At 45.3% G+C, this 144,179-nt stretch overlaps 2 protein-coding genes across 3 annotated transcripts; both read left to right on the top strand.

Annotated features, from left to right (window-relative positions):
• Positions 1-15,977: 15,977 nt before the first annotated feature.
• TMEM273 (transmembrane protein 273) lies at positions 15,978-52,778 on the top strand. Of its 2 annotated transcripts, XM_077822118.1 has the most exons (6): positions 15,978-16,111; positions 20,696-20,749; positions 22,230-22,340; positions 25,276-25,300; positions 48,593-48,619; positions 51,822-52,778. In XM_077822118.1, the coding sequence occupies exons 1-6, from the start codon at positions 16,057-16,059 to the stop codon at positions 51,838-51,840; spliced, it is 291 nt and encodes a 96-aa protein (XP_077678244.1). In that variant the 5' UTR covers positions 15,978-16,056; the 3' UTR covers positions 51,841-52,778. The 2 variants fall into 2 exon arrangements, with proteins under 2 accessions (XP_077678244.1, XP_077678243.1); XM_077822117.1 differs by lacking the exons at positions 48,593-48,619; positions 51,822-52,778 and adding an exon at positions 35,736-39,353.
• Positions 52,779-87,416: 34,638 nt separating this feature from the next.
• VSTM4 (V-set and transmembrane domain containing 4) lies at positions 87,417-141,176 on the top strand. Its single transcript, XM_077823060.1, has 8 exons — positions 87,417-87,506; positions 92,700-93,098; positions 105,787-105,855; positions 108,711-108,818; positions 115,208-115,241; positions 122,653-122,759; positions 123,723-123,784; positions 141,051-141,176. The coding sequence occupies exons 1-8, from the start codon at positions 87,452-87,454 to the stop codon at positions 141,174-141,176; spliced, it is 960 nt and encodes a 319-aa protein (XP_077679186.1). The 5' UTR covers positions 87,417-87,451.
• Positions 141,177-144,179: the final 3,003 nt, after the last annotated feature.

Here is a 144,179-nt window from a genome sequence, read left to right as displayed (position 1 = left end):
CATGAGTTTTTACAAGGCAGAGGATCTTCATACTGAAAGGGAGAGACAGAGAGCCACAGGAATGAGAATCCGGCAAATAGAGAGAAGATGGCTGATTCGGAGACTCATACATGGAGATACTTTCCCTTATCATTCCTTTAGAGGTAAGAGAAGGGAGGTGCTGACTAATTGGTGGCGTGGTATTTTCCTTTGTTAATGCATCCAACATCTGTTACTTGGTTGCCCTGCTAAGAGGTGGAATCCTGCACAGTTGTCCGAGCAGCTCAGAGCCCTGACAGTTAGAGGAGATTGAGAAAATAGCCGAGGAAGAGCAGCTGTAAATTCTCAAACGTAGTTCCAGATGTCCGGTGCACAAGAACCCTGATTTTTGACATAACCAGCCTGACCATGTGTCATTCCATTTGTTCCACCGTGTGATGTGACGCAGGGCAGCTCTAGCACACCCCTAGCTCGCTGTGGGCTTGTTGAAAGTACATGAGTAGTCACAAATGACAGCCTGGAGTTCCCTAGTTTTCCTGCCTTGATGGTTGGCTTTCTTGCTCTGACCCTGAGAGCAGAGTATGCCCTAAGGACCTGACTCAGTGAGAGGCTCATTTCCTGTTGAAGACACTGGAACATAAGGCTGTCTCAAAGTTTCGGGGGGGTGGGGTAGGAGGGTTGTTTTTTCCCTCAGTATATCCCTGCAGGAACAGAGGTATGGCTGCTTGGGTCTTTGATATTTCTCAGGTTACTCAGGGCTGAGGGTCTCCTTGTTATCCCCCCTGCCTCCAGCAAGAGGGAAACCTGCTTGTGCTTAACTGGGTGTCTGCTCCCTGGAACTGCCAGTCTGTTACCCCCCACCCCCCCAAATCAATCTCTTCTGGGCTATGCAAGCCCTTACTTTGCCTTGCAGGTTAACAGATGATGCATCCCAGTCCCTGAGCCCCATTGAATTGTTCTCCTGTAGAGTCCAGCCCCTTGTCTGCAGAAAACTCACAGTAACACCGGTGTACACAACAGCTTAATCATAGAATATCAGGGTTGGAAGGGACCTCAGGAGGTCATCTAGTCCAACCCCCTGCTCAAAGCTGGACCAGTCCCCAATTTTTGCCCCCTCAAGGATTGAACTCACAACCGTGGGTTTAGCAGGTCAATGCTCAAACCACTGAGCTATCCCTCCCTCCAGCTTGAATGATTCAACTCTGGGTCAGCTCCTTGTGTAACACCACAGAACTGAGATAGTTACAGGGACAACAACAATACGTGTACTATCAGAATCAAGAGCCAATGGGAACAACAGGGTTACAGAGAAATGAAAATCATAACGAGATTTTGAGAGTCTGAGCTTATCAGGCTGCCTTGCGGACAGTCTAAACAAGTTTATCTCACCCTAAATGTCCTTTGCAGCATTTCAGCCATGGTTGGTTGTGATCCTGTTTTCATAAGTGTAATTGCACTGCCCGATTACTTCCTGGATGCAGGGCTGTCTTCCTTGCCTTCCCTTATATAGTCCCCAGAATTCATTGTTTGTCCACAAAGACAGTTTATTCTCTCCTGTTCTGCCTCCCTGCGGATTTCAAGTCCCCCCAAAGACTTCCTATGTAAATGGGGCTTCCATGGTGTTGGCTTACAAACAGTGCTTAATTTACAAGTTGACAGACAGAGGACTACACATCTTTTGTCTGCAGAAAACCTGTTTGTCAACTCTGCCTTGATACAGGCTTTGGGAACATGTTTTCAGTGTATGTACCTAACTCCCTACAAGCATCTGTACATACGCTTCACGATGACATTAATGATCAGCATGACCCTGGTTTTCATTAAGACGTCACGTGATATTCTTTATAGAACCAGAACATATATATCAGGATAGTCTTGTAACCTGCTTAGCAGTTGGCATTGAGGAGTCCTTAGGGTCACAGGGTCCTTAAATGTATTCATCATTTTAATATCTCCTCCTATGGAAATCTGTCCAGCTCTCTAATTTTTGTTGCCTCTCTGTGACTCCTCTATTCCTGTTATGCCATCACCAGAAATGACCGTGAGTGAGAGCATCCTATTGATTTATATAATGGTACTATAAGATTTTCAGCATTGTTTCCTATTCTTTATACATCTTAACATTTTGTTGGCTTTATTGACTGGTGCTGTGGGTTGAGCGGATGTTTTCATTGAGCTGTCCACAATGATAGAATCATAGAACTGGAAGGGACCTCGAGAGGTCATCTAGTCCAGTTCCCAGCACTCAAGGCAGAACTAAGTATTATCTAGACCATCCCTGACAGGTATTTGTCCAACCTGCTCTTAAAAATCCCCAATGATGGAGATTTTACAACCTCCATAGGCAATTTATTCCAGTGCTTAACCACTCTGACAGTTAAGTTTTTCCTAATGTCCAACCTAAACCGCCCTTGCTGCAATTTAAGCCCATTGCTTCTTGTCCTATCCTCAGAGGTTAAGAAGAACAATTTTTCTCCCTCCTCCTTGTAATGACCTTTTATGTACTTGAAAACTGTTATCATGTCCCCTCTCAGTCTTCTCTTCTCCAGACTAAAAAAACCCAGTTTTTTCAGTCATCCCTCATAGGTCATGTTTTCTAGACCTTTAATCATTTTTGTTGCTCTTCTCTGGACTTTCTCCAATTTGTCCACATCTGTCTTGAAATGCAGTGCACAGAACTGGACACAATACTCCAGTTGAGGCCTAATCAAAGCGGAGTAGAGTGGAAGAATTACTTCTCGTGTCTTGCTTACAATACTCCTGTGAATACATCCCAGAATGGTGTTTGCTTTTTTTGCAACAGCGTTACACTGTTGACTCATATTTAGCTTGCGATCCACTATGACCCTCAGATCCCTTTCAGCAGTACTCCTTCCTAGGCAGTCCTTTCCCATTTTGTATGTATGCAGTTGATTGTTCCTTCCTAAGCGGAGTGCTTTGCATTTGTCCTTATTGAATTTCATCCTATTTACTTCAGACCATTTCTCCAGTTTGTCCAGATTTTGAATTTTAATCCTATCCTCCAAAGCACTTGCAACCCCTCCCAGCTTGGTATCATCGGCAAACTTTATAAGTGTACTCTCTATGCCATTATCTGATGTCTAAGTCTTTCCCCTGAGTTGTTCCAGTTAATTTAAAACCCAGTAAGGCATGTGAGTAGTTCAAAATATTCCTTCCAACGTACACTACCTTGTCAACAAACAAATTCATCGGCCTTCATGCTGCCCATTTGCATTGATTAAATTAGGTCTCTCTGAAGTACCTCAGTCTTCTTTGGTCTTGACCAACCTGAATAATTTTGTACCATCTTATAAGATCATTAAGAAACTTGTGGCCCACACCACCAACTTTTTGTGATGTTGAAAACTGACCATTTACACCTACTCTGTTTTCTGTTTCTTGGCCAGTTTCTACTCCGTGACAGAATATTACCTCTCTGCCCATCAATGCTTAGTTTCCAAAATAGCCTTTGGTGAGGGATTTTAGAAAAGGCTTTAAGAAAGTCCAGATAAATTATATCTACTACTTCTCCTTTATCCATTATTTTGAGGACATGCTCAAAAAATTCTCATTGATTGGAGAAACTCAACTTTCCTTTACAGAAGTTATACCAATTGTCCACAGAACCTGTTTATATAGGTGTATTTTAATTATGTCTTTAATTATGGTTTCAACCAATTTACCTGCTAGTGAAATAAGGCTCCCTGATTGGTCATTCCTGAGGTCAGCCCTTGCTGTACCAAACTTTTTAAAAAGGTGTATTTGTTACTCTCCAGTAACTTGGCGTTGTTGTTGGTTTTTAATGAGAGCTTTTTTTGTTAGCAGTTCAGACGTGTAAGGTAGGATTATCAAAAACACTCTGCCTTGCCTAACTCTTCTAACCCATTGAAGTTAATGGTAAAAGAGACTTCAAAGAGAGAGGTCAACAATGACTACTTGAAAAACCCCACCTTTCATTCTTAATTTCCTTTGGAGCTCTTGGGTGTACCCATGTGGTCCTAATGTTTTGTTGATACTTAATGTATCAATTTGTACCAGTACTTGCTCATCTGATATCTTAGTCTCTGTTAGTATCTCATTTTTATTACGTGAGAAGGAGTAGGCATCTCCCCAACATCCTCCGTGATGAACATTCGTGCAAACAAATTATTTATCTTCACTAAAATGTCCTTGTTCTCCTTAATTGCCCCCTTCATCCACTTGTAGTTCAGCAATTCTCTTGCAGGCTTCCTGCTTCTGATACACTCATAAAATTTTTTGGTATTTGCTTTTATGACTTGGCCCTTCTCATTTCCATCTGACTTTTTATCTGTTATAGTCTCTGTTCCTTCCTATTGCTTTCACTTGGGCTGGATTTCCCTTCTTTCACTGAACACTTGTTTTGCTAGTAAAACCTGATGAACCTCTATGCACGACAACATTATTTTTTCCTTGTCTTTTACTTCCCTTTTCATTCAGAGGTTTCCTTGACTCTGTTATGATCACTTATGTCGCCTCCATGCTGAGTCTAACCATTTCCTCACCTTTGCCTAGCTCCTTCATTCATTACAGTGGTGTTGGTGGTGCTCATCAGTTTGCAGGATCAGGTCTTTAAAGACACAATCCTGCAAAACCGTACTCGCGTGAATGGTCCTGATTCATGCAACTAGCCTTATTGACATCAATGGTGGGACTTCTGGAGGGACTTCTGGATTGGACCCTAAAGGCCTCATTTCCCTTTCAATGTGTAAATCAGGAGCATCTCCACTGAGGTCAATGGAGTTATACTGGTGACAGTGAACGGTGAATGCATCCTTGTATGGCCAGTCCTTCTGTAAGTCTTTATTGGGGTCCAATCTCCCAGTCCTCTCTCAGCAAGCAGTCCCACCAGCTTCAGTGGGAACTTTCAGGTGAGTAGAAGCTGCCATGTTGAGCCCCTGATTTGTGTAGAAGGTGCAAAAACATTCTACACAATTTGATTTCATTTCCCCCTTGTTTTGCAACTTCTAGATGGATTCAATTGGCTCAGGGAGATGTTTTCCCTGAGCCTCTGGTGGAAGGAAAGAGCAGCATTATAGCATGCCTCTAATTACAGCCACCATGACAGTTCATATGCTGCGGCAATAAAAATAACCATAAACCTACCTAATCATTAAAGTAAAGCAAACGGCTCCTCACTGTATCATCATGCCCAGGTACTAGAGTTGCTAATAAACCAGGAAGAGCATTGGGGCATTGAAGGAGCATCTATCCTATCTCCACAGTTTCTTAAACAACTTTAGAGGCATATTTTTATTAAGGAGATGCAAGGCAGATGATCTTAAACCTCGAGAAGAGTGTGCGTAATAATTGTGTGCTCCTCTAATGCTCTCTAAAGACCTATTCAGAGTCCATTCTGAAAGACAATAATATATCAAGAAGTTCTGCAAACTTCCCTCCTAATGAACACATGCCAATTTGAGACCAAGAATTCTGGTCTCGGAGGACAAAATAACCACTGCTCTTAGTCTCTGGGTGTTTTGCTACTTTATTTCAGAGCGATTCAAAATCTAATTAAATTTCTAAACTCTAATGAAATTACAGAAGAAAAATCATTTAGGATGATATTATACACAATTACTCATGGCTGAAAATTACAGTTAGCCTCTTTCACCAGGATAGAGTCTCCAGAGAAACCCTTGTTATTCATCTCACATAAATCTGGCACTACTCCCACTATTCACAGGTCAAAGGTAACAGTGGAATTAATTAAACATATATATCCTGCCCTGTAGCTGGATGGTGGGGAGTAGGTAATGGAGCAGAGGGCTGAGCAATAATGACTGTGGTTTGAGTCCACATTTCCCAGATCGGTCAAGAATCAGGGTAAATCCACTGTATGTAAGAGCTTATTAAGCATGGCTCATTCTGATCAATGCTCCTCCTTTGTGGAGATATGCCACGAATGAGAGCTTGAGCAGCACTGAAGTATCTACATTGGGCGGTGTGTGGTCATTTTCTTGAGCGTCTGAAGCATTTTAGTACGAGTTAGTAAAAGAAAAACCTCAAAAGGGTTCAGATAAAGATGCAGTTGTTTAAATTTGCTTCTCTGAAATACTGCAACATGTAGAGCTGGGCTAGAAATGATAACACTTCACATTTATAGAGCCCTTTTCATCTGAGGAGCTCAAGAGGCTTTGGCTGCCTGGGTTTCCTTGCACAGCAGCAACATGAGCTAGGTAAGGATTGAGATTTTCTTAGAGGGTCTGATGCTTCCTGCCTCAAGCTAGGCCGGAAATACAGTGAGATCAGCCTCTCTCATGGTATTTTAGTGCTTCTACTTCTGAACCCAGCTGGAACCAGAAAGCATGAAAAATTAGGGGGCGGGAAATAGTCAACAATCTTGTGTGAGTCTTAAATAAACAGACGGACTCAATGCAAGTTTTGGCTCACATTTTATTTTAACCAAATCTTTTTGCCCATCCTTAGCTATGATAAGGCTGCATCCGCAGATGCTCTCTTAAGCAACTGTGAGTTTCAAAATGTAATTCACTAGCTAGGGAGGAGCTCTTCATGACATGGCAGTCCAGAATGTGTCTGATCAATGCTTGTTCTCAATAGCTGTTTTTTAATCAATTGCCATCCAAGATCAGAGCCGTGGTCCATCTAATCCAGTGCCCTGTCTCTGACAGTGGCCAGCAGCAGATGCTTCAAGAGACAGGTGTAAAATCCACCCCCCATAAACATCTTTTACATAAGAACTTACTCTCATGACCCCAGTTTTCCTACATCTCAGTAACTGCTGCCACTATCAAGCTTTGCACTTGGAAATTTTTACCTCATGTCACTCCTCACCCTGCTCCTTTATTCCAAGCACCCTGTCCTGAGCAGCGGGGTGTTTGCTGGTAAGTATGGTAGGTGCTTTTCAAAGGCTACTTCGGGAAAACTGTCATCACAGCTTCACTCCAGACATGTTTTAACAAGCTCTTACTTTACTAACTACAAGTAAACCCATGAATGAACTCAGCTGCTGTTCATCTAGAGCAGTAGTTCTCCAACGTATGTGATTGTGCCCCGCCTTCTTTGTGTCTGTAGTAGTTTACGCTTTCCCCTTCCCACCACACAGGTACATATACTGATTAAAAAAACAACATGCAACTCTGAATCAATGCCTTACTGTTTTTAACGTTTTGTCAAACAGCGCCAACGATCCATTGTAGCAAATGGCTTACCATACAGATGGCAATGACTTTGACTAATGCTATGCAAGCTTAACAGAAATCAATCAAAATGCACAGCACCATCTAGAGTCAAATGCACAGCACCATCTGAGGAGCTGATAGGGCAGGAGAAATCAGTTTTGCTAATTATTCATTGCTGTGAGTAAAATGTGCACAGTAAGGTTTTTTTCCACACACCCCCCTTAAAGCTTCTCACCTCACCTCCCCTGCTGGAATACATTCCATGCCTGCTCCCGCGGGGCCCGCCCCCCCAGTTTGAGAACCTCTGATCTAGAGGTGCCCTCTTCACCCTCTTGAGCACAGGAAAGTCTTGCTACACATCCCCAGTTCCAGCTCCCTTCTCTGAAGCTGCTGGATCCTACTAGGCCACAGAGACCCTTTGGCAGTTCATTGCTCTGTGTCAGCAACTCTTGCCAGGGTTGAAACACCTGAAACACTCACTACACCTAACACACCTGTGTCATAATCTGTATCTAAAAGGTGTCTTGCAAGGTATCATATACACAAACCAGTGACACACTGGTCCCAAAAATCACTATGTGGGGTGTGTACAAAGGGTTATAACTATGTGCTAGAATTGTTTGTTTGGCAAGCAGTGCATAGTCCAGTCTGCCCTAAACAGAGGAATGTGGATTTGCTTGTCTGACCAGCCTGTTCCTCAGGCAGAGATCATGAAGGTATATTTACATCAAAGCTCAGAAGCATGGTAGAAGACAGCGTGGCATTTCCACTCCAACAGGACAGAGAAACTTTTTCTGGGTTTACTTTTTGAAGAATACATTTCAAAGGTTTACTGGACTATAAAGAGAGGGGGAAAGAAGCTGAGCACTTGGAGCTCTGTGAAGGGTCTTGGCTAAATAAAACTGCTGCCATGCTGCAAGAATAACTGGTGGAGAAAGTTTTTTGAACAAAGGACTTTAGTCTGTTAAGTTAGACTGAAGGTTTAGGTGAATATTCTTCCTTTTGTTTGTTGGTAACCATTTCTATCTTAAGTCCTTACACTGGATAGCCTACATTCTTTTATTAATAAGCGTACTTTACTTTTACTAGAAACCAGCTCAGTGCTTTGATTGAAACAGAGTGTTTGTTAACTCCAGTTAAGGCAATAAGCTGCTGTGTACTGTCTCCTTGAAAGAGCAGTGAAGAGGATAAGGTGTTGTGAGTAAGAACCCCAACTTCACCCAGACCCCATTCTGAATCCTAACTGTGCATGTCTCTTCATAACTGCAGTCCATTCAGAAAGGGAATTAAGATGCATCTGCCTATCTCTCTCTCTCTCTCTGTGCTCTAGGACCTGGGTCTATCTGGTAATCAGTTGTTTTGACAAGAGCTATTTTAGGACAAGTTTCAGAACCCATAAAACATCCAGGCTAGGAAAGGATGAGAGCAAATCTTTGTACTGAAATCATATTTTCCATCCCCCACAACCCCACCTCACATATCTGTCACTGCCTGACACTCATCCATCAACTGTGTTAGAGGAATTTCTCCTGGCATGGAATTAAGTGCCAGACAAATCTCAAACTGTTTGGCGTCTGGGTCCAAGCCATGGGACTGTCTGAATGACCAGGTGCTTCTTCCAAGCCCAAGACGCTGAAAGCCTGTTGGTAGCAGGGTGTCTGGTGGCACTGCTCTGCAGTATGAAACAAAAAGGCATGAGATTTCTTTATCAGAGATGCTCTGCAGTCTGTAGCATCAAGAAAATTGAGAGATGACTTGATTATGAAGTATAAGTAACATCACAGGGAGAAAATATGAGGTGCTAAAGGGGTCTTTAACCTAGTAGAGAAAGGCACAGCAAGAACCAATGGCTGGACGTTAAAGAAAGATGAATTAAAATGAGAAATAAGGCATAAATCTTACAGTGAAGATGATTAACTGCTGGAACAAACTCTTTAGGGATGTGGTGGAGTTTCCATTTCTTGATGCCTTCAAATCAAGACTTTCTGGAAGATTAGTGTTAGTCAAACACAATTATTGGGTTCAACACAGGAGTAACTGGGTGAGGTTCTCTGGCCTGTGGTATCTCTGTGACCTCTGACAAAAAATGGACATACCTTAAACCAGGGACAGAATCTTCTGCCTGACTTTAAGGCCTTGTCTACATGCAGAAGTTGCACTGGGTTAATGAAAATCAGTTTTGAATCTGAATTAGTCAAACCATTACAAAGCCCGAGTTTGAATCCTCTTATCTGGATTTAAAATGGGTCATGTCGGACAAACTTGTGTCTCTATATTTACTGACACAAACAAAACTGATTAAAAAAATTAAAAAACAAAAACCAACCCTACCCAAACAAAATATGCCATTGCACACACAATTCTCCCCCTAGGGAAAGCATGAGAGAGAATGAACACCAGGTGACAGACATTAGGAACCTCACTTAATGCATGAGTGGAGGGCGCTCAGATACTCCAGTGAAGTGGTCAGGATAAGAACCTGTACAGGATAGAATAAAGTCGAGATTTAGGGCTTGGCTACACTTGCGAGTTAGTGCACATTAAAGGAGCCCTGGGCACACTAGCTCATGACCCGTCCACACTGGCAAGGCAAGTAGAGCGCTCTGACTCTGCGGCTAGAGCTCCTGGCACTCCACCTCGGCAAGTGGAATAATGTTTGATGCGCCCCCGCTGGAGCACCGCAGCGCCAGTGTGGACTCCCTGGTCTGTTAGTGTGCTCTGATCGGCCTCCGGAAGTGTCCCACAATGCCTGTTCTAGCCACTCTGGTCATCACTTTGAATTCTACTGCCCTGCCCTCAGGTGACCAACCGTCAGACCCGCCCTTTAAATTCTCTGGGAATTTTGAAAATCCCCTTCCTGTTTGCTCAGCCAGGTGTGGAGTGCTCTCAGTGAATCTTTCCAGGTGACCATGTCTCCACACACTAGGCGATCCCCAGTATGGAGCAGTGGCGAGGTGCTGGACTTCATCAGTGTTTGGGGGGAGGAAGCTGTCCAGTCCCAGCTGCGTTCCAGCCATAGGAATTACAATACCTGTGGGCAGATATCAAGGGACGTGATGGAAAGTGGCCATGACCAGGATGCACTGCAGTGCAGGATTAACCTGAAGGAGCTGCGGAATGCCTACCGCAAAGCCCGCAAGGCAAACTGCCACTCCGGTGCTGCCCCTGCGACCTGCCATTTCTACAAAGAGCTGGACGCGATACATGGGGGTGATCCCACCTCCACTCTGAGGACCACCATGGACACTTCAGAGCCCAGTGCAATGAGGAGGAGGAGGAGGAGCAAAGCGGGAGAGCAGGAGTGAGGATGCTGAGGCAGAAGAATACACTCCGGAATTCCTAGATGCATGCAGCCAGGAGGAAGGTAGCCAGTCACAGCAGCCAGTGCTTGGGGAAGGACAAACACCAGAGGAGGTTCCCGGTAAGCGGCTTTTATTTTGGGAAGGAAGTTCTTTGGTGCGGGCTCTTGGGGCGAGGAGGGTTAGGGCTGCATGCATGCCTAGATGCGGAATAGGGCGTTGATGTGCTCTCTCACATCATGGTAATCGGCCTCAGTGATCTCTTCAAAGATCTCATCCAGAACTTGGGCAATGCGCTTGCACAGGTTCCTCGGGAATGCCACTGTGTTCCTTGTCCCAGTAAGGTTAACGTGTCCGTGCCACTGTGCCATGAGGGGTGGGGGGACCATTGCTGCACACAGGCAAGCTGCATATGGGCCATGATGGAAGCTGCATTGCAGTAGAAGACCCTCCCTTGCTTCCCAGGTCACCCTCAGCAGCAAGATATCTTCCAGGACGAACTCCTGTGGATAATGTGGGGACAGGGTTCAGTATAGGGGCCCCCTGCCACTGTTGGCTCTCCCTAAGGCACAGAAATCAAGAGGAGAGTACAGCCATGAAACAATCAGTCACGCTTGACCCTGTGCTTACTCACCATTTTGGGGTTCCCATGGGTTAAGTGCAGTCGCTTTGGGATGGGCAAATTATGCTATTGTGTAGACTGTGCTTGCCCTTAAGTTTGGGGGAATCATTGCTCTGTCTGGTGTGAACAATGCTGCCTCTGTTAAGTGTTGCATTTTGCCTTTACAGATGCAACCTTGAGATCTCAGCCGTCCACGTTATCACCAGCTGAAAGACTCCAAAGAATCAGAAAGAGGCCCCGTAGAAGCAAGGAAGACATGTTGCATGAAGTAATGCAGCATGCAAGTAATGAAAATCAAAGTGCAGGAGTGGCAGGACAGTGAAAGGAGGATCCGCCAGCAGAATGAGGAGTGCCGGCACAAAAGCACGGTGCTCCGTCAGCAAAGCACAGATTGGCTAATAAGCATAATGGAGCGTCAAGTGGACTCTATCCAGGCGCTCGTAGCCATGCAGGCAGAGCACTACCGCGCCCCTCCCGCCCCCCGCCCCACAGCCCTTGTCCCAAAACTCTTTCCCTTGTGCCCCCATGGTACCTGCAACCCACTTTCCCCACTTTCTTACTGCCACCAGCTGCCTCCAACACCTGTAGCTTCACCACCCAGCCCTGAAAACTACAACCCTTACCCTCTGCATTCAACCCCTATGGCCATGCAGTATAGCCATCCTGAAGTGCAGCACTCATTGCACAGCACTCCAGACAGGAAGGCTGAGTATGAGAACAGGACATACACAAATCTGTGATTGTACCATTCTCCACCCCACCCTCTTGCCCTTTCTGTTTCCCAAACAGTTGTGTTTCTTTTCAATAAATGAATTTTCTTTTCAGTAAATGGATTTTTTTAGCTTTGAAAACATTCTTTATTATTGCATAAAGTAAAAATATCTTAGCCTAGGAAAGAAACAGGCACCGCAAGTCAGCGTAGCAAACACAGATTCCTACTAACATTGGAACCACTGCACTTCACTCCCGTGCAGTGCAGTGGTTTCAGCCTCAAATTGCTCCCTCAAGGCATCCCTAATCCTTGCAGCCCCACGCTGGGCCCCTCTAATAGCCCTGTTCTCTGGCTATTCAAATTCAGCCTCCAGGTGTTGAACCTCTGAGTTCCATGCCTGAGTGAATCATTCACCCTTCCCTTTCCAAATGTTATGGAAAGTACAGCACGTGGATACAACTGCAGGGATGCTGTAATCAGCCAGGTCCAGCTTCCCATACAGAGAGTGCCAGAGACCCTTTAAACGGCCAAAAGCACACCCTACAATCATTCTGCACCGTCTCAGGCTGTTGTTGAACCGCTCCTTGCTGCTGTCAAGGCTCTCTGTGTAGGGTTTCATGAGCCACAGCATTAAAGGGTAAGTGGGGTCTCCAAGAATCAGAATGGGCATTTCGACTTCCCCTATGGTGATCTTCTGGTCTGGGAAAAAAGTCCCGGCTTGCAGCTTTCTGAACAGGCCAGTGTTCCAAAAGATGTGTGCGTCGTGCACCCTTTGGGCCAGCGTGCGTTAATGTCAATGAAACACCCACAGTGATCCACACACACCTGGAGAACCATCGAGAAATACCCCTTCCAATTAACGTTCTTGCAGGCTTGGTGGGCTGGTGCCAGAACTGGAATATGTGTGCCGTCTATCGTCCCTCCACAGTTAGGGAAACCCATTTGTGAAAAGCCAGCGACATCATGCACGTTACCCAGAATCACGGTTCTTCTGAGCAGCATGTGATTAATGGCCCTGCAAACTTGCATCAACACGATGCCAGTGGTAGACTTTCCCATTCCAAACTGCTTAGCGACCAATCAGTAGCTGTCTGGAGTTGCCAGCTTCCAGATTGCAATAGCCACCTGCTTCTCCACCGTCAGGGCACCTCTCAATCTCATGTCCTTGCGCTGCAGGGTTGGGGCGAGCTCCTCACACAATCCCAAGAAAGTGGCTTTTCTCATCTGAAAGTTCTGCAGCCACTGCTCGTATCCCAGACTTGCATGACGCTGTGATTCCACCGCTCAGTGCTTGTTTCCCGAGCCCAAAAGCAGCGTTCCATGGTGGTGAGCATGTCTGTGAATGCCACAAGCAAACTTGTGTCATATGTGTTACTCAAGTCGATATCGTCGTCAGAGCCCTCACTGTCACTTTGGATCATAAGGAATAACTCAATTGCCAAATGTGACATGCTGGCGAGACTCATCAGCATACTCCTCAGCTGTCTGGGCTCCGTTCCCACAGGCCAAAAGGCAAGACAGAGTGTTCAGTACAAAAAACATTGAAAGATGGCGCCAAATGTGGATGGAAGCACAGGGATTGCTGGGATGTGAACCGATGCATCATGGGGCATTGGGACAGGACCCAGAATGCCCCGCACCTTCCGCCCCCTTCCCACAAGCCACAGCACCAGAATGGGAAGAAGTGCTCTGTGGGATAGCTGCCCATAATGCACCGCTCCCAGAGCCGCTGCAAGTGCAGCAAATGTGGCCACGCCAGTGTGCTTGCAGCTGTCGGTGTGGACAGACTGCAACGCTATCTTTACTGTGCTCTCCGAAGGCAGGTTTAACTCAAAGCGCTCTACATCTGCAAGTGTAGCCATGCCCTTAAATCCATTGAAGAGCATCCACACTTGTTATGTTAAACTGGTGCAAAACCCAGCTTTAGTTAAATGAGTGCAACTTTTTGTGTAAACTAGGCCTACGGGACGCCACACCCTGGAGATCAAGATAGAACCTGTTTATGCAGGCAGGAAACAAAGCCGATCTCTCCTCTATTCTATTCACTGTCCCTGCTGCAACACTGAAAGTCGTAAGATTTTTGGGTTAGGCCTGAGAGATTTCCCCAAAAATCTGTGGTTTGGCAGAGATGCTCTGGAGCCCAGAAAAGCCCAGGTGAGGGAAGGTGAAGAAAAGAGAATACCCCTACTCCTGTATGAATCATTTTCCTGTCCATCCTGATAGCTCCAGTGTGCACAGGGCCAGCATAAGTTTTTGGCTAGGGGCTATTCAGATGATTCTTTGTCATGCAGCCCACGCTTAACCAACTCATTGATATAAATAGTGCATATGCAGTGCATGGATCTGAAGACCCCTGCCCTTCTCCAGTTATCCATTGCAGAAGTGAGTCCTATCATCTTGTTCCTTTCATCCCTAGTCACCCATTAACATTATCTTCACAAGGAAAAGGACTATTTCTACATGAAGGCTGATCCTCTCCTGTCCATTGCTAGTTTCTGTATATCAGGGAGGCCTACAACCATGAGAGATCCAAATTCTGGCTCTGAATAGGCAACCCTGACCAAAAGGTTTGGACCGCCAAACATCCAAATTTTCATGTCTCCCACCTCTGTAAAAGAGACACTGGAAACTGGTCCAAACCTCCTGTTTGTTAGGCCCTGAACAGAACACAGTAAGAAAACACAATGGATTCTTCTTCACAGAGCCCCAGGCCAAGGTTTTCCATCACACTACAGCAATTTTTTTTTAAAAGGCAGTCCAACCCCTAGAGAAAGTTCCCTTCCAGAAAAAAGAACAGGAGTTCTTTGTGGCACCTTAGAGACTAACAAATTTATTTGAGCATAAGCTTTCATGAGCTACAGCTCACTTCATCGGATGCATGTAGCTCACGAAAGCTTAAGCTCAAATAAATTTGTTAGGCTCTAAGGTGCCACAAGTACTCCTTTTCTTTTTGTGACTACAGACGAACACGGCTGCTACTCTGAAACCTTCCCTTCCAGAGATGCTCTAGTTCAAACAGGAATACTTTGGGGAAGGTCTCTGGCCTGTGCTATACAGGAGATGAGACTAGTTTATCACAGTCATCTCTTCTGGCCTTTGAAGCCATGAATCTGTTGAATCCATGAATCTGCCAGTTTGTTCTCTGTGTCCTGTCTTCACCCCAGGTCAGCATGTTTTATTCAAGTACATAAAGGTTGTTACTAAGAGGAGGGAGATAGCTTGTTCTCATTAACCACTGAGGATAGGACAAGCAGCAATGGACTTAAATTCCAGCGGGGGAGGTTTAGGTTGGACATTAGGAAAAACTTCCTAACTGGCCGGGTCATTAAGCACTGGAACCAACTGCCTAGGGAGCTTGTGGAATCTCCTTCACTGGAAATTTTTAAGAGTATGTTAGACCTGTTTTGGATGGTCTAGATAATACTTAGTCCTGCCCTGAGTGCTGGGGACTGGACTAGATGACCTCTCAGGGTCCTTTCCTGTCCTATGATTCTATGCTTCTTGTTAATAGACACGGGCACTGTGGGTTTCCTTTCCAGGCACTGGCTTGGATTGATGTTTTGTCAGCTCATACAAGGTTTCCCCGGAGTCCTGAAAGGCCAGTACCCCTCACCAAGGGGCCAAAACAAAACCCACATCCAGACACTGGGAGGGGTTGGGATCTGGATGTAGATCTAGTGGCTCAGACTTGTCTCTTTAAAGAATATATGAAATAGTTAAAGTTGAGCTCCAAATATTTGGCAGCGTTCAGGGGGTTTCTGGTAGATGGTTATTATTAAATCTGAACCAGGGCAACCCCGCATGACAAAGTCACACCCCTGTAGATTTAAAGGACTATTGCAAAGACCATTTCACTACTAGAAAAGGAGTATTTGTGGCACCCTAGAGACTAACTAGAGACTAGCTTATTTGAGCATAAGCTTTCGTGAGCTATAGCTCAGTTCATCGGATGCACTACTGATAGTGTTTGCAGTTCAGTCATTGCTTCTGGAAGAAACTTGTTGCTAGGTCAGGTTATGCTAAATAAGCAAGAGGTCTGTATTGGCCTGAGTCTGTTTGCAATCCACCATTTCCATGCCACCCTTTCAAGCAGGGACATGTTTGCTACTTTGAACTTAAATCCAAAAAAGGGAACCGATATATCTGCAAACGCACAGATAATCAGGATGTGGCTGCTGTTTCCTATCACAAACACGTGACCTGAGTTGGTGGTTGTTTTTCCACACTGCAAAAGAAAGAAATCCAGCAAGCTTAGGTGATACTTTTGTGTCACTGAACGATACAATGATCTTCCTGACAAGCTGGATTCCTGTCCTAACTACGTTTCTGCTTCTCTTATGTAAGTGATCCAATGTATTTCCTTTTTGTCTCTTTCCACAGGCTAAATATTTAAGCTCTGGGGTGGTGCTATACTGTTTAGCTCTTGATCGTGCTGGTGCTGTTTATTTCTCAGCTGGATTATGTGCATGCTGGGTTTTAAAGTTTATTTCTCTGCAAAGTGAAAAGGGAATATTTATCGACGGGGTGGTGTTATTTCGCGGAGCTTTCTAGACAGAGTTTCATAGCTGGAGTGCAGCAGATATATGAGGGATCGGACATGACAAAACGAAAGGCACAGTTCAGTTACATACCTGCTTCTTTGCTGGTGAGAGAGCTGATGGCTGCAGAGCGTTCTCCTAGGGATTTCACTTACAGGGTAAATAAAAAGCAATAGTCTATGTGCATTCTGTGTGCAAGCCCCTTTCTAACCTCTCCATACACCTTGCTTAGCAATTCACATGCCACTCTGGACATGCAGAACATAAAGTTTTCTGGGTGTTCTCAGAGCACCTGCCAGCATCTGGCACATTTGCTTTCACAACAGCCCTCCCATGAGATGGGTTAGGATTATCCAGCCCCATTTTACACATGGGGACACTGAGGCACATTGAGGGGACGTGTCAGGAAGAGCCCTACTAAGAAGGGGCAGAGCAGAGCCTGCAGCTCATGCAAAACATCCAGCCAATATGCAGATTAGCCTCGTTTCTATTGATTTATGGGATTGGGGAGTCATCTGCTGCTACTGGGGGCCACGCCGCAGCCTTCCTTCTCAATGGGAGTAATCACAGGAAACTCATTAGCCTCATACAGCCTCAAAGAGTTACCCCAGTGCAGCTTGCAGCAGTCCCACATGTGCACACAGGTCATTCTAGTTCAACTGCACTGTGGATGCAACTGCACTGAGACTTGCTCCATTGCAGTGGCACCTGACAGAGCTGTAAATCCTTTGTCGGAGAGGCAAGGGGCGTTAACAGGGTGTGTGTGTTTTACTCGTACTGCTGTAGCCAATGCCACATCTCTCCACTGCAGATAAAGCTAGGGAGGGGCCCAGATTCCTGTCTCTGGGTGGGTGTTAACATATGGCCCATAGTGATGAAGAAGGAAGGACTCAGTTTGCCTGGACATCAACAGTGCCTGACTCATGAACCAACCCATTAGTCTAACTGTTGTATTCTTGGTGTGCAAATGCCATAGTACCTAGCCCAAATATTTTCCTTTTTCTAATAGCTCAGGAATGATTTCCATCCTCCCTGGATTTCTCTCTCCCCTTCATGTCCATGGGTAGTCTATATTTGTCTCCAGAGTTGTCTGCCCACTCAAGGTTTGCTGTCTGCCTTTCCCCCCACTCCACCTCTCAATATTCCAGGACTCTGCCTCTCTCTCCCTCTACCCACTTGCTTTCCCCAGCACTAATAGCACTGACCACATGCCAGTGGTGGCTACTGAGATGCCACAAGGCCATTTGTTGATTGCTGGAATGCTGTGAAGAATGGGAGGGAGGGAGAGATCTGAAAAAGTAAAGAGGGAAAAGGTTTCAAGGGACTAGAAGATGAAAAGAGGCTGGAGAAAGTGCTGATCGCCATGAGAGGTGAGGCATCGTATTGATACAATTCACAGCCAGATGATGACTGGGAACATTTGACATGGTTTATTTTTCATGTTATTGTTCAGCAGTGAGATGTGAGGGATGAGCAATTGATGTTTCCTCCACACCAGTCCGCACATCACAGTGCACCACAGAGCCCTAGTTTTCTCTGCACCTTGGCCCATGGACACACGTACACAGTGAAATTCACCAGCAGAGTTGTACACAAGGGTCCATTTCACATTGCAGCAGTTCACAGTGTGGGTCATTTAGTTATGATTCTATTCTCTGTATTCTGCCCCTTTATATTTAAGGTCTGCTGGGGTGGGGAGAGCATTCACAGTGGAGGTTCTTTCAGACTGAGAGATGCTCTGGTGCTGCTCATGGAGACATTGCATTTGTTCTTTGTTTGTTTGTTGTTTTTTTTTATCTAAAATGCAATCCATCTAGACTGGAAATGCAGGTCTCACTCTTTGTGCTCATGACACAGTCAAACCTTTTCCTTTTCTTTGAAACTGGGTGGATTCACACGAATGTCAGGCTGGATTTCAGGTTCAAACAAGAACTCAGAGCAACACTCAGTTAAAGCTGCTGAGTTAAACCCTCATAAGACAGATTGTGAGCTCTTTGGGACAGGGACTATCTTCCTGTTCTGTGTTTGTTCTGTGTTTTCCAAACACAAGGGAATCCTGATCCATGACAGGGGCTTCTGGGTACCACCACAATACAAATATATTTGCATTATTGTGCAAATTGCATATTGCACGTGAGTTTGGTAGTGAAGGGAACAGGACGAAGGACCATCAGTTGGCCCAGGTTTGCTTGAAAATGGTCCAGTGGTCGCTCAAAACCAGAGATAGTTCTGTAAAGTTGCAAAGTTATGATCAAGATCTAACTATTTCCAAAATTATGGGGGATTCAGATCTGGGAATTATGTTTGGCACATTATAGAGATGGCGGCCAGTTGTAAAGCTGGATCTGGACTTCTCCAGAATTTGGGGGGTATTCAAAGCTATTCCCTTCCTTTCTGCTGAGAAGTTGCAAACATTTCAACAAACCAAGCTGATTTTGTGGGTTGCAACAAACATGCGAGCAATGCATGGTTTCAGGTGTGGTCTCCATGACACAGCTCTTGTCACGTGGAAGAAAACAACCCGATTGTTTTACATATAAGTGAAGTTAAATTCAGAAGCAAATGGTATTTAAACTGCACCCACTAGCTATTATTAAATCAAATCCATATTGAAGCGTATGAATTGAAAGCATCATCCCAATTCCTATGGGCTTCCAGAGGCCTCCGTCCTTCCCTTTTTAAAAAGAAACTAATAATTAAATCTCTATGTATTAAACTGACCTACATGAAATAGTCCATGTAAAATATGATTCCTGCCATAAAACACATAATCCACCACCAGTTTAATTCCATTAGAAAGCAGTCATGAAGGTCTCTGTATTATGATCATTAGGATAATAAAAGTAATACAATATTACTTTTCTTATGTTTGAATTTAAAACATTCTTCATATGAGCAGAAAGAATAATTAAGGGGATGGGTAGAAGGAAGGCTTTTTTTACATTTATAATGAAAGAAATTCACATGCTGAAGCAAAGTGAATTAAGTTAGTTCTTTGGTTTCTAAATTAAAACCTAAGTGTTCCACACCCTTTCCTCCCTTAGAGCCTTTCAACATCATTTTAATTTCCTCTTTTGTACTGGACACTGGTCATGCAGTGTTGTCCACTCTTGCGGGTTTATCATAGCTGTTTTTCATGAAGCCTCAGCTCCTGGAGTCATGTGACTACAATAGGAAAACAAATCATTTTTTAAAAGTAAGTTTACAGCCCTCCTGATTGCAGAGTTAAGTTTTAAAATGTGAACACTGAGGGCTCAAAAAGCATCTGGACATTTATATGGCTTAAAATCTCATGATTTTTCAAGCCAATCTCAAGATTTTCTGAAGCCTTAATATGCAGGCTAGATTTGTTCCAACATAAATCCATTGTCAATCACTGAGATTAATCCAGGCCTCCAGGTCTGGAGCCCTTTCTCTGTTATTAGCATCTTGGTAAAGGAGACAAGAGCTTGCACCCTTCACGAAACACACCGAGGAGGAATGATTCCTTACGTGAACTTTTTAAAATCTGCATAAAAATCCCATCTCGGTGTCTGTGTACCTAATGCCATCAGGTGCCACTGCTGTCATTCTGAGCAGAGCTAGTCGGAAATGTTCTAGCAAAAATGGCCTTTTTTCCTAAACCAAAGTTTTTGCTGAAAATTTTCATTTCATTAGAGATTTTCAATGAAAGACCAAAATCTGGAGGAGCAGGGGGAAATTGTTAACATTTTTTTAGTGGGAAATGTTAATTCCTGCCCCCCCCAGCTTGAAATTGTCCATGAAAAACAGTATTTTCTGTTTTGCAGAAGCTGATAGCTCAGAATGTAGGCCGCACACGGCTTTGTGGGAAAGGATGGAGCTTGGCAAGTGGCCCTATGATGAAGTGGGAGGTTGGGGCTGAGGGTTCTGGAAAGTTCCCTCTCACACCATCACATTTTCCCTTGTGAGACAACATCCCCGAGGAGACCCCCTCTGTCAGCAATCTCATGCTGAAGGCTGGACTCGTGGTTTATGCAGGACCTGAGCAGATGTTTTTACTGGGGAGGTTTGCCATGGGTGGATCTGCCTTTCCCAAGATGTTTTAATAGAGTCATCAGATTTGGAATCTCTCGCTTGTTTCCAGTGGGAATGATGACATTTCAGACTTGTCTCCCATGCGTGCAGCCTACAGACTTGTAGAATGGAAAGGCTGATGCCAGTTCCTCAGGAATGTCCCCATTAAATATCATTCTGATGATGCATCTCTGCTTTACAAGGACTTAGATCCATTTATAAGCCCTATGTACAGCTATTAATTGATCATATGTTATATCCTAGCATGATGCCTTCCAGCTCTATTTATCAGGTAAGTACAGTCACTAGCAGGATACAATACATTCTCCTATATATCATTTTTATTTCAGATTTCTGGAGTGCAAAGGTCTCTGCCTCTGGAACATCCGAGGAGGAGGAAATAGGTGAGTCCATCTCAGGCTGTTCCCTTCTGTACAGGGGTAGAAGCCAGGAACTAAGAAAGTGCAGTCACAGCAACAGCTATATTTAAAGGATTTTAGACTTTGTATTTTCATGAGATCATGAAACGGGAATGCAGACCGGAACCCCAAAGGCTCGGAGCAGGGGCAGTATACGGTCTGCGAACCTGCTTTTTTAACAGAGTAGAGCCATCACGTGCTTCGTAAGTCATATCTAAAAACGCTGCTCTCTCTCTTCTGCAAAAATTCGAACAGCAGAGTTGTTGAGTTGGGGGCTCACGGCTCCAAGCCTTCCTGACTTTTACAAAGCCACTTACTAGTATCCCAGGAAGTATTCGCAAAAAGAAAAGGAGTACTTGTGGCACCTTAGAGACTAACCAATTTATTTGAGCATGAGCTTTCGTGAGCTACAGCTCACTTCATCAGATGCATACCGTGGAAACTGCAGCAGACTTTATATATACACAGAGAATATGAAACAATACCTCCTCCCACCCCACTGTCCTGCTGGTAATAGCTTATCTAAAGTAATCTTCAGGTTAGGCCATTTCCAGCACAAATCCAGGTTTTCTCACCCTCCACCCCCTCACACAAATTCACTCTCCTGCTGGTGATAGCTATTACCAGCAGGACAGTGGGGTGGGAGGAGGTATTGTTTCATATTCTCTGTGTATATGTAAAGTCTGCTGCAGTTTCCACGGTATGCATCTGATGAAGTGAGCTGTAGCTCACGAAAGCTCATGCTCAAATAAATTGGTTAGTCTCTAAGGTGCCACAAGTACTCCTTTTCTTTTTGCGAATACAGACTAACACGGCTGTTACTCTGAAACCAGGAAGTATTATTATAATTAAAACTGAAATACAATTGCGAATATAAAGACATTACGCATAGCAATGCCGTAGCCTGGCTTTTAAAATTACTATTAATATTAACATAGCAATCAGTGTGGTACCCCATTATGTTATGTGCTGTACAAAATACACAGTTACAGATAGTCCCTGCCCCAAAGACCTTACAATCCAAATAGACAAGGTCACATGGGATGCCAATGGCAGAATCAGGAATAGCACCCTTGTCTCCTGAAATACAAGCCACCAGCCTCGTCTCTAGCCCACACAGGTTTTCCTACTGACCCCATGTCTTACTGAAGGTTGTTCATTTACTCACTGATTCACAAAGTTCAGAAACCTGCCATGGGTCCCCCAGTCACCAGTTCCAATGAGCACAGTTCTACTGTGGGAGATGTGAATTAGCACTGCAGGTGTGTGGCTGAGGAGGGTCACTAGCTAGCCCCACACATTCAACTTATTTTAAAGTGGGAGAACTAATGTGGCCGCCATTTGCCAAGAATAAGGCTCAGGTTAATTTTGGAATCTTTGTCCTATATCCCCACCCCCCAAAACACCAAATATTTTATTATTTAATAATGTGTATTCAGTGATTTATTTTCATTTCTCCTTGCAGACCCCAAGTATGTTATCATAGGAGTTACCCTGGGAGCCTTCCTAGCAATTGGGTTTTTAGCACTAAAGATCTGCATGATCAAAAGGCAATTGACTGACAGTGACTTTGTAGGTAAGAGAAACATACTCTTGCTTTCTGACTTTCGACAGAAATTCTTCTCACCCATCAACAGAACAAATCTAAACTCCATTACTCTGCTCCGTTGGTCAGAGTAGATCTGTGTGTAGTAAGAGCAGAGTATCTGCTGGGTGGAGCTGCAAAGGGAATTGTGTTTGAAAAGGGTACAAATTTCAGATTTGAAATCCCTGACATCCATAGATCCCCATGTTTGAATCCTGACATGGTCAACTCAGCTTTCCAAAGGAAATAAATTGCATTCTATACTGTGTAAGCATCTTTTGGAGGAGACCTTTTTAAAAAGGGTCCTACCTACTCTGCATGTACGTTAAAGATCCTATGGCACGTTAGCGCTGAGTAGGTGCCTGCACAAGCATCCTGACCAGAATTTCCACTTCCCCCACTGTACTGGTTCCAGCCTTCCTCCTCAGAGGGTACTGTCTGATTCCTGTAACTTCCATCAAGGTATATGCCTGGCAAAACTCTCACTGGCGTCTAAAGAGAGCAGGAACAGGAGCTTGGCTTGTAAGATGCTGTTGGGTTCTCTGGGATGCCAGTTGCTGCAGGAATGTATGCTTTTACTGGCTGCAGTATTTAGGGCAGAGAAAAGCTCAGTGGTCTCACTTCATAGCTCTTGGAACCCACACCTCCTTTGGTTTCAGACCACATGACTTCACAGGCCACATAGAGTGTTGAGTTCAAACCCGCAATTTAAAGTGAAACTGAGCTGAAACTGCCTCCTTTCATGTGAATATATAGCAGTTTAAAAGAGAGCATAATTTGCCCCACTCACTTCCCTGTGGGGAGATTTTGACCCTTTGACTTCCCTGAGTGCAGACTTTGACTCATTGGCATACATCCTCTGCACAGAGAACCTCTCAACCAAGATTCCAAAATGCTTTATGAACTAAAACACAGAGTAAAGAAAGGGATAATTTCTCCCACCATGGAAATGCAATCAGCTCTGGTGCAGGACATGATAACAGCACATAGCAACACTCCACAGCAGTTGAGAGCAAGGAATAAAGAGGAATACCAAACCCTGCTGCAACTATAATGAGAGATGAGGCCGCAAAAAAATACTTACCCAGATTGAAATTTTTCCAGAACACCAGTTTTAACAGCCTCACTCTTGCAAAAAGACCCATGGGATTTTTAAGAAGTACAAGATCTCAGGAGCTCAGTTGTACTTGTCAGCACCTCCAATAGCCAGAGCATGGGTTAGAGGGGGACATATTGCCTGCCGAATCACCAGCAACCCTTCATCCAGTATCCTCGGTTTTTCTTGGAGGTCTTGTGTCCCAAGCACTGCAGAGCTGGGCCTCAACCAGTACCCCAGATCCAGACACCCCAGTGCTGAGGGAATCCTTGGAAAAAACCTTCTCAGCCTCATAGCCTGAAAACTTGTGTTGTCTTGAATGACAAAATACTGATTTTTAATACCTTTCTCAAGCCACCTTCTATTAAAAAAAAAGGCATCTTGAATTGCATTATAGTACAAAATGGAGTCATGATGCAATTTCATGTAACATGACCATGGAAAACAGATAAAAGAAAGCCCCCCTCCCCCCCCACTTGAGGGAAATGTAATTATTATGGACCCAAGCAGGTATTGTCTTTAACAACATTTCTGTGATGAATTCCACTTGGATATTTACATGCCCAATAGCAGGTGAAGCACAATTTATCAGTCATGCAGGGAACTGATGCTAATCTAGTCGCTGTTTAGATGAAGGGAAATTTTAAGCACGTAGCCAGTTTGTGCCATGAAAACCATGCCACGTATTAAAGAGGAAAATATTGTGAAAGACACTGGAATGTTCACAGAGAGAAAGAATGAGAGCATGGCTAGGTGTTTGCTTTGTCATCCGTATTCTGCATTTTAAAACATTTGCTTCTGTGGTTGGAACATTGTGGTAATCTTCATGCAATCAACAGAAGTAAAGGCTTTGCCAACATGGTAACCACCTAAGCCTGTTAGGTCAATAGCACTGCAGGACAAGTAGCTCCAACACCAGCCCCACCACCTAGCTCCGTAGTGGGGATGGCTTAATGCAAGTGGTTTTCAACCTTTATCATCTGCGGACCCCTAAAACATTTCGAATGATGGTGCAGATCCTTTGGAAATCTTAGACACAGTCTGCAGACCCCCCTGCCCCCCTGACAGGTTGAAGACCACGGTTGTATGGTAATGACAACCTTTTGCAGACCCCTTAGACATAATCTGCAGGACCCCCAGGGGTCCGTGGACCACAGGTTGAAAATCACTGGTTTAGTGGCCTCACCTTCAGTGTGGCAACAGACTGTCCGAAACCACAGGGTCAGATCCTGCTAGGGTTGCCTCACCCCTTTCTTCTAAGGTAGGTATTTTGATTCTATGCTGTTTTGTGTAAATGTGGGTCTTTTAAAGGAGAACTTAGGCATCCCACTTTATGCTGTATAGACACTGAAGATTAGCTGTTAAGAGGGGAGGCCTAAATTTCTCTTATTGCCACTATATAACAGGTCTAAAAAAATCATGTCCATTCCTCCTAATTCCCTCATCATCATTTATCTGTTCTCAGAATTGTTTTTCACTACATTTGGGGCTGATAAATGAACCAAAACCAGCTGTGGTATTAGCTACTGTGCAGTTTTGAAAAAGCTGAATATCAAATGTTCCAAATTAAAGGGTTCAGAAAGAATTTGGAATATTATAATATAATATATTACATTTTATATTGGGCTTGATCCTGCTATCCATTGTGAGACAACAGTCCCTTTAATGTCAATGAGTTTGCCTCTGTAAGATTTGGTAGATCTCCCTCCTTAGCTACACTACCTAGGTTCTCGTGGCCCCATCACCATGGTATCCGAACAGGCCGATCAGCTTTGCATTTCTATCCCTGGTATCTCACATAACCACCTATTCTTACTGTTCTCTCTTCAGATTCAGACAACAGAGTGGATAAAAGGTAAGGGTCATTGCTGTCAGCAGTTTCTATGGTGCTTTGGCATGAGAAATGTAAAGTTCAAATTCCCCTCCCCCTACATGTATTACTGCTAACACTGACAATGCTTTAGATAGAAATATATAAAGGATACAAACCTGCATGTAAGTCACTAAGGGTGAGATTTCCAAAGGCATTTAGTAGAGTTGGGCAGAGAATGGAAATTCCATTTAGCTGAGAATTAAAAAATTTATTTTCAGTCCGATTAGGAACAAAATCCCAAAATTTCAAAATTCTGCCAATATATAAAATCAGAATCTAAATGAATTTTTCCTATGATATTATAATATATAATATAACACAAAATACAAAAATTCAAACTAAACTTTTGAAAGGAAAAATTAAAATGTTTTGATTTGAAAATGTTGAAATGGGACCCCCCCTGCCTTTTTTTCTCCAAAACAAAATTTCAGGGAAATTGACACCATTTTGTGAATCATTTTTATTTTAATGGAACTTCATTCTACCACAGAACATTTTCTGACCAGCTCCATTTAGCCACCTAAAGATGCAGATAGATGCCCAGTGTGAATTACATAAGTGCCTGAGCAGGTTGGGGTGCCTGACTGCTATGGAAACAATTGAGAGAGACAAGGTAGGTGAGGTAATATCTTTTATTGGACCAACTTCTGTTGGTGGAAGAGACAAGCTTTCAACTTCACAGAGCTCTTCCTCAGGTCTGAAGAAGGTAACCTGAATTTCACAGCAAAATACAAGGTGGGACAGCTTGCTAAGCAGAAGGGGTTCACACATGTTGGAGGAGACCACTTATAATGAAGTGAGCAATTAAGGGCTAGCAGGCAGCAGGATGTGTTACAAATTGTTGTAATGAGCCATAAAACTCTGCTAAGTCCACAGTTTTGAGTGTCCAGCAGAGTTATGAATTGAAGCTCCCAGGCTCATCTTGTGAAGATGTTGGGCAGGTTTCCTTTGAGGATGAGAACTGAGAGGTCAGCTATGGAGTGATTGCTTTGTGAGAAGTGATCACCCACAGGTGATAAGGGTGTTTTTGTCTTTTATATTTTTTTCTGTGAGAGTTCACTGGAGAGCATAGTGATTATCTGGTTTCATCCACATAGTTGTTATTAGGGCATTTAGTGCACTGGATGAGGTACATCAATGTTGTGATAGGCATGTGGAGGACCCATGGATCTTGAAAAAATTTTGTGGAGGGTGGTGATCATCACAGCAATGGAGATATGTCTGCAGGTTTTGCATCTTGTACTGGCAGGGTATGGTACTGCCTTGAGTTGGTGTGTCCTGGTCTATGGGGAGCTTGTGTTTGATGATGAACTTGGCAAGACTGGAAGGCCATAAGATGGGGTTCAGGAAAGATTTATTTCCAGATGTGGTCCCCATCAAGTATGGGAAGAAATTTTAATGATACCCACTATGGTTTCCAGTGTGTGTGTGTGTGTGTGTGTGTGTGTGTGGACAGGGGGTAGGTGACAACTAGGATATGTGATCAGAGGAGATTTTATTTCCGCATTGAAGCAGATTCTCTTGAGATATTTTGATGGCCTGTTTCATAATGTGATCTATTTCTCTAGTGGAATGTCCTTGTTTGGTGGAACCATTGTCAGAGGCAGGATAATAGTCGTGACGGACCCTTGGTCTGACCCAGCACGGCAGTTCCTATGTTCCTAAGAGTGAGTCACAGAACTAAAGGCCAGAAGGGACAACCAGATCATCTAGTCTGACCTCCTGTCTATCACAAGCCACTAGCACCACTCAGCGTCCGTGCACCAAACCCAAAAACGGAATTGAGACCAAGGTATTAAAGCCCTCAGGAGACTACACTCTTTTGTGTGAGAACTTTTAGGCTGTAGAATAGGCTCTCAGGGCAAATTGTGGAAGCTCCATTGCCTGGAACAATTAAAACTGGACTGGACAAAAACCCATGAAAACAGAAGAATTACTTCTCTGCTATGCAGAGCCAGTTAAGGCTCCCTGATTCGATGTCAGCCCAGCCCCAGTATCTGCTAGAGCAACCTAGGAGTTGCTGTAACTTATGCCAGTGTAGAATCAGAAGAGTGGAGCTCCACTAGCCCCTAGACTGCCCCCTACTCTAGGGATGGATGGGTTGGCTGGCACCAGAGTTGGCTATGCTGGCTTTATGCCAGTAAGGTGTTGCCTTCCACAAAGGGTATTCTCTGCTGACCATTTACAGCTTGAATCCAGCACACAACCATAACAATCCTGCAATGACTGGGGTATGCATGACCTGACTGTTGTTTTTTAGCGTTTAGCTGCTTCAGTGCAATGTTATGGACCCAGTCCTGGGAGGCATTGATCTCCTATTGCTTTGAACGGGAGTCAGCAGCACTCAGTACCTTGCCAGAGTGCTCAGCATCTAAACATTTTATTAAGTATTACCATGACTCAGCCTATCCACCCATATGATGTACCCCACAGCAATTCAGTTATAAGCACTGGCCAAAATACCCACAACAGGATCAAGCCTGGGAGCTACCGTCCCATCACAGCATCCTCCAGAGGGGTAAGGAAAAGCTCTGACAAAGAGCCCCTAGAAAACCTGGCTGTTTTATACACAAGTGATGTCACTGCCAGTTACTGGACCTTAGCTAAAGCTAGGAGTTTTAGGGTTGAATCCTGCCCTCTGGTTTTGTTAAGACAAGATTCATGGCTGGGCCCCTTTCTTCTCAAGGTTTCCTTCTTATCTCATAGATTCATAGATATTTAGGTCAGAAGGGACCATTATGATCATCTAGTCTGACCTCCTGCACAACGCAGGGCACAGAATTTCACCCACCACTCCTACAAAAAAACCCTCACACCTATATCTGTGCTATTGAAGTCCTCAAATCGTAGTTTAAAGACTTCAAGGAGCAGAGAATTCTCCAGCAAGTGACCCATGCCCCATGCTACAGAGGAAGGAGAAAAACCTCCAGGACCTCTTCCAATCTGCCCTGGAGGAAAATTCCTTCCTGACCCCAAATATGGCGATCAGCTAAACCCTGAGCATATGGGCAAGATTCGTCAGCCAGATACTACAGAAAATTCTTTCCTGGGTAACTCGGATCTCACCCCATCTAATAGCCCATCACAGGCCATTGGGCCTATTTACCATGAATATTTAATTACCAAAACCATGTTATCCCATCATACCATCTCCTCCATAAACTTATCGAGTTTAATCTTAAAGCCAGATAGATCTTTTGCCCCCACTGCTTCCCTCGGAAGGCTATTCCAAAACTTCACTCCTCTGATGGTTAAAAACCTTCGTCTAATTTCTAGTCTAAATTTCCTAGTGGCCAGTTTATATCCATTTGTTCTTGTGTCCACATTGGTACTGAGCTTAAATAATTCCTCTCCCTCTCTGGTATTTATCCCTCTGATATATTTATAGAGAGCAATCATATCTCCCCTCAATCTTCTTTTAGTTAGGCTAAACAAGCCAAGCTCCCTGAGTCTCCTTTCATAAGACAAGTTTTCCATTCCTTGGATCATCCTAGTAGCCCTTCTCTGTACCTGTTCCAATTTGAATTCATCCTTCTTAAACATGGGAGACCAGAACTGCACACAGTATTCCAGATGAGGTCTCACCAGTGCCTTGAATAACGGTACTAAAACCTCCTTATCCCTACTGGAAATACCTCTCCTGATGCATCCCAAGACCGCATTAGCTTTTTTCACAGCCATATCACATTGGCGGCTCATAGTCATCCTATGATCAACCAATATTCCAAGGTCCTTTTCCTCTTCCGTTACTTCTAATTGATGCGTCCCTAGCTTATAACTAAAATTCTTGTTATTAATCCCTAAATGCATGACCTTACACTTCTCACTATTAAATTTCATCCTATTACTATTACTCCAGTTTACAAGGTCATCCAGATCCTCCTGTAGGGTATCCCTATCCTTCTCTAAATTGACAATACCTCCCAGCTTTGTATCATCCGCAAACTTTATTAGCACACTCCCACTTTTTGTGCCAAGGTCAGTAATAAAAAGATTAAATAAGATTGGTCCCAAAACTGATCCTTGAGGAACTCCACTGGTAACCTCCCTCCAGCCTGACAGTTCACCTTTCAGTAGGACCCGTTGTAGTCTCCTCTTTAACCAATTCCTTATCCACCTTTCAATTTTCCTATTGATCCCCATCTTATCCAATTTAACTAATAATTCCCCATGTGGCACGGTATCAAATGCCTTACTAAAATCTAGGTAAATTAGATCCACTGCATTTCCTTTGTCTAAAAAATCTGTTACTTTCTCAAAAAAGGAGATCAGGTTGGTTTGGCACGATCTACCTTTTGTAAAACCATGTTGTATTTTGTCCCATTTACCATTGACTTCAATGTCCTTAACTACCTTCTCGTCTCATTTTGCCATATTCCTTTCTAACTCCTAAACTATACATTTCTTCATAATAAACTAAACAAAACAATTATTTACTGCACCTGGGGCCCAATTAACCATATTTTCTTTATTTCTATTACCTCAACCCAAACCTTAAATCAGATAACACTGGTATTGCCAGGATCACTACAAGTTTAGCACAAACAATGCCTGTTTCTTGTGATCTCATTCTTTTTGGTCGCATGCTTTAAGCCTATCACTCATGTCAAGATCCAAACTCAACTGAAAAGCATAGTTCATTCAGAGTTAACGTGCATCTGTGTTCCTTTAGCTGGATAGGAACAAGTGTAGCCAGCCTTTCCTATGCCACCGGAGATGGCAGCACACATGTCAGATATTCAGTGACATAGCCTGACCCCACCAGAATATGGGACAAAGCCTCTGAACTGATTGGGAGAATGTTTATGTTAATCACTTCTGGGCAAGTAGAGCTCAAAAAGTTAATCAAGTATAAGGGTTTTCTGAAATTTAATCAAATATTTTCTATACACACATATGCATGACAGATGCGGGAGTTTCTCCCTGCAGGCTGGAAGGCTGAGGCAGGTTCACTTACAAACCGAATGGGTGAGAGTCACACAGCTCAGCTTCTCATCCTGACTGTCCCTGAGTTCAAGGCTGTTGAGAGCTAGGCTTTTGTTTCCTCCCATTATGGAAGCAGGGTCTGGTCACAACATTTCCCAGCATTTTGGGATGGGGAGTTTCAGATCTGCGGTCGGTCACTAACCTAGCTTGCGTGTCCAGTTCCCTCAGCTGGAATTGAGGACAGTGACCCTGCTCCTTATAAAGTGCTCTGAGACCTACAGGTGAAAAGTACCATATGAGAGTTAAATACTGTTACTGAGGCCCTGGCCTGGCTGTGAGACTGCAAACAAAGAGAGGGAAGTAGTTGTGATGCTGGTTTTGTCATGACCATTGCCAACTGGATTGAGGCTACCAAACCAGTATCAGATGGTTGCTGCACCATACTAGTGACCTCTTTTCTCCTTATTCGAGTACATCCAAATAATATGAGAGCTCTTTCACTGGAGCTGGCAAGTGTGATTTACAGCTCAAGTGCAGCCATGGCAGTGTGAGTGGCAGGGGAGACTAGCTGCTCTGAACATGTGCCTAGTGTTTCACCTGGAACTGTGCTCAGGACAGCTGGTCCCTCCTGCTCCATGTCTATTTTTAGCATGCTAGCTCAATCACAGCCAGTACGGGTATGTCTCCTTGAGGTGGACATGACATCTTCCGGCTCCAGTGCCGACATACCCTAAGATGAGAGGGGATGGGGAGGGAGCATATGGATCTATCTCCTGCGTATTATCCGGACCGCCTGCAGGGATCTTTAGTCGCCAGGAAACTGTCCAAAACTGAGTTAATTTTTTCTGGAGTTTGCCCTTTGCACGACCCAGTGTGCAGGTATCTGCTGTAAGTCAAGGAAAGTCTCTAGGACCATGTTAATTCAGGTTTTAATGCCATCCCAGAAGCTTGAAACAATTGGGCACGTCCCAAACACATATGCAAGTGTAGCTCCTCCATCCCCACACCTCCAAAATAGATCTTTGGGGGCAGCTTTAATTTTGTAATTTTGTGACCAATACCCCAGAAAGAGGATATTTCTGTTGAATGAGACATAAAGAGAGGTCCAGGGTCATTTCTTTTTCTGATTGCTGTATTCCCCTATGGGGGTAAGATATCTATTGCCAGTTCTTTGGTTTATTTTGGCCTCATTGCAACTATATGAACTCTTTGATGGGTTATTAGGCTTTCACACAGTATAGTTGCCAGTCTGGGGAAATAGTATAGCTCTCTGCAAAACTGGAGGAGTTCAGGCACTTCGGACAGCACAGGTGCTTCCCAGGCCAAATTCTGAGGTGACAGAACTGAATATGTTGCCATATTGCAGTACTTGGCATGTTGTATTGGGGTTGTAGAGAGGTCAGTGGTGTGATCCAGCCTTCAGTTATTAAGTGGGATATATATAGCATGCCACATTCCATCCAGTTTTCCACTTTATCTTCCCCCCAATTTCTAGCAGGGGATTCCACCAGACTGGGAACTCTACACGAGAAGAAGGGTGGAATTTGGGGTGGCATGCAAAGTTGGCCCATCACTGATTGCCTGTATGGATGGCGGGGATTAGATCTTTATGGTATCTACAGTATCCAGAGCCTAAAATAGCTGTGTGATGTAAAAGGGAGGGCAGCTCCTTCTTGACGCTCACCTGTGTAGGCATTTTATTTGTGATAGCGTATGCCCATGGCATGGCCCTGCTTACAAAGGCATGATGGGGCAGCCTCAGATTTGGGAATATAATTGCCCTAGTTCAACGGGTAGCTGAAGTCTCTTCAAGGAAATGGGTGGGTGTTCCCCATTCTCCATACCAGTGGTCTCCAAAGTGGGGTGCGTGCACCACAGGGGGTGCGCAAGACGAGCCAGCGGCACGCCAGCGGCAGCTCTTCTACCTTTGGTTCTGCGGCGGCAGAAGGAGCGCGCCTGCGGCAGCTCTTCCACAGAGCAGCTCTTCCCTTGTTTTTTCTCCGGTGGCACGCCTGCGGCAGCTCTTCCATGTTTTTTCCTGCGGCGGCACGCCTGTGTCAATTTTTTTTTCCCCCTGGGGGGGCGCGATCAAAAAAGTTTGGAGACCACAGCTCCATACTTTAGTTTTAAGGAGATCACTGATTTTCTGAAAATAGGGTTGGGGTATTTGGTGTGGGAGACCCTTGAGAACATATATTAATCTGGGTAATGCATCCATGTTACCATGTTTATTTCTCCTCAGAGGCTGAGGAGTATAGTTTCCCATTTACTCTGGTCACTGGTGACTTGTGTGATAATCAGGTCTAAACGGATTTGAGTTATTTGCTTTATATCTCTGAGGATTAGGATTTCTAGATATTTTAATGCCATCGGCTGCCATTGGAAACCTCACTGACTAAGCAAGGCCCTGTATGCCTATTTAGCTAATCTTAACACGGAGTTGATTGTATATCCATGGGTGGCAGGTGAAGCTTCCCCTGGGGGAGGTTAGCTGCCTGTCCCACCTCTTTGTCCCCAGCTCCGCCTGCACTCCACCCCCGCTCCACCCCCTCCCTGCTCGGCCCTTCTCTGACATCTCTTCCCATTTCCCTCCCCACCCCCTGCCTGCCTGCCGCTCACCTTCTTACTCCCCCGCCAGAACCCTGTGCCCGCTGCGAGACTCCCCACCCATAGCTCACCTCCTCACCCCCCTGCCTCCCCTGGCCTATTATACCCACCGCCCATCTGGAGAAGCCCCTGAACCTTTCAATGAATTCTAATAATTTGGGTATGGACCTCTGTAGGTTAGGGAGTAGAACCAGCACATCATCTGCATACAACATAATTTTTTGTTCTATATGTCCAGTCTTAATACTCATTATATCCACACAGCCCTGGCTTGTGCATGCCAAGAGTTCCAGGGCTGTGTCGAAGAGCAACAGGATAGCAGGCAGCCCGTAATGTGAATAGTTCTGAAATGTAGTTATTGGTGATCACCCAGCTGGAGGAGTTAGCATAAAGCAATGGTTTTCAACCTTTCCAGATGACTATACCCCTTTCAGGAGGCCGATTTGTCTTGTCTGCCCCAAGTTTCACCTCACTTAGAAAGTACTTGCTTACCAAATCAGACATAAAAATACACAAGTGTCACAGCACACTATCACTGACAAAGTGCTGACCTTCTCATTTTTACCCTATAATTATAAAAATAAATCGATTTAGAATATAAATTTTGTACATACATTTCAGTGCGATACAGTACTTGAGCCTGTTTTTCACTTGTGAGCCTTATCTGAAGCCTGACCCTCAGGCGTCAGGGCTGAAACAGGTAAGTTAGCTTCACGGCTACATTCCATCTAAGGTGCACACCTGTGCAGCCGCGCAGGAGGCCACCAGGGGCTGCACACTTAATTAGCAGAGCTGCAGAGCTGCACAGACGTGCACACTGTACTCAGGGGTGTGGCCACAGGTGGGCCTAGAAGATGGCAGTGGGTTAAGGTGGGGAATAGGTGGTAGGTGGGAGTAGTGGGGAAAGGTGGGGATGATGATGGGGGTGCTTGGGGTGTGCAGGACTGTGGCAACTCCCCCAACCTCTCCCCGCAAGTCCTGGGGCTACGCTGGCTGAGACGCCTCTCCCTCCCAGCTCCAGGGCTGTGGTGGGGTGAGACGCCTCTCCCTCCCAGCTCCGGGGCTATGATGGGGAGAAACGCCTCTCCCCTGGCCCCAGCCCTGGAGCGGCTGGAAGAGATGCCTTTCCCCCTCTCCCAGGACTGTGGCAGGGAGAGGCACCTCTCCCCCGGCCCCAGCCCTGGAGCTGCTATGGCGGGGAGAGACTCTTTCGCCCAGCCCAGGTGCTGCTGCAGGAAGAGAGGACTGGGGGAAGTCCCCTCTCTTCGCCATAGCCCCAGAGCAGCCTGCACTCCAGACAACTTCATCCCCAGCCCCACCCCAGAGCCAGCACCCCAGCTGGAGCCCTCATCCTCCGCACCCCAACCCTCTGCCCCAGCCCTGAGCCCCCTCCCACACTCCGAACCCCTTGGCCCCACCCTTGCCACACATCACATATGGTGCACAGAACAAAATTCATCTGCGTGTGGATGGGAAAAATTAGAGGTAACATTGCTTCACAGGGCCCCCAGTGATGTGGGACCCTGGGCGACTGCCCTGCTTGCCATCCCCTAATGCCAGCCCTGCATTTGCGAGCCCCCTAAACCCGTCCTGTGACCTCCTGGGAGCTGCAATCCGCAAGGTGAGAAACACTGATCTAGGTGAGTTGAGTTCCCCCTGGAAGACTTCTGCATACCTCCAGGGGTACGTGTTCTCCTGGTTGAGAACTGATGTAGGACAGCTTAATCCAGCTGATAAAGCGTCCCCAAATCTGTGTTCAGACTAATTTTTCTTTTAATTCCAACCCATTACTTCTTGTTATGCCTCACATAAAATAATTTCTCTCACTCCCTGGGCCATATTCTGAACTGGGGTAAATCAGTATAATTCCATTAAAGTCCAGGGATCTACACCAATTTACACCAGCCAAAGTATTTAGTTCACTTCCACTCCTCCTGGAAGTCAATCATTCCAGCCTCTTGAACTTCTTTGTAGAATTTATCTGAGTTTCCCACAATATGTCAACATCTTTTGGGTATTATAGTTTCCAGAATCAAGCACCACATCCCTGGTACAGAAGCACTAAATAAGCAGTGAGAGACACATGCCTTAAAGTGTATGCAGCCCAAAATCACATTGGCAGTTCATTAGGAAGTAATTAACAGCATTTGCCTCTTTATTTACACAGGTACATATAATTATTTAAGCAATAAATTCATAATGAGATGCCTGTAAACACAATGGGATATTTACTAATAGTTTGAAAGCCTAAAAGGTTTTAGTCATCATGCTGTCAGTTAACGAAACAGTCATTTTGATGTCAACTGACAATTATTAGGTGTCATTTAAAAAAAAATTAATAGCTCACATCAGTTTCAAATGCCATTTTGGTGTAAGCTTGGTAAATTATAATGCCTAAAATATCATGCAAGTTTAATGTATTAATAAAAATGTCTGGGCACATTTAATGTTGGCAGTATTTTGAGTTAATTACAGTACGTGGCAGACAGATTTATTTTGACAGAAAGAGACAAAGAAAGAGACAGACAGAGGCAAGGAGAAGGACAGAGAGACAGAATATTTACTCAGAAAGAAAATATACGTATTTTAAAACCTTTGCAATAGCCAGCAGGAATTTTTTAACTCAACGAATCCTGAGCAATGCATACACTGACCCCCGCTCCCATACAGCTCCCTGTATCAATCACCAATGTAAATCACTCAGTGTGAGATCGTGTTTTAAATGCCATGCACAAGTCATTGGGACATTTGAGGAAGGAGGGAAGGAGCTTGGCAGCTGCATACCCAACTGCCAAGCCCGGCAAGGATTTTTTTTTTCTTTTCTTTTCTGCTACTAGGAATAGCCTCTGAATGTTATCTGTTTTTCCATCTCGTTTCTTCCAAGGTATCTGCTGCCTTTGCTAGGCCCTGTGGCGTTGCCAGTAAGGCTGGTGAGATACAGCTTGCTCTTGTGAGTTATGGCTTTGCAGCATGTTTACCATTCCTTTGACTAACACATGAGCATGTGAAATTAATTTGAGCATGTATCATATACCTACTACTGGATGGAATCAGAACTGCTCACTTCTGTGTCATAGTCCCTATACTATTAACAGCTAATGGAGATTCTTTCTCCAGTAGGCCAAATGGTAGGGATTGTGCTTTTGTGACCACGGAGTGCAGCATATGAACTGTCTGTTCATTTTAGGCACATGTAATGCACCAAATCCCCTAGTATCCTGTTTCTCCTAACCTAGCATATTGAGAATGGTTAAGTCCTTGGCTACCACATATTTCTTATAGTACTGTAAATAAAAACAAGCTCCAAGGAAAAGCTCCAAGGAAAATTCCCCTTGAAATAGATGCAAGAGATAATTTAACAGCAAAAAGCATACCATTCTCTATATAACACTACAACATACATAATTTACTCTATTGCAATGTACATCTCTGTTTATATCAAGGGTGGACAAAGCACCACCTACAGGTCAAATGTGATCCATGGAGTTCTACAAAGTGGTTCATGGCCACCTACATTTCTAATATTGAGGTATTGTTGATAGAAGACATGTCCTACAATGCTACCTGCCATCGTAATCTAATTATCCTCCACTTTAACCAAGATGCCATGTTGGGATCTGTTTTCTCCATGAGTTGAAACTTCCTCTAGCATTTGATTTAATATGGCACAGAAAGATGGTTTTGACTCTTGGCTAGTATCCCTCACTCTGTGAAAGACACTGGGCTTTGCAATGCATGCCTTGACTAATATACTGTACAAACTATTCACACACAGCAGTATACATTCCATCTATACCCAAGTGAGGGCTAAAATCTCAGCAGCTATACCATCCATTGAAATTGTATCTGTTTAAGAGGCTGACACATACTGTACTGTAAACAAGTTCTCAGAGAAGAGCACTCAGAATAGCTAGATACCAAAAATACACTTGCAGAGAAATTCTCTTTCTCTCAGAGCTCATTTCTCTCAGAGTTCATTCCCTTGGCGTGGGGTGGGTGGTGAGTGAGATTATACACAAAGAGAGCAAGACAGGCGGCCAGGAATTTCCTGTTATTTTAACACACACTACAGCTGTTTTGTGGATTTTAACGTTTTCAGCTGAATGTCCTCCTCTCTGTGGAGACTGCCAATGTGAGGGTAATGCCCTTTGTGATGGGGACACCTTTCCATAAGGAAATGGATTGAAAACACCAAGTCATTTCACATAGGGCACTGATTAGTCAGCCGCTAGAAACTGCTTATAACCACTATTCACCCCAGCTGCATTTGAAGCAGCGAGATTATGGAGGCATCGGTAGCAACTCCAAAATTGAGGCTGTGTTGAGATTTCCTCTGAAAGCAGGATTTATAATCCCTCCATTTCACAATTTATGAGTGAATTTACTTTCCACGTGTAGCAGATCAACTCTTCAGAGGCCAGGTGAATTTTCCATCAGATTTTCGCTTACAGTTTTGGAGTGGTGCTATTTTAAATTGCCCTAGCTTGGAAATTTGGCTCCTCTGATGCACACATTTCTTTTTGCCTCCCAACAGATAAAGAACCACATTCACCACAAAATATATACACACACACAAACACATTCATTACATTTGAAAAGTGGCTTATTTCTTAAATATTGAGTTATCCCCTTTATTTGTCACTGTGTGTAACTTTGTGACTTTGTCCTCACCCATAACTATTTCACATTTGGGGACAATGTATACCTTCAAATCAGCGGCACTGCTATGGGTATCCGCATGGCCCCTCAGTATGCCAACATTTTTATGGCTGACTTAGAACAACGCTTCCTCAGCTCTCGTCCCCTAATGCCCCTACTCTACTTGCGCTATATTGATGACATCTTCATCATCTGGACCCATGGAAAAGAAGCCCTTGAGAAATTCCACCATGATTTCAACAATTTCCATCCCACCATCAACCTCAGCCTGGACCAGTCCACACAAGAGATCCACTTCCTGGACACTATGGTGCTAATAAGCGATGGTCACATAAACACTACCCTATACCAGAAACCTACTGACCGCTATTCCTACCTACATGCCTCCAGCTTTCACCCAGACCGTACCACACGATCCATCGTCTACAGCCAAGCTCTATGATACAACCGCATTTGCTCCAACTCCTCAGACAGAGACAAACACCTACAAGATCTCTATCAAGCATTCTTACAACTACAATACCCACCTGCTGAAGTGAAGAAACAAACTGACAGAGCCAGAAGAGTACCCAGAAGTCACCTGCTACAGGACAGGCCCAACCAAGAAAATAACAGAACGCCACTAGCCATCACCTTCAGCCCCCAACTAAAACCTCTCCAATGCACCATCAAGGATCTACAACCTACCCTGAAGGACGACCCATTACTCTCACAAATCTTGGGAGACAGGCCAGTCCTTGCCTACAGACAGCCCCCCAACCTGAAGCAAATACTCATCAGCAACCACACACCACACAACAGAACCACTAACCCAGGAATCTATCCTTGCAACAAAGCCCGTTGCCAACTGTGTCCACATATCTATTCAGGGGACACCATCATAGGGCCTAATAACATCAGCCACACTATCAGAGGCTTGTTCACCTGCACATCTACCAATGTGATATATGCCATCATGTGCTAGCAATGCCCCTCTGCCATGTCCATTGGTCAAACTGGACAGTCTGTACGTAAAAGAATAAATGGACACAAATCAGATGTCAAGAATTATAACGTTCATAAACCAGTCGGAGAACACTTCAATCTCTCTGGTCACTCGATTACAGACCTAAAGGTCGCAATATTACAACAAAAAGACTTCAAAAACAGACTCCAAGGAGAGACTGCTGAATTGGAATCAATTTGCAAACTGGATACAATTAACTTAGGCTTGAATAGAGACTGGGAGCTGATGGGTCATTACACAAAGTAAAACTATTTCCCCATGGTTATTTCCCCCCACCCCCACCGTTCCTCAGACGTTCCTCTTAACTGCTGGAAATGGCCCACCTTGATTATCACTACAAAAGGTTTTCTCTCCCCCCTCCACCCCCGTCTGCTGGTAATAGCTTATCTTAAATGATAACATCCATTTTTTCATGTTCTGTGTGTATATAAATCTCCTCACTGTATTTTCCACTGAATGCATCCGATGAAGTGAGCTGTAGCTCACGAAAGCTTATGCTCAAATAAATTGGTTAGTCTTTAAGGTGCCACTAGTACTCCTTTTCTTCTTGTCACAAGCTTGCACTGTCTCCTTCTCTGGGTGGACATCACTGTTGAGGGGACCCGACCGCCGGATCCCATGCACTTCTAAGCCCCTGGGGTCTGGTTAGACCCAAGCCACTGTTCCTAGCTCTGGGCCTTTGGCACAATCCCAGCACAGACCCTATGTCTGTCACCTTTCCTTGGGATGTGGGGCTCCACAGCCCAGACACTTGAATTCCCAAAATCAGTGCCCCAGCCTTCCCAAGCCCCCAGTTGCTGAGAGCTCTACCTTACTATGAGCACTCAGAGCTTCTTAACTAACCCCTTCAAGAACAACATGGTAGGCAAGCAAGGAACACACATCACTTTTACTCTCAGGAAAGCACAGGAGAGATACAGATCTTTGCAAAACAACCAACAGTCCCAAGGCACACTTCCCCTGTCCGATCTGACCCCTTCTATGAGTCAAAGGTCCGGTCAGCTTTTCAGGCAGAGTCCCTCTTACCCTCTCTCCCTCCCTCCCTACAGCTGGGCTTCTGATATGTGGCAGAGGACAGCCCCCCTCCCCCCCATTTTCAGAGAGCATCCCCCTCTCTGGTGCTGTTTGCCATGTGCCCAGACTGCAAAATTTGGACCCTCCCCCCCCAGGCATGTGAGTCCCACATGAAGGAAACCCATGTCTCCTGAGGCAGGCCAGTCCTCATGTGTCATTCAAAGTTGATTGCCCTCAGTGGCTCTTTCATCATCCCTCCTTGGCAATGCAGCGTGTGGAACAGACTGACCTTCTCAAGGTCACACTGACATTCCCACACAGAATGACACGTAGCAGTTTAAATGGAAGGCACAAAACCAAACAAAGTTCACAGTTTGGATCAGACATGTCACAATCATCATCTAACTTAATTCCCCAATGGAACTGCCCTGATCAATCAGCTATCGGCCAGCTCTCCTCACACACATTCCTGCCGTTTCTGAGAGCAAGGAGGCCGGGGGCAGTCTAGCGTGTGGGCAGACTGGTGTGGAGCTGTGGAAAGGCAGAGAAGATGCTCTGGAGAAGAAATCAAGAGACCACAAGCCCTGCCTTGCTTTTCCTGCCCACAGACACCCTGTGATTTGCTGCCCCGGCCCTGCCCTCTGAAGATCCACAGGAAGTTCAACCGGTCCCTGATGGCAGGGTAAGTTAATGGCTGCCAGCCTCCTTCCACCCCACCATTCATTCTCCTCCCTGGCTCCAGCAGCCCTGCTCATCCCCTTGTGCACACGTGACTTTCTCACTTCCCCACTGTAACCTCCACTTCCCGGCTCATCTCCCATAAGGAGCACTTGAAATATTGCTGCTTCACTGCATACTGACTGAGTTCCCCTCCCCATTCCAGCCTCAACTCCCCTCCAGAGCATCCCACTGCCCGCACGGCTTCCCCACTCTTATGGTTCCAGGGCTAGATGCACCTCTGTCCTTGCTAGTCTCACTGAGTGCATCCCGTCAGCTGTCAGGCCCCATGCCTTTACTCCTCACGCAATTCTCCCACTCTTAGGCTGGGCCCGGGACTACAGCACCCATGTATCAGCCGTGGTTAACCAGCAGCTCCAACTGAGTAATGGCACATGTGGTGCTTCCCTCTATGGGAGTTTGTGACCAGTGGTGGGGAAAGAAACAACCCCAGACTTCCTAAAAACCAGGCTAGCAGGAGGTCGAGCCAGAATCCTCAGAGCCAAGGGCTCTGTCATTGTCCCTTCAACATTGTCAAGTGTTTGCTGAAGGACGACTTACCTTGAGCCATTCTTTTGCTTCCTGCTTGTTTTTCCTCACAGCCCCCTGTTAAACTAAGCCCTGATATTCACACAGTAAACATCCCAATAACTAGTGCAACATACAGTATTCTTAAGTTATTGCCGCACAGCTCCACGTAAGTTACTCCCCCTCCCCTCCTGTTGGCCTCCAAAGGGGACGGGTGAGGGACTTGGCTCTGTCAACCCACAGGTCGTCCTGCAGTGAAGAGCTCCACTCTGCCAAACCATAGGAAGGTGGACAGAGCAGAGGTCCCCTCTGATGAGCCATAGGCTGCTCTACAAAAAGGGGCTTCTCTACAGTTTCTCCCCACCAAGCCTTCTCCCGTTCCGCAGGGCTGAAGGGCTGCTTTTCCCCATCAGAAAGTTTGTGAAATACAAAATGCAAATCCCCTGTGGCCTGCTTAAGCTACAAGGCTCCCCATCTGCCTACCCCATCCCCACACATTAGCCCCTAAGAAGCACAGGGGGCAGACGAGGGGAAGAGTTGCTGCCCATTGAGCCAGAGCATGAGCGCTTGCACTGCTGCTAATGAGGAGACATGTTCTGTGTCTGACAAACTTCCTTTGCCCTGCGAGAGGGAAGTCCTGCTCTGATGAGCCTGATTCCCTATTCTGAGGAGGAGCACTGGAGGAATTGGAAGGAGGCCATGCGCGGTGGCATATGTAATTTTCTAATACAGACTCTCTGAACACATATACCAGAAATTAAGTTGAATGCATAATACTCCTTAGCCCAGGCAAGTGCCACATAATACATGTCACCGTGAATAAACATATTTATTAGAAAATTAGAGAACAATCAAAAGGATACAATATATATAAAAGAAATGTGCAACTGCAGTAAGAAATAACTACCCAACGCATTCACATATACATATTGCAGAAACAAAAATTAAATATCCCTGCTATACAGAGGCCATGTTGCCTAGTGGCTAGAGAACTGGACTGGGACTCAGGAGAGCTGTATTCTAGTCCTGGTTCTCACTCTGGCCTGCTGAGTGACCATGGAAAAAAAAATCACTGTGCCTCAGTTTCCCAATCTTTAAAACGGAGAAAATACCACTTACTTCTTTGTAAAATGCTTTGACATCTACTGATGAAAAGTACTGTATACGAGCTAGGTATTATTATTGTTATTATTTATTTATTACCTTGCACACTTTAATGAGGACACCAAGATTTTCACTGACCTGGGAAACGTGAGGGTTTAAACGGAATTACTACAACAATTCATAGTCAAATCTAATTGTTCAGGTTGGCTGGTCGTAGGTTCCTCCAGCACCACCATAGAATGCACTAACTACGCCTGACCTTTTCCTCATGTCACCATTGTGCTGCTGCCACCTTTCTTTCTGCAGATGCTAGTACTGTACTCCTCTAGCTAACCTCTCCCAGATCTTTTCCAACAGCACTATTCAGACTCTATTCCATCGTTGCTGTCAAATGTCTCTCTCTCTCCCTACTTTACCTATTACCTTTTATCTGCTCTGGCTCCACATGAGGGAGGACATGATACCACCTCAAAATATATCAGGCCAGATCCTCAGCTGTGTCAGTCAGCATAGTTCTGTTGGCTTCGCCAGGGAGGATGTGGCCCATCATTACTAAGCATACAGCCCATAGTAAGGGGCAGTGCATAGAGGATCCCTCAGAGGCACTGTGCCTCAGAGATGCACAACACCTTGTAGGGCTCCCTGCTTGTATGGGGGATGGACAGAGTAATTTGTTATACTCCTTTGCAGGATGCAGCATACTTCACTCATGCTGCCAGCCAGTTCCACTGGCTAGAGTGGGTGGGTGGCAGAGCCATGGTTCCACCTAATCTTTGCCTCTCCTTGTACCTTGGGGGGAGCATCTGGGCTGCCACTCCTCTGCTCCTTTGGCTGCTGGGGTTGCATTTGTGGCTGGATCTTACACAGCTGCAAAAGTGAGAAGAATCCTTATTCCTTCCTACTGTGCTGCACAGCCACGTAAGGGCTAGTCACGATGTAGCCCTAGATCACTAATCCCGGGATTAGTCCAAACATTTGCTGAGGCAGAAGAAGAAAATACATTTTGTCAAACTGAGAAGAACAAGAGGGTCCTGGGTGTAACTGCTTAGAACAGATGTCAGAATATGACAAAACCTTGGATACCACTGATTTCAGCAACACTGCAGGAGCTCTTCACTTCCCTGGAGCTGCCACGGTACAAACATGCCAAATACTTTTCGAGGAACATCCAAACACATGTTCCTAAAAGACACACAAAGTTAAAAAAAAAAAATGAAAAATACAATTTCAACTCCCACACCTGAACACGGCTCATTTTCAGCAAGCCACAGATTCATAGCATCATTGATGTTAAGGCCAGAAGGGGTAATCATCTAGTTTGGACTCCTGCATAAGACAGGCCGTAGAACCTTACCCAGTGATTCCTGAATCAAGCACATAACTTCTGGCAGAGCTCATACCTAGCTTAAGAAAAAAGCACTATTGTTTCAGACTGACTCTGAGTAGACTTTTTTTCCTCAGCTAATAAGTGTGTGTATATCCTCCTATACTGTCCTGTATTTCCAGTCAGGACATTTTCATCCTGTACCCTTGTCTCTATCTTGCTCTCACTCTCTCTTGATGTGCTCATCTGAACAAATTTGTATTAGACATCAGCAAAGCTAAGTTTTCATTTCTTTTAATTAGCACTAATAATTGTCTAGCTTCTTATTCAGCCCAATATGTGCACTTTGCTCTCTCACACAACACGTTTTTCAAGTTTTTAACAGCAAGTTGAAAGAGCTAAACAACACACAAGATTGGAGTGATGGCAAGAAAATTGTTACAGTCAAATAACCACTACCGAGAGCAGTGTGGAAGAAACCATCAACCTCCAACCACCAACCCATTTATTAATGCCCCATAAAAAAACAGGTAGCTCAAATGCATTTTGTATCACCAAACATCAAGGAAATCACCAGTTAAGACATTAAGTTGCAGAGCACCTCATTTCACATACTTGATTTGCCAGTCATAATATCCCAAGACACACAGACTCCATCTCCTATTGCAAATGTTTTGTCAAATTGAGAATAACTCATAATGCACACATCCAATTCCTGACAGCCACACTCCTTTCCTAACTTGTAACTCAGATGTCATGCTTTCTCTTGTACAAATATTATACGTATACCACTACTATATCTTTAACTCTGACCACACTAAGGCCACGTCTACAGTACCCGCCGGATTGGTGGGTAGTGATCAATCTATCCGGGATCAATTTATCGCGTCTAGTGTAGACGTGATAAATCGCTCCCCGATCGCTCCGCCATCGACTCCGGAACTCCACCAGGATGAGAGGCGGAAGCGGAGTCGACAGGGGAGTGGCGGCTGTCGATCCTGCGCCGTGACGACGCAAAGTAAGTGATTCTAAGTCGATCTAAGATACGTCGACTTCAGCTATGCTATTCTCATAGCTGAAGTTGCGTATCTTAAATCGATCCCTCCCCCCACGCCTAGTGTAGACCTGGCCTAAGATTAAGTGTGTTGAGAGAGTGCAACACATAGAGTGACCACTGCTGTATTCAGTTAGCCAGCGAGAATAATCCCAACAGGTTTTATTTTACATGGGAAATACATCAATTTGCAACATGTCCCATTCTACATTCAGCTGGTGGATTTTGGTGACATAATCAAAAGAAAGTTGTGTTCGCTTTTTTAAATGACTGTGGTCCTAATCCTGCAAACACTTGCATAACTTTAATTGCATGCTTACAGCTCCATAACTTCAATGGCACTAGCTGTGTAAGTAAATTCAGGCAGGCGCATACCTGTTTGCAAGACCAGGGGCTTTGCTTGTTTTATAGAGTCCGTTTCAGAGAAAAAAGGCTACTTTAATTTGATTTAGTTTAATTTAATTTATACCACAGGGCTGGCCAAACTTATTGACCCTCCGAGCTGCATATGACAATCTTCAGAAGTTTGAGAGCTGGGGTCCACCTGCTGGGGCTCAGGGCTTCAGCTTCGTGGGAGGCACCTGCCAGAACTCCAGGCTTCAGGCCCCATGGCGCTTCAGTTACACTAATGTGACTGCATGCAGAGTCCTGAGCATTATTCCCAGATCTGCTCTGGACTTTTGTGACGTGGGGCAAGTCACTTATCATCTCTGTAAAAATGCAAATAATACCTTACAGGTCATTCTGGGCAACTGTGAGGCATAACTATTGTCCATTATCTTTGAAAACTCATGGCGATCCGGGGAAGTCTCGGACGACTGGAAAAAGGCTAATGTAGTGCCCATCTTTAAAAAAGGGAAGAAGGAGGATCCTGGGAACTACAAGCCAGTCAGCCTCACCTCAGTCCCCAGAAAAATCATGGAGCAGGTCCTCAAGGAATCAATTCTGAAGCACGTAGATGAGAGGAAAGTGATCAGGAACAGTCAGCATGGATTCACCAAGGGCAAGTCATGCCTGACTAATCTAATTGCCTTCTATGACGAGATAACTGGTTCTGTGGATGAAGGGAAAGCAGTGGACATGGTGTTCCTTGACTTTAGCAAAGCTTTTGACACTGTCTCCCACAGTATTCTTGTCAGCAAGTTAAAGACGTATGTGCTGGATGAATGCACTATAAGGTGGGTGGAAAATTGGCTAGATTGTCGGGCTCAACAGATAGTGATCAATGGCTCCATGTCTAGTTGGCAGCCAGTATCAAGCGGAGTACCCCAAGGGTTGGTCCTGGGGCCAGTTTTGTTCAATATCTTCATTAATGATCTGGAGGATGGTGTGGATTGCACTCTCAGCAAGTTTGCAGATGACACTAAACTGGGAGGAGTAGTAGATAGGCTGGAGGGTAGGGCTAGGATACAGAGGGACCTAGACAAATTGGAGGATTGGGCCCAAAGAAATCTGATGAGGTTCAACAAGGACAAGTGCAGAGTCCTGCACTTAGGACGGAAGAATCCAATGCACCGCTACACACTAGGGACTGAATGGCTAGGCAGCAGTTCTGCAGAAAAGGACCTAGGGGTTACAGTGGACGAGAAGCTGGATATGAGTCATAGAATCATAGAATATCAGGGTTGGAAGGGACCTCAGGAGGTCATCTAGTCCAACCCCCTGCTCAAAGCAGGACCAATCCCCAATTTTTACCCCCAATCCCTAGATGGCCCCCTCAAGGATTGAACTCACAACCTCGGATTTAGCAGTCCAATGCTCAAACCACTGAGCTATATGAATGAATAGTGTGCTATATGAATAGTCAACAGTGTGCCCTTGTAGCCAAGAAGGCCAATGGCATTTTGGGATGTATAAGTAGGGGCATTGCCAGCAGATCGAGGGACGTGATTGTTCCCCTCTATTCGACATTGGTGAGGCCTCATCTGGAGTACTGCGTCCAGTTTTGGGCCCCACACTACAAGAAGGATGTGGAAAACTTGGAGAGAGTCCAGCGGAGGGCAACAAAAATGATTAGGGGACTGGAACACATGACTTATGAGGAGAGGCTGAGAGAACTGGGATTGATTAGTCTACAGAAGAGAAGAATGAGGGGAGATTTGATAGCTGCTTTCAACTACCTGAATGGGGGTTCCAAAGAGGATGGATCTAGACTATTCTCAGTGGTAGCGGATGACAGGACAAGGAGTAATGGTCTCAAGTTGCAGTGGGGGAGATTTAGGTTGGATATTAGGAAAAACTTTTTCACTAGGAGAGTGGTGAAACACTGGAATGCGTTACCTAGGGAGGTGGTGGAATCTCCTTCCTTAGAAGTTTTTAAGGTCAGGCTTGACAAAGCCCTGGCTGGGATGATTTAATTGGGGATCGGTCCTGCTTTGAGCAGGGGGTTGGACTAGATGACCTCCTGAGGTCTCTTCCAAGCCTGATATTCTATGATTCTATGAACCAATGCTTATAAAGCACTTGGATGAAAGGTGCTATAGCAATGCAAAGCATTATGGGCCATATTCTGCCATCATGCTCAAGTTGAGTAGAACCTTGTTCCATGAATCTCACTGAAATCGAGGGACTGTTTGTTGAGTAAATACTATAAGTGTGAAATTTGCAAACAGGGGCAAATGTAGCCTCCCAGTTCAGTGGCTGCACCATCCCCTTCCAGGAGTCCCTGCCTGCTTCCACCCCACTTCTCACCCCCCTACTCTCTCCCACTCCCCAGTGGGCAGCCCTGCCTGTGTGAATGCGCATTCAGGCCTGATTTCTGTGGATGCACTTGCACCCATGGACCCTGTCTAGAGCAGCCATTGGTTTGCATGTTGAAAAAGGACATGAAGGGCCTGATTCTGTTCTCATTCCAGTCTACACTGGTGTAACTAAGATTGCCAACACTGTATTTCAGAAATACTGGACAGTTTTCTTAGTACCACCCTGCTCCTCACCCCCCTTGTTGGCTCATGTCTGTTCTACTTCATGGTCCTCGGCACTGAGATGAGTTCTCACTCTGTGCCCTCCCAGAAGCCTTTGCCTCCCCCTCCCAGGTCCCTACTCCGTACCCTTCCCCAGTGATGAGCTGCCAGAAGGTGAAGAACCGGTTCCTTCAGTCACTCCGGGTCTTTGGCAGCACATCCTTCAGTCACTCCAGGTCTTCGGCAGCACTGAAGGGCCCGCCGCCGAAGTGCTGCCGAAGACCTGGAGTGAGTGAATGACTTGCCGCCGAAGACCCGGAGCGACTGAAGGACATGCTGCTGAAGTGCTGTCGAAGGACCGCAGAGCCGCCAGGTGAGTAGAGCTCAGGCGGGACGGACAGGATGGTCCCGCAGGCCGCATGTGGCCTGTGGGCTGGAGTTCGCCGAACCCCTTTAACAACCGGTTCTAAACCAGCTGCAAAATTTAACAACCGATTCGCGCGAACTGGTGCAAACCAACTTCAGCTCACCACTGCCCCTCCCTACTGGTGAACCTCAGATCCATCTCACTTCCCAGGGAGCCAGCAAGATTTCAGGAGTTGAGAGCCCGGGACCAGCACACAGATCAGGGCCCAGGGTACTGCCCTGGCTGTGCTGCCATCCACGTGAGACTGTGACATGTGTGGTATCGCTGCCAGGGCATGCATGCTTGCAGCTTATGTTCTGGGTTTTTTTCACTGGGACCAGCATTCCCTTAGTGGATCCCAGTGAAAAAATAAATGACACATTTTCACCGCACTCGGCATGGCTGTACAAAAACTGGCCAGGAGGCAATCCTAGTTGAAATATGGGATCAAAGGCAACCCAAACTGATTAAATAACATAGTGCCTGTCCCATACTTAAATAAAGGACATCCCTTACAATATGGGCCTACTGGCAACTGTAGGTGTAATTACCTGGCCTCCAGTGGAGTTACTCCCAGTTTACACTTGTGTAAGTGAGAGGAGAATCAAAGTCCTTAAGAAAAAGCTGAGGCCTAATGACTTGTATTGAATTTCTCTGCTCTTGCAAAATCTATGTTTCTGAAAAATAGTTTGGCTAAAAATTTCTTTGAGGGAGGAAAAAAGGCTCATGAAAAGCCAACTACTGAAGAAACATTTCCTGCCTGCCAAGGCTCTGAACAGCTCCTTTTCTGTAGCTGTCTGAAAATGTTTTAGTCTGAAGGAAAAAGACTCTGCAGATCGTTCATTTCCAGGAACTGACACTAGGGGGAGTAAAACAGAATAAAAGGTTGGAGAGAAGTAAAGAAACCATAGAAGAGTTAAAGGAAGAAAAGAATCCGTGTTTTGATGGGTTGATTCTTTGAGTGAGCACTTTTGGATGGCTGCTCCTGTACTCACACTCCCTGTCTCATTCTTTTACACTTTGCAGGTCACACGTGGAATCAGCTGCAATCAGGTATGTTCTACAGAAGGGGCCAGGTGGGAAGAGCTCAGGATCTTCCTCCAGTCTGATGCAGCAGGAATGGGGTGGAGGGTAACACAGAGTCTTTGGTGGCAGCCAGTAACAAAGAGGAGTAAATGTGGCCACATACACAACAATGAAGAAGGGCTGTGAGACCCAGGTCCAGCAATTGTAAGCCCAGGTTTACAATGCAGTGTGGACACTCGTGGGGGCTTGGAAATACTGAGGTTTACACAGACCCGGGTTTACAATGGAGTGTAGACATGCCCTTGGCAATCCTGGGCAAATCACTTAACCTTTCTGTGCTTCAGGCTCCCCACCTGTAAAAAAGTAGTAATAATACTTACCTACCTCACAGGAGTATCACGGGGCTATTTGTTTTAATGTTGGTAAAATGCTTTCAGATCCTTGGGTGGAAGGTGATGGGGAAGCCTAAAGTGATTTTATTATGAAGTGCCATTCTCTGATATGTATCAATCAAATGTCAGACCCATAACATGTGTTTGCTAATGTAAATTTCCTCCTGGATAACTCCTTTGCCCAACAATCTTATGTGGATTTTGCATGATCGTTAGGGAAATTGGAATCTGTAAAAGTAAAATACAGAAAGTAAATTTCAGATGCACACACAATCCTGCTTCCCTATGTGTTATGTTACTTAAAGGGAAACTATATCTTTATGCTATAGGCCAGTATTGTGAAATGATTAAGCAGCACAACCAATTTTATAAAATTCAATCAAAATAGCAATGAAAAGGTAGATTGTATCTCTATACCCTTTCCAAAGCCACCCCTTTTGAGTGGGAAAAACTGGAAAAAATCCGGAAAACCCCTCACCTTATCTTCCTTCCAGTCCCTCCCTTCAGATCAACTGTGCCTCCTGCAGAGCACTACCAGTTGAAATGGTTTGCTTACATAGCAAGTTGAGACCCACTGCTTAGGGTAAAATAGCTTGTGCTCCCCTTCCTGCTGTTCTGTTTGTCGCATTTACTTCTTGCACTTTGTCATAAACTAGGCCCTGATCCTGCAAACACTTATGCATGAGCTTGACTGCAAGGGCAATTCCATTGAAGTAAATGGCACTGCTCACATGCATAAGTGATTCCAGACTCAACGCCCTACATTGTTAGCTTTCTGTGGCATGACTGTCTTTTACTGTGTCTGTACAGTCAGTGTAATGGGGTCCTGATTCTTGGCTAATGCCCCTAAGAAATACTGTAGTACAAAATTAAAACTAATACTATAAACAAATGTTGCTATCTTTTATTATCAGAATGCATGTTGGAATCCATGTCTTTGCACAGAAATATAAATGTGAAAAACAGAACTATTCCAGGTTTCAGAGTGGTAGCCGTGTTAGTCTGTATCCGCAAAAAGAATGAGGAGTCCTTGCGGCACCTTAGAGACTAACACATTTATTTGGGCATAAGCTTTTGTGGGCTAAAGCCCACTTCATCAGATGCATGCAGTGGAAAATACAGTAGGAAGATATATATCCACAGAGAACATGAAAAAATGGGTGTTGCCATACCAACTCTAACGAGACTAATCAATTAAGGCGGGCTATTATCAGCCGGAGGAAAAAAAACTGTTGTAGTAATAATCAGGATGGCCCATTTCAAACAGTTGACAAGAAGGTGTGAGTAACAGCAGGGGGGAAATTAGCATGGGGAAGTAGTTTAAATGAGCTCCTTAGTCATTTCTGCACCGGAAATTATAAATATCTTTTATGTTTGAAAAGCTGAACAGGGTTCCTTGAAGTAATAAAAATAATACATTTATAGCATTTTACATCTTCAAAGCATTCTACAAACATCAGCTATGTCTCAACCCCTGTGAGAAAGATGGATCAGTATTATCATCTGTAGCTTGCACAAAGAGAAACTGAAGTGAAGCAACTTGATGAAACCACACATCAACTGAGTTTCCCAGCTGGGGTTATGTCACATGATTTCCTGTCTCCCCTGCCAACACTGTGCTCAGTCCTGCAGGCTACTTGCTGCCAGGGACTCTGCATGCTGTTAGTTGACCCCTTCTTGCAGGGATAGATGGCATCTGCAGTCATTTCCACAACTAGATCCACAGGTTGGAAATACATATTTGTGCATCAGTCAATTTGTTAAAACAGGGCAGCTGTAAAGACACAGAGATGTCTTGCCAGACAAGAGTTAACTGTGAGGATCTTTATGACTGTAGAAATGGTCAAATAATATTAGAATAATGTAGGGGTTCTCAAACTGGGGGTCTTGAGGTTATTACACGGGGGTCACTGGCTGTCAGCCTCGCACATGGCGGGTCTCTGGCTCTAAAGAAAGGGTGCCAAAATAGAAGTTCATCCAAGGTGCAGTTTTCTCTAAGACCAGTCCTGAGACTACGACAACATTATAGGGCTTACTTCTGGCACCTTAGAGACTAACCAATTTATTTAGTCTCTGAGGTGCCACAAGTACTCCTTTTCTTTTTGCGAATACAGACTAACATGGCTGCTACTCTGAAACCTGTCATTATAGGGCTTGATTGTTCAGCAGCTGAAGAGCTGCATTAAACTGCAGACCAATCAGAATATTAAGAGTGGCCAAAAAAACCCTCATTTATAATTAACAGTCAGACTCACAGGCAAGGGTGGTCCTGGGGGAGGCTTGCAGGGGCTATAGCCACCCCAAAATTTGCCTTAGCCCACCCATAGCCACCCATCCCAGCACAAAGGGCAAACTTTCCACAGAAGTAAGGATGGCATAGTATGGCATTGCTACCTTTGCAGTTCTCTGCTGCTGCTGGTGGCGGCGCTGCCTTCAGATGTGGGCACCCGGCCAGCAGCCACCACTCTCTGGCCACCCAGCTCTGAAGGCAGTGCCTGCCGCCAACAGCAGCACAGAAGTAAGGGTGGCAATGGCACAATGTGAACAATGATATTGACAAAGTTTCTTCGCCCCCCCCCCATCCACCCCCCATATTAAACAGTAACTATTTAACTCAAGAGGCTTGCTGTGTGAAAGTGATCACTCATACAAAAAGTTTGAGAAACAACTGGCATAATGGATTAGAATGACTTTCCTTCCATTTAAAAAAAATATTTTTTTTATTTACTAAATAACATTTCTCCAGCTCTAACTTTAGTATGTTACCCTAGATCACTGCTGCCAAAGGGAGAGAAATAAAGTCTTGTTTATCTAGGATATTTTTTCTTCTTTTTCAGAGAAGAAGTCGATTTATAAGAACAGCAAAATACAACTGACCTCCAGCCATTTTGGAATGGGGTACATTCAGATTGGACATTTAACTACTGCTGTACCTGATCTCTGCATCAATGGAAGACCTTCGTCCACGGGGCTGTCTCAGCAGCCCCAAATTCGGTTTTTTGAAAAAGTGAACCAAGTGACTGATTACAGGAAAGGCTTTATAGTGTGCACAACCTAAGGTTATCTCTGCACTCAGAAAACATTGTGCACTCATATTATGTGCCTGAGGGGAATGCATGATGGAAATACACATGAGATGGGCTTTGTTCATTAACAGGTCCTGTTTGGGCTATGATAAGTATATGATTTTTTTAAAATGAATGAAATCAAAGGTGCCCCAAAACTAGAGATGAGTTCAAGCAGCAACATTCATCTGCATTGACATTGCAAGCACCTCAGAGATGGGGCTGAAGGGAGAGAAAATGGCAAGAGGGGTTGCTCAGCCCAGTGCAAATATAGGGGCCATTTGGAAAGGTTTAGTAAGGTTTAGTTTTTGAACACCAGCCCCTTGATGCAAAAGCTACGGGTGTTCTGATTTGGGGCCTCAATTCTGTACCTGAACTAGAAGGTAGAGAAAGGGGATTACTCATGATCTTTCTTTAATATATATTTAGGGCCCTTTGTTTTCATTTTTTATTTTATTTATTTTTTCCTGGGAATTTATCAGTGTTTATTACCATAACAACAAAAGCAGGTGAAAATCAGTGCAAAAAACTATTATGAATTTTTTTGTGTAAATACCAGGTCTATTTTGGTGGACAGAAAGATGGGGGGGAGGTATTCAGTAGATTTGAATTCTGTTCATCAGTGTGGTTTGCTGCAGAACTAAAACAGAACTCAAAACACAATGCCACCTCTGAGTTTAAGAAAACAATATATCTCGAATCCCCAATAAAACTTTTCATTTGAATAAACAGTTTACTGTTGTAGACTTAGACCTATTAGCCTATATTTACATTTAATAATTGGGCCACACCATGTGCAGCTTGTACACTCAGCTTCATCCTTTAAGCTGTGAATCTAAACTTTGTAGCTCTGGCTCATCTCTACAGACACATACATTCTACAATATCATATTTTAATCCTGGGCTTGATTGCTAAATCTGAATTTAGAGCCAGCTTCTGCTCTCAGTTACATCAGTATCAGTCTGGAGTAATTCAGTTGAAATCAGTGGAGTTTCCCCAGTTCTGCACCAGAATTTGTCCTTTTATTCAACAGTGCTTTTAGTGGTGGTAGCCTGAACCCCAAAATGGAAACACTGTGTCTCAATAAGAAGGCCTGACCACTTGTTCATGTGTTTGCCGAACCATGGAAACAAAGGCCCCAAATTCAGTAATGAACAGGAGCAGACTCAGTTGATCCTACATGGTTAACCAAGAGCTGAATGAGGGTCTTAATGATCAATGCACATTCGTTACTTGGCCATATCATAACTGCACAGCTGTAATGCCAATTTTTTGCGCCTGTGAAGAAAAAATATGTTTACTGTGTCTAAAATCATGACAAAACCATTATTTGTTCTATACTCAGCAAACTGGGGAATTCCAGATATGTCAGTGAAACTAGTCACCGTGGATCTCTCTGCTTTGAAATACACCTCATCTTTCATTGCTCAGAATAAGGGGGAAATGCAGTCGAGACAAAGAAAAGAGCTATATTAGAATGATTTGCCTGGATTCCCAAGGTGTCTTTTATCCGATTCAATAGCAAATGTTGCTAATGAACTGCTATGTTAACAGATCACCTAAAGCAGTAATGTGATACTTGTAAGTAATTTTGTGGGGGTGGGGGAGAGAATAAACCATTGTGTAGGGTATCTATTGATTGATTTGCTTCCTTTAGCATCATTTTAATTAAGACTTCTGGTTTGGAACAGGAGAGAGGATGTGGTCATGGAGGGAAGCTGTACCTTTACTTATCTTTATGAACAACTCTTTCCTTCACACCCTTGCAGAACTGCATAGGAAAATGAGACATTACAGGCAGGCAGTGAATGGGCAGGGTTGGGGAGTCAGGGTTAATAATATGGATCAGGTGAATTTAAAGGGCTGAAGAATAATACTCTGTCCAGGAGAACATGGGCTAGGAATAAAAATATATTATGGATGGGAGTTTCAAAAGCACTCAGGAGTGGCCTCGCCCTGCTCCCATTGAAATCAATGGCAATGTGAATGTATGATAACTCTCCCCCGCTAGCTCTGTCTCATAGATGATGGGCATAATAGGCCAGGGAAGACTAACCCTCCCCTGGTGCAGCTGCTGCTACCATGCCACCTGATGCCTGGGCCATGGTGGCCCCGCCTGTGCTCCACCTCTTTTCCTTCCTGCTCTGCCCCTTCCTCGAGGCCTCCACCACTACTTGGCAGCTGAGTGCTTCCTCTCCTTCACTCCATCCCCCCTCTCCAGAGGTCTCCACCACTCCACGCATCCTCGTGGGCGGTGGAGACCTCGCTGGGGACGGGGGGGTGCAAGGGATGAGGGACGTGGAGAGCGCATGCAGCAGGGGCCTTGGGAGAAGGGGTGTGTGGAGGAGAGGAGGAATGCAACAAGCAGCAACGGGGGGCGGGGTGAGCGGGGGGGCTGGCTTAGAGTGTGAAGGGGCCCCGGGTGGAAGAGGTGGGAGTCAAGCAAAGAAGAGGTGGGACAGGGAGCTAGCCTACCCCAGCGGAAGCTTCACCCACCGCCCATGCTCTGCCTCTGTGCTATCTACTTAGACTGCAAGCTCTTCAAAGCAAGGCCTGGCTTACTATGGGTCTATAAAGTGCCTAGCACACACTTTGATGCACTATGGTCAACATTTTCAGAAGTGCTCATTAATTCTGTATTCTTCTGGAGGGCTCTGACCAATGATGAGCTGCCAGAAGCTCAAGAACCAGTTCCTTCACTTGCTCCAGGTCTTCGGAAGCACTTCGGTGGCACATCCTTCAGTTCCTCCGGGTCTTCAGCGGCACTGAAGGACCCACAGCCGAAATGCTGCCAAAGACCCGGAGCGAGTGAAGGACCTGCTGTCGAAATGCCGCCGAAGACCCGGAGCAAGTGAAGGACCTGCCGCCAAAATGCCGCTGAAGGCTCAGAGTGCCACCGAGTCCCCTTTAACAGAGTTCCCCACCCCTTTAACAACTGGTTCTAAACCGGCTTCAAAATTTAACAACTGGTTCGCGCGAACTGGTGCGAACCGGCTCCAGCTCACACTGGCTCTGACCCTGCACCATTGAACTCAATGGGACCTCTGCCCACGATCAAGTCCTGTTTGTGTGCCCAACTTGAGACACCTTGTGCCTAGTTGTCAGAGATACTGAGCACCCAAAGCGCTCAGTGAAGTCATTGGAGTGACTCTGGATTTATACCAGTGTCAACGATTTCAGAATTAGCCCCCTGATATGCAGACAACTACTTTCACTATTTCCTACTGGACCATGCTCCTTCCTCCTAGCAGATGTACAGAATAATGATGGATTGGCTCATTTAGATGAGAAAACAAATGTTTACTTGTATGCCACCTACTAACAGTTAGGGTTTCATACACACCATGCATTTTTAACGAAGAAGTAAGCAATCAGTACATTTAGTGACAAACAGTTGTCCAGCAGCAGCTGGAATTGTTCACTAGACAAAGAGAGAGAGTCAAATTCTGCTCCCAGTTACACCACTGTAAATCAGGAGTAATTGCTGAAGTCAATGGGCCTGACTGTGCTCTTACTCATATTGGTATAAAATAGGAGTAATTCCACAGAACTCACTGAAGTTACATTGGTATAAAAGCAGTGGCAGTGAGATGGCAATCAGTCCCAGTGAAACAGGCCGCACTCGTATACATCTGGTAAATGAGCGAAGAACCTTCTCCCATGTTTCCCAAACAGGACACATTGTGAAACATGTCAATAGGCAAAACAGTTGCCTCCTGGATATCCCTTAACTATTCTCCTGCCCATAACTGGAAAATCAGGTCGCTTTAAATGCAGGAAACAAAAAGGCCCTTCACTAATCAAGTGCAACAGAAACAGACAATTACCAAAGAAGGGGATCTGTCTGACTCACCAATGACAAAAAGGAAAAAATATAGCCAAAGGAAAATATATACCTACCACACCAGTATGGCATATGGGTAGAATACCTGAAGACATGACACACATCCACAGAGTACTAATTAAACACAAGACTGAATCAGAGAAAGGTATGTGTGGTGATGGAACAGCAGGTGTGGTTTTCTAAGAGCTATGGGGCACCTACAATTCCAGTGGGAGCTGTGAGGGTTCAGTACCTCTGAACCCCCCTTACACATGTACCGGTCTATCATAATCAGAAGGGAGTGAAATAAAAATGAGTTGCTCTTGGCTATATCATACACAAGGCCCTTATCTTCTCTAATTTGATATCTACGTCCTTATCTGGCCCCCCATTACCATAGCATCTGAGCACCTCACCATCTTCAATGTAATGAACCTCCCAAGACCCCAGAGTGGTAGGAAAGTGTTCTCCCCATTTTATGGAGAGGGCCATGAGGCATAGGGTGGATTAAATGATTTGCTCAAAGCCCCTCAGGACACATACAGCAGAGTATGGAAAAGCACCCTCCCTAGCCTGGGGCTTTACAACTACACAATCCCGTCTCTCTAATATTGCTGCTGGGTGATGATTACCATGTTTTGTCTTACCTAATGCATGCTCTTGTCAGATACCTTAAAATTAGACCCTATAATTCTCTTTTCATTCACAGCAATGTGAACCAGGCGACCCGGCAGAGAACTCTGTGGCATTATGTTGGTATAAATGCAGCGTGAGCTGACACTCAGAACCAAATACAAATGTGCTCCTGCGAATAAAGCCCATCCTCTGTGTTCCTTTTACAAACTTGTTCAGTCTTTATATACCATGCAATGGGTGGGCATAGGACGGTGGTAAAGTCTAACTTGTAGTACCAGCCCCAGTGCTAACTCATGGTTTCTCCTGAATGTGATCGTCACAAAGGCATTTCACCAGACAGATTATGTTACACTTGTGGCTAGAGAATTAATTCTGAGTTATGCATGATTAAAATTATTACTTTTAACCGTATTCTTCAGTAATTCCAGGATGCTCAGAGAAAACTCAAAGGCCTGGGACCAAATGCAGACACGTTCTCTTGTGACTATTGTAAGGGGACTTGTGTCCCCTTTCTAAAACTCAGTGGGGGTGTTTCAGTTGGCTAGCTCCCAGTACCAAAAGAAAGGGGATGGGTTGATGGGGAATCAGGACCCTGAGGCTGACAGTCCCCAGAAACAATGGGGAGAGGCCATTGCTCCAGGTCAGCCTGATTGACAGGGCAGGCAGGCGAATCAGGGAGTCAGGAAGCCAGGGAGGGTCCTGTTCTCCCTGTGAGCTGGAATTGCCTGGGTCAGACAGAGTGGGGCAGAGCTAAGGAGAAAGCGGAGGCCTGAGCTGAGCTGGGGAGCAGAGCTGTGCCAGATCCAGAGGGGCCAGAAAAGCAGCCCAGGAAGCAGGTCAGTGGTTGGAGCAGAGTCACAGAAGCAGCTTGCAGAGCAGACCCGTCCTGGGAGCAGAGCTGCAGCAACCAGAGCCAGAGGGGCCAGAGAAGCAGCCCAGGGAGCTGGAGGCAGAGCAGCAGCAGCAGCCGCCCTGCTGAGGCAGAGTGCAGCTGGAGCTGAGGCTTAGTGGAGCTGGAGCCGGAGCAGTCTGGAGCCAGGTGCGGTGAGCAGCTGGGGAGAGTGAGGGGGACCCTGGGCAGCGGGCCCAACACTGGGAGGCCTGGCAGGCCAGACTTGGAGGGGGATTGTAACCCCAAGGGGGGACTGACGCTGGGAAGAAGAGTCCTGCCACCTAAAGCCTGAGGGCATGTAGCCACCACCAGATCAAGTGTCTGACCCACAGCATCCCTGCAGCACAGCCAGGGCCTGAGAGGGGGCCTGGGACTTGGGAGGAACAGTCTGAACTTCCCTGACATTCCAGAGACACATTTGTGATGTTCCCTGCCACAGAGCGGGGTGATATGTTTTCCTTTAACCTTTCCCATTTTTTCCTTATTTTTTTTAATTGATTGCTGTTTAATAAATTGTATTTGTTTTGAACCATATGTAATGATCAGTGGGTCAGGGAAGCACCCAGTGTGGAGAGAGCATCCCAGAGTGGGGACACCGTAGCCCTTGCCCTAAGTGACCACAACAAGGTTGGGGGTTGAGCCCCCCAAGAATCCTGGGCCCAGCCTTGTTGGGGTTATGAGGACTCTGCCACACAGGAGAGTGGAAGGGGAGCCCTTGAGGTCAGGCAGGCCTCCGGGTAAAGGAAGTGGGAGCGAGGACTCAGATCCTTTCGCTTGCCCATTTCACCGGGGTAGTGTATAAGCCAGGAAAGTTACCCACAATAGCGGGACCATACCCCTGCTTACACTAGTGCTTGATGACTCATGTCCACTGAATAGAAAACACAGAGCATTTTGGCTACACTGTGCCTCATGTCTTTGAGGTCATTCTCCTCCCCCCCTCCATATATCCTGTGGAGCTGCCCCCTGCCTCAGACACCACTGCTCCATCCCTTCCCCCCAATAGGCCTCAGACCACTGGGGCTACCGCCCTGCCCCAGGCCCCTGAGAAATCACTGCCCTCTCCTACCTCCTGTGGGGTTAGTCCCCCATCTCAGAGCCAGGTGAGGTCCTTGTCCTCCCTGGTTCCTGTAAGCCTGCTGCCTGGCCTCAGGCCCCTGAGGTCACTCCACCCCATGTGTCTCCAGGAGGCTGCTCCCCTTTCCATTCTGTATCCTGTGTGACTGCCCCCCTGCCTCAGGGTCTTGAGGCCTCACCACAGCCCTAAATTCCATGGAGCTGCCTGTGACGCTTCCTGGGGGTACCCAGGGTTTTGAGGCGCCTCGCTAGCACCTGCCCTTAGCATGAGGAAGCCCTAGTTGTGCCTGCCAGGGTCTGCTCCCTGACTCCTCCAGCCATGGGCAACACAAGCACTGCCCTCTCAGCCTACGCATGTTAGCCATGGGCACGCTCTAACCCCCTTCTCCGTGGGGGATGCTCAGTGACCTTCCCCTGGTCCACTGGACAAGCATGGTATTCACAGTGTCACTGCCCCCCGCCTACCAGTTTCACCCTCACATAACATACAGCACTTAGATAAATGAATTTCTACTGGGTTCCAATATCAATTTAACAATACATAGAGAGTCAAGTGATAGCTCATAGAAATATTGGAAACAAGTGATTGATCCACAGAAACTAAAATGATACCGTGCGTTCTAGAGCCTAGACTTAGTTAACCAGATACTCTCAGCTATGAAACAGGCGGGCTGTAATCCCTTTTTCATGGGACAAGACACACTGTCAGCTTGGCCAGGCCGCAGAGGGAGTAGAGGAGAGGCAGTGGGGAGCAAAACTGAGGAGCGGGCAGGTGTATTAGTTCACAAAAATTCTGTTGGGGGTCAAAGTTTTGGCAGCATATAGAACCATCTCTGTCCTAAACAGCATTGCAAATAAGAAAATACAGGCAATTATTGCTTTCCTCATGACCGTGTCCAAAGTCTCGGGGTGCAAAAAGTGGAAGACAATGGAGCATATCAATCTATGAAAAGTTGGGGGGGGGGAAACATCTCCCTTTGCCCCATGGTAAATGATGCCTCTGGTGGGGGCATCCAGGATTGATCTGGAGGTTACAGAGGCAGAATTAATTGCTGGGCAGGGAACTGATGTGAGGGCAAAAGCTTCTGCAGTGGGGGCCAAACTCACCTTAATACATTTGGGATCTGAGACAACACTGAGTCTCTCTCACACATACACCATGCTTCCAGGGATGGGCAGGGGGAAATCAACAATCAGAAGACAGACCAAAAAACACAATCAAGCTTTTTAAAAAATATATCTTATGATTTTTGGGCCAGTCTCATGGTTTTGACTCATCATTTTTGATCTCTTGAGGTTGGCAGTGCTGTTACTCCCTGCATGCTGTGATTCAGCCCCCACCCCCACCTCAATGATTCTTCCCCCTTGTGGCCCGAGGGGGCTGCTCCTTGCCTAAGACCCCTGAGAGGTCACTGATCCCCATGTCCAGTGGGGCATCCCCCTGCCTTTGGCCCACGTAAGGATACTGTGCCCCTGCATCCTATGGGGCTGCTCCTCTGTGGTTACTGCCTCGCCCCATAACATTTGAGGCTGCCCCCTGCCTCAAGCCCCTGAGAGGTCCCTGCTCTGCCCTTCTTCCCCCCAAATCCTCCCCACCCAGGGACACCATGCCTCAGGCAGAGGCAGGCCAAGCTGCTACAAAGGGGACCCGAGCCCATTGCAATGAAGAGCAGCCTGAGTCCTGAGGGGACACAGAGTGAGGAACTGATTTTGAGTGCTGGGTTTGGGGTGTTGGGGAAGTGATTGGTTTTGAGAAGGGAGAGCAGCTTGGTTTGGAGATGGACAGTGGGCTGATTTTTGAAGCGAGAGAGCTGATAGTGTGTATGTGGGGGAGAATGGCCGATGTACTGTGGTGTGGGATTTGTGGGGAGAGTTGTATTGTCATATGGCCTGATAATCTAGTTATTGTGGGTTAGCACAGCTGGGAATAATGATGCAGGCACAGTGATGCCAACTTTCATGATATTACCAGGAGTTTCGTGCTATTCGGAATTTTTCTTAAAGCCTCAAGTCCTGGAGTCATGTGATTATGTGAGACTTCACTTTCATTTAAAGTAAAAAGTACATTTCTAACCCTCATGGTTGCAGAGAAAAGCTTGAAAGTATAACCCCCATGCACCATAAAGGCCCAGAAACCAGACAGCAAATAAAAAGAACCCCCAAAACAATTACAAATATTATTTATTATTATGTCATTGTTTTGGGGCCTGAGCGGTGATTTTGGAATACTTGGGTTTGGAAATATTTCAGGTATAAGCTCAGCAAACAACAGAACCACATTTGTTTACTAGTGGAGAGAGTACAGAGACAGCCCCTCTGCTGCAGCTGGTACCAACCAGGTCCCATCTTTCCCAGAGGCAGGGAGCACAAAACAACCCCAACTATACATGCAAAATGATGAGGTCTAAACTGGCTGTTGCCGCTCAAGAAAGAGAGCTTGGCGTTATTGTGGATAGTTCTCTGAAAACCTCCACTCAATGTGCATTGGCAATCAAAAAAGGTAACATAATTTTAGGAACCATTAGGAAGTGGATAGATAATAAAACAACATATCACAATGCCACTATATGAATCCATGGTACGCTCACACCTTGAATGCTGCATGCAGTTCTGGTCACCCCAAATGAAAAAAGATATATTAAAACTAGAAAAAGGTACATTGAAGGGCAACAAAAATGATTAGGGATATGGAACAGGTTCCTTAAAAGGAGAGATTAAAAAGACTGGGACTGTTCAGCTAAGAAAAGAGAAGACTAAGAGGAAGAGGCATATGAGAGAGGTCTATAAAATCATGAATGGGGTGGAGAAAGTGAACAGGGAAGTGTTAGTTACCCCTTCTCATATCACAAGAACCGGGGGTCACCCAATGAAACTAATAGGCAGCAGGTTTAAAACTAATATAAGGAAGTACTTCTTCACTCAAGGCACAGTCAGCCTGTGGAACTCATTACCAGGGGATGTTGTGAAGGCCAAAAGTATAACTGGGCTCAAAAAGAATTAGATATGTTCATGGAGGCTAGGTCCATCAATGGCTATTAGCCAAGATGCTCAGGGACACAACCCCATGTTCTGGGTGTCTGTGAACCTACAACTCCCAGATGCTGTGAATGGGCGACAGGGGATGGATTGCTGGATGATTACCTTTTCTGTTCATTCCCTCTGAGGCACCTGGCTTTTGCCGCTGTCAGAAGACAGGATACTGGGCTAGGTGGACAATTGGCTTGACCCAGCATGGCTGTTCTTATGTTCTTAATTATTTTCCGAAATAGGGAACACATGGGAGGGGCAGGCAGTGAGATCATAGAATATCAGGGTTGGAAGGGACCTCAGGAGGTCATCTAGTCCAACACCCTACTCAAAGCAGGACCAAGCCCCAGTTTTTGTCCCAGATCCTTAAATGGCCCCCTCAAGGATTGAACTCACAACCCTGGGTTTAGCATGCTAATGCTCAAACCACTGAGCTATCCCTCCCCCCCAAGATGTGAAGGGGGAGATCCTCCTCTCAAACTCAGGTGAAATAACCTGCCTATTTGTTCTGATTCACCTCTAAAATCAAGAGGCGCACCTTAGCAACTGCTAGGGCTTAGGGAAGGCTAGTGAAAACGGGCATCACTGTATGTCCAGAAATGGCTTGTACCAGACATTCCTGAACTCCGGGGGACTTGGAATTGAAACCTGGACTGAAACATGAACCAAACAGAAAAAAACCTCAGACCTGAGCACCCATGAACTTTGGGGGAAAGTTTCTAAATCTGGATCCAGAAGGGGTTCCCAATTTTGCAGCTAAAATCCATTCTGCTGGTAAAAAAGACCCTAAATAAATGAGTTTCCCAATTGGGCTAATGCAGCTCTTTGTTCCTACTGTAATGAATGCTGCTTCTGGAGAGGTTGTCTACCAGGACTGAACTTTGACTTCTGGTCATTAAGGTTACACACATTTCCTAGCTGAACTAAAGGACCAGGTCACTTTCTGGCAGGAAGTAATCGATTCCTAAACCTCACATATGGCCTAACCAAAAGGGAGATGGGGACAAAGCCACTTTGTGTTAGCAGGCATTGGAGTCAATTGGCTCTCACCAGTATTTAGGGCCTGGGTCTGTTCCTTTGATTTCAATGGGAATATTTTATATTTAGCTTAATGGGAACAAGATTGGCCACTTAAGCATTGATATTTATGGCACACATATAAATTGTTTCCTTAGGTAACTTGGGTCACAAAACCCAAACAATTATGAACAAATAGGACATTCAGTATATGCTGTAACTCATCCATTGCTAAACACCAGGCTTCACAGTAAGAGCGAATTTCAGGAAAGCTTATTATCTATGAGGTTATTTGATTGATCTGAAAGGGTTGGATGTGCAGAGGGCACAGAAGGAAAGGGTCAAATTACCACTTGCCACTGTTGCATTTTAGATAGAGTAAGATCTGTACTGGCCTCGAGGAAAACCACACAAATGTCAGGCCGAGTCCGGAAGTAGTGCTAGGCCTTAGACCAAACAGCAGCTGTTCGTCCTCTGCTCCCAGCCCTTCCTGCTGACTTATTTATTATCTCCTCCTGCGTCATTTGTCATAATCTCTGACTAGTCAGGCCAATTAATCATGGCTCAGAAAAAATGAGATTTCTCACAAGGAGATTATCCGTCTCTGACAAATGAGGGATAATTCAATTAGCTTCCTTTTCTAAACATTTATTAACTGGTTTGGGTAAATTAGCCCATTTTGTAATTTAGCTATAATTTGGGAAGATTTAAAATATCATTAGGTGCCCAAAATCCTATGTTAATGGAACATTACAGTTGAGATTTTAATTACCCCAGAGAGAATGTGGAGGTAAGAGGTCTGATTCCCTTATGGAGGGGTCTGATAGAATGTCATAGGTACAAAAGCAACAGGGCTCTAGAGAAATTACCCTTAAGAGCCCCAGTTCTGGAAAGCATTTAAGCACAAGCTTCATAACTTTCCTGAATAGAGTGCTTTTCTTGAATTGGGGTCAAAGCCTGCAGAGATATACCTGATAATATTTATCAATTTTTTGTACCATCCTATAGAATTCTATAGTGTGCATATATATACCTACCTACCTACATACATACATATACTACCCAATACAGTGGTTCTCAACCTTTCTGTACCTGGGATCCCCCTGGGACTTCCCTTCCATCTAGCCAGAGCCAATTAGCAGAACTGGAAGGGCAGGGTGGCCACAACTACCTGCTTGTGACCCTATATCTCAGGGGTGGCCAACCTGTGGCTCCGGACACACGTGCGGCTCTTCAGAAGTTAATATGCGGCTCCTTGTATAGGCACCGACTCCGGGGCTGGAACTACGAGGCACCAACTTTCCAGTGGGCCAGGGGTTGCTCAGTGCTCAACCCCTGGCTCTGCCACAGGCCCTGCCCCTTCCTGCCCCCTTCCCTGAGCCGCTGTGCCCTTGCTCCTCCCCCCGCAGAGCCTCCTGCACACCACAAAACAGCTGATTGGGAGGTGCTGATCAGAGGGGCTGGTGGTGGGTGGGACGTGCTGGGAGCGGGGGGCAGACGGACTGATGGGGGGCTGCTGATGTATTACTGTGGCTCTTTGGCAATGTACATTGGTAAATTCTGACTCCTTCTCAGCCTCAGGTTGGCCACCCCTGCTATATCTATTGAATTCTATAAGATAGTTTGGAGAACCTGCTGAAATGTTGTCTCCTGGTTAATTCTGTAGGCTGTTTCTATAATGGTGTTGCCAATTTCATACTAGTGTAATTCTATTGGCTTCAGTGGAATCATTCCTGATTGACACTGGATCAGAATTAGACTCATTCACACTGGGGTAAATCAAATGCCCTGAAGCCAATGGAGTTTGTGTGTCTAATGTAATAGAACTAGGTGCAGTATAGATATACTGTAATGTGACACAACTCACTTCATCTACTCAATCTGACTAGAGGAGCAGTGTTGAAAGTGTGCTGAAGAGAATATACAGTAAATAGATGACCCTTCTCTGTGGCTCACTTAGCCCTCCCTTCTTTGTGCTTTGTGTGCATCCAGGAAAATGTCCCAGGAGGAGGAAGAATGTGAACTTCGGGCTGCTTCTGCACTGACTGTGCAGATAAACTCCCACTGATGACAATGAGAGCTCAGTGGGTGCAATGGCAGCCTGAGGAAGGCTGGGTCATGTGAGCAAGAAACAGCACTTTCATTTTGTTCAAATCCTTCATCTCCCATTCTTGGGCTGCTCCAGCTTATGCCCTTAATTGCCCCAGAGACTAATGCAGGGCCACCGAAACAAAAAGGACACCGGACTGCCTGAGCAATCAAAATCTTTTACAGTGAGAGCCGTAAGAAGCTCAATCTATTTAATTTATCCCGGAGGAACTGAAGGGATGACTTGGTCACACTGTGTAGCTGAATGCTGTTTAATTTAGCAAAGGTAGAATGGGATCCAGTAGCTGGAAGCTGAAGCTAGACAAATTCAGACTGGAGGGAAGTTTTTAACAGTAAATGTAATTAGCCATTGGAACCATTTACCGAGGGATATGGTGGGTTCTACATCTTATAGAGTCTTTAAATTAAGACTGGGTGGCTTTTTCTCAACCAGGAGTGATGGATTTGATGCAGGAATCTCTGGATGAAATTCTATGGTCTGATTTATGCTGAAAGTGAGACTAGATGTTCATTTGGTCCCTTCTGACCTTTAAAAAAAAAATCTATGAATCTGAAGATTTGTTGCCAAAACACTACTTTTTCACATAATAAAGGGAGTGAGTTTATACGTGTGTATATATCTATATATTAAATACAGACATTTCCTTTGTTATTTCTATAGGTTTGCTTTTAAAAATGCATCTCAATCCCAGCAGAGATGGTATACAAGCAATAGATTTCCTTATGTTAATCCAGTGTTTGAGAAACTCCTGGTGTTTTTAGAAGACCGTGTCTAGTAATTTAAGCCCTAAATATACATGGTAAATTAGGTATTATGAGACCTAATATGAATAGAAATGTTTTCACGAGTTACTCAAAAAGTAACAATGGGCTTGATTCTGCATTCAGTTACCTCAAGTTGCTCCACCGCCCTCGCTGGAATTACTACAGGGTAAAAGTGGTGGAAGTGGGAGGAGAATGAGGCCTATTCTATTTTTATTGAAATAGTCCCCTATTTAATTGAAAAATATCAATATATATTAATATGATACAACTCACTCCAGTCTGACTAGTGGCGCAGTGTTGAAATTGTGCTGAAGAGAATGTACAGTAATGCATGACCCTCTTCTTCTGTGGCTCACTTAGCCCTCCCTTCTTTGTGCTTTCTCCAAGGCTGTGTGTATCCAGGCAAAAAGACAGTCTCCCTTTTCCCCCCACTCCACCAACTTTCATGCTTTAAAGCAGTGTACTCTATTGAATTTGGTTATATGCAAGTACTTTTCTAAAAAAATATTATCATGAAGGATTCTATTATGCGAGCCTTGCTCAGGAGAAAGTCCAACTCACCTCAGTGGGAATTCTGCCTGAGTAAACGTCCCATTGAAGTAAATGAGACTACTCTCACCTACTTATAGTTAAATTCATAAGTCTTTGCAGAGTCAGGTCTTATCCTTTTGAAAGGTCTTTCATTAACTCTCTAAGGTGTGGTTAACACTACAGGTAAAGCTTTTTTAAACTATTGGGCCAGATTTGCTCCAGCCCTGGTACACCACTTTGGTAGACCCATTCATACTCCGCAAAGGGCTGGGGGACAATTCATAGGCTCTGTGGATGGCCACAGTACGTTGCCACCTCACAAGCCCCAATATAGGGAAGTGTATTGGGGGATGAAAAGGGTGCACCATGGGCACACAGCACTGTGGAGTTTCTGGCTGGTGACATAGCTCAGTGGGAGTCTTCCAGAGGCTATGGTAAATTAGAATGACTCTGGCAGTTCTAATTTACCCCAGGGATTGCAGTATAAATTACATTTCAAGCATGCATGTGCCTTGTCTTTCAGGGTGTGTTTTGAACGTATCCTACCTGTGTGGTTAAACGCTGACAACTCCTTTTGAAAAACTGAGCAGAAAAATATTGGGGCCAGGGAGAATTCTGATATTAGTTCCAATGGTGTAAATCCAGAGTATCTCTGCCAAAGGTACTTAAGATCAGAATCTGGCCCAGGGGGATCAGCAACTTTAACCCCTTTCACATGTTTTATTAACCCACCAAATGTACGGTCATTTACGATGGAAATAGTGAGAAAATGCTACCGATGTTATTCATTAGTGGGACATTACTCACATTTCATCTTAAAACAGCAGTGTGCAGATTTTTTAATTACAGTGACTAATAGAGCATATGCTGTGTTTTGCAAGTAGGCCGTGTTTTAAGTAAGGTTTTGATTTTATTTACTTTCCTAAGGGTTACTGCTGGAGAAGGCAATTATAGTTGTAACATGCGAATGGATCAAAGGAACAGAGAAGGTCTCCATGTATTATCAGAAACGTGTTTTGGCATGACACAGTTGCAGCTGGTAAGCAGAATGCTAAGATTCCCCAACTTCACTCAAATTCCTCCTTCTCAATTATTATATTTCTCTAGCATAAGCCTATGCCCCATAATTACTGTATATTTTAGTGCATGCCCCATGTACTACTATTTTTAAAAGAGATATAGTCTCCCTTTTCTCCCTACCAACTTTCATTCTTTACAGCCAGTGTACTCCTCTTAGAAAATTACTTCCATATGCTGCAGCTTGTATTATGCTTATTTACTAATGGTCATGCTACAGTAAACCTAGTTTCTTTTTGGTCAAATGGTGGATTGCCCATTTCCTGGCAGCCGGACAGGAGTCTGCCTGAAAATCAAGCTATCGGAGCAGAAACTTGGCCACAACAAGGTTTTTAATCAAGCTGCTGCCATGAATAGATTTTTTTTGGTTTTATCACAGACATTTCATAGAATCATCAAAAACAATGTAAAATTGCTCAATAGACGTCTTTCCCTTGATTATTCCCTATAGGATTGCCTCAGTGCTTTGTCCAGAGGTTTTACACCACATTTATATCTTGCAGATGTCCCACCTTTTGCTGTATCACTGCCACAGCTCAAAAACTAAGCAGTGGCAGGCTGAGTCAGTATTCGCACAGGGGACCTCCAAGGAACACCTCGGTGATGCAGGAAACAGTGTAGGTGGTGCCCTCCTCTGCCAATCACTGCGGAACCAATCCCAGCCTGGCGTTAGAAGGCACTAGGCCGCTGGAGCTGCTCCTTATCAGAGGACGTGAAACAGAGGCTTAATGGTCTGTGGGCGTGATTGAGTATTTAGGTTAGTGGCAGCATTTGCTTTGGTTAACTTGAGTCCCAAAATTTTTAAAGTTTAAGGACATGTTTAATGCTCCTCTGCAATTGCCTCACTTTCCATCACAATCCTATGTTTCAGTTATTTATGTCTTTGAGTCGAAATTTTCCAGGCTTGGTCTCTGCACCAGGTTGGGAGTTTGTTTGGAGAGACTGAGCAAAACTTGTTCAGCTGTTTGAAATGCTGAGAGTTTTGCCAATATTAAACACAAAACGAGTCAGAAAAATGTTAATAGCTTTAGCACCATCATGGTTAGGAGATGGCACTTGAAATTTGTCAGAGGAACAATTCAGAGATCAGAGAGGTGTCTTACACTGACCCCCATGAAAATCAATCCAGATTAAGCCAATTTATAAGACATGGGGGGAAGCATGTCTTTACTTGTGCACCAGAATTTGTTTGATTCTTGCTCTTAATTCTGTGATAACCCTGCACACTCTGCAGTCCCGCTCTGCCTATTACATCACATTCAATATGATGCACACAGGCTAGAGCTCCAGACAGGTCACAGGCAAAATGGATGTTCTTTGGGGAAAGCAGCACATCAAAATACCTTTGGTGCATTCTAGTCTCACCTCTTCCACTGCACAGTATAAAGAATTCTGCATACTTCCCAACCCTCTATTATTGGGCAAGTCCTTAGGAGGTAAGCAACTATACTTCCCCATCCACTTTGAAGATCAGATTGGTAACGAAACACCCTTTTTACAGATAGGTGACTTCGTATAAACTCTCAGATCTGCCCTGTGACAGCCCATTTTTGTGAATGACAAACCCATGTCTCATCTACGTAGCCATACTGTTGCTAAGAAAAAAAAATCTGCCTAATGTGTGCTTGGCTACAGTAAAATTTGGCTTCTTCTGAACACTCAAAGCATCCTTAACAAAGAGCACTTGAAATTCCTATCTCCGGTCCTTTTTTAATAGTGGTTTCCCCCATCACAAGGTAGCTGGTCCCTGTGAGCAGAACTGGGCTCCGTTCCCGTGTGTCACAGCTGGTGAGCCCAATCCATCCAATTAAAGGGGGCTAGACTACACTGGGGCCTATAAAGGGCTGCCAGAGAATAGGAAATAGGAGATGGAAGGGAGTGAGTGGGACTGGCTGTGCCTGGGGAAGGGAAGCCACTGTGGAGTGGAACTAACTCCTGTGGTGGGTCCCTGGCGTGAAGGGCCAGGTGCTTATGGAAGCAGCCCTGGGGCTACTGCTCCAGGAAGGGAGCATAGCTGACCTGAACTGGGAAGCTACCAGAAGCAGGTGTGCGGGAGACCCTTCAGGGGTGGCCCTGAAGCCCGAGAGAAAAGGAATGAGCTGAAAGACTGTTTTGTATAGCTTTGCTTGACTGTATTAAGGAAACTGGGTGTGGCGGCAAGTGTTTGGAAGCTGTGCAGAAATCCTGCCCCAGGACACCTCCGATTTTTCACCTTTAAAGAGATGAGGAAACATATATAAAGACATTGCATCTGTGGTTTTACAAAGGAGAGAGCAAATAAACTCTACCTACCAGACCAGCCTGATTTCCCCCCCTAAAGGCAGCTATTACACATCCTCCTCCATGACATGTGCAGTCCATGTCCTGAAAAAGAAATATACCAACATTAAAACCAAATGAGTAACATTTCCCTGTGTTCAAAGCTGTGGTGAAATGCTATAAAAGGATCAGCAGAGAACAAAGAAGTGAGGAGACTTTCAGATCAATTAATCAGATTAGAACTTTTATAGGGAATAGGGAGACAGTGGACTGGTTCACAAGTTTGCTTGAGACATGCAGGGAATCCAAAACAAGAAGGGAAAATGTACGGAGGCAGAAGAATTGCTTAAGGTGGTAAATGGGTTTTAAGCAGGAGTGCCAGGATGAAACCAAGAAAAATGCTCTGTCTGAGCTTCAGTCTATTGGACTGGGGAACTGACTGAGGGGAAGTGGGGCATTATTTGGGGGTATTTATAACGGGACTGGACCAAGCTTTGGGGAATGGCTGCTAGCACTACATATTATATTAACATTGCCTGGCACTTTAGGACTGTTTTCAGCTGCATACAACTTTCCCTAATGTTAACCATCTTGGGCTGAAATTTTACATGCTAGGTGTCTGCCTCAGGTTGGACTATTTTGAAAATTTCAACCAAAATGATTCAGCCGGTCCTGGAAGCAAAGCTAGGGGAAAATCCATTGTTTTGCCCATATAAAAAACTTCTGGGGACTTTTTCTTTGAAAATTCTAGCACCCTCATGCTTTAGAGCAGATGGAGTAGCCGTTGTGTCAGCAATGTGCCTTTGCTGTCCCTGTGAATTTAGCCATGTATTACGCCTCTGAAAAACAGCAGCCTGCACATGCTCTAACCTTTTGGATCTTTGCAGCTCAAAACTCCAAAGATTCCAGCTGCACTGAGCATGCTCCAGTCTGCACGGGCACTGGGGTGAGCAAGACTTTGCCTGAAATTACATCTCTGCTGTGGGGCAGGGTAGGGGTGGGCTATGGAACTGAAAGCAGGGGGATGCCCCCTGCTGGGCTCAGGTAGTGTGGAGAAGGAAGCCGCATGATCTGAATGCTGAGGGGACAAGTACTAGACCTACACGGAGGCACGGAGTAGGTTAGGACAAGGAGCTAGGAAGGGCTGGAACTGGGGCAGGGGAGGAGAACTAGGAGTTGGGTTGGGAGGAGACGGAGTGGCTGGGCAAGGAAACTTGGAGCTGGGCAGCACAGGAAACTGGGACCAGTTGGACAAGGAGACCTGAAGTGGGATGAAAAGCATGAGGAGTGGAGAATAATTGGCTAGGACAGGAGAATGGGACAGGGACAGGTTTGAGGAGACTGGGCAGAAGGGGGACACAAGTTTGTGGAGGAACAAACAAAAGAATCTGACCACTAGAGCACACTCCCCTTCCAGAGTGTGGAGTAGAACCCTATGTTCCTGAAGGTCATTCCTCTGCTGTCAGCAGATATCTGTAAAACCCGTGAGAATAGGGTTGCTTCCCCTTCTCGTTCTGGTCCACATAGGGGATGATAACCTACTATTTCTATCAGTTACTCCATTACCTGAAGTGACAGAGGTCCTCGTGGGGGATCAAAAGGTTCCAGCCTTGCTGATGAGCCATGAGGATGTCAATATGTTGCCACCTAAAGAAATTTCAGTTTTAGCAGTTTGCTTTAAAAAAAAAAAATCTAGGAAATGACACACAAACAAGTGTTAAAAGAATATTGATAAGGAGACTAAGTCAAGTGCTTAGAAGCTAGGAAATGCCAGAATTAAGGTTGTCTGTACAACCTTAATTTGTCCATATAATGGGGTTCACTCACCACTCTGGCTCCTCCTTCCAGCTGTCATGGGAATTAGCTCTGCATTGTAGTGCACCCTCTCCAGGCAGTGCCACACTGCCATCACTCCTGCTCTAAGGCCCACATTTCGCCAAGGACTGCGGCATCCTCTTCAACAACACAGCCCTCCAGCTGTGCCACGCTCTGTGTTCCCTCCTTCCCGGGGTCAGTATCACAGTCCCTCAATCCAGCCACTTCCTCAGTGGCAAATGGGGGCAGGGGAGACCCAGGCCCACCCACTACTCTAGGTCCCAGCCTAGTGATCCTGTAGATGGCTGCCCCTTGCTGCGCCCCCTCCGACTCCTCTGTAGATCTCCCTGGGCCACTTCCCCACAGCCCCAGCACCCTCTTTGCCCTTGCTTCAGGGCCTTAGCCGCAGATCCCTGCAACCTGCCAGGCATTGCCTTTAGTTCCCTGGGTCTCTGCCTGCAGCACTACTATGTCCAGGGTGCTTACAGCCCTCCACCTGCAAGGCAACCAGCCCTCCTCCTCAAGCTCTAGGGAGTGACCAAAGCTACTCTTTTCTGCAGCTCTTCTTATATGGGCCTGCCTAGCCCTGATTGGCTGCTCCTATACGCCCTTCTGTGATCAGCTGCCTCCTGCGCAGCCTCCCTAGGGCTCTATTAACCCCTAAGAGCTCAGTGTGGGGCAGACGCTCTATCACACACCCTCTTGGGTATCTGCATTGTGATGCAGTCTTTAATTACATGACTGATTACATACTGCCTCCTTAGGTGCCTGGTCCTATTGGTCCTATAAGCCTGAGCCAGGCAGATCCCCCTCCTTCAGTGCACAGGACGGACCTGCACCAGGGATGAATCAGGGATGTGCAGTGAAGGAGGCTGTTGTTTGTAGGACCCCTGCCTGGTTTGTTGCGGAAGTAGGGAGGTGTGCAGTCACTGAACAGGGGACTGCAGGGAGAGGAAGGAAGGTCTCATGGTTAAGGCAGTTGAATGGTGCCCTGGAGAACTGGATTCTATCCCCTCCATTGATTACCATTGAGCACTCATCGCTAAGTGCCTAAGTCACTGAGCAGAGCAATTCCTAAATATCTTTACAAATCTGGCCCAGAGTAGTCTCCTAGCCATCCAGGGATGGTAGAAAGCATTACTTGCAGATGCTGTAAGAGCTTAGCAGCAGTGGGGGATCCAAGCACTCTAAAACCACAGACTGAACTGACCTATTTTGTGTGCATGCTTTCAACCAAAGGAGAATGAACTGTGGCCACAAACTCTGCAACTCTGCACAGCCAGTCATTCATAAACCCAAAAGGTCATGACACTGTTCTTATTCCAAGTCCTAGACACATCTGATCAGTCTACACAGTAATGGTTCTTACAGTGTGCACTGCACGCCTTTGAAATAGAAGAGAATTCCTCAGAACTGGGATAATTTCTTTTTAATTAACAAATAATAATTGACCTCAGCATTATCCTCTGAAGATCTCAAAGCACTTAAGTAGCACTGACTAAATAATTCTTACAACAAAGAGGCCTGTGAGGTATGTAAGGGATGTAGGGATCATTCCATCCTGTACTGAAGTGCAGTCAGTTCTGGGGAGGAGCGCAGCAGCTGTTTACTTCCTAATGTGCTGTATAATGTTGCTATACACTGTTAAAGGAGGACCCTTACCCAACTGAAGTTGCAGGAGAGATAAACAGGATGTAATGATCACAGTAGGAATTTGGCAAGAACCCCCGGGTTAAGACCTGCTCATAAAGAAAGCATTGTGTGATCTTTTATAACAACAAGTGGTCAGGATTTTACATGTCATCCAAAAGGCAGCATTTTCAGCAGCATGCTAGCACCTCGTTGGGCCATTTGTTCATTCGTGATTCCGAGGGAGGAGAACCACCAACTGATTCACCGGTAACACTTCCTGAAGCTCATAGGTGGTCTCGCATCTAAGTACTGGCCCAACTCAACCCTACTTAACATACAAGAGCAACTGCATCACAGCACCACAGTTGTTGTTTGAAGAAAAACATTACTTAGAAACAGCAGGTTCCTGCTACCCTGAAGCATCTGTTTTCTCTTTAATAGATGTCAGAGTTCAGAAGCTTCCTTTCTGGCTGGCAACAAAGCCGAGTGGATGGTGGGCTCCTCTGCCAGGGAGATTCCTGAGGCAGAGAAGGCTTCCCTGCTTTTCCGGTGACACATACAGGGCCATGCACTGCGTGGACACTTAGCATCCTATATAGAATGTTTTAAAAAATGCAAAACAAACCACAAAGCAGCAGGATTTAGTCTTAAAACCGAAGGTTACAGAGAGCAGAACAAGACTGTCGGGGAGGCAGTGGAAAACAGAGACATGGGACTGAATGGCTTCCAACTCTGAGCAGGACAAAGCCGTTGGAGAGAAAACTGGATTGTTTCTGAGAGCTACCAGGAGGAGCTTAGTGTTTCTTCCATGTGACGTCCAGTGCCTTCATAGTTCCATCAAGGGAAATAAAGTCATCTAAAGATGGGCCCAGGCTGCAAAGGTCAGCTCCAGATGTCAACTTGCAAAGATCAGGGGTGGTCGGATCCAGGGTTTTGGTTTAGCCCATCATATTATAGAAGTCATACCCACTATAAAGTCTGATTTTAGATTTCCTCCAAACTTCCCTGAAGGGTCGTGGTTTTAAGAGAGCCAGAGATTGTATTTGGAACTCTCTTTAAATTAAAAAATGGATAGGCACTGTCTTATTTCAAGAAAGCTATTTGGATGAGGAGGATTCTAACTGTATCAAAGTTCTGTGGCTAAGAGGAATGGCACATGATTTATAGGTGCCAACACACACAGGGATGTATGAGTTAGCAGAGGTGGCTGAGTAGGTTTGCTTAAAATGAGAGCAAACCTACTCAGCCACCTTCTCATTTTAATCTTCAAGCAAAAGCCTGAGATCCAAAAGAATTCACTTTCGTATTTCTCCATTATTTTCATTTTTGTACCCAGCTTACCTGGCTGGGTTCTAGCTGAATTGGAAAAGGTAGGGCAGAAACACTGTGAAAGAAGCTGCTCTTGTGGTATTTCTGGACCACACAGAAGTAGGTAGGACCAGCAAACTCACATGAGAGCCCTGCTCTCGTGACATTTCCAGCCCATTCTTGCTAACCCAAAAGATTCAGATTAGGGATGGACTGGAAGCTACAACAACGAACCCTAGCACAATGCCCCTCGAACGGCAGGAAAGTTGGGATCCAGATCTGAATTCTATTGCTAGGTCAGACACATCTCCTGTTCAAGACCTTCTAGATGAGCATCTGATCTCGTGGGCGTTCAGCTGAACTGAATCTGAACTTGCGATCTTTTGACATTAGCTTGCCTCTTGTAGCAATATGGCTTTTCAAGGAATGAGTGTGAACACACTGATACTAGCTCTCAGATGCAGAGACAAGCGCCAGCTATCCCATCTAAGGAGTACAGTGCAAGTCTAACATAGTTTTAAAGGCAGTTTGAGACTTGCTTAGGGGTGACAGTCTTCTCATGTGGACCCAGCCGCAGTGATGCTCCCATGCTCACACCCCTAACCCATCAGACTCCTGCCCACTACTTCCTGTTTAAACAAAGAAGATGCATGTTTTATTACCTCCAAGCCCTACTCCAGTGTCAGGTCGCTTTGGGGCCACCATGCTCATGGGGGTAGGGCATGCAAATGCACAGCTTACGGGTTCCTGCCACAGGCTCTGAAGAAGTGCCTGATATGGTTGATCCATCCGTTCCTCACCAGTATTCAGGGTATTTGACACCTTCCCAGTGTTAGGTAGGGGGCCTGAAGCCAAGGAATGGGCTCTGCACTTGATGTATGAAAGATTTCAAATCTGCAGATGACGTTGGCCGCACTGTCTCCAGCAGTGAATCTTTCAGATGTACCATGCCTGTGCAACCCCCACATTCAACAGCATGTTGGAATGGTTATTTTCTGACTGCAGATAATTTGGCACAAGGACAATGTAGTACACTCTCTCTCATTTAGCACACACTGCTCGTGTTAACGCTCTCAGGTTAACTGCTCTATAATGCCAGTCTGTACAGACTTCTCTGGGATCTCTGCGGGTTTACACTGGTAGCTGACAGCAGAATTTGGCATGGTTTTGACAGTATCATTTTAAATGGGAGAGCCACTTAATGGGAAGGTTTCAGAGTAACAGCCGTGTTAGTCTGTATTCGCAAAAAGAAAAGGAGTACTTGTGGCACCTTCGAGACTAACCAATTTATTTGAGCGTAAGCTTTCGTGAGCTACAGCTCACTTCATCGGATGCATACTGTGGAAAGTTTAGAAGATCTTATTATATACACACAAAGCATGAAAAATACCTCCTCCCACCCCACTCTCCTGCTGGTAATAGCTTATCTAAAGTGATCACTCTCCTTACAATGTGTATGATAATCAAGGTGGGCCATTTCCAGAACAAATCCAGGGTTTAACAAGAACGTCTGAGGAGGTGGGGGGGGGGTAGGAAAAAACAAGGGGACATAGGTTACCTTGCATAATGACTTAGCCACTCCCAGTCTCTATTCAAGCCTAAGTTAATTGTATCCAATTTGCAAATTAATTCTAATTCAACAGTCTCTCACTGGAGTCTGGTTTTGAAGTTTTTTTGTTGTAATATTGCAACTTTCATGTCTGTAATCGCATGACCAGAGAGATTGAAGTATTCTCCGACTGGTTTATGAATGTTATAATTCTTGACATCTGATTTGTGTCCATTTATTCTTTTAATAGAGACTGTCCAGTCTGACCAATGTACATGGCAGAGGGGCATTGCTGGCACATGATGGCATATATCACATTTGTGGATGTGCAGGTGAACAAGCCTCTGATAGTGTGGCTGATGTTATTAGGCCCTGTGATGGTGTCCCCTGAATAGATATGTGGGCACAGTTGGCAACGGACTTTGTTGCAAGGATAGGTTCCTGGGTTAGTGGTTCTGTTGTGTGGTGTGTGGTTGCTGGTGAGTATTTGCTTCAGGTTGGGGGGCTGTCTGTAGGCAAGGACTGGCTTGTCTCCCAAGATTTGTGAGAGTGTTGGGTCATCCTTCAGGATAGGTTGTAGATCCTTAATAATGCGTTGGAGGGGTTTTAGTTGGGGGCTGAAGGTGATGGCTAGTGGCGTTCTGTTATTTTCTTTGTTAGGCCTGTCCTGTAGTAGGTGACTTCTGGGAACTCTTCTGGCTCTATCAATCTGTTTCTTCACTTCCGCAGGTGGGTATTGTAGTTGTAAGAATGCTTGATGGAGATCTTGTAGGTGTTTGTCTCTGTCTGAGGGGTTGGAGCAAATGCGGTTGTATCGCAGAGCTTGGCTGTAGACAATGGATCGTGTGGTGTGGTCAGGGTGAAAGCTGGAAGCATGTAGGTAGGAATAGCGGTCAGTAGGTTTCCGATATAGGATAGTGTTTATTGACCATCGTTTATTAGCACTATAGTGTCTAGGAAGTGGATCTCTTGTGTGGACTGGACCGGCTGAGGTTGATGGTGGGATGGAAATTGTTGAAATCATGGTGGAATTCCTCAAGGGCTTCTTTTCCATGGGTCCAGATAATGAAGATGTCATCAATATAGTGCAAGTAGAGTAGGGGCGTTAGGGGACAAGAGCTGAGGAAGCGTTGTTCTAAGTCAGCCATAAAAATGTTGGCATACTGTGGGGCCATGCGGGTACCCATAGCTGTGCCGCTGATTTGAAAGTATTCATTGTCCCCAAATGTAAAATAGTTATGGGTAAGGACAAAGTCACAAAGTTCAGCCACCAGGTTAGCCGTGACATTATCGGGGATAGTGTTCTTGATGGCTTGTAGTCCATCTTTGTGTGGAATGTTGGTGTAGAGGGCTTCTACATCCATAGTGGCCAGGATGGTGTTATCAGGAAGATCACCGATGGATTGTAGTTTCCTCAGGAAGTCAGTGGTGTCTCGAAGGTAGCTGGGAGTGCTGGTAGCGTAGGGCCTGAGGAGGGAGTCTACATAGCCAGACAATCCTGCTGTCAGGGTGCCAATGCCTGAGATGATGGGGTGCCCAGGATTTCCAGGTTTATGGATCTTGGGTAGTAGATAGAATATCCCAGGTCGGGGTGCCAGGGGTGTGTCTGTGCGGATTTGATCTTGTGCTTTTTCAGGGAGTTTCTTGAGCAAATGCTGTAGTTTCTTTTGGTAACTCTCAGTGGGATCAGAGGGTAATGGCTTGTAGAAAGTGGTGTTGGAGAGCTGCCGAGCAGCCTCTTGTTCATATTTGGACCTATTCATGATGACAACAGCACCTCCTTTGTCAGCCTTTTTGATTATGATGTCAGAGTCGTTTCTGAGGCTGTGGATGGCATTGTGTTCTGTACGGCTGAGGTTGTGGGGCAAGTGATGCTGCTTTTCCACAATTTCAGCCCGTGCACGTCGACGGAAGCACTCTATGCAGAAGTCCAGTCTGCTATCTCGACCTTCAGCAGGAGTCCACCTAGAATCCTTCTTTTTGTAGTGTTGGTAGGGAGGTCTCTGTGGATTAGTATGTTGTTCAGAGGTGTGTTGGAAATATTCCTTGAGTCGGAGACGTCGAAAATAGGATTTTAGGTCACCACAGAACTGTATCATGTTCGTGGGGGTGGAGGGGCAGAAGGAGAGGCCCCGAGATAGGACAGCTGCTTCTGCTGGGCTAAGAGTATAGTTGGATAGGTTAACAATATTGCTGGGTGGGTTGAGGGAACCATTGCTGTGGCCCCTTGTGGCATGTAGTAGTTTAGAAAGTTTAGTTTATCATACACATTGTAAGGAGAGTGATCACTTTAGATAAGCTATTACCAGCAGGAGAGTGGGGTGGGGGGAGAGAAAACCTTTTGTAGTGGTAAACACCCATTTTTTCATGCTTTGTGTGTATAAAAAAATCTTCTATACTTTCCACTTCCGATGAAGTGAGCTGTAGCTCACGAAAGCTTATGCTCAAATAAATTGGTTAGTCTCGAAGGTGCTACAAGTACTCCTTTTCTTAATGGGAAGGTGTGGCCAGAAACTGATTTCATATAATGTATTCAACAGACCTTGGAATCTGTTTTATGGTAACACCTTGGACATCACCTGCCAGAAACAAGAACAGCTAGAAGCCAAATATTAATTTCTTTATGCAGCTGAGATGGAATTAGAGTGCACTGTTTATAGGGCCTTATATGACAAAGCATTGAAACTGCTCTTTACCTTTATATGGAGTTGAGGAAATGTCTGTATGCATGAAAGTTTCATTCAATACAACTTTACCTATACTGAACTAATATAATGAGTGTAAATAAAGCATAGAGAGTATCTGATATGATAGAGACTCTAAACAGACTTGCAGAACTTACCAAAACAGATGAAGGGCAATCTCTTCTTTCAGGAAAAAATAACCCCAACTATACATGCAATATGATGAGGGCTAATTTTGCTACAACTAATCAGGAAAGAGATCTTGGAGTCATCATGGATAGTTCTCTGAAGATGTCCACGCAGTGTGCAGCAGAAGGCAAAAAAACGAACAAGATATTAGGAATCATTAAAAAAGGAATAGAGAATAAGATGGATAATATCTTATTGCCCTTATAGAAATCCATGGTACGCCCACATCTTGAATACTGCGTACAGATGAGGTCTCCTCATCTCAAAAAAGATATACTGACATTAGAAAAGGTTCAGAGAAGGGCAACTAAAATGATTAGGAGTTTGGAACAGGTCCCATATGAGGAGAGATTAAAGAGGCTAGGACTTTTCAGCTTGGAGAAGAGGAGACTAAAGGGAGATATGATAGATGTATATAAAATCATGAGTGGTGTGGAGAAAGTGAATAAGGCAAAGTTATTTACTTGTTCCCATAATATAAGAACTAGGGGCCACCAAATGAAATTAATGGGCAGCAGGTTTAAAACAAATAAAAGGAAGTTCTTCATTCAGCGCACAGTCAACCTGTGGAAATCCTTGCCTGAGGAGGTTGTGAAGGCTAGGACTATAACAGCGTTTAAAAGAGAACTAGATAACTGCATGGAGGTTAAGTCCATTAATGGCTATTAGCCAGGATGGGTAAGGAATGGTGTCCCTAGCCTCTATTGTCAGAAGGTGGAGATGGATGGCAGGAGAGAGATCACTTGAACATTACCTGTTAGGTTCACTCCCTCTGGGGCACCTGGCATTGGCCACTGTTGGCAGACAGGATACTTGACTGGATGGACCTTTGGTCTAACAGTATGGCCGTTCTTATGGGAATTTCAGCCCAGCATTAATGACTGGTACGCAGAGAGCAACTCTGCCTCAAGAACTGACTCTAATTAAAAACACAGAAAAAACTCTCCTGCTGTTCATAGTGACCTTTAACCAGAACCTTTTCTAACCAGAAATTACAACACGTTAAGCATTTCTTCCCAGACTAAAAACTCGCTCGCACTCAATGAAAAAAGAACTTGGGAGACTATGTGTAACAGTGCCACCTGGTGACACCTGCCATAACAGTACCAGCATTAAGGATTTCTGCTTTCTAGAAAAATGTATCAGTGTCCACCCAAAAAAAGCAATGCCACTCCAAGCTCTGAAAGCAAAGAGGAAAAAACTGTGTCCATCCCTGGGTAAAAGGAAAGACATGGCAGAAATGACATAATACTTTCTAGCAGCATGCCACCAGATCAGAAATGGACAGTAACAACAAATGAGCCCACACAAACAAACAAACAAACAAACAAACTCAGTATGAAGTCCCATCGTGAGCAGATTGTACTCACCTGTGACAGAGACTTGAAGGTTTGACTCTCACCTTCTGGCAGACCTGGTATAACCTGTTATGTTGATGCAGGATTGTTACCTACAGTAGTTTGTGGAACGCTGGTGCTCCATGGAGAACTTTGCTGAAGATCTGCGGCAGGTGACCACACATAGTGCTGGCTCCATCTCCTGTTTCCAGTGGCTTCTAAAGATGCCCAGACAAAGAGGAGCCTCCCTGGATGTCTTTAAAAGCAGCTGGAAACAAGGAGAATGAGCCAGCCTGGACGTCTCCACCAGCGGCCGCTGGAAGCAGGAACTATCCTCGGGGTCTGGTTAAAAATAACCAACTACTTTTCCATCGGAGTGAGTGCTGTAATAGCCACAAGGACATAGCCACAGGGACGTGGTGCAATCACAAATGGGAGAGGAGGCATTCACAAAGCACTTTCCCTGTCTGGCCTTTGCATGGGGGGGCTTCCACCATTTCCTTTCAGAGACTACACCATTACAGGATAGTATTCTCAATTAGGACATTCTTCCCATTCCTTGTTTCAACCCACGGTGGCTACTTCTATCCCCTTGTACCACCCTAAACCAGTTCCTCTCTTCTCATTTCCTCCTTCAAATATTTCCCATCACACAAGCTATGTGAAAACCCCAAAGCCTGAGTTTGCATCGAGATCCAAACTTTTCTGAACCTCTAGGGTTTTAAGGTTCAAACTTTAGCTTGGTCCATTCCACAGGGGGGAGGCGGGAACAGCACTTTTCCTGCCATGGGCACTCCATGGGCAGCTTTGATCTCTGCTTCTCTTGCTTATCTACAGCAGGTCCTGCAGGAGGTTGTTCTCCACCCTAGCTGCCCCCAACGAACCACCCGAGCGGGCTGAATGCCATCCTGCTGGTCTGTCTCTGACCTGCACCCTGCAAACACTGCTACGTGCTTGTGCTCCACACTGTTCACTTCCTCCTCCTTGTGTCCCATCCCTGGCGGGACCTACTGTCACCTTTAGAGAGTGAGGAGACCCAGTGAGCCAGCTTGTATTCCACCCTAGTTCCAAGCTCTCTGGGGCTCTATGCTGTTGGATCTTCCATGGCCCTATGAGCACAAGCATGTGGTGGGGGCAGCTGTGAAGTTCAGAAGCAGATCCAAATTCCCCCAATACTTGGCAATGTCCCAAATCACAGGTTTGACTTGGCCTCATCTTTGATCACTAAAAACATTCATTCATCAACTGGACACTAGTGGCCATGGGAGCTGCTGCTGACTGTGACTTTACAGTCTGCCCTGAGTAAGAGGTGGCACAGAGCTGTATGGCTCCAGGAGCTTCACGGAGCATGCTCACCCCACACCACAATGTGGGGAGCCCCCCTCCGGCCCCTTTACTCCCCCAAAACGGTCATAAGGGAAAGTCACGCATCCCTGCTCACAGCGACTGAAATCGGCCAGGGCTCTGTGGAGGGAGGACGGAGGTTTTGGGAGGGCTGCAAAGAAGGTAAATAGGAAAAGCTAGACTGAGAAGAGCAGCTGGTGGGAAAGGGGTGAAGGGGGGGGGCGGCAAATCCACCCCTCTGCAAAGGGTTAGCAGAGCAGGAGGAATGTGAATTGAAGCCCTCTCCCCCCCCCCCGATAGCTGAGGAATTTGAATAGCAGCTTCTCCAGGGAATGAGGGCTCCAAACTGGGATTGAGAAAGCCATTTGATCTGAGTCAGCTGCCCTAGGAAAGTGCTGCGTAGGCCCTTTCCCGGTTAGAACAGACCCATTCTGACAGGAAACAGGCCAGATAGGTGCTGCCAAGGCAGTGGAAGCTGTATCCAGAGGGTTGGAGCCTCAGGGGGCGTGCATCGGCATATGGAGCTATGCCAACTTATGCCAGGTCAGGGAGAGTCTAATGCACACCCATCAATCTCACTGGGGACCTGTCATTTCTGTGTGGCTACACTGGAAGCTGGCTCCATTGGGAGGCACAGAGATGAGTGAAAACCTCGTCTCAAAAGCAGAAAAAACCTCAATTGCCACAAAGGGATCAAGAAAAGAGATATAGGGTTAGGCGGAGAGATATGTATTGTATAAGTGCAAGCGTTTACCCAGAGCCAAAGCATTTCTATACCCATCAATAAATCCTCACAACCCTGATGTGCAGAAGCTTGTCACATAATGAGACTGTGACACAGAGAAGAAGTGAAATGATTTGCCTAAAGTCACACAGTGAGTCAGTGGCAGAAACAAGAACAGGACTCAGGAGTCCAGAATCTGAGTCCAGAAAGTCCATGGCTTTCTAATCACAGGACCGTGCAGTCTAATACCCTCAGCAAGGTCTGCGTTTATGGCTGATGTCTACCTCTGCAATGGACCTACTGAACCCCCCAAACAAAACAGCCCCACAACTTTGGGGGATTTAGATGCTGCCATCGATCATGCTGCCTATAGGCCTGGGACAGCAAAGTTTACATTGCTCACTGCTCAGTTATTAACCTCAGCCCCATTGATGCCATGGAATCAAAGTCCTGGAAATTCTCATGATAAAGGGGAAGATTTAGATTGACAGATTCCCATTGAATTCCCTGTGTATTAACTTTTCGTAATGCTAATTCCAGTGCCTCTGTGCTCAGGACCTTCCTGCCTTGTAATTCTCTCTGGTATGCCACCAACATGGGGCGTTCATTTGGGCAACTATGTTGATCTACTGTGATGGCAATTAATGCATATTCAGACCATTACTGAAAGAACCAGACTGGCCAATGGCCCAGCCAACCGTATAGCACATTAGTAAGCTCCTTTGTTTTCCATTTAAACCGATTTTTACTGAAAAATTCCTGGGTTTTACAAAAAAATTTTTTTTTCTATTTTCACCCTTCTTTTGTATCATTCAAATGTATTAAAAAAAACTTGTTTTAGTAGGAATATACAATACATTGGATGAGATATATGTATTATGATAATACCTTAATTAGTCTGTGTGTACACACAAAGCTGCCTGTTGATGTGAGGCTATGTGTTAGCCTAGATAGACACAATAAAGGCACACGCGCAAGCTATGAAATGCATGCACATCTGAACATACTGATGAATCTCACACCCACCACATACACGTTTCAAGCTGTAAGCAGATAACGGTTTAAAGATTTGACACATTCAAATGGGAAGAAAATGAAAATCTGTATGAGAATACGTTTCAAGGAAGTATTCGAAAGTTTAAAAAAAACAAACAGGAGAAAAGGATGAAGTTGAGTGTACACACTGCACATGGTTTGGCCCAATTATTAAATATAAATATAGGCTAATAGTTCCAAGTCTACAACAGTAAACTGTTTATTCAAATGAAAACTTTTATTTGGGGATTAGGGATATAGTGTTTTCTTAAACTCAGAGGTGGCATTGTGTTTTGAGTTCTGTTTTAGTTCTGCAGCAAACCGCACTGATGAACGGAATTCAAAGCATTAATCTACTGCCTACTTTCCCTGCCGACTTTCTGTCCACCAGAATAAACCCTGATATTTACCCAGAAAAATTAGTAATAGTTTTTTGCACTAATGGTCACCTGTTTTTGTTGTTGTGATAATAAACACTGATAAATTCCCAAAATTAAATAAAATACAAACTGAAAACGAAGGGCCATATACACCTAGAGCCACAAAGCTATTTAGTTCAATGGGAGGTAGGCACCTCAATGCCTTTGAGGATTTAAGTCCTGCAGTGGCCTTCACTACCCAGCAGCGTTGATGGAAGTTAAGGGTACTCAGGAATTGCTCAGCACATCTCAGGGTCAGTCCCTCGAGGTGCCCAATTTTCATAAAACAGACACGTATTGCCTTGACTAGAAGATTATTGGCTCTGGCATGGAGCAGCTAAATCAGTACTAATTACCCTAAGCAGGGAAGCCGGGATTCCAACGGGCTTGTACCATGCACGCGTCACACAGGTTTAACACTAACATTTGATGTGATCCTACACAACTGGCAATAAAAGGATTAACTGACACTTCTGGATATTTGTGGGCCGCCAAATGATAAACACCCTCAGATGGGGAGAGGGTGGGGGCAGTGAGAGACTGCCAGCCTTGCCCCTCTCCCCCATAAACAGATTGTCTCTCCATTTTGGTGGGGTGGCCTGGAGGAGCCCTGTGTCAGGGTGGGGCTGGCCGGAGATGAGGGAAGAAGGGCACTGTGGTCCAGTCTCAGAGCACAGGGATCTGATGAGTCCTCCACTGAAGTCAATGGGACTGCACAGGGTATTAATCAGGGCAGTCCTGGACCCAGAACTGTGCAGCCCCCTGTCCAACTCTGGGGGCACTAAGTCCCAGACGGTGCCTTCCCTTCCCCACCATGTGGTCTGGGGGGGAACTGCAGGTAGAAGAGCTGCTGAGCCAGCCAGTCGGAGCAGAAGCAGAGATGGTGCCAAAGCAAGGTGTGCTGGACATGCAGAAAACTTTCTACAGTTGTGACAGGACTGTCTCTGCCCTGTGCTGTGAGGCTGTTTGCTCTAACCCTCCCCTCCCTCGCAGCTTCCTCACCTGAGTGTCACTCCACACCTGCCCCCCATGCCCTGCCCCATCCGCCTCACCTCCTTCCCTTCCCTTTCCATTTCGCTGATCCCCTCCTAACTAACTCCCCAACCCCAAATCATGGCACTAACAGGCCACTTACAGCCGTCGCACTGCTCACTCTGCGAGACCCCCTCTCCCTGTGCTGCAGGGGCCACATCTGTTTAGACTGTAAGCACTTCGGGGCAGGGATCATCTGCTATTCTGCCCAGCACCTAGCTCTTAGACACCACCATAATAAACATGATTAATAATTGCTAAAGGATGTGGACCAAAGACCTTGACATCATGTGGCTAAAAATCACTTCACTTTGCAGACTACTCAGCCATGGTATCTGCGCCCGCCCCCCCCCCAACCCCTTTACTTCCACTGAAATCAGGAGTAGTCAAGGGTACTCAGCATCCAGCAGGATTGGGCCCTTAGGGTGGAACCTCGTGATTTTTTTCCCCATTGAGCCAGCTGGTGCTGCTCCTCTCTGATTGGCACCAGCTCCGGGCTGAGGCAGGGATTGGGGTATGGAAGCGGGTATGGGCTCTGGGCTGCGGGGGTCAAGGCTGTGGGGTGGGATCAGAAATGAAGGGGTTCAGGGTGTGGGAGGGGGATCCAGGCTGGGGCAAGGGGTTGGGGAGGGGAGGGCTCTGGCTGGGGGTGCGGGCTCTGGGGTAGGGCCGGGGCTGAGGGGTTTGGGGTGCAGGAGGGGGCTCCGAGCTGGGGCAGGGGGTTGGGGCATGGGAGGGGTTTCAGGGTGCAGACTCTGGGAGGGAGTTTGGAAGCGGGAGGGGGCTCAGGGCTAGGGTAGGGGGTTGGGACATGGGAGGGGTTTCGGGGTGTGGGCTCTGGTCAGTGCTCACCTTGGGCAACTCCCTGCAAGTGGCGACATGTCCCTCGGCTCCTAGGCGGAGATGCGGCCAGGCAGCTCTGCATGCTGCCTCTGCCAGCAGGCGCTGCCCCTGCAGCTCCCATTGGCTGCGGTTCATGGCCATGGGAGCTGTGGAGCTGATGCTCGGAGCAGGGTGGGGGCAGCGTACGGAGCCCCCAGGGCCATTCCTCCGCCTAGGAGCCAAGGGATATGTTGCCGCTTCCGAGGAGCCTCATGGAGCCAGGTAGGGAGCCTGCCAACCCCGTGCCAACTGGACTTTTAATGGCCCAGTTGACTGGAGCTGCAAGGGTCCCTTTTTGACCAGGCGTTCCGGTCGAAAACTGGACACCTGGCAATCCTTTGGTTGTACCACAGGAGTTCAAACATCTTCATCACCTGGAGCACCTCTGGATGCACAGATGGACACTGTCAGCTCCCCCCTCAACACAGCATGTGAAGCATTGACAGTAGCCACTCTAAATCAGTTTAAAAAAATTTCCAGACAAAAGATTGCACCCCAGGGGTTGTCTGTGATATGCAGGAAGTCAGACTAACTAGTCCCTGCTGGCCATAAACTCTATGAACGTATGAATTTAACTAAATCAGTGCAATATCTATGTGGTGAGAAACCCTAAGCGCATCCTGCTATACCAGACGATTTGTAGAGATCATCCTCAAATTGTGGGATCACTGATGATGATGATGATGATGATACCAGACGACTGATCAGTTTGATCATTTTTTTAAGACACTTAGGCCCCATCCTCAAAGATGTTTAGGAACCTAATGGCTATTGATTTCAAACCAAAATACCTTTGAAGGTCCATCTGGGTCCCTTGCCCTGCATCCTGTGTTGCCATTTATAACCCTGTCCAGTGCAACCCAAGAGGGTTGTGTTTTAGACCCACCCTGCACAGCTCTAAATGACAGCACATGATGTCAGGCCCTTTGGTTTTTGTTTAAAATTTCCCAGGAATTTATCAGCTGATTACAAAAGATAAAAAGCGGCTGAAAATTGGTACCAAAAATTAACTTCACAGTTTAAAAAGCAACAAATAGAGAAATATCAGGGTGCTGAAAGTAAAAGCAGTTTAATAGTGCTGTTTATTTCATGAACTACACATTAACTGTGTGTACATAGATGCATGCCCCTGTGTGTCTTCCACTACATTGCCTTCTTTAACAGGCAGCCACGGATTTAGACTTAGACTAATTTATTATCAGCATAAACACATCTACCAAAGGTAATGGATTGCATTTTCTTAACATAATCAGTATTTTCATGTACTTGAGTGGTCCAAAATGCGGGTGAAAAGTCAGTTAAAATCAAGTAATAGCATTGGTAAAACCCAGGAATTTGGGGGGTAAAAGTCAGTAAAACATGAAAACAAAGGGCCTTACACCTTCCCCAGGGAGCTGCAGTCAGGCTGAGTGCCATTGTAACCCGCACACCTCCTGGGTGTGGTGTTCTGTCCCCTCTAGTGGCACCCCCAATTAGAGACTGAGTTTGCTACAGCCTTAACTAAGAGCCCAGTTACTTTTAGCTCATGCAGTAGAGGCTCCTGCATTTAGCTTCAGAGGTCCCAGGTTCGAGCTATCCCGCCAACTACTGTGGTAGTTGTGGTCCCTGTCACACCAAGAAAATGGAGATGGGCCTGGACTAGACCTGTGACCGGGAATGCACCTTGTGAACTCTACAGAAGCTGGGATCTCCAGCTGGACTCCATCAGTGTTGAGGGCAAACCAGGGGCGGCGTGGGAAAGATTTCAAACTCTTCCAACAATGGAGAGAGGGCTGGAGGCAGGAAAAACGCCCCCTCTTCCCCTTCCAAATACCGTGGCGCCAGCAGGGAGCCTCAGCTGTGAAGGGAGCTCTCCCCAGACCCTTTGCGTCCTGGGAGAGCAGATCCCCAGTTACCCTCCTGGGATGGGTCCCACAGCCACTGCTGGAGATCTCCACTCTCTTCCCCCACCCCCCACACAGAGCAGGTCCTGGGGGAGGGATCCCACAGACCTCCCCAGGGGGACTGGAGAATCTCCACCGCTCTCCCCCGGCTAGCGGGAGTCGCTGGGAGGGCGGGGGCGAGGAGAGCAAGAGGAAAGAGGCTGGGATCCGGGACGAGGGGGAAGGGGAAGAGTCGGGAAGGAGGAGGGGAGGAGATGGAGGGGAAGGGGAGAAGGAGGGAGGAGAGAGGAAGGGGGAGGAGAGGCGAGATTCAGGCTAGGAGAGGAAACAGAAGGGTCCCTGTGCGCTGTGGGCGATGCGCCTCCTGGCCCTGGCCCTGGCCGCGCTGCTGGCCCAAGCGCCCACCCCAGGTAAGGAGCGGTGGGGAGCGGGGGCGGAATCTCTGCCCTCCCCCCCCAAAAAAAACCTGCCTCCCCCCGGCAGCGGACCCCTGTCCCCCCCGCTGGCTCTGGGGAAACCTGCGTCTCAGGTTAAATAACTGGGGGGGGGGGGTTGCGGGGCGCCTGTTCAAGGAGAAGTTACAGCCCCCTTGCGCTTTGCCCCGAGCCCACCCCGCGGACGCACCCAGGGAAAGGGGGCCGCGCCGCCCCGAGACGCGCACCCCGGGGCCGGGCTGACTTCGGCCCGTTGCTTGGCACGGTTTTTGTTCGATCCCCCAAGCCCAGCCCCAGCCCGAGCCCGCTGATCCGACTCCTGCCCCGGGACCCGCTTGTAAACCGAGCGGGGTCCCTGCGCTTTCGCAGTCATTTCTTCAGGCTCTCTCTCGGCTCCGGGCCGCTTCGGCTCCGATCAGTTCAGACCCTGGAAGCTGGTGCAGATACTCGGCCCCAAACTCCAGACAATGCCTCAACTTCGTAAACAAAACCGGGAGGAAAAGGAAAAGACACTGAAAGGGTTAAAAACCCTCCCCACCCCACTCCCCTGAATGTATAGTTTGTGACAATTGTCACTTTCTGTTTAACAGGGCAGGAACAACATACAGCTCACAGTATATTAAAAAAACCACAACAAAATTACTCTCTTTACTAACACCTTGTACAGTACTAAAGCTTCAGGAATTTAAAACCTCTAGTTTACTTTACATTAGGTTTGCTGGTAACTTTTTGCATTTCTCTCAGCTTGGGCAATTGAAACTAGACTTGTCATTTTGACTTCTCTACTCAGTTCCACTGACATAAGCCTTGCTTGCTTCCTGCAGAGGGGGTGGGAGGGCTTAATAAAAGATCATGTTTCCACTGAATTTAAGAAAAAAACATGAAAACATTTCTTGTGTGACTAGAGGTGAATCTGTAGCAGTGAGAGATTTGGTGGACAATTTTCAAAAGCATCTAAGTGATGTAGCAGCCTAAGTCCAATGAGAAAGTCCGTAGACTTTCAATGAGACTCAAAGTCCTTTCTGAAAATGGGATTTAGGCACTATTGTAATTTTTACCGGTGACTTCTATGCTTCCCAGATATGGGGTTCACCTGGGCACTGCTGATTAACAAGAATTAATATTCTGATGCGCACACCACTCCAAACCTGAACTTCACAGTGTGGGGATATTGCAAGGAGGGATTTTTGTTTGTCTGGCTTTGAGTTCTGGATCTGCATTTGCCTGTCAAAGTTTTGAAGGATGAATGGAGGTTCAGGCCAAATTCTGGAGCTAGGCTGAGAAGTTTTCTTTGAGAGAGGGGCCTCCTAACTGTTGAAAATTTAAAAAATCTCAGTCCAACTGAAAACATCTGGTTGCTTGTTGTGATCTTTCTTGCCACATACTAATTATTTTTATTAAATATTTTATTATTGTTGCTCAGGGGTGTGAAAAACTCTCCCCTGGGTGACATACATTTGCTGGCCCAAGCATTCGTGTGCACAGTGTTATGTCAGCGGGAGAGCTCTCTACCGTCGGCATAACGCAGCTACACAAACACTTTGACAGTGGCACAACTACATCGGTACACCTGTGCTGCTGTAAGCTTGTAAGTGTAGACCTGGCCTTAGCAGCAGGGGGAAATCTTTGCCAGATGTCCCTAGTGTAGACAGTCTTGCAAATAATCCACTGTCCCAGGCTGCCTCCCAGTGAGCCAGGGAAAAAGGCGTTTAGGATAGCCAAAGGAGACAAATGAGACTAAAGCATTGACAATTACAGCAGCCAGTTGTAAATAAAGCTAGACAAGACAAAGGCCCTTGACAATTAGGAACGTTGCAATTCAGACAATGCAGACTGGAAATAAGGCGTACATTTTTAACAGTGAGTAACTAACATTTGGAACAACTTACCAAAGGTCGCAGTAGATTCTCCATCGCTGACATTTATTAAATCAAGATTGGATGTGTTTCTAAAAACTCTGCTCTAGGAGTTATTGTGGAGCAGTTCTCTGGCCTGTGTTATACAGGAGGTCAGACTAGATGATCACAGTGGTACCTTTTGGCCTTGGAATCTATGAATGTATGAAATGAGTCCTGAATATTTGACTCTTTTGTTTGTTTGTTTTACTTCTTCCATGTACTATAAGTTCCCTTCTCAGGCAGTGGAACAGCAAGACTAAACTCTTGTGGTGAGCTCTGTCTGTGCTGCAGCGTCATTCATGCCACATAGTTTTCATTCCCTGTCTTCCCGAATTGCTCCCCATTTGAAGCAGCAATTGTGTAAAGTCTGCGCACTCAGCACTGTGTGCGCATGAAGGTCTGCTGCTCTCTAATTGATGGAGGATTCTCCTCTATTGGAAAGGAACCTGTTACAGGAGTATCCTTCGCTTGGGGGCTGAGCCAAACCCACCGAAGTCAGTGGGAGGCCTTCCACTGTCTTCAATGTGCTTTGGGTCAGAGCTTTCATTACTGAATGTGTCTACAATATCCTCAGTTTCCCCCAATCTCCTACTGTTACAACTATCATGCTGGCTCCACTGGTGCCCCACTGGCTCCATCAGTCACTATGTTTGCTTGTTTTAAATACAGCATTACCTAACTCTGCTTGCCGCAGGATTAGCTGACACGGTGATTAAAATGCTAGTGGCTTCAGATACATAAAGCTCTCCCTAGTGCTACCCCTGCGGAGCAGCTCTGGTGATAGCAACAGCAGGAAGTTTAAGGAAAAAGAGTCTGCTGTTGAGTGTTTGGACCAAATCCTACATGCCTTACCCATGCAATTGGTGCTCTAGAGTCTATGGGCTTTCTTGCTTGGGAGAGGAGAGCTGAATTTGATCATTTCTTTGGAACAACCCCAAAACCTATCAAAAAGCCAAAAACTTGGACTCATGGACATAAAAAAAGAAAAGAAAACTTTTATACTGGGGCCAATAATCAGGTAGAAGTGATCAGAGAAATTGGAGAAGCAGTTTGAATTGCTTATGCTGGTCTCTGCCACCGGCAGTATCTGAACTCTTTTATGTACTCTGTTGTGTATTTTTTGGCATTGTGTGCTGTCTAGTTTTAAATTACTCAAACAACAGTCTCTTACTCTGGGAAACTAGGCCACAATTAGAGCTGGTCAGCATTTTTTGAACGAAAAGTTTACATATCAAAAAAGGACATCATAAAAATGGTTTGTCCGGAAAAATGTCAGGACGTTTGAATAATTTCCAATAACGTTTTATAGTGCATTCAGCTGACGAAAAAACATGGTTTTGGTCAACCAAAAAATTCAAATATTTAATAATGTTTGATAAATAGGTCATGAAAATGTAGAAAAAGCCCTGATATTTTTAATGAAACTAAATTTCTCATTTTTGATCAGCGTTATCCACAACCTTAAAGATCTCATTGAGGGTGTAAGCTTTTTGAGATAGCAAGCCTATTTCCATATCTCACGGTAAAGCACCTAGTTAGTGTTAGACAAATAAGTAATAAACCATCATCACCACACTGCAGGCAGGCTTTTCCTGCTATTCAGCCTAAATTTCCTTTTCTTTATTGCAAGCTGCTATTTCTACTCATACCCCGGCACAATCCAAAATAACCTCTCTCCTTGGGATTTACAATTTTCTGTGCTTATGGACAGTTATCAGGATCCCTCAATTAATATAGCTGATCCAGACTATGCCTAGCTGGGTCATACATCTTCTTACAAATCAATTCAAATAAGAACCATTCAGTATTATGGGATAATAAGGATGATATTTTTATTTTCCTCTCATTTTCTTTTTTTAAATGGCCCTTATTTTCTAAAACAACCAACCAAACACAAAAAAGGAGAATGGTCTATAAAAAAGGCCCAAAACAGTACAGGAATCCATGGTTTTACTGTAGTGTTTGGAGCCGTTACTGTAATAGCAGAACCTAGCTTTTCTCAGCTGTAGATCTCAAAGCACTTTACAAAGGAGGTCAGTATCAATACCCCCATTTTACAGATGGGGAAACTGAGGCAGAAAGGGGACATGCTTTGCCCAAGGTCAGCCAGCAGCCGGAACCACCAACAGAATGCACATCACCTGAGTCCTAATTCAGTGCTTGATTCACTAAGCCACCCTACTTTTTGAATAAAGGGTCTACATTTAAGTATCTGTGATATGTAATGCTTTATTTGAAGTCATAGCCTACTAAAATAAAATATATAACCACAGCACAACACTCAGTTTCACAGCTTAGAACTAGCACCTCTACTTCCAATACTCCTGCAACAGTAGATGGAAATACTTGACTTGCTTATTCTGAAGATAAGTATATGTTTGTGTTTCAGGAGTTGATGTCAAACAAAATCCTCTACCAAACGCTCATCCTCTCTTGGTTATCCTGTTCCTTGCTGATGTGCTGAAAAAGTAACTGGAAGGGAGAGAGCCATTCTGCCCTTGGTTGCGTATATGCCATTATTGTTTGTACAAATGAGGCAGAGAGGCCAGAATAATACTTCACATTTTCAAAGTGCATTTCATCCTGAAGGACCCCAAAGTACTTTGCAAAGGGGACTTCAAGGACCATTTGTCTGCTGCTGAAATACAGCTACAACTAGGGTAGAGGGCAGCACACTATTCGATAACACATTGGAGACAATCTGTGGAACTCATTGCCACAAGACAAGGTTGAGGTCAAGAGTTTTGTAGACTTCAAAAGTAGATCATAGATAATGAGAACATCTATAGTTATATTAGAAAGGAAGAAATAGGAATATAATCTTTCGTGCTCCAAGGTATAAGTCAAGCACTATCTGTCTGACAAGGTCAGGAAGCAATTGCCTGTATGTGTAGATATGCCATAACTATCTATTACGGGATTTCTTCCACCTATCTCTGATGCAGTTGGTACTGGCCACTGCTGGAGGCACAATAGCGAATTAGACATAGCACTAGTCTGATCCCAGTCTGGCAATTCCTACATGGGGAAAGTTTAGGCAAGAACACTAGGGCAAATGCCTTGAAATAAATGTCATGGGATCTTTAATATCCGTGGAGAGCACCCAAGATTTCAGGGTTTAAAAGCTCATCAGAAAGTCTTTATAAACTCACCTGCACAGACCTCAATTTATCTGCCTCAGAGTTACCTGCCAATCTAACTGTTCGCTGATTCAGGTGCTTTTGTGCTGCCATGCATGGAAGAGTCTCATGATCCATTCTCTCCTTTGCAGATATTTGCGAGGCTCTGAATGTGACAGTCTCTCCAGGACCGACAGTGCAATACACCAAGGGAGACAATGCTACTCTTTATTGTCACGTTTCACAGAAGAGACGGACAGACAACTTACTTGCTGTCCGATGGGTTTTTGCCCTCTCACCCACACAGGAGTATCTGATGATCAAAATGACTAAATTTGGGATTGTCCAGTACTATGGAAATTACACCCACCGCTTCCACAAGCAAAGACTTCGCCTTCTCAAAGAGAGACACGGAGCAACGTACAAATTCCTAATTCTGAATCTCCAGCCAACGGATCAAGGCCATTATATATGCAAAGTCCAGGAAATTGGCAAGCACAGGAATAAGTGGACTGCATGGTCAAATGGCACAGCAGCTACTGAAGTTAAAGGTGAGGATGCATCTGATGCTACTGAGTCTGATCCTAACCTTTTTCTTGCTCATTATCATTAATTGTTGGTTTTCTCCCCATGTCAAATTAATCCAGAAGCAGGGCCAGCTCTAGGATTTTTGCCGCCCCAAGCAAAAATTTTTTTGGCCGCCCCCGCTTTTTTGTGTGCCCCCGCCCCCGGCTCTGCACCAGCTCCAGCCTTTCCCAACCCCTTCCCCAAATCCGGAGTGCCGTCCCTAGAAATGTGCAGCTCCAAGCACCTGCTTGTTTTGGTGGTGCCTAGAGCCGGCCCTGTCCAGAAGATGCTTGAATTTAGGGTTTTTCCCCCCAAATCATTTAGAAATAAATACTTAGCTTCATAAATAATAATTACCTCACAACTGAAAAATTAAAGGCAGGAAATCCACCGCCGTAGATTTCTAGGTCATTACCGTAGCTGTTCAGCCAAAATGATGATAGTTAACAATACTTTGCACTCATTCAAGCATAGGTCTCAGAGAACTTGAAAAAGGGACTGAACAATATTATCCCCATTTTAAACCTGGGGAAACTGAGGCACAGAAAGAGTAAAGGTCATACAATGAGTCAGTGTCTGCGCTGGGAATAGAATCTGGCTTTCCTGTGTCCCAGTTCTCCATTCTGCCTGTAGAAACCTCCAGAGAATAGATGTTCCTTATGAGATTGCTTTCATTTCTAGTCCCAGCTGGAAGTAGCTCAGGAGCAGTCTCTCTAATGCAGTTTCTGGATGTTCAGCTCTAGTCTTGGCCTGAAAGTGGAAAAGCACTGATTGGAATGTTCCAGAATTGCATAGAAAGGTTGGGTTGAAATCCAGCGTAAATATGACCTGAGGTGGGCCTTCCAATTCCAGATCCCACACTTACAGCTGCCCCCTCTTAATAGTGGGCCATATCAAAGCCCCTGGTACAAACATATGCAGACTTTGAGAGAGGGTTGTGTTCTGGATCTGGATTTCATAGATTGGGCTCATGTCAGAAGGCAGCTATGCTCAACATTGCAGTGTCAATGCTGGCTGGGAAACGCTCCTCTGCATCTGATAGATGGTCTCCTCATAGATGTGGGTGTGTGGTAAAAGGAAGTGCTGACTAAGTTCATTGGGGCCTGATCCAAAGACTACTGAAGTCAGTGGGAATCAGGCCCTAAGTTACTGGAACTGGAGGGTGTGAATGTCTGCACGACCTACGGGGGAATCACCAACCCAGCACAGAAAAACCTGTCGGATGAAAACTCTGGGGTTCACCTCATGAAATTTCCTCCAGCCCTGTTGGCACTTGATTTGTTGGGTGGGTTTTTTTAAATTAAGAAGCAGCAGTAAATATTTAGGAAAATGTATTCCTAATTAACTAGTATGTGTTTCTGGGGTGGGGGAGGGCATGCACTTGATTCTCCTCTTACTTATACTAGTTTTAGACTGATGGAGCTCCACTGACTTCAGCAGAGTTCCTCCTGATTTACAACTGCTGGGAGATCAGAATCAGGCCCAAAGGTCTCATTTCGTTAATATCTTGTGCCAGAGAAACCTAAACCATGTTTCCCATGGTGCTAGCTTCATAGTTTTAATTAAGCTTCCTATAGTATCTTTGTACTAACACACAGAGGGAGACAAACAGTGCAACAGACGATCTCTATTGATAGCTCATAGACATCACAAGTTTTTGCTTTGCTATCTCACAGATAAAAGACAGAATATGAAAAATATATGATCAGAAATAAATAGCAGCTGCATTTTACCCACTAATGTTTATATGTGCCTTGATTAAAATCAGAGGATTAAAGTAAGGTAATTAGCTGAAGTTATTAGTAGCTGTGGAAGCTTTTCCAAAGATCTAGAGTTGAAGTTCAGTTTGGCTCAGTACCAAATTGTATGAATGTGAATTTTTTCAAAAGTCATAATCTAAAACATCTGATCCTCTTAGGTCTGCAAAATTTGGCAAGATTTCTGCAAGATTTTGTATGCTTCCTGTATGCAGCCAGCCAGCCATAATGTGAGAAGAGCGACCTGATCTGAAATCTCAGATCCAAGCAACCCTCACTTATTTGGGGGAATGTACAGATCCAAATCTGGATCTGTTCTTTTCCTCTGGCCCCTAGCTAACTACCCCAGATCTTAATTCCCCCAGTTTTTGGAGCAGTTCAATGCTAGATTTGCATTTCCCTTTCAATGGTGTCAAAATATCTCTACTATTTTGGCATGTCTGCTTCAGGTCCTGGTCAAAATGTGAAAGGAAGCACAGAGAATGCAAATAGGTAAGGTACCAGGGCGCTGGGAAGAGAAGGGAGGAGAGGATTGTCACACTTCCCCAGACCACAGAGAAAGCTCGTGTTTAGTTTGAGTTTTGGCCAAGGGTGTTTGTCTTAGTTTATCCAAGTGGTGTGTGTGTCCTCAAAGCAGGGCTCCACACATCAGCATATCAACAGTGGAGTTCTGACCTTCCAGCTGCAATTGGATTTCCTATAGAACCTGACATGGGCCTGATCCAACACCCTGTGAAGTCCATGGACAGACTCCCACCAATGTCAATGAGCATTGGGTCGTGCCCACCGACCCTCGTATTAAAATAAAAAGCTCACAGTGAATGTGTGAGAAGCCAAAGGAGGGCAGCAAAGGTGTTAAATGGTGACTTGTGAAAATAACTGAGTTTTCACAGCCAGGAAAACCGATTGTGATCCACTGTTTAGGCTGTGCTACATAGCCCCCTCCAGTGACTGGGGCAGAGGACAGAAGTCATACAACAGCTACTGACTGGAGTCAGTCCTTTAGTTGAGTGATTGAGGATCTTGATTTTAGGGTCTGGAGTTCAAATCCCTGTGACAACCCCTAATGGTAGCCATTACAAAATGATTGGTAAAAACGATTGGTAAAAATGACCTTAAAAATCCACCTGTCCTGAAGGGGGAATTTTATTGGGAAACATGACGTTCATGCACAAAAAAAAAGGACACTCACCCACTACAGAGCAAGTGGAATCTTAAGATTCAAAATCTGTAAGAGGAATTCAACATAAATCATGAATCCGGACCCAGAAATCATGAGATTTTAAAACAATCACAATTTTTTTTTTAAAAAAAATGCATTTTAGGTTCTTTATGTGCCTGCTGGTTTTTGAGTCACATTTTCCAGCTTTTCTCTGGAGGGCTAGAAATTCTCACAGCAAAAAAGAAAGCTGAGATTATCCTACAATCACAAGCCCCAAGGAGCTGGGGTTTTGAGGGAAAAAACCACCAAATATTGCAAGAATTGCAATCAAAGTCATAAGAGTTAGTACCCCCAGATGTTCCAAACCTAATCCTGGGGCCAAGTTTCAAAAGTGACCCCCCACTTTTTTTTGCACCGGGCTGAAGCAAATTGCTGGATCTGAGCATCTCTGGAACATGGTGATCTACCAACTCAGGGTATTAGTCTTTGTAGCTCTGACTATGTCAGGTGACTGTGGCCAGTCACAGTCTTTTTTATGACTCAACTGTGTGCAATGCAACTTGACTGCATGTCTCATAACCTTAGCCCTGCTGAGCTGTCACATGTCCAGCCCAGCACCAGTAAGGGTTCCTACTGAGGCTTTTGGCCAGCCACGGTGGTGACATGCCAACTCTCCTCCTCCCTTCCCACTGCTCCTCCCAGCCCCCATGAAAGAGCCAGCCACTGCTAAAAAGAAAGTGAGGAGGAGAGGTGGGCAGCTGCCTCAGCCTCCCAACAGTGGGCAACTAGGAAGCAGGCTGTGGGCAGTAGATGTGAAGAACTGGTGGCTCCAAGGCTGTGCTGGGCCATGGGCGCTAGGGCTGTGTCTAGTCATTAAGGCTATAGGGATGTGTAAGCAGGGCGTGTGGGGCACTGGAGCTGTGCAGGACATCAAGGCATTGGGCAGGATTGAGGTGGGCTCCTGGGCTGTGCACATCTCGTAGGAATGCTGGGTGAATATGGGAACTAGCCCTGACTTCCCCTTGGCCCCTGGCATCAGCTGCCCCAACATCTCCAATCCCCAAGCACTGAAGTCCTCAAGGACAATGACTCCCAACCTCTCATTCCCCTTGTTCCTTTCTGCATGAGGTCCCATTCCCCACTTCCTGCTGCTCCCCTTCAGATTCACACAGTTCCCACTGGCCCTCCCATGCCACCCCCTCGACCCAGCCACCCTGCTGTACCAACTGCCCCAAAACCATCAGCTCTGGCTACCCTCATGCCCCATCCAACCCCGTGCTTCCTCCAGCTCCCAGGCTCTGCCTCTTCCTCTCCAATCCAGCCACAACGCGGTGTCACCCAGAGAGCTGCCCCAAAATCCCTGCTCGTTTCCTTCTCCACTTCTCATGCGCCAGCCCGAGGTTTCCAGCAGAGCCGGAGAATGTGTATATTAAAATAAACAGATTGCGGGGGCCTCGGCTACCTGCATTGACAATCCCTTTAATAAGTCAGAGTGGGCACAGGCTCAATGAGAGTTGCCGTCCATACAGGGAAAGGGGGAGAGCCGGGGCTCACTGCTGTGTAGGGGTCTGGGAAAGGAAGGGGAGTGTTGGCAAAAGCCTTGCTCTGAATTCCGTGCCGGGAGGGGCGCATTGCCAAGCAACCAGCACTCAGCAGCAAGCTGGAGAGAGGCCTCCACGGCTGCTCGGCCAAACTGCGTCTACTAGGGATTTTTTTAAAAAACTGAACAAAGAGTTTTGCTCCTTGCGTGTGTGTTAATTAAACTCTGGGCTGGTGAAAGGAGCCACCCGCGGAGATTGGAGGCCTCTGTAAATCCTGTGCAGGAAGCTCCATTACTGATGTCCTGCTCTCTCAGCAGACTACTTAGCCTGGCAAAGCCCATGGCCAGCTCCCCCGCACCCTAGGGTTGCCACCCGTTTGGGTTTTACCCAGACAGGACGGTTTTTGGCTTCTGTGTCCAGGGGCTATTTTGGGTTGCCAGGTGCCTGGTTTTCACATCAGCCCCTGCTCAACTGGGGCCACCTCCTACCTGCAGGCAAGCTCCTTGTCAGGCTGCAGCAGCTCCTGTCCCAGTCCTGGAGCAGAGGGAACCCAGCTGGGGGAGAAGGAGGGAGGTGGAGGTGATTCAGCGAGCAATGCAGAGAGAGGAACAAGTGATGGGGCGGGGCCTTGGGGGAAGAGGCGGAGCAGGGGGTGGGGCCTGGGGATCCAGTTGCCAGCAATGAGAAAGGTGGCAACTCTTCCACATACTTGAGGGACAAGGGATGTAAAGGAGAATCTCAGCTTCCATTTCATAGATTGCAAGGCCAGAAAAGACTTATGAACATCTAGTGTGACCTCCTGTATAGCACAGGCAAGAGAGCTTCCCCCAAAAAGTCTTACAGCAGATCTTTTAGAAAAATATCCAGTTTTGATTTAAAAATGATCAGTGATGGAGAATCCATCACGACTCTTGGTAAGTTGTGCCTATGCTTAATTATCCTCACTGTCAAAAATTCACACCTCATTTCCAGCCTGAATTTGTCTAGCTTCAGCTTCCAGCCATTGGATTGTGTCATACCTTTCGCTGCTAGATAGAAAAGCTCACTATCAAATATTTGTTCGCTGTGTAGGTACTTCTAGACTATAATCAAATCACCCCTTAACCTTTTCTTTGTTAAGATTGAGCTTCTTGAGTTTATCTATTTATCACTATTAGGTAGGTTTTCTAAGCCTTTAATCATTCTTGTGGCTCTTCTCTGAGCTCTCTCCAAGTTATCAGCACCAGTATCCCAGCAGTGGTCACACCAGTGCCAAATACAGAGATAAAATAACCTTTCTGCTTCTACTCAAGATTCCCCTATTTATGCATCCCAGGATCACATTAGCCTTTTTGGCCCCAGCATGGCACTGGGAGCTCATGCTCAGCAGAATCACTTTCTAGCCCCTTCCCTTGCAAAGAGCCTGGACAATGTATCCAATGCTGCAAGCTCGCTGCCCGTCCCTGGTTCTTCCCAATGATGCCAGGTTAGTCACAGCCCAGCCCAGAGAGGTTGCGAGGAGCTATGGGGCCAGTAAAACCATGGCCTTTGTTCTGGGGGCTGTTGGGAAGATGCTGGCTCAGTTGTCATCTGTAGCGAGCAGCCCCCACCAGGCTATTGCTGAGGGCACTGTGCTACTGGAAACCCCCTAGCAGCTGCGGTCTGAGTCTTAGCCCACTCCTCTGCCAAGGCATCCCCTGCCCAGAGGGCAGCTGGAGAGCAGGTGCAGCATCAGGGGCTGACTGAATGCAGAGCTGATCCCAGCCCATAATAAATATTTCCTATTACTTGCTTCTTCCTGTCCATTTCAGCTAGCCCAGCTGGGGTAATGCGTTGTGGGCATCTCTGCTGGTGGGTCGTGAGGCGGGATGGGAAGGAGAGATAAGTGCTTTAGCAGATCAGTTCAGGGATGTATGTGCTATCACAGTTCAGGGAAACTGCGCCTGTGTTCCCCCTTTATGGTCCAGCAAGGCCACAGTAGGCTCCCAATCCCTCATCATCACCTATTTTAGTCAGAGACGCATGTCTCTCTCTCCCTTCTGACCGGGGTTTTTCCAGACTGCATAGTTCCCTTTCTTATACAGTGATATTCCTAGCAAGCCAGACTGCTTAAGTAGGCCTGCTTGGCTTCTCTCTGGAGATGGTTAACTATGTAAGTGCCCACAGTTATAACTGTTACCACACAGTTCTTTCTAAGCAAGCACAGTTATTCTTAAGGTGAAAGCATGACAGAGAAAACAATACAGAACCTATATCCAACACCCCAACCCCAGCCTCAGGTGCCGGCAGGTGCCAGTCCTTCCAGCCCTTCCCTAAGGATTGGGGCTCCCCTTGGACAGATAGGCCTCTCTGCTTGCTGGATCAGAACGAAGATTCTGAGTCAGTTTAAACTGGGGCGGTTTAACCAAAAGACCTTTCTTGATCTACTGGTCTCTGATTTATCCAATTTGAACTGGTGTATGTGAGCTTCTCCAGGAGGTGGTACCTTGAGGTGCTACAACCTAGGAGAATTTGTCTAATTACCCCTCACTGTTCTTAGTTCCTAGAGGGCTGAGGTCACCTTCCTCGCCTGGAATTATAGACAGTCCCTGACTCATGATGATACCTAAACACAATACAGTAAGAGCTCCTAAAGACATGGCAGGAAATTGTCATGTGTCACATGCCCGTTCCATGAGTATGGGGCTTTGTGGAAGTGGGGATGAGCATGGCCATAGGAGAAGAGGACAAACTGGTAGGGTAGGTGGAGTGGAAGGAATGGGCGTGGGGATGCAAAAAAGGCAAATAAATAGAATTGCGAAGAGTTAGTTACATTTGGGGTGCATGCTAAATGATCTCCCGCAAACCTTCCAGCCCTGTTCAGAGCTGCGTGCTCATACAGTCATTTACAAGTGAAGCATGGCTTAAAATTGGCCATAGCATCTCTGGCATGAATCTGGAAAACTTCAGGGATCTGCAAAGTATTATGAGGAATGCATCCAAATAATGGAGAACACGATCTGCAGGACTATAAGGCTAACAGCAAGTGAAATACATGGTCATTTTTGTTCCTTATTCAACCAGGTCAGATTGTCAGGCCCTTTCTGCTTATGCAACATTTCTCCGCACAGTTCACATAAGCCACTTAAATATAGCCTGGCCATTAAAGAGATGTTCGTCTGTGTATTTCACATATTGAACAATGGAATTTCCTGAATGCCTGCAAAACAGGCACACATGGATTCATGTGGAACACATGGATAGGGAATGAGAACATGTTCCAGGTAATCGGCAGCAGAACAAAGGACACTATAAAATATGGGCAGGCACCCTTGCAGACTGCTGCTCTGTATCTCTAATAGCCTCACAGACTCATGATACCTGCACTATACAAACCTCTGAAAAGTCCTAAGTGACAGCTGTCAAGTTGCTGTTAACAGCTGAAGTCTGAGGTTCAGATAAGTTTAATTCTTCCAGGAAAGAAGAAGGGCAAATCTTGAATCTAGCCAGAAGGTCAAATCCTGCTCTCCATATTTACAAGTACCGTTAAAAGCAATGACAGGGAATCAAAGTATTGGTGGTACTCTGCCACATCCCACCTGTACCCCCAGCTCTGACCACCTGAGAGATGCCACTGTCCTCTCTTTTTCAGCCTCTCCTCAAGATACACTTCTGTGGTGCATGCAAGAAGCCACCCTACGAATAATTGTTTAGGCTAAGGAACAGTCAAGGATAGTTTACCTATTTATCCTTTTGGGGGAGGGGGATTTTTAAGTGAGCCCAAACCCCAAGTGATTTAGGCACTTTTGAATATTCCACCCCTGGCTTGTCAACTCATTGGGGCAAGGACTGTGTCTTTATGTGTCGACAGTATATGGTTGCTAACAGATTGCAAATAACTGTAGTAACGCCATATCTCAGGGTAGGTTGTGCCTCTCTTCAGCATATGACCCACTCTCTCCATCCAATTCCACTTAGTGTTGCAAACTATTTTCCAAATCAGGGTATACCATTGGTTTAGATAGTGACATTAAAATACGCTCCAGTCATTTCTTATACAGCATAATATCCACATCAGGATACTGCTTCCCCTCTACACACAGTAGCAGAGGGGAAGACTGGGCCTGAGTCATTAGCACACAGGTGGGTTTGATGCCATTCCTTGAAAGTGCCACAGTTAAGACATAATTTCCTCACAAGAAAGCCAGGTTTGAGCCTTCCTATGATACTGTCTTCTTGGAGAGAATCTCCACCTCCTAGTAGTTTTATCAAAGTATTGTTTAATCTTAACACTAGGAACAAAGCAGAACCTGAGAGAAGAGGTTACGAAAACAATACAAGATCCACACATGGCTCATATACATAGAGTCCTAGGTGAGCCTACCTTACTCCACACACCCCAATCTCTGGGGTCTAGGTTCACCTTAGCTCAGCCTTGAAGGATTTTTTCTAGAAAGAGTCTTTGAGCTCTCTTCCTGGGCTCTCTCTCTCCCTTACTAATACAAAACCAGTTTGGTGAGCTCTGCAGAGGGTTGGAGCCAGAGCATCAAAGTGAATGACTTCTGACTGGTCCCTGAAGTGTGTATCAGGATACACACAGGCTCAGCTCCTTCTGGCATAGGTGCTGGGGGTGCTGCCACACCTCCTGGCTTGAAGTAGTTTCCATCATATACAGGGTTGATATTTTGGTTCAATGGCTCTCAGCACCCGCATCAGTGTGCTTCTGGGTGTGTTTTCTGCCAAACCTGCTTGTGAATTAACTCAATATATGCATGCAATAAACACAATAACCCAGTCAAGATACAATATTCATAAATTATTACAGGTAGCTCCAAATCTGCCACAATGATAGTTGCTATGGTAGCACCAAGAGGCCTGAGCTGAGATCAGGGCCCATTGGGCAAGGCATGGACATTGTACACAGTCCTTGCTCCAAAGAGCCTACAATCTAAACAGGAAAAATAAAGCATGAAAGAAGAAATAGGCGAAGAGAGGTGACATAACTTGCCCAAGGTCACATTGCAGAGCTAGCCCAAGAACCATGGTCTCGGGGGAGGGATAGCTCAGTAGTTTGAGCCCAGGGTTATGAATTCAATCCTTGAAGGGGTCACTGGGGGGGGGGGGGGATTGGGGATTGGTCCTGCTTTGAGCAGGGGGTTGAACTAGATGACTTCCTGAGGTCCCTTTCAACCCTGATATTCCATAATTCTTACCCCTATGCCAGTTCCCTGCCCGCTGGGTCATGCTGACATACTCCCAAAGTACTCTTTGAAATATAGTCTTTCTTCAAGCAGTTTGGCTGTTGGCTGGTGAACAGAGCATTAAGTGGCAAGCCATTAGAAAGTCATTCTCTGGAGAGCTAGGTCTGGGAGCCACCTAGCTGGAAAATGATATTCTATCACCAAATTGCAGTTTTGTTGGATTTTGTTTACTGGCAATCAGTGAGTAGGCTCAGCTGAGATAATCTCTCACATGAGGTTAGCCAGAGTTGTGGCATGACTACACATCTGTTTGCGGAGCATGGTGAGGTGCTGCCAGTCACAGCCTGGGGGTTCTAGTCCCGCCTGTGTGGCAGATGTATTCTGTGCCTTTGAACATGTCTCTTAGCCCCTCATGGCTGCAGTTCACTTCTCTGTACAACGGAGAATGTAGTCCTGTGTGAAGAGCTGTAGGTGTCTTCTCTCATTATTTTCAAATCAGCTTCTTGCCCCTCAGGCAAGCCTGAAGTTCTTCAGTCATCCTGTGTCACAGTTCTCCCATCTTTAAAATTGACCTGGTAGTAGCACTCACTTGTGTAAGCGTGAGCTGTACTATTGTACAGATGGGAAGGCCAGCTCCTCAGCTGGAGCAGCTCCACTGAACTCATTGATGCTCTGGCCATTTACACCATCTGAGAAGCTCTAGACCAATGTAACTAAGTACACAGAGCTGAACCAGTATTTCAGAGCCACTGAGGTCTGGTTGATAAGGACCTCTCCCCAGCTCTGCTACACGCTGCCTGGCAAGTCACAATGTTTCGCTGTGCTTCAGTTACCATTTCTGCAGAGCAGAGAGGTTGCCCTGGCTCCGCTGGGAGCGGTATGGAAGGGTTTGCACATGGAGAAAACGGAAACCTGTAATTGAAATAAACCATAGGGGGCTTCTAACACTCAGCCCAGAGTTCATTGTGATGGACTGAATGGGTGCTTGTCACAGGGTGGCTGGTTCATTAAGGGAGATGGGCCTCAGTCCACCTGCGACAGGCTTAACTCACCTCCTCAAGTGGGGAGAATGAAGGTCGGGTGACCAAATCAGGTTTCTTGTAAAGGAGAGGCCTGAGGCGCTGCTAACACTCCAGCATAGAGTGCCAGACATGACAGACTCCTGGGAGGCTGTAGCTGGCTGAGGAAGCAGCTGCAGGCAGTAAAGGGACAGTGTGAACGATAACCCAATACTGGAAAGGTGGGCTGGGGACTCCTGACGCAAGGTCAGGAAACTGTTTGAACTCTGGAACCAATGGCCAGCCGGGGCTGTGGGGTATTGTGTGTATAGACTGAATAGGATGGACCCCCCAGAAGAGTTCTATTTTAAAAGGATATGGACTGGGTGGGTTAGTGGGGAGCCTTGTGAGAGAGGGAAACTGAGGCAGAATGCTGCAAAGCCACCCCAGGCTGTGTGTGTGCGCGCGCGCGCTGAGGTGGCAGCTATCCTGGCACAATGTTTTTGTAGGAGCGTCCCATTCACCAGGACTGGCGTGTCCCTGAAATATTTGGGAGAGTCCTAGCTGTTCAAGGGACTATGGAGTTAGCTGTGGAGCAAAGCTAAGCCTGCAGTGACTCCTTTAGCTTTGAATGTGGCTAGAACAATTGTCACATTATTATACACTATCATGTTGAAAAGGCTCCTAACTTGGTCAACCCAAGTCAGTTTTCTCAGGAACTCTTCAAAGCACGTCTCCTTGGGGAGGCTATTTTACTCCTGGCATTTTAGCACGAGACCTGTTATTTTTTTTAGAAGAGACTTTTGTTGCTGGAGATGTAAGTGGGAAATTAATTATGTTTTTCTCTTCTCCTTGTTTGCCTACAAACTTTTCCAGAATAGTTCACTTTGGGACAGAGATGAGGTTTGGAAAAGTACCTCCCCTAAGACAGAACTTTTGGAGAGTTCTGACCAAAGCAAGGCATCAGAATGGAAACATTTATATACAGCCTCTGCGACAGGGCTTTCTGCCATACTCCACCTACCCCACAGAGCTGGGGCACAACTTGATCAAATTGTATTTGTCATGCACTCTGAGAGCCATACTTGAAAGTCACCAGTCACTGTGCAATACGGTGACCAGATGTCCCAATTTTATAGGGATAGTACCAATATTTGGTGCTTTGTCTTATATAGGTACCTATTAACCCTCGCCCTGATTTTTCACACTTGCTATCTGGTCACCCTACCGTGCAATTGCCTGGAGGGCCAGCATGACCTGATCCCCACAGAAAAAAGGGGGATGAAGGAGGAAGAAAAAGGGAAGCAGAGAGAAGGTAGAAGTAGTTATAAAAGGGGCATATCAGTATTTAATTTATCATCATCTACACCGAAATCTTTTGTCCTATTTCCCCATAAATTCTCTTATGTCTCAGGCAAGTCCTCACTTTACTCAGCCTGTGCCCACGCTCACAAGGTAATTGCCTCTCCTGTCCATTTCTGGTGCTTGCTTGCCCCTTGGCTTTCCTCCAACATCCCAGTGTCTTCTTAGGTGTTACCTCTTCTCCTCCCCTCTGGAATGAGCTGGGTCTGGTTTATATAGTCCCCAGACCCCTCCCACTCGCAGCAGCCTTCAAGAGGACTAGATAACTGGAGTCAACTGCTCAGGTTTTTTTTCCCTCCCCCATGACAGTTCACTCTGCCACAGCACCAGATCAGTCAAACATATTGCTATCACGGATCAGTCTATTTATCTCCTGTCATAGTCCAAGGTGGGACAGAGCTGCAGGCTGCCAGCTCATTCTGTTGCATCATTGAGTGTCTTCCTCATGTAAGCCCAGGACTCAGTCTGGAGAGCTCCCTGCCATTTCTACGAGAGTGACAGATATTTGGTGCCAAAAAGGATCAAGTCTTGCCAAAAGAGATTTTGGCATTTTATAAATTCAGTTGTTTCATCATGAGAGATGAACATTCTGTTGGACAGTATGGGTGAAGTCCTGGTCCCATTGACTTCAATGGAGAGAGAATTTCACCCCATGTGCATAGTCAGTATACCGTGTTTATTTGTCCTTCACAGTGATTTCATCGAAAGCTTCAGAAGATCCCACTTTTGAGAAAAACCATGAGGCCTGGAAATTTTTTGAAGGTAAAGATAACGTTATCATTTGTTTACATGCAGTTTCTCATTAAGACGCTGGCTGTAGTTATATTGTGGTAGCAACCAAGAGCCCTGTTTGGGGTCAGAGCCCCATTGTGCTAAGGGCTGTACAAAGCCTGGCTGCTCCCAGAGTGCTTATCGTGAATTACTTAGATTTTCTGAAAGCCTTTGACAAGATCCTTCACCAAAGGCTCTTAAGCAAAATAAGCTGTCATGGCATAAGAGGGAAGGTCCTCATGGATTGGTAACTGGTTAAAAGATAGGAAACAAAAGGCAGGAATAAACTGTCAGTTTTCAGAATGGAGAGAGGTAAATAGTGGTGTCCCTCAGGGTCTGTACTGGGCCCAGTCCTATTCAACATATTCAAAAATGATCTGGAAAAAGGGGTAAACAGTGAGGTAGCAAAATTTTCAGAGGATACAAAACTACTCAAGATAATTACGTCCCAGGCAGACTGAGAAGAGCTACAAAAGGATCTCTCAAAATTGGGTGACTGGGCAACAAAATGGCAGATGAAGTTCAATGGTGATAAATGCAAAGTAAACTAAACTAAATTAGCTGTTACCACTCAAGAAAGATCTTGGAGTCATTGTGGATAGTTCTCTGAAAACATCCACTCAACATGCAGCGGCCAACAAAAAAGCAAACAGAATGATGGGAATCATTAAGAAAGGGATAGATAATAAGACAGAAAATATGGTATTGCCTCTCTATAAATCCAGGGTATGCCCAGATCTTGAATACTGCATACGGATGTAGTCATCCCATCTCAAAAAAGATATACTGGGATTGGAAAAGGTTCAGAAAAGGGCAACAAAAATTATTAGGGGTATGGAACGGCTGCCATATGAGGAGAGATTAAAAAGACTGGACTTTTCAGCTTGGAAAAGAGATAACTAAGGGGGAATATGATAGAGGTCTATAAAAATCAGGATTGGTGTAGAGACAGTGAATAAGAGAGTGTTCTTTACCCCTTCTCAGAACACAAGAACTAGGGGTCACTAAATGAAATGAATAGTCAGCAGATTTAAAACAAACAAAAGAAAGTATTTTTTCACACAATGCATAGTCAACCTGCGGAACTCCTTGCCAGAGGATGTTGTGAAGGCCAAGACTATAACAAGGGTCAAAAAAGAACGAGAAGTTCATGGAGGCTAGGTCCATCCATGGCTATTAGCCAGCATAGGCAGGGATGGTGTCCCTAGCCTCTATTTGTCAGAGGGTGGAGATGGATGGTAGGAGAGAGATCACTTGATGATTACCTGTTCTGTTCATTCCCTCTGGAGCACCTGGCATTGGCCACTGTTGGAAGACAGGATACTGGGCTAGATGGACTTTTGGTGTGACCCACTATGGCCATTCTTATGTTACAGAGTGTGGGAAACCAGAGAGGGAAAGGTCTCTACTTCACCAAGTTCTCATATGACTGGGTTTTCTTTTTAAGACCATTAGGGAACTAATTTGTATCTGGCCTGTAGGCGAGACTGCCATGCAAACAGAACTCAATCCAGCCTGGTGCTGATCACCTCTTAAGACATACCAAGCTTCCTCATCTTCCAGTGACTTCAGTGGAGGCTGGCTGAGTGAGTTTAACACTTCCGGGACATGCAACGGTACACTATAGTAACAACCCAAGCAAATGATGCCTGGTCTGTTGCATGACAACCTATCTCCCTAAGCAAAGAACCTTTCTAGCCCTAAGCAAAAACCTGTTCAGTGCAGTCAGTTTGTTCAGGACCTGGCATGCCATTACACAGTTAGTTCTGCAAATGTGGGGGCATGTGAACCTCAACCCCTACATTTTTAGAAGTCTGGCCTGCAGCCTTCATATATCACTTTGCCACAGTGTGTGTCTTTGGCACTTTGCTCTTGCTCCAGAAGAACACTGATTGCAGCGACACCCCCCATGTCGGGTTCTTGGACTGCACTTGTACCTGATAATACCACACCTTTGGTGAGATGATCCACCGGCTGGTTATTTCTAGTGCCCATTATAAAGCAAATACCAAGTAGAGTACTTAAGGCAGACTGGTGAGTAACCATAGTGGTACTGGGATCAATCAACCTTTTTCCAATGCATGCCAGTCCAGATTAAGTGACAGGTGTTGCAAATGTTCACAGCTATTCTGGGTATGTGTCTGCTCAGTTGCTGCTATATTTGACAATGTACAAAGGTTCCACTTGGGAGCTTTTGTTACATTCTTTAAAACACAGTTTACAAAACATACAACTGTCCTGGGCAGAGGGAGTATGGACTGGTGAGTAGAGCAGAGGGCGACCAGTCAGGATTCTGTTCCCACCTCTGCCACTTTCTACAAGTCACTCGAACACTCTAACTCAGTTTCCCCTCTGCAAAACAGAGGTAAAACTGGCCTACCTCACCGGGGCATTGAAGGCAATTAGTGTGTGTAAAGCGTCCTTCAATAAAATGGGCTATGTACATTGTTATATGAAAGGCAGGAACAAGAAGAAGCATGAGGCCCTATTTTAGAAGGCAGGAGTTTTCAAAAGTGCTCCATGTTGGCCAAAATCTGTGATGCTCAAATTCTCACTGACTTCAATGGGAGCAGATTTAGGCCAACGGTGGGTACATTTGAGACCCCCAGCCTAATTGTCTTGCTCAGTTTAAAGGTTGGGGGTAAGATTGTAAGAGACAGGTAAGTGCCTAAATCCTATAGACTTTCAATTTAGGTGCCTATGACTTAGACACCTCTGAAAATGTTACCCTATGCTATGAGGCAGGGCCTGTTTATTTCTGTCTTGCACAGAGGTAATCCTTTTTCCTGTGTTAAATGTTAATCATATCAAGAGCCAGGCTGAGTAATTCTCTGCTTGCCTTTCAGACCTGTATGTATATGCAGTGTTTGTGTGCTCCATTGGCATCATCAGCGTCCTCCTTTTTACACTTGTCATTCTCTGCCAGTCGCTGCTGAACAAGAAAAAATCCAGAGGTGAGTGACAGACAAGCGTCAGCCCATTGGCACGAGGGGATTGGATTGTAGAAGAGAACAAAAACATGAGAAGGCGGCAGATGATGCAGAGGGAGGAGACAAAAAAAAAATAACCAGCTTTCCTTGAAGTTACAAATACAGTCCTCCAGCTTCAAAGGTGGGGGAAAAAAATCCAATTTATTTTCTGCCAAAATTTTGAACAATTTGTACTGACATTTTTCAGGGAATAATTTAGATTTAAAAAATTATATCAAAAAGAAAAGCCATTTTAATTTTTCTTGGCACTGAAATTTGCTTCACTTTGGTTTTCAGAACAAAATGAATGTTTTCATTTTTTCCATCAAAACCCCCCTGAATTTTGTTGAATCAGACTTCTTGCAAAATATTTAGACTTAAACTGTCCCCCTCCCCCCCACTCCATTTTAACTAAAAATGTGACCAGCGCTAGTTAACATCTAGGTTAAAAAAACCCTTTGTTTGAAGAGATGTGTGCAGAGGGTGTGTCCGGGGGGGGGGGGGGGAAGGGGAAGGGGGGGAGAAACAGACTTGCCCTAGGTCTGTAAATTGTATAGACAGGGCTGTCCTGCCTGCTTGTCCAGAGAAAGCAGACCAGTCTCTCCCCTCAGGATCTAGCCCCACCACTCACTTGGTGGCAGTGGGCAGAGGCTAGCTCCCCTTTTGTTTTCCCAGTTATTACCTCAGACTTCTACTCCATACTCTTAGAAATAGGAGACATCACCAATGTTAATACTACTGCCACCACCAAAGGATCACTCTGTCCTGAAGGCTGTTTAGTATCAGCAAGTGTGAGGAAGAAGTGATCTTTCAAGACATAAGCTAATACTTTTGTAATTCACGTAAAACAAAAACTTATACAAAATATTCTATACCGAAGTAGAATTGTGGCCTCTCATAGATCAGAGTGTGTTGAATCATAGAAATATAAAGGTGGAAGGGACTTCAGTCATTTAGCCTATTTCCTTGCGGATATAATGCTACTTATTATATCTTCTAGGAGGGGGTGTTAAAATATTCACTAAACTTGCTGTTAAGGAGTTCCTTCATCTGTTGCTATTGACTTTAAGCTGTGCTTGGATAAGGCCCACTGACTTCAGTGAGCAGGTTGGTGATCTGCACCTCTGAGGATCTGCCATATCAGATGACACATTTGGTCTATTGAGTTCTGTATCCTGCCTCTGGTACATGTGAATCTCTAATGCATGAGAAGGTGAACCCCAGCAATAATGCCCTTCTAAGCGGAATAAACTTAGAGTCTTTCCGGGAGCAATTGCATTAGCAGAGTCAAAATGTTCTGACTTTTGAAGGACTATATTTTTCAAAAATACAAGTAGTGGTAGAAAAGAAACCTTGAAAAGTGCTAGCAATTTTTCATCGACTGGCTCTAGAACTGGTTGGGGTTTTCAATTTTTGGAAAAAAAAAATTAAATCTCACTGAAATTTGAAAAAAACCCGAAACCAGTTAAATTAACAAATTCTCACAAAATAACTTTTTTTTTTTTAATCAGTTGTGCTTAGAAATAGGGCTGGGTAAATAATGGCTTTTTGGTTCATTGGCAGTTTGGAAAAAAAAGTTGAAAAAAGGTTTGTTTTTGGTTCAACCCCAAACTTTTTTTTTTAATTTCAGCAAATCAAAAAGTTGGAAAAAATGTGGAGCTAGTCTGAACAAAATGTTTATTTGCCAAAATTTTTTTTACCAGCTCTACTTAAAGGCATTGTTCTAAGCTGCGACTTTGTGGCTGTAAGTGTTATGTTCGTGTTTAAAGCGCAGATGTTACTTGAAAAGTGAAATGACTGGGCATTTAGTGAGAAGCTTGAACCTGCCCAAAATCCTGGTTATGTTGAGATCTGGACCCAGACTCTGTTTTATACTTATTCTCTCTCAGTGGGATCTATGTCAGATTTACTGTAAGTGAAAAAGAGTAGTTTTCCAGCTGTCAGTCTTGCAAACTACCTGGAGATCTGAAAGCCCAGCTATGAAATGCCTCTCACATCATCCCCATTAAGAGACAGAGAGGCCCTGAAATGGGAACTTAGCTAGTGATTTCCTCTGTGATGCGTTACACAGAAGAGAATCCAACTTGTTATCTTGTGCTGGCTCTTGAGGACTAATATGTTTGTGTCAGTAAGGAAGGCTCTCATGACTCAAAGATACACACAGAACAGACATGTCGGGGAAAAGAGGGATAATTTATACAGGTAATCTTGTCTGACCATAAGCACATTTCAAGCCGGGGCTGCCTTTTACAGGTGGAGCACCTAACCAAGTTGCTATGCTTCTGATTGATAGTTTCACAGAGTTTGAGGCCTGAATGGACCATGAGATCAACTAGTTGGACCTCTCTATACCACAGGCCATTACACTTCGCTCAGCTACTCCTGTGCTGAGCCCAAAGATCCTACTCCGACAAAAGCATTTTAGTCCTCAGAAGACTACACTGGGTGCGACAGGCAGAGAACAGGAGAGAGACCGAGGTGCCACCAATACCCAAATCGATCTGATTTCATAGGAATAGCAACCAAAAGAAACACACAGTACTTTTTCTACCACTTCAGAGTGTAGAAGAATCTCTGTGCCAAGACAGCAACAAAACACTAACTTAAATGTTTTGTACAATGAGTCACATGGATAAGACACACTGATTTATTCTGGCCGATCTTCAAGAGACATCTGGGAAGATTTTGCTCCCAATTCTGTTTATGGACACTGGGGTAACTGAATGAGCAGCCTCGAGAAAAGCCCTCTCTTGAGCTAGCGCTAATGTAGGGTGGGTCCTGGCCCGTGTAATTCCTTCTGTGTGTGTGAAAGCTGTCTTTCCTAGGCTGCCCTAGAATTAAATGAATGGCAGGCTGAATTCAACTTTTATTTAAATCTTGACCATCACCAAGCAAGAAGTGCCAACATTATGATTCTGTATTGGAAGGGTGAACCTTACCTGGGAGAGGTTCTCAGTATGCTACATTTTGATAATTGGCAATACTGTTAGGGCAAGTGTCTGCTCAGACCAGCGCCCCATGAATATGTATTCTCCTGAGTCCACCTTGAGGAGTCACTTTTGGCTTTGTCTCTAGCCCTAGAGCAGAGCCGGAACCAGCCTGCCTCTGAGAATCAGAGCTTGGTCCCTTGCTCGGTGGGGATCTAGTCTGCACCACCACTATGCCCAGCCCAGCTTAATCCCCCTGGTGGGCTGGCTCACCTGAGGTGGGAGTGGGGCGGGGCAGAACCCAGCCACTCCCCGCCGACCTGCACAGGAGCAGCAATGCCATGGAAGCTCCTTTCCCTACTCACGGTGTGACACAGGTAGCAAGCACAGGGGAGTGAGGGGCTCCTTACATCCCCTGCATAGGCAAGTACCACGAGTCACATTCTGGCTCCTTACCATTGAATCTCAAATCTGCCTTTTCTCATTCAACAGCTTCCCTCTCCCTTTGACATTCACATGCAGAACATAACACCAAGAGCCAACTTTAATTAGCTTCCCCAGCTCCCCCAATAATACCCAGTGATATGATCTGCTTACCTTCTCTGGGTCCCTGTGCTCCACACATCAGCTTCCCCTTCAGGGACAGGCTTCTTCATGATGGGCCCTTCCAGCCAAATCATGCAGCCCAGCCCATCTTCCAGCTGGGAACAAACAGAAAGGCCAACAAAATAGTCATGCAGCAATATCACTCTGTGTCTTCAGCCAGGATTCAGGCTCAATAATCCTGCCATCCCACATCTCAGGGCTGTCACACCTCCTTCCTCTGGGACCTTGTAAGGGGTCCCAGGCCCTCCCTTCCTCTACTGTAGGTCCCAGTCCAGGGACCCAACTGCAGCAAAGAAGATCCAAGTGCTCTGGCTCCTTGCTTCACTTCCCTGGACTACTGCCTACCTTGGCCTGTCTCATAGCTTCTCCTGTAACCCTTTCCTGGACAGTCAGTCAGTCTGTCTCCTAAACCCACTATGGGTGGTCCAGCCCATGCCAGATTCTCTGTCTTTTCCCCAGCCCCTTAGCTGATTCACCCACTAGCTTCCTGCAGGCCTTTTATACCTGACTTTGGAGAGCCCTTCCTTGCTCCTATCATCACTCAGGCACCTGTTGAACTCATGCTTCTTCTTATAGGAGCCTCACACCCAGGCTACCATGTCATGATCACCTGACCCAACCCAAGTCCATCACCTGGCAGGTGGATAAATAGCCAAAGGTGAGGCTGACCCCAACTCCCTTAAAGGTCCAGTCCACCTTGTAATAATGAGCAACTCGTATAATGATGTACAGCAGGTGAAACAGTAGATGTCTGTGGTGTCAGTGTGAAAAACCTGACCAAAGTTGTAGTTAGCTTCACGGCACTAATGTGAAAACGTGTAAGACTGGGGCTAATTCATCACAGGTTTAACTCACTGAATTCCGTGGAGTTGTGTCACAGAGGAAATTGGCCCATCACGCAGAGTAGCAACTTGTGCAGTTCAAAAGCCCTGTGTGTCTCTAGTAAAGACTGAAGTCCACTCTCTAATCACAGGACAAGTAACAATGGTTTAGACTTTTCCAGATAACCCCTGGATATGAAGGGCTGAATGATCTCCTCCAGGCCACTAAACTCTCATCTAGAGCTGGTGAAAAATTTTCCTCAAAACTGTTTTTTGAGTGACTGCTTTCCTCAAAATATTTCAACATTTCACTAAAAATCTGAATACCTGATAACCATAACATTTTTGGTTGTCAACCAAAACCCAAAATATTTTGGCCAAAAACTGAAATATTTCATTCAAAATGCTGCCACAGTGCCTTCATCGGAGTTGTACTTTTGATGCCTTATGCCTCCCATTCTTCTTAATAGGCTGGGTTTCCATACCAGACTTCATCTCCCATGAGGCACCATGGCCAGGGAATCCTATGATGCACCCCTCCCTTCACCAAAAGGGAGGAAAATAATGCTTAATGGAAGATGTAGTCAGTCAAAGAGCCTGGCCCATACAGGAGAATGGGGGCATAAGACACCTAAACTATAACTCCCATGAGGCACTGAGGAGCCATTTTGAACGACAATATTTTGGGTATTGGCTGAAATATTTCAGTTTTTGATATTTTGCTGAAAAGTCCAACATTTTGTGTGGGGAAAAATTCTGTTTCCTGACCAGTTCTACTTATATCACGTCAGCCACCAAACAGCTGCCAAGTAGTAACAACGTTTGATGACCACGGACCTGAACTAGATTAGACTTGGGGACCTAGCTGTAGTTTAGCAAGACCATCCCTTGAGTCATCAGCTTTCCTTTTAGTGCTAAAATGCAGTCCTTCAGGACAGGTAACCATTTTTTTCCCAAATGGGTGAAGCATTGTGGGGCCTAACATAAACAAAGATATGCCCACACACCCTGATCAGAGATGTGGGCTAGATTGGGCCCCAGTCTTACACAGCCATTCAGGGGATCTGGGGGAATATACCACATAAGACCAGGCATCCTGGCTCAGGGCATGGGGAAGAGAATGGGAGCTATATGCCCAACCTTCCCCCCTGCAAGTGGGCAAGGCAAGTCAGAGCTCCACATGGCAGCCAGCAGAGCTTGCCCCACAGAAGGGTGTCTATGAGGCAATATCTCCTCAGTCCCTCCTCAAGGGCAGGGGCACACCACTGGCTCAGGGCTGAAAGAGGGACTGGATCACAAAGACACCCAGAGTTAGAATAGTTAATGCTAAAAAAAATTGTTTTGTAAGCGATATAAAGCCTCATGCTTCAGGGCCTTAGCCAGTCTGATGATACCTTCCCGGGTGGCAGATCATCCCACATCTACTACTGTGGGGTTCTTACACCAGCTACTGCAGCAGCTGGTGCTGAGCACTGGCAGGGACAAGATATTGGCCTTTGGTGCTGATCCCATCTGGCAATGCCTCTGTGCCTAAAGCCACGACCTAGCCGTATGTTAAGAACTCAATCAGCTCCTGTGGGTGGATGGTTTATTTTTTACTTCGGGTTTTCAGAAACATACATTTTTTAAAAAGGAAGTTTGGGGACAGAATGCAGAACTGAAGCACCAGGAGAGAATCAAAAGCTTTTAAGACAGCTACTCAGCCTTTAGTGGCTCTCCTTAGCCTGCTCTCCCTTGCCTGGGCTAACCACTGGAATTTGCGCAGCCCTGCAATTCCTAGCTTTGTTTGCTACATTCTTTCTCCGTGGCCTTACAATCTTATTCAAGTTAGAATATGTTCTAATTTGCAGCATAATGCATGGTTATAGCTAGCAGCTTTCTGGTGGTAAAAAGTTGGCATCTATACCGTTCCAGGAGTGGCTATGCTAGGACTATCTGCTGTGTCTCTTTGTAGCGCATAAATCCTGGATATGTGAAGCCACATTTCTTTATTTATTGCTGTTGTTTTTTTCTTTAACAGTGAAGCATTATCTGGTGAAAAGTCCCCAGAACAGGTAATGAGGATGCACTTCTGTTTATTATAAGCTGTTGTACCAATCTTGTTTTATTTTCACTGGGGCTCCAAAAAAGATGCGTAAAATTTCAGAATGTGCCTAAGCGAAAGTCAGTGGGACTTAGGCTCCTGAATCTCTTAGGCACATTTGAAAATCTTACCCAATGTCTTTTGCATGGGTTGTGTGTAACGCACCCAGCATTCTGTCGTGCACTGTACAGATAATAAATAATGGTGGTGAAAATGGTGACGTGACTACGTCCATTCTCAGACATATATTGGATGAAATCCAGCTCTGGATTTCATGCATCTCAAAGATCAGCTGTTCTCATCTCTAGCACAGAATGCACAGCAAAGGTACACAAACATAGTTGTCTCCTGCCTTTGACTCCTTCAGCAAGATCCCATTGTGCAAGTGAAACTTTACTGAAAGCAGAAACTTAGCCCAGCGGCAATCAAAGACACACAGGCCAGAGGCCAGTACTGTTACCATGGACAACTTAGAAAAGCCCATCATAGTCTGGTATGGTTATAAAAGTCAGTGAATCACTGAGACAGACAGAGTGGTAGAAACTGGACATGCTTAGATGAAAAGAACTCTGCAAGGGTCTGCAAGTTGCCTGGAAGGGTCATGGGATGACATGACAATGAGCGGAATGCTTATTGAAGTGGGAGGGAATGTTTATAGCTGAACTCACTGAAATGTGTTTTGATTGGTTAATGTTAATGGCCGAGGTCACGGACTCCTTTGGGACATTGTTTATTTGAGAGACACTGACTGAGACAAGGGAACAATGGGGGTGGGTGGATTGGAAGGGGAGAGCCCCTGGTTGAAGCTGGGTAAAGTCAGTGTGGTATGCTGGGGGTGAACACAATCCCTCAACTCTGGATTGCAGGAGGATGTCCTCTAGGAGATGGAACAGAGACTGCATCCTGATATTCCTGTTTGTGTCTGCCACAAGTACACCATGCCTAGGGCCACAGGCATGAACTTCCAAAAGAAATTATCAGGGGCTGGGTCTCCCAATCAGAGAGCAATATAGGCTTATTCCAGCATGGGCTCTCACTGCTGGTGGTCAGCCAGCGTGCTACCAGATGGTAATGCCACCAGCTAGCTATGGTATTTCCTTCCTGTCCACTAGAGGACAACATCACCATGTATTTCCTCCCCCTTAAGAAAGCAGTTAATCCCCAGTGCATAAAGACTCTGAGCTGTCCCAGCAGAAGGGCTGCTTGGCATGGGCACAATTCCATTCTAGACATCAGAAGGGAGAGAGAAGGCATGAAATGGATGCCGGTGTGACCAGACCATCGGTCCTTGCTGGGATTTGAACCATCAACCTTGCTGGAGTGAAAACTGGAAAAATCTGTATGGCCTCTGTGGCACCACACTTGACGTGTTTGTGTGCAGCAGTTGGTTTGTTAACAGTTTAACAACATGTAACAGTCAGCACTGAATTTAAAAAAGGAGAGCTGGGATCTTACAGGTCTTCCCCTTGGGAGAGCAGGGCCAGGACTTGTGCGCAGATAACTTTACTGCTCCTGTAAATATTTGTGCTGTCGTTCCCACCGCAGGGTTCCTAACACCGGGGAGCAGCCCTTGCAATCACAACATTCCTATTCCCATTTACTTTGACCCTCTATGGCAACTGTGACTTTTAGCATTAGACACAGGGTGGGATTTTCAGGAGTTATTTAGGAGCTCAAGTCCCATTGATTTGTGCCCCTAAATTTCTGAAGACCTGAGACCTACTTACAACCTCAGATGGGAGTTCATAGAATCATAGAATATCAGAGTTTGAAGGGACCTTAGGAAGTCATCTAGTTATAGTGGTGGTACTCCATTAGTTTCAGTGGAGTTAGTCTTGATTTTGCAGCTTTGTAGGGTCATCATAGATTGCAGGAGGGGGGAGGATTCAAAGTGCTTGAGTGACTTAGGAACCTAAGACTCAGAAGTTCCTAAGTCACTTAAGGTCAGATTTTAAAGTTATTTGGCACCTAACACCCATTAATTTCAATGGGAATTAGGCACCTAAATGCCTTTAGAAATCTGGCCCTGTCGGACTAAGATGGAACCATTTCTCATCATCTAGTCTGAGCTCCGGCACAGCACAGGCCAGCGATTTTTATTAATGATTTGTGCAAACAGCTTAATAACTTGTGGTTGAGCTGGAGCAGATCTCTAAGAAGGATATCCCATCTTTATTTAAAGACTTCTAAGACTGGAGAGAATCCACCAGGTCCCTTGATAAGCTGCTGCTGTGGTTAATTACTTTGCACAGCTGTGAGGGCAGAATTCCAGTTTTCAGATTGTATTAATCACCGATTCCCAACTCTTGAGTTTCCTGAGATATAAATAATACTGGAACTAAAATAAAAACAAAAAATGACAAATGTCATATGACCTGCCAGGCCCAGAAGTGGATGCTTCATATCAGTGCAAAGAAAGCAGAGGTTTGCAGCTTTCCAGTGACATAAAGCATTTGTTTCTAGCTCTTATAGTCTGAACGATGTTGGACCTCAACTCTATCACTAGTCCCTCGGTCTAGTAGTGCTTTTTGGCTCTGGTCCTGGACTAAGTATAGCATATCCCAGATCCTGCCAGTGTAATGTTCAATCCCCTCTAATGGGATAATTACTGCATTCATGCATAGCAACCTACCCTACATTGAGCCCTAAGTGAATTCACAATAAAGCAATTGATAGTTCAAGAAGAGTCAATGCAGCCCAAGGCTTTGATGTTACTCTTGGAATGACCTCTGTTCTGTGACCCTCCCAGTCACGGCAACTGCAGCATGGATTCAGAAGAGACAGCTCAGCAGTTCCATATTTCCCTTCATTGATAGTTGCCGCTTGTTTCTGTTTTGAAAGCAGCTCAGATGAAGCAGGAAGGGGAAAAAAATGAAAAGAGATCAGTGGAGAACGCAGTGAAAGGAGAAAATTAAACCACTTGAAAAAGCCCACAAGTGCAAAGAGACAAAAATAAGCGTATGGTAGTTAGATACAAAGCCTTGGTAAGTCAGAGTCTGCCGTCCCACCAGTGCCTGCTGTAGCAGAGATAATATTGTAAAAATCAAATAGGAAACACATATAACTGAATGCCGGAGGAAAGGGAGGAATGGAATCACAGCAAACAAAAACTGTGGGAGGAAACAGGATTAAAATCAGCAAGCAACAGCATTTTTAGTATGATGCCCTGAACTGACAAACACTTACACATATACCCCACTTTAAGCACGTGACTATTCCCATTGACTCCGGTGTTTAAGTGTTTGCCACATCTGGGCCTTAGTTAATGTATAATGTGCACATCATTTTTATTTTCCATCCTATAATCAAGATAATTTCTCTCCTGGAACATGATCATGAATCCCATAGAATCTATCCAATCCATCCAGGAGAGACTGATTGAGAAATACTTGCTAATAAAGTGCCTCAATTCAGCTTGGGACTTGACCATGCATCTAGGGGTGTGAGAATCCATCGAACCAAACCCCTTGAACCAGTTTACACAAGACTCTTGCAAATCCTAACTATTGCATTGTGCATAGCTGAGATCCTGGTTAGAGACAGATCCAACTCTCCACCCAGCCTTTGGGACGGCTCAGATTTGAACCAAAATCCAGGTCCCAATTGCACAGATAGGGCTAGCAAAGGGACTTGTATGGCCCTGATTATTGTCATATCTGAGCACCTGACCTCACAGTCTTTAATGTGTGTATCTGCACAACACCCCCGTAGGGTAGGACAGTGCTATTAGCCCTATTGTATAGATGGGGAAGTGTGGCACAAACTGATTAAGGCCCAGACCCTCAGAAAAGGTATTTAGGATCCCAATTTCCATTCCAATCAGTGGAATGTAGGATCTGGAATATCTTTGAGGATCTGAACTCAAACTTGCCCAAGGTCACTCAAGGAGTCTGTGACAGGGTGGGGAATTGAACTTAGGTTTTCTGAGTCCCACAGTAGCACCCTGAACTCTAAGCCAGCCTTCTTTTCTGAGCCAATACCAAACAGCCAGTCTTCCCCTTGGAAACCGTTCTATCTCACCGCCATTGGGAAAGTGTAGATTCTTCTTCAAATCCACGTGCAAATTTCATGGCTTGGTCCAATCTCTTGTTATCCTGCAGCAGTCTGGAGGAGGGAGAGTACTTGATCAAAGCAAACACAGGAGAAGTGGTGCTTTCTTGACATTAATGTGGATAGTAAAACCCTAAAACTCAGCATGTTGCCAGCTCTCGCAAGAGTCTGAAATTCAGAAACACAGTGCATTGATGCTCTAGGCACCAGCAAAGCAAGCACATGCTTGGAGTGGCACATTTCCAGGGGATTCCTGCCACCTTTTTTTTTTTTTTTTTCCGGAAAAATCCACCAATGTACGGAAAAAAAAAATACATGAAGATCAAAAAAATCTCCAGTAGTGCGATAGGAGCGTGACGTGAAAACTATCATGTCACGTCGTGACATGGTCACTCATAGTGTGAACGTGCGTAAATGTGTAAATGTTAACGGTTATTGATTAATTAAATCAGGAATCACGATTACTTGTGTGTACTGTGCCACCCTATCGGCGCCATTCGCACCAATTTCCGTGTCGCGTCGGTGCCAATGGTTATAGGGCTAAAATTAATTTCAGTTGAAAGTACCATTGCAAAAAAATTTAGATTTCGCTGAATTATTAAAAGACCACGCAAGTATAAAAACCAGAAAAATTCAGTTCATGTCAATTCTTTTAATTTATGAGAAACTGGGCACATCCGAAGACACTAACGTTTTTCAGGACAGTGTATAGTTGAACCCAAATTGTTTGTAATTGTGATTTTGTTAAAATTAAATGAGTACACTACTAGGAAATTGTTTTATTTCACTAACTACAAATTCTTTGTTTTCATTTTTTTTAAATTTTAAACAGCCAAAAAACAAAACAAAACAAAAGCATTGCAAAGTGCAAACATGTGTAAAAGCCAAAAAAGGGGGGCGGCCAAAATTTTTTTTGCTTGGGGCGGCAAAAAACCTAGAGCTGGCCCTGTTGATGCTCAACATCAATAACAGACCCGCAAATCACTCTCTCTCCCGGTGCTCTAATCTTAAGACAACTTGCATGCCTATTTTTTCCAAATTCCTTGCTGTTCTTTGCTCTCTAAAAGCCCACTAGATCCTATGAGGAAAGCATAATGTGACCTGAAGTACAAACCAGGAGGTGGGGGGTAGCCATTGGGGGAATCCCAAGATTAAAAAAGAATCTTTCCTTTCAACTCTGGACAAGAGAAGCAAGACAAAGACACAGTGTTTCTGAGCCAAGGAGTCTTTATGAATCTCCTTGTTTAGTTTGAGGACCTAGCTTCTAAGATTGCAAGTGCAATTATTGTATCTTCTGGTGCTAGTTAACCCTGCAGAATCCCTGCATTTATAATTAAAAGGGCAAGCCACAAATAAGTTTCTCAGTGGTTTCTCTTTAAAGTGGCCAAGCAGGAATAATAATGAATGAACTGAATTGACGTTAAGCCCTTTCCGATTGCTGCCCTTACTGGCCAACATCAGGATAATCATATGTTTAAACCGTATTTATGCTCTAACAACGCTTTCAATGCAGAAGAATTTTAAAACAATCAAATTTCCTTTTCATTATGGTTTGAGCTTTCCTTTTTGGCATTGTGCTCAATTAGTCAAAAAAGGCTGTTCAGTTGCGTTGCCTGTTGTTGGGGGTTTTTAGGTCAGTTTCCCTTTGTGGTTTTCATGCAGTAACAATTTGCTGGTGGTGTTCAGATTCACAATAGTGCAGGGGAACTTTAAAATTGCCCTCAAACTTAGTTTGCATAGCTGAAATTAATTTTCAAAATCACAAAAAAAAAAACTGAACATGCACTTTTACAAAAGCGCTTTTTAACATAAACCTACACTTCGGGCTAAATATTCCAACCATGGTGTCCATCAAAAACAGTGAACCAGATTCTGTTCTGAGGGATGCATGTGTAAATCCAAAGTACTTCCGCTGATGGCAATGGCATTACCCCAGCTTTACAGCTGTTTAAAATGAGAATGTGGCCTGATTTCTGTTACTCTTGAGTGGACAATGTGACTGCCTCTTCATGAAGCTTAGTTGGAAAAGCATTAGGATGAATAGATTGTAGTGTTGTTATTAATTATTATTGTGGTGGCTATGAGCTCCAGTTATGGACCATGACCCCATTGTGCTAGGTGCTGTACAAACAGAACAGACAGACAGTCCCTGACCCAATCAGCTTACATGCCTGAATACTTTCATACATACTCAAACCAGGAAGGACTGCTTTAATCCTGGCCTTCAGAACTGATAATCACGCTGGCAAAGCTAAGAGAACTCTGTGGGACTTATAGGCTGCTGAACCGTAGTGGCCCAACGGCAGAGGTCCTCTTTCTACAGGTGTGTTTACGACATGCCATAGCTATCATAATCCCCCAAACCAACTAGTGCTCAGGAGCACAGACATCCTACAGAACTCTAGGTGCTTCCGTTACAGACTAGGGTCCGATGTTAAGCATGTTTGCTCTTTTTTAAGGCACTTTTTGATCCACTGAAAACTGGGGCCTGCTCATGAGTCACGCTGAGCATCCACAAGTCCTGTTGAAGAAGAGACATTGGGAGGCTCTCAGCCCCATGCTAGGCCCATAATGACGCTAGTTAATGGCTTAAGAGTAAGCACAGAAATTCTTGATCTTACCTGTAGGGGCTGCAGTCATTCTGACACCTTCTGTGACTGCAGGCTCATGTCCCTCCAGATACTGAACCAAATTCTTCTCTCAGTTCCAAAAATTCACAGGGTAGATGGTCCACCGGTTAGAGTGTTAATCAGAGACCTGATGTCAAGACCTCATGTTGCCACAAACTTTCTATCTGGCTCGGGCAAGTCACATCGGCCCAGATCCTTCAATTCCCAGATCTTCCAACTGCCTAACTCTCATTTAAATCACTGGGCCTTAGTCTCTGTGTGCCTGTGGTCCCCATGAGAAAAACAGCACTTTCCTACCTCCAAGGGGTGGGAGTTTACAAATTGTAACATGTGCAGATACTGTAGTTCTTGGGTCACGTAAGTATCATAGCGAAAGGTACAATTGCCACTGAAATGAACCTGTGTCGAAATCTGGCCATGTGGACACCGTGCACTTCCTGTGGTAGCCAGAGCAGATGAAGCTACAAGTCTATCAACCGTATAGCCTGTGTACTAGACAAGGAGTGGGGCCTGGTGGAGTGGGACAGAAGTTACAAAGCATTATTAGAGATTTTCAAAATGTTTTGAAGTCAGAATCCAAGTCATTTGCCACGGACCATGAAAACATTTTTTGTTTGTGTGAAAACAATTGGTTGGAACACGTCAGTGCACAGATTTCATTCTTGCCATAACCATCCCCTTTCCCTTCTCTTTGCTTTCCAGCTCAGGGGAGACGGTCACCAGTGTGACAAGTCTGTCCCCGCTACAGCCCAAAAAAGTAAAGAAAAAGAAAGAGAAGGCTGAGCAGCCCCCAGCTATCCCAGCGAAAGGTATGAGGCAACTAACGCAGCCCACAGAACTGTATTTCTGCCAAGGGGTGTGATTGAGCAGGGAGAGCAAGGTGTTGGGAGCCAGGACTCCTGGGTTCTATCTTGGACTCTACCACTCACTGCATGAGCTAGGCCAAATTCATTCATGTCTCCATGCCTGTGATCTCCCACATGACAAATGGGGGCCCTACATACCTAGAGTGTTTCCCACGAGTGCTATGATGTGTAACCAATGTTTGTGAAAGGCTTTGGGCCCACATCCTGAAATGTATTTAGATGCCTAACTTCCATTGATAGGCGCTTAAATGCCTTAGAGACTCTGGGCCTTGTAATCCTCACTGGCAAGGCAGTGGAGAGAGGGGTTTTGTTACCTGAGATCTGCTAGGGCATGTCATGCTGTTTAGACCTGTTTATACATCTAGGGCCAGACTGTCAAGTGCTCAGCACCCCGGCAGGGGGCAGGTTTTCAAATGGGCCCAGCTCCCCTCAGCTCCCATTCATTTTCAAAAGAAAATGCACCCAGCATGCTGAACTCCTGCGAAAATCCTGCCTGGGTTGTAGAGACTGAGTGTTTGAAAGTCCAGTCCTCAGGGTCTAATTTTCAAAGTGAGTTTCCAACTCCATACACGCAGGCCACTGCATGTGACTTTCTGAGCACCATTGCCCGTGTCATGCAAGGGGTGCAGTGTGCCTGGGTCTCATGAGTGCGTGAGAGTCATAGCACTCAGAGACGCACAGGCACGTCTCTCTACACACAAACGAGGACCATGCTTTGAAAATTGTGCTCTTTCCATGTTACAGATTTTAATAACAAATGTGCTTCACACTTCAAGACTTGCATGTAGGTTTTTTGCTGCTGTTGCTAACCTGCTATTAATCCAGGTGTATAACTGCTGATGCACATGCTAAAAGTAATCCCAAATTGCATTATGTGAAGTAATCTCTTGATATTTATTTTTATAGCTCCAATAGCCAATACTTTTCAGAAACCTAAGCTGTTGAAACCTCAAAGAAAAATTATCCTGGTGAGTAGTTATTTTATATAACTTTATTTTCCCCTGTATTTGTTTCTCTCAATATAATTTTGGCAGTATTGCTAACACCCAGTGTTCAGAAAGTTGTGAGATTGGATCAAGAGATCATTTTAACGTCATACACTTCGGATATTTCACCTTTGTCTTCTGGTGCCTGAGCCTTTAGCTTAAACTTGGGTCTTGTCAAGCTTTTCTCTGCAATCATAAGGGCTAGAAATGTAATTTTTTTTAAATGAAAGCTGAGATTGACAGGTTTCAGAGTAGCAGCCGTGTTAGTCTGTATTCGCAAAAAGAAAAGGAGTACTTGTGGCACCTTAAAGACTAACCAATTTATTTGAGCATAAGCTTTCGTGAGCTGCTCACTTCATCAGAGTGAGCTGCAGCTCACGAAAGCTTATGCTCAAATAAATTGGTTAGTCTCTAAGGTGCCACAAGTACTCCTTTTCTTTTAGCTGAGTTTGAGTCTCACATGCCTCCAAGAGTTGGAGCTTTGAGAAAAATACCAGATAACACAAAACTTGATAGATGGCAACGTTGGTTTGAGTGTTTTCCAATACAAAATATAGGGCCTGATTCTGCTCCAAACTGGGGAAATCAGGAGTAACAAAGGTAAGTGAACTTACCCATCTGTAAAGCTTAAGAGAAAAGAAAACTTCCAAGACAGTTGGTGAATGGGTCTTTAAAACAAACTAACCTCCAGATACTGCTGCACTGATGCCACTGTCTGGCATCCTGACTAATGTTGTCTCATTGTTTCCATGTACTCCTGTCAGTCTGTCTGTAGCCATCAGTTGTCTCTTGTCCTATACTTGGATTGTCAGCTCTTGGGGGCAGAGACTGTCTTTGTCCCGTGTTTCTACAGCGCCTAGCACAATGTGGTCCTGGTCTCAGGGTTAGTCTGCAGGCTCAAATGATCAAGAACATAAGAACAGCCAGTGGTCCATCTAGCCTAGGATCCTGTCTTCTGACAGTGGCCAGTGCCAGATGCTTCAGAGGGAGTGAACAGAACAGGTAATCGTCAAGTGATCCATCCCCTGTTGTCCACTCCCAGCTTCTGGCAAACAGAGGCTTAGGGACACCCAGAGCATGGGGGTTGCATCCCTCACCATCTTGGCTAATAGCCATTGATGGACTGAACCTCCAGCAAGCCAAGCAGACTCTGACATTTTTCACTGTTGCTAATGAATCAATACCCCAGCAGGGCATTGGGGCACTGTGTCCCCAAAGCTTCTGTTTAATGGCTTTGCTTTCAGATGAGAGAAAAAATGGGTACCTGGTTGTCAGTGGTCGTTCAGTGTTCCATGCCCCTTCATGCATGAATGGGTGCTAACTGTGGAGTCCTGGCCTAATTCCAATTGGGTTCATTAACATCCTGCCAGGCGAGAGTTCCTGGAAAGGCTGTTGCATTCCTCCCCAGAGTAGGCAGGTTTCACTAGTGCAGGGTGTGAAGTTTGCAAAGTGCATGAAAGGAATTACATAAATGGAGGTTATTATATGATCCAAACGCTTTGTGCAAAGAACATTGAGGTCACAGAGTAAAACACTCAAAATCATGAGACTGCTGCCACCCTATAGACTATGCGATATAAATACACAAATGTTAATTACTATTATTCTTATTTATTGTGCCTGAGGGCCGCTGCTGTAGCTAAGATGTTTCCTTCTTCAGACCTCCTATTTAAAGATGACATGAGCAGCCAGACTTAGCCCTCCGTTCAGCACTGTACTTAAGCACATGCTGAACTTTAAGCACATTTGATTCCAGTTGCTTTCGTCTCTCTGGAATCCTGCTGGTGAATCTGGCCCCAAATATTTTTTCACTCTCCAGCCGGCTACATCACATATGGCCCCTGCTGAGGCTCAGTCTCTCTGTCTGTTTTGAAGATGGACAGGAAAAAAAGGCTTTTCAAAGAAAGTGATCTGCTTCATTTTTCCAAAGTGAGTGAAGACTCCCATTCCGTGCAGTCAGCAGACTCTGGGTTAGTGCCTTGCTGTCAGGCTTTAATCTGGAAGCTGTCTCCCTCCCTGGCTGTCTTTTCTTTCACATCAGATTACACCTGGGGACCCACTGGAGCATGAGGAGTACAGTTCATCTGCTGATCCAGGCTTGTTTTTAAAGAACAGAATTCACCCAACAAAAACAATGTGAAAGTATAGGCATACTAGAACTACTGCAGTGTTAGCAACAGTGGGAAATTTCCCAGACAGGTATTTGCAAGGTGCCATTAGCCTTCGTATATAAGTTCCCGGGCAAAGTTTGAACCCAAGGCCTGCAGTAAAGGTGTGTGACCACATCCTGGATGGCATAAATTGGCATCATTTTGTGGATTTCAGTGTAGCAACCCAATCTGTACCAGATGAAGGTCTGGCCTAATATCCCAGCAGAGTCAAAACCTGCACAAAATGGATTATACTTGTCACAGCCTCTATATAGACACACTCTAATAGCCATTCCTGGGTATAGTAACCCTCCTCATACAGCAAAGCTGATTGGTGAAACAATCTGACTTAATATGCCATATAGGCACCAACTCTGTGGGTGCTCTGGGGCTGGAGCACCCACAGGAAAAAAATAGTGAGTGCTCAGCACCCACCAATCAGCTCCTTTCCTCCCTCAGCACCTCCCGCCTGCCAGTGATCAGCTGTTCAGCGGTGTGCAGGAGGCATGGGGCGGGAGGGGGAGGAACAGGGGCAGCAAGAGGCAAAGCGAGGGTGGGGTGCGCTCGGGGGAGGGGGTGGAATGGGAAGGGAAGAGGCGGGGTGGGTTTGGAGGGGCGGAACCCTGGGGAAAGGGGTGGAGTGGGGGAGGGGCCTGGGGTGGAGCGGGAGTCAAGCACCCCTGGGGAAACCACGAAGTTCACGCCTCTGATAAGCCATGTCTCTTATCAATGAGAAAATGTTGTCCCTTTCATGATGTGGAGTGTAAAAAGAAGACATTACAGACCCGCTGGGGGTAACAGTACATCGGGTCGGAACTGGTTGGACAAAATTTTTTAGTTGGAGGAAAGAATTTCCTGTTTTTCCTGATCCGTAGTGTTCTGGGATGAAAAACTCAGCTGGGAATCAGGCGGTGCAGGGACTTGAACTGGGTCTTCCACATACACGGGCCTTCCAGACCTGCAAAGCTCCAGTTATGATCCAAAAATAGACATTTTGATGCAAGTTTGTTTTCGCAAAAACATTCTGGTTTCATACCAGTGCAGAACCAAACCAAATTTAAAAGCAAGTGTTGCTGTCACAAGAAATTGTCATCCTCTGGTTGTCTCTAGTTAAAGCTATAAACAGCATGGGAATGAAAGCCTAGGTCCCATAATCAATAACAGTTATTACATCTCTCCATAATCAGATTAATAATGCAGCCTAAATGAATTAACAGACATGAATGTGCAAGGAATTTGTTACACTTTTGTAGCAATTTCCTTATGCCAGTTCATAAAAATTACCAAGAAATTTGTAGCCGTTATGTTCAGATTTCCATCAAAACATTTAAGATGCAAATTTTCAAAAGTGCCTGAAATTTCAGGTGCCCCAGCTGAGTTACTGAAGGTGCGTGCTCAAAAATTAAGATTCCAAATTAGTGAACAGCGCTAAGTAGGCCATAGCAATTTGATCTGGGCTGTTAAAAATGGAATAAAACATATGCCCAAGAAAAGCCCACCACAAGGATTTTGGTTAAAAAAAAATCACTCAAAGAGGTCTGAATGTTAAGGATCAAATTCTACTTTTGATTAATCTGGTGTGAATCAGTGTAGTTATTGCTATGAGGGAAAGTGAGAGGAAAATTCGGGTCTAATTCTGAGCTCAGTTACAGCAGTGGAAATCAAGAGTGACTCCCCTGAAATCAGTGGAGTTACATAGGCACAGGGGAAAGTGAGAAGGGAAATATTCATTTTTCTCCTTTCAGAGTTTAATGAAACTCAGCACTATCCTAATGCTCCCTGTGGGAATCACCCCCCCCCCACACACACACACACACACGCACTCCTCTCCCCTTCCACGCAACAGGGCATAATGTGGCATGTTCCATCATTAAAGTGCTCTAGACATGTGACCACTCATGGCACCTCGGGGAGATGGTCCTTATGATCCCTGATGGATAAGCTGGACCACAGAAATCTTAACTGACTTGCCAGAGGTCCCATAGGCAGTTTTCCATCTGAGCTGGAAGTAAGTCCCAGAGGTCCTGACGCCTGTTTTCTCACTGACCATCAGAGCAGGCTGTCTCCCCCAAGGGATTTGGACAGGAGAACTTCTCAAGAAGCCCAGCACTGTGTGACCCTCAATCACGCATCAGTTCACTCTTTATCTGAGGGCACACCTGAGGAGGAGGTGTGCCATGGATGGAGGGCTGTTTGCACCACTTACTGCATATTTCCTATTGGCATTCTCCCAAGGGCACAGCTACCTATGCTAGGCTAAAGGACATCATAGTAATGCCTTCTGCACTAGATCTGCGTTCACAGGTGCTGTGTGGTCACTTGATGATAGTGGAAAGATAGACTTGCTTAGACAGAGCTGTTGCGTTGTGAGCTTCTCTTGCAGCCTCTCCCCATCCCCCAACCTGAGATAAGGTACCACAACTATGATGGAAACAGAGTGCTCGGGAAATCCTAAGCCATCAAGGTAGGCCTCAGAGCCACATTACCAAATAATTCCAGTGTTGTGGGAGAAGTTTTATAATAACCTAAATACCAGCAAAATTGTTTCCAGAGGACATGTGCTTTAGGTTTCTGGAAGGATGTTTATAATAAGCTAGAGAATTTCTTTTGTTGTTAATATGCTAGAATTGGTTGCAGTTGAATTTTACAAAAGAATTAAAGAAACGAATATGGTAACCTGCGTAAAATATGGACATAATCTCAATTGAAAATTAAAAAACCCCAAAAACATAATAATGCATTCAAATCCACAGCCCTGCAAAAAGCCTTTTAAAAAACTTTTCTCAAGTCATATTGCTCTTCTTTTATCTGGAATAAAAACTATATGGTCCCCTTGATGCTTATGCCTTCCCCTTGCGGTCCTTTCCCTTTAGTGACAGCAGGAGATGTGCGCAGATCAAAGGAAGCAGAGATGCTGAAATGCAAGGAGGGATGTATATTTATGGGATGCTAGAAGCTCAGAGTAAGAAAGACCGAAAGCCATGGGCCAAATTCTGCCCTCCATGCCCCTGGGGATCTTCTGTTGTAGCCAGTGGGAGTCCTGTCTGCACGTATCCAGAAGTGTTTGGTCTTATGGTTTTACGCTTCCTCATCTGTGTTGTTTTGCCTGGCCTTCGGCTGTCACGCAGAGATTGGCTTTGGTTGCCCAAGCCCTCGGAGGAGCACAGAGTTCCAGCTTCAGAACAGAGTCTCAATAAAACATCTTTGATATCTGTCACATTGCTGAGCTTTAGCAAATTTAGGGCCTGAGCCATGAAAGTCAAAGACTCCCCATGGGCTTAATGGACTTTGGATCAGACCCATAGCCTGCAATCCTTAATCAAGCACTGACATGAACACCTAGATATAGGTTTTTAAAGAGAGGAATGTTTGGGGGTTAAAACACAGGATTGGGAATATTCCTTGCTCAGCCACTGACTTGTGTGGCCGTGGCCCAATTACGTAACTTCTCCATGCCTCCAAATTGGTCAGATAAATTATTTCTTACAAATGACTCCCTCAGCTACAGTAGTCGAGTGCTTTGGAAAGGTAAAGCACACTAGCCGTTTCATTATTAAGGGTCTTACTTCTTCAGGATTTGGTTTCCATACCTTTTCCTGGACTTTTCTGATGATGTCACAGCCATCTGAGAGAGGGGAGAGGTCCAGGGCTATAGAAGACTGAGACAGGGCTAAATAAGTCACTTTGGCTATAGGTAAGCAAGGGCAGAACACTTCCAAAAGCTGATGCAGGCTCCCTTTTCTGATATATGCTTATAAAGCTCCTACTTTTAAACTGGATTTTTTTCAGAGCCATCGGGGAGTTTTGGATTCCCAATTCCTATTAATTTTAACTGGGTGCCCAAATTTTGTTGCAGCTTTGAAAAGCTCAGCCTTAATTATTATTCTGTGCTAAGCGCTGACAACACTCAGTAGCTGTACAGTACACAGCACTAAGGACAGGCCCTGCCCTGAAGAAATTAGAGTCAAATGCTTAATTCATCAACATGACTAGCCCCTGCAAACATTTCTTCCAAAAGGACAACTCCAAAACCTCAGAGGTGTTTTTTTAAGTCTAGGAGGACAGGAAACCAGTGAAGATGTCCAAGGAAGATATGATTTGGTCATATTTCTTAGTGCATATATTTCCCTATAAATCAAACTTTTCCTTCAGTGTGGCTCCCCATAATAAGCATTTACTTTTAAGTATAGTGAATGTAGTTAAATATTTCACATCACTGTCATCTTCTTAAGAAGACACTGAGAGCGCATGCCTACACAGAGCAGGTTAAAAGCATTACAGCTTATGTTTTCCTAAACAAACATCCCTTTGACGGTTAGCTTCCAGGAAAATGTTCCTGGCACTACAGTCAACCATAGTAACTCCACACTCACTGCAGGGAGAACATGAATAGTATGTCCTAGGAGCTAGCACCATAGCATAATTAAGGGGTTTAAGTATCCGTGAATTAGAAACAATCCAATTACTGTCTCAGAAATATAAGCTTGTGAAATACAAAGACATGATTTTAGCTGCTTTACAAACCCTTGCTTGGTGAAACACTTTCCAATATCTGATTGTGACTTTGGGGTGACATTTTTAAACTAGTCATTTTCTAGCTGTAGCCTCTTGCAGGCATGGGAACAAATTCATCCTTTACCTACAACATTGTACTCATCTATGTGCCTTGGGTGAGTGATTTTTTTAATGATTGAATAAAATGCCATTCAGGTTGTTTTCCCCATTACAATTATTAACCTGGTAACGGTGAGGCAGTCAATTATATGCCTAAACTGGTACGTTTGCATGATTATTTTTCCAGTTGGGGTTATACCAGGGATGAGTTTGGTTCATTCCCTGAGTGAGAAGTATGTTGTACATTATATATATATAGACATAGTGATCTGGTGAGTCTGACCACATGAATGATCAGACATGCGCTCCCCCTTGTTGAGTAGGAGTCAAACACTGTGCCATGTGTTTTTGGAAAGGTTATTTTTCCCAGGATGTGTCAGACTCAGCTGTGAACTCTCAAGATATTAATGATCTCTGTAGGAGTGATATGAAATTGAGCAAATATACATAGAAAAATGGACTGATCCATTTTCACAGTCCCTCTGTCATCTTGAAGCCTTTCATCCAGTCCCATTACTCATCTCCTTTCCACACTAGATAAATCTTGTTTTTGCAATCTCTTCTCAGAAACACGTTGTAGGAGTTGTGGTGAAATTAGCAGTTGGGAATTTGAGGGGTTCATGAGGACATTTCTTTTGCACTCCCTGAAGTTTGCATTCACATTCAGGTTCAAATTCAAAGCAGAATGCATTCAAACCTGTTGAGTCACAGCGGCTTTCACGCCAAGACCAAAAATCCTCCTAGCTTCACATATGAACAGAAACAGTTTGTGAAACCTTGTCAGACCTTTGGATGGAACTGGGCTAAGCACTGAAAATATACAAAACCCCTTAGCAGATGAGTTTGTGTAATGACATTTTTGATGTCTCTCTCTCTAATGAAAGTCTCAGGAGAACTCTAACCATTTTTATTCCCCTTCTTGGGATCTTTTTAATCCCCATGATATCTTCTTAAGAGGAGGTGATCAAAATGGGACTCAGTGGACCAAATCCATCCCTAGTGTAACTTTGATGACTTTGGTAGCATTATACTAGGGATGAGCTATTACACTGAGAGGGGCTAAAACCTGTTTGAACTAAGGATGGACGAGCCTCCTGCTTAGTGCCAAAGTCCATCTGTGCAATGACAGTGTAGGATTTTCCTCTAGCAGTTACTTTCCTGGTGAATAAAGAATGGGCACATACATTATCTTGGAGAGGGGGAACGCTATGTGAGAGAAACGACCCTTCTGTCCTGGGCAAGCAGACGTCCCCACCGTGGAAAGCTCGATTCATATTTCTAACTCTAAGGACAGCATCTGACATTCCAATGTCATATTTATTGATCCCTTCATGTGGAAACTCAATTGAACCCTTGACATTTCAGAGCTCACATTGGCCAGCAATTGCATTTTGCTTTCATTTCCAAGGACTAATTCAACTTGCAGATCCAGCTGCATCTTTGCAGAAGCGCTAACTTGTCACAAGTGTCTGCATAAGCGATTTTTAAAACTCCTCTCTTCCAAGGGAAAATCTGACTTTCTGGCTGGATTTTCCGCTGGGTATAAAGTGTGGGATTGTCAAAAGCACCTTGGGTTGGCCAAACTCTGCTCTTATTGAAGCCAACAGGAGTTTTGCCAGTTAAACCAGCACCAAGCAGTTTGGAAAATTTCAATGAAAGTGAAGTGTTCTTGTAGGCCACTTGCTCTCAGTGTTGCACACTGACCCCCTTCAGTGGTTGGATCACAGATAGTTGTTGATGAGACTGCTAAAGCCTTGGTTAACAAAATGGGATCTTTTAGCTCAGGCTTTTCAATCCAAGGCTGTAGCATTATCTCTGCTTCTGAATTGTAAACTGTTTCATTGCTCAAATGCTGTTGAGGGTGAAAGGGTCCATCCTCCCTAGCTCTTGGGATCTCTGGAAGGACAGGACTGCAGGAGTCTCGGAAACCTTCTGCACCTGCCCATGCTCCTTTGTGTGGAACATACAAAATGGGGAGGGAGGTCACTCTGCCTCACTACAGGCAGACTGCAAGTCACAGTTTGTAGGAGAAACTCCGGGCCCGTAGTGGGGCAGAGCACAGTCTATAGCCCGGCACCTTCTGGCTGGGGCCAACAGTAATTAACAGTCTATAAGGGAGTACTGTCTCCCTGGGCAGGGCGGAACACAGTCTGTGAGCTCCAGGCCCTTAGGCAGGGGCAGACCAGACACAGCAGACAAAGCAGTCTGGGATCTGGCGTCCTGGCTCGGGTGCACGGCAGACAAACGCAGGCCTCTTGGGCCTCAGGTGGGGAGGCTGTCACTCCAGAGGTGAAATGGCAGGGAATAGGGGGATGCGGGCCCACCCAACTCCACCGCGTCTCAGCCCAGGGCCCTAACTGTGGCAGAGTGTTCCGCCACTGGGTCAGCAGGGAATCCCACTGCAACACGCTGACTCACACTCCGGAAGCAGAACTGGACCAGAGTCTGGTTCCCCTGGGCTACTTCCTTCCGCAATCTGAGCGTAGGGCTCTGCAGTCCAAAGGTCCTCTGTCTCCTCGGGGTACTCAGCTGCCGGCAGTCCCCACAGCTCTTCAGGGCATTCGTCTGATGGTGGTCCTGGCAGCTCCTCGGGGCATTTATTTGTCTCCTCTGGCTGCAGGACGCAGCTCCACTCAAAGCCTCTTTTGAGATCCTGTTGAGAGCCCAGCTCCCTGGAAGAGCCCTCTGCTCCCTCCGGTGCTCCAGCCCCAGATGAGCTCCGGGCAGTCCTTTTATACTTCCTGTCCAGACTCAGGACTTCCAGTGGGGTGGGGGGAGGGGGCGCAGCGGATGTAGCTCCACCCACCATGGGGAGTGTAGTAGTCCCTCACTTTCCTACTCGGAGGGAGGCCACTCTGTCTCACTACAGTGCCCAAATATGGATTTCAGCACCTCGCTTTAGTCACTCAGGTTTGAATATTGAGCCCAAGTCCCTGTGTGCCACCTGGGTAGCAAGAATCCCCTGGGGCTTCTCACAGTCAATGGGATTTGCACTAGCATTCACAAAAAACAAAAGATTTGGGGGTCATGGTGGATAATCAGCTGAACATGTGCTCCCTGTGTGATGCTGTGGCCAAAAGGGCTAATGTGATCCTGGGATGCATAAACAGGGGAATCTCGAGTCAGAGTAAAGAGGTTATTTTACCTCTGTATTTGTCACTAGTGTGACCACTGCTGGGATCCTGTGTCCAGTTCTGATGCCCCCAATCCAAGAATGATGTTGATAAATCAGAGAGGGTTCAGAGAAGAGCCACAAGAATGACGAAAGGATTAGAATACCTGCCTTATAGTGATAGATTGAGCTCCTTGAGTCTATTTAGCTTAACAAAGAGAAGGTTGAGAGGTGACTTGATCACAGTCTATAAGTCCCTTCATGGGGAACAAATATTTAATAATGGGCTCTTCTATCTAGCAGAGAAAGTTCTAACACGATCCAATGGCTGGAAGTTGAAGCTAGACAAATTCTGACTGGAAATAAGGCGTACGTTTTTGACAGTGAGGATAATTAAGCATGGGCACAACTTACCAAGAGTTGTGGTGGATTCTCCATCACTGGCAATTTTAAAATCAAGACTGGATGTGTTTCTAAAAGCTCCGGTCTAGGAATTATTTTGTAGTTCTATGGCCTGAGCTATACACGAGGTCAGAGTAGATGATCACAATGGTCCCTTCAGCCCTTGGGATCTATGAATAAAACCTCCTCTGCCCCCCGTGTGCTCACCCCATCTGCTAAACAAGGGGAAATCCCCAGAAAGAGCTCCACCGTCCCAGGGCCTGCAGAGGCTCAGGAGATCAGGAGATTGGAGCAGCCAGGAAGATTCCTTCCTGCAAAGTCCCATGTGGCTCATGGCTGCTGAAGGCCTGAGGACTCATAAGAATGCAGTGAGCTGAATCCGCCACCCCCTCCCTCCAACCAGGGAAAAAAGGTGCAGCTGGAGAAAAGGAGGCTTTAAAGCAGCCTCTTCAGGGGTGGGGCACGTGGTCCGTCAGCCCCACCATCCTAAGGATCTGTAGAGAATCCCGAGGAAAGCTTGTGGCTCCCAAGAGCTCATTCCCTGTAGCAGAACAGCCACACGGAGTATCATGATGCCAATGGCTCTGCCCCAAAGAGCTGTGTGCTGCTCCCTTCAATCCCCCTGTGCCCCATAGGAGGAGGCAGAAGCTACTGAGCAGGAGTTCATGCTGCATCTGGCAACATTAACCATGGGAATTCCTACAGGGCATTCTGTAGGGCATATGTATAAGCCACTGGCCAGTGGATGCTACACGTCCTCCCACCGCACCCTCCTGAGAGAAGATGAGAGTCTGTTACAGCCCCCCACTACACATACTAGCTCTTTAGCGCAAGCTATAGAGACTCATGTTTTTCCCTTTGGAGGTCCCCAGTTCAATTCCCAGGGCTGGCCCACATGGCAGCTGTCCCACATAGTCCTGGCTCCAACAGCCTGGGGTTTGCACAAAAGACTATCTGGACTGAGGGTGTCTCTTCAGTTTCATTCCCTTGCACTCTGTGATTTATGCTGCCTTTCTGCAGAGAGGACCAATGATCTGTCCTTGGGCTGGGACAGTTTCATCTGGCCTGGAGAGGCCTGTCAATGCTTTTTGCTGCTGTAAATATTTGGATGTGACACTGTATATTTATGTGTCTGAGCTGCACCATCTGGATAACATCAGCCCTCTTCATGTGGAGCGGTCACAGAGCAGGAGTGCAAAACAGGATGTTACTCAAATATCAAGTGGAAAGGACCCAAGCTTTGTGTCTGGCATGTGCAAAAGAAAATGAGTGAAAGAGTGTCCATTTGGGAAAATACCAAGGAAAAAGTAATTTATAGCATCTGGGCATGGTTGAAAAACTCAACTCTTGAGAGACCAGATTGGATTCGGGCTGGGGGGAGACTTGGAAAGGTTCATGTCAGAGAGCATTTGGATCAAAGAAGCAATGTCACAACTCATGTCTACATGTGGCATTTTTAAGCTAATCGTCTTTTCTCTGAAGTAGCAATCGACACCTGACAGCACAGTGCAGTCACCCACCCTGAGCTACCGAGTCAGCTGTTGGCAAGACAGCTTTGGGAGTTAATGTACAACTGGTACTGCTTCATTCCCGCTCTCCTAGTCTGTACACACCCCCAGTTCAGTGCAGCCAGGCAGAGGAGGGTTTCACTCTGAAGGGTTTCTGTAGTACACAAGAGCTAGTATAAATTTTATATTTACGCAGCTCTCTGAGGTACCTGTTTGGGACTCATGTATTTGTGCAGGCCAGAAAATAAACAGGTGGTAATTCACCGGGGAAGTAAATATAACACTTTCTCTCCATCTCGCCCTTGTTAGAGTCATTCACCATGGCAGTCTGATAGTGGTGCAAGAATGTGGAGACACTGAACTTCATTGCTAACATCTGAAGCTGATGCAGTAGTTGCCGAAGTTTTTCTGTCCATTGAGATTTAAAAATGACCCCCAAGTGGAATCGATCAGGTTTGGGCCTCTTTTGCCTCTTTACGATGGATAGAGGAAGCCCAAATGGCTGGTTTAAAAAAAATCTGCTTGTTTTTTAAATTAGAAATTCACATTCAGCAGGGGTTGGAAGCAGAGAGCTAGCAAAATGGTGAGATCACAAGAGCCGAGAGAGTGAAAGTTCAGCTATTAAGAAGGGGGGGAACATGGGCTATTTTGTCAGACTGCTCAAAATTACCACTTTGGATAAAGATATCCTTGCTTAAAGGTTCTAAACCCTTCACTCCTTCAGCTAGAGCTCACAATCAACATCCCTGAGACCTCCCAGAAGTTCTCTAGCTAAGCCAGACTTGACATTCCTGATAATTCTAAGGTCAAAATTAAACAATAATTATTTTTTTAAACCTCACATCTTTCAGGCCTTTTTTGTAAGCCATAAAAAAGCGATAAATGGTACAAACCCACTTTAAAAAAAGTCTTTTCCAGCTCAACTCTAACATCTCAGAGAGTGAGTTATGCAGGCTGACTATCAGGAAAGATATAGCTAGCGGTGAGCTCTATGGAATAGTCTCCCTGGAGAAGCCTCATTACTGGAGTAACTTAAAAACTAACCTGAAGAAGACTTGGAAGGAGAATCATGATGGTTCTTCTTAGTTTTATGATTCTGTGATGTATGTTACACTGTATTGATCACGAAGCCTGAAAAAATGATATTTACCAAGATGAAGGCTCTGAATCTAGAAACCTTGCTTTGGAAGTGATTTAGATTCCGAAGAATTCATTTTTGACACCATTTTAGACCAACCGTCTAATTTTCCAAAGTGCGTAGCAATGTGGTCAGTCATAGTTGTGGTTGCATTGCTAACTAACCCACACACTTCTTTGAAACATAGAGGGTGAATGGCCAGTCGTTCATTTCTCTCATCTTCCAGCCCTGCTGGTGAGTTTTTTTGTTATTAAGGGAGTGGTACCGTTCCGGTAACAGAGGGGTGGCATTTTCCCAGCTCTTACCTTGCCAAAATGCTATCAAACGTAAACGAGAGGAGGAGTTGCAGAATTCGTTTTCTTTGCCTGCCTGTCTGAAAATGTATTTTCAGATAAGCAAATCAGCAAAATAGTATTAAACACATGGCCAATGAGTGAAATACAGAAAAGTGGCTGGAACCCCACAACACACATACACACACACAAAACCCTAGATATTATAGGACCTTTAAAATAGTGTTGGCTCCCATGTACTGTTATTACACATCCTTTGCTGAAAGCTGTACACACTTCTCAATTTTGAACCTCCTGTGTGTTTCCTCATATTTTCAATCAAATTATTACATACTAGAAATATGCATATGGGAAATTATTCTACACATTTTATGGTGTGCTGTTGCTTGTAGCAGTAATTGCAGTACCTTTTCCACTTATGAAAGTACTAATTTTATTTGGTTTTATTGCTTTTCTAGATGCAATTATTTATTTAGTATGTTTTGGCTTTATTAAATTATGTTTACTATAGGAACATCATAAAAATGTATGAAAGCAACACATCAGCCAACGTTGCCCGATGACCTGTTTTGGGGAATCTAGTGTTATTTTTCATATCCAAACATAATAGAATAAAGTAGGAATAAAGAGATAATCTACACTAAAAAACAATGCAATTTTGAGATAATATAATAAAACACCTGGACAATATGATTTCATGAATCTTAGTTCTAAAATTTACATGAGCTGGGCGTCGGGTGGCTATTTTAGGACACACGGCATTTTCTAAATGGAAACAAACATGAAATGTAATTAAACAGCAGAGGGGAAGGCAAACATGGGTTGAGTTTGCCCCTAGCTATTGATTTCTACAAAGCTATGTAAACATTTTCATTGCAAAGGATGAACTGGCACAGTCTTGAGCAATGCAGAGCTTTAAACTGGCAATGACCAGTTTGCCAAAGCTCACCAGATTCAGTCTTGGAAGAGTCTCCACCTGCATCATGCAATTTTACATTTAGGGCCCACTCCAGTTCTCATTGAAGGCAATGGCAAAACTCCCAGTCACTTCAGGCTTTTAGGGTGGATCTCGTGCTGTATGTTTTACATTGTAGCCTAAATGCTTTGCGTATTCTTACTGTTCTGATTAATGGGACATTAAATTAGCAGAGCTCCCTATTTTAGGTTTTGTATTAAATAAAAGCCAGCTGGGGGGGGGCGTGAGGGGCACAGACGATTATGAAACCTCCAAAGGGCACTTCAGTCTAGCAGAGAAAGGCAAAACAAGATCCAATGGCTGGAAGTTGAAGCTAGACAGATTCAGGCTAGAAATAAGGAGTACCTTTTTAAGAGTTAGGGTAACTAACTGTTGGATCCATCAAGGGATGTGATGGATTCTCCAACATTGGAGTCTTCAAATCAAGATGGGATGCACGTTTTGTAAAAATGATGTTCTAGCTCAGTCACGAGGTCCGAACTTGACACAAGAATCACTGGGTGATCATGCAGGAGGCCAGACTAGATGATCACAATAGGCCCTCCTGGCCTTAAACATCTATGATCTATGAAAATGAACAGATATTTGATACCCCAGTTTTGCAGCATTGTGCCACGCAGAAATTGAGGTTGAATGGGATTTACTCATGTACTCGAAGATAAACACATGAGTGTTTGCAGGAGTGAGGCCATTGGTCCTAATCCTGCAAACCACCCTTACGCACCCACCTAGCCCCTCTTCCTGTGAGTTGACTTCAACGAGATACCACTTCCTCAGCAGACTCAACCCGAGGACAGGGGTGCAGGAACAGACCTATGGAGAGGATATAATGAAATGAGATTTGTGCTGGAAAAACGCAAGCAAGTATATCTGAAAATAAACACAGATACTGAGTGATATTCAAGGCAAAAATGAAGAGAGTCCAGATAATAGCAACAGAAGAGGATTAAGGGACTGACTCAGAGGGAATAGTCACAGAGTCTGAAAAAGAGCTCTGTGTAAGCGCAAAAGCTTGTCTCTCACACCAACAGAAGCTGGTCCAAAAAAGGTATCACCTCACCCACCTTGTCCCGCTAATATCCTGGGACCGACACGGCTACAACACTGCATATATCAACACTAGTCACTTCAGAGTGTGAGAGACTGGAAGACCCAGGATATAGGTCCCATGTCCTGAAACCAGTCTGAATCCAGATGAATTGAACAGTGATATATCACCTGATGGCTGTTCTGTGGCATATTTATAATTAGTTAAATAAAACGACACATGTTAACTCAGTTGTCTGTATCTTGTTTTGGGTCAAACATTCACCAATTTTAACAATGCTTTAGCCTCTTTGGGGCAGGGACCTTGGCCTAAGTCTGACCTCATCTAAAACAGGAGAGACCCCATTGAAGTCAAGCACCACAGTGGTGTACAGTCAGGGTAAGAGGAGAAACTGGCCTTTGGCTTACTCTGTAAGGCACTGAGGAGAGTTTTAGGTAATGTAAAAACACGACATACCAATAACAGCGAGTAAAAGTGGCTGCCTCTGAGTCTGATTGTTGTGTGATGGACACTGGTGCATGTGAGGAGCACAGCTGGTAGAAATTTCTAATACTTCGAAATTTGAAAATAAAGGGGGAAATGGAACATTTTTCTGACCAACCACACGGCTGGTGGCCACTTTTCAAATACTGAACTTTTGAATTGAGAAATACAAAAACAAAAATTCAAATTGCAAAATTTTGGAAAAAAAAAATAGGTACAAATTCCCCACAAAAATATTGTCATAAATATAAAGGGAAGGGTAAACCCCTTTAAAATCCCTCCTGGCCAGAGGAAAAATCCTCTCACCTGTAAAGGGTTAAGAAGCTAAAGGTAACCTCGCTGGCACCTGACCAAAATGACCAATGAGGAGACAAGATACTTTCAAAAGCTGGGAGGAGGGAGAGAAACAAAGGGTCTGTGTCTGTCGGTATGCTGCTTTTGCCGGGGATAGAACAGGAATGGAGTCTTAGAACTTTAGTAAGTAATCTAGCTAGGTATGTGTTAGATTATGATTTCTTTAAATGGCTGAGAAAAGAACTGTGCTGAATAGAATGACTATTCCTGTCTGTATGTCTTTTTTGTAACTTAAGGTTTTGCCTGGAGGGATTCTCTATGTTTTGAATCTAATTACCCTGTAGGGTATCTACCATCCTGATTTTACAGAGGTGATTCCTTTACTTCTATTAAAAGTCTTCTTGTAAGAAAACTGAATGTTTTTTCATTGTTCTAAGATCCAAGGGTTTGGGTCTGTGGTCACCTATGCAAATTGGTGAGGATTTTTACCAAACCTTCCCCAGGAAGTGGGGTGCAAGGGTTGGGAGGATTTTGGGGGAAAGACGTGTCCAAACTACGTTTCCCAGTAAACCCAGTTAAAGTTTGGTGGTGGCAGTGGATCCAAGGGCAAAGGATAAAATTAATTTGTACCTTGGGGAAGTTTTAACCTAAGCTGGTGAAAGTAAGCTTAGGAGGTTTTCATGCAGGTCCCCACATCTGTACCCTAGAGTTCAGAGTGGGGAAGGAACCTTGACAGATGTTCATGATTTTTTTCTCTCTTCCTTCCCGCCAACCCCAAGCAAGTTCTAGTGAGGAGTAAACTGGTTTGCTGCAGCGTAGAGCTGAGAGGAAAAGAAGGCCTATTGAACCAGATTTTTTTAAAGTATTTACCCATCTAGTTCCCAGTGAAATTCATAGGAGGTAGGCAGCTGAACACCTTTAAAATCTGGCTCATTGGGTAAGACACTACAGCAGTCCTTCGTACTCAGCCGTCCCACTGGGAGGGCCATAAGAACCTTGTAACTATTTATTTTAAATTTAGATTAAATCTCAGGCAAAACGTCCTAACCGTAAGGCCAGTAGGACAGTGGAACAGATGCCTAGGACGGTTGTGTCAAAAGGAGGCTGGATAACCGTCGGTCTTGGATGGTTTAGACACAACAAATCCTGCATCTTGGCAGGGGGTTAGATATGATGATCCTTGCAATCCTTTCTAACCCTATGGTTCTATTTTGTGGTTCTGTTTTGTAGCCTAAAATTGCAGAGGAGAACTTAACGTACGCCGAACTTGAGCTGATCAAGCCCCATCAGGCAGCCAAAGGTGTGCCCACCACGACGGTCTACGCCCAGATCCTGTTTGAGGAGAACAAGCTGTAAAAGCCGGTGTCTGGCTAAATGTTCTTTGGCCGCGTTGTATTTAATTCTTGCTGTGCTGTTTATTTATAAAAAATCATACAAATGTTCTTATTTTTTTACTTCCATTCATGCACTTCGATTTTTTATGAAAGTTTTTAAAAAACTGTAGTTGAAAGGAAATGTAGCAAGTGTAAAATGACAAACCATTGCCACAGAACCCCTTTCTGTAGCACTCAGCAGCACCCTGGGTCATTTGCAATGTTATTTCCACTTCCATGCAAATCTGAGATCTGAACACAAAAGAGACCAGTTGAGATAGAGATGTCCATAGCCAAGCAAGCCCAGAAGCTCCGGTGATTGGATCTACCACGGTAAGCCTGACGCCCAGGGCAAGAGTCAAGCTGGTGAGGAATTTTTCGGTGAAAAATCAGAAAATGCCAATTTATCAAAACCAGAACTTTGCCCAGGAAAGAGTTGGTTTTAATGAATTTTTCAACTAAAAAAAAAATTTCTTTTCAAGTTTTGAAATTGTCAAAACTTTTCATTTTGATATTTTCTAACTAAAGAATTCTGGTTTAAAACTACTCTTTGTTTTTAAATCGAAGCTAATGATAGTTAAAAAAAAAGAATTAAAAATGGTCAGCATTGAAACAAAAGGTTTTGAGATTACTGAAACAAACCATTTCAATTGACCCGAACCAATTTCCGGCCACCTGCCCTCCACATGCCCAATTTGTGAAGATTTTGACTTATCCAGATTTTGGATGGGATTTTTGGGGCGGGGGGATATCTTGAAAAGCATAGGGAAAGGAAAGCTGTTTCCCATCCAGGTCTAGGCAAACTCATCCACCCGCTTCACCCTCTACAAATCTGCCCAGACCAGGGCGGGTAGAGAGTTGAGCCTAGAGCCGCCTAATGTGTTGTGAGTTGGGCCCAGGATGTTAAGACATCTCACTTCTTTCTGTTCTCTGAATTGATGAGCATGGATCCCCTTTCTCCTTTAGTTTAAAAGAAGGTGGGTGCTGAGCCCCAGGGCCTCTCTTTCTCTGATCTCTGGCAAACGCACTGCAGAGCGCTCCACCAGGGAGGAGACATGGGCTGGGATTTTCAAAAGAACATGTGAGTGTTAAGGCACAACACCCATTGCAGGTCAGTGGGAGTTGGGCTCCCTTCTGCCTCTCCAGGTCATGGCCCATGTGTAATTCGTCTCTGGGTGGGGACACCAAAGCCAAGATTTTCAATGTTAGGCTCCTACATCCCCTTTAGGCTCCCGAGACCCTTGTTTTGAGTGTGCAGAGCCCTCAGCAGTTCTCTCTGACGTCAGCGGGAGCTGCTGGGGGCTCAGCACTTTTGAAAATCAGGCCACTTATTGAAGCTCCTACATATGGACTTTGGAGCCGCACTTTTGGGCCCTTATTTTTTGAAAATCTTGACCAGATTGGCAAAAGCTGCATCCTCACGGGCTGGCTGGGCCTTTTTTGATGATGTCACAGCCAGGTAACAGTGCCCAACAGTGCGCAGCTGGGACCCCACTTCTGAAATGGTCAGACGCTACCCTGCAGCCAGTGTGCCAAGTGCAGGGGAAGAGAGGAGAGATGTTGATGAGGGGAGGACACAGAAAACCAGGTCAGAGGTATCTGCAGGGATGGGAGGAGTGGGGAAGAAGGGTGACAACGTAAAGGAGAAGCTCCCCTTTAGCTCAAAAACTACCCCCTCCAAAGTGCAGCACTCCTCACCCCCCTTTCCTTCCCAACCCAACCCAGTCGTGAAACCTCTCTCAGGTCCCATCCCCCCAGATTCCTAACCTCTGGCCCAGGCTCTGAAACCCAATCCACACGCAGGGAGCCTTTCCTGCTTGGCTACCCCCCCTTCAGCGTCCCCTGACCCACACTCACACACATAAACAGGCAAAGGTCAGCCCCTCCCACACAGCACACGCACCTGTTGCTGCATCTGCAGGAACTTTGGAGAGGGTTTGCGGCTACAGGCAGCAGGGGGCTCCACACACTGCATGGGGGGACTCTAACCTGCCCTTTGGGCTCTGCTTACTGCCTGGAGCCCACCTGCTGCAGGGAGAGGGTTGCCTGATGGCGCTGGAGCACAACCAGGAGTCTCCCAGTGGTAGCAGGGGCTAGTGCACTGAGCAGAACACCAGCCCTCTCCCTCTGCAGCCTTGAGGGCCACGGGCAGAGTGTGACCTGAGTGAAGTCACAGCCTTCTGCCCTTCCCAAGGGGAGAGGCTTGTAGCAGCAGAGCCAAGGAAGCCACACAGAATTATAGACCAGCAGTAGCAGATGTCCCCGCTGGATTGGAGCCTTGTAGATCCTCATTTGCAGCCTATGGGAAGTATTTTCCACTCCTCCTGCACTGGGGATGCCCCCCAACTATAGCACTTAGCTAGAGTCACCCAAGGCAGCATGAGATGCAGAGTGTGGGTTGGGTTCTATCCCTGTCCGATCCAGATCGGTTCCAACCGGTTAACACATACATTGTAGCTGCTGAAATCCAGCGACAGGCCCAAGTGCAAGGACTGGGAATGGGCACTAGCCATTTTAGAATGACAGTTTCACATCGATGTAGCATGCGGTAGTTAATGCTTCAATTCTGGTATTGCCTGGGGATTTGAACAGTCCTTGCCATTCTGATGAACCCCCCCCCCATCCCCTCGCAGTGCGGCTTTAGAAAGGCACCTAAGAGCCCAAAGGGCAGGTTTGAGTCCCCCATGCAGTGTGTGGCGCCCCCTGCTGCCTGTAGCTGCAAACCCTCCCCAAAGTTCTTGCAGATGCAGCAACAGGTGCGTGTGCTGTGTGGGAGGGGCTGACCTTTGCCTGTTTAGGATCACAAGTCCCACTGAAAGAAGAAGGTATTTGCACTCCAAAATCCCCTAGTGCTTTTGAAGATCTCTCCCTTGTATTCTAAAATCACGTTCCCCACTCGTTCATTTTTGCCTAAGATTGTGAGTTGATATTTTGTCTGTGGTGGATTTGGGCAAAATTGTGCTCTCAGGTGCACACAGACAGATCA

The sequence above is a fragment of the Eretmochelys imbricata genome, chromosome 7 (assembly GCF_965152235.1).
Source record: "Eretmochelys imbricata isolate rEreImb1 chromosome 7, rEreImb1.hap1, whole genome shotgun sequence".
NCBI classification, from domain to species: domain Eukaryota; kingdom Metazoa; phylum Chordata; order Testudines; family Cheloniidae; genus Eretmochelys; species Eretmochelys imbricata.
The sequence above is the reverse complement of the archived record's forward strand: the minus strand, read 5'-3'. Positions and strand labels throughout refer to the sequence as shown.

What these genes read in the sequence shown, in the direction of transcription:
- VSTM4 (XM_077823060.1), top strand. Translation starts at nt 87,452, where the DNA reads ATGCGCCTCCTGGCCCTGGCCCTGGCCGCGCTGCTGGCCCAAGCGCCC. An exon ending in GAACAAGAAAAAATCCAGAG is followed by an intron (nt 108,819 to 115,207) that starts GTGAGTGACAGA and finishes TTTCTTTAACAG; the next exon opens with TGAAGCATTATCTGGTGAAA. An exon ending in CCCAGCTATCCCAGCGAAAG is followed by an intron (nt 122,760 to 123,722) that starts GTATGAGGCAAC and finishes TTATTTTTATAG; the next exon opens with CTCCAATAGCCAATACTTTT.
- TMEM273 (XM_077822117.1), top strand. Translation starts at nt 16,057, where the DNA reads ATGATCTTCCTGACAAGCTGGATTCCTGTCCTAACTACGTTTCTGCTT. An exon ending in GACTGACAGTGACTTTGTAG is followed by an intron (nt 22,341 to 25,275) that starts GTAAGAGAAACA and finishes TTCTCTCTTCAG; the next exon opens with ATTCAGACAACAGAGTGGAT. An exon ending in GACAACAGAGTGGATAAAAG is followed by an intron (nt 25,301 to 35,735) that starts GTAAGGGTCATT and finishes GTTTCTTCCAAG; the next exon opens with GTATCTGCTGCCTTTGCTAG.